The sequence below is a fragment of the Phocoena sinus genome, chromosome 1 (assembly GCF_008692025.1).
Source record: "Phocoena sinus isolate mPhoSin1 chromosome 1, mPhoSin1.pri, whole genome shotgun sequence".
Taxonomy (NCBI): Eukaryota; Metazoa; Chordata; class Mammalia; order Artiodactyla; family Phocoenidae; genus Phocoena; species Phocoena sinus.
This window is the reverse complement of record NC_045763.1, coordinates 23,190,139-23,334,317: the sequence shown is the minus strand read 5'-3', so window position 1 is coordinate 23,334,317 and position 144,179 is coordinate 23,190,139. Positions and strand designations below refer to the sequence as shown.

At 49.0% G+C, this 144,179-nt stretch overlaps 1 long non-coding RNA gene, 1 other non-coding gene and 1 pseudogene across 2 annotated transcripts; 2 read left to right on the top strand and 1 right to left on the bottom strand.

Annotated features, from left to right (window-relative positions):
- Positions 1–4,016: 4,016 nt before the first annotated feature.
- LOC116745561 lies at positions 4,017–4,144 on the top strand. Its single transcript, XR_004347468.1, has one exon. It is a non-coding gene; the product is annotated as a small nucleolar RNA SNORA49 (small nucleolar RNA).
- Positions 4,145–25,626: 21,482 nt separating this feature from the next.
- On the bottom strand, positions 25,627–26,261 carry LOC116754994 (annotated as a pseudogene).
- A 61,941-nt stretch (positions 26,262–88,202) lies between these two features.
- Positions 88,203–128,206, top strand: LOC116747633. Its single transcript, XR_004348094.1, has 3 exons — positions 88,203–88,450; positions 117,978–118,034; positions 127,724–128,206. It is a non-coding gene; the product is annotated as an uncharacterized LOC116747633 (long non-coding RNA).
- The last annotated feature ends 15,973 nt before the right edge of the window (positions 128,207–144,179 follow it).

Below are 144,179 nucleotides of genomic sequence, written 5' to 3'. Positions count from 1 at the left end.
CTGTGTGAATGTTTACAGTATGCGTGTATGATCCTCTAAATTAAAAAAGAAAGACATACTAATTAATATTAAGATGAGGCGAGGGATGAACCCCAACCCGGCAGCTGCCTGTGATGTGTCCCTTCTGCCGGGCTCTATATCCTTGCATCACCCTGAAGTGGGGATCCTGGGGCCAGCGTGCCTGCCATTGCTGGCTCCAGCTTCTAGCAAATGCGCCTGCCCCTCTCCACTCTCATCTCAAGAAAATTGCTTTCAATTCTACAAAAGTGATTGTGGGAAAGTACACATGAAATGAGCCAGGTCCTTAAAGCACGGTGAGACAGGCTAAGATCTTCCCTCCCTGAAAGAGCTGGGATGTGGGTGACAAGTGTTCTCATACTGCTCACACATGCTCTGTGATTTAACATAGGTATGAAATTTCTCCAGCTCCCTGTGGCCAGGGCTCCAACCACATGAAATTGTACAGATAAAAACTTAAGCAAAGGGCACTGAGACCTTGGCTCCCTGACATTTTGCCGCTGGCTCTGCCAGAGCCCAGCTAACACATTAAACTGCTGGAGTCAATAATAAGGTGCTGCTGGCACTGAAATAAAGGGGAGAAGAGGGAGAAAGATTGGGACCAGTGCACAATGGATTCTTCTTTGAGAGTCACGTGGTTCTGTTGCTGTTGCTTTCGGCATGAAGGGGCATCAGGTAAGTCCTGCGAGGCTCCATCCAACTGTGGAGAGGTGACTCCAGGCAACTGGCAGCATGGACAGGGCATTGGTTCCACAGAAACGCAGACAGCTGCTCTGTGGGTCTTTGACCTGCAGGGCACAGGTCACTTCTGTAAAGGAGGAAACATCCGTTAGCTCAGCTGTGTGGTGAAAGCTAAGGAGCTCCAGGCCCACGCATTGAGCACCTACTGTGTGCCCGGCCAGTGCAGCCCCCCGGGGTGCAGCAGTGACAGGACAGGCAAGTCCTCTGCCCATGAACACCATCAGGATAAACAACATCATCGTTCCTTGGTTGCCTACTACGTTCCCAGCTCCACGTGCATTTTTTTTTTCATTTAAACCTCAAAACACCCTCTGAAGTAGAATTTTACAGAAAAGAAAGCTGAAGTTCAGAGCAGTTGAGACATACCCACTATGACACACTTTGTAAAAGGAACTTCCAGATTTGAACCCAGATCTCCTCTGGCCCCAGTGCCCGTGCCCGACCACGCCAGGGGTGGCATCTCTCATTCTGTGGAACTCCTCTGGGGGCCTGGAGTCCTGAGTGCCAGTCCCGGTTAGGTGCTGTGTGGCACTGGGTGAGCCTTGAAACCTTGTATGATTGGCTAAGTCACCCCTGCCCTGGGAACACACCGGGTGATTTCTAACAGCTCATCAACTCAAGAGGAGGTTTTCTAGTTACTGTTTTTGACAAGCTTACGTTTCTCTAAACTGGCCTTTTCCATGGCTGAGATTTCAGCCCCCACATCATGCACCTTTCCTCTGACTCCTGAGCTAATAGGTCTGGCACGGAGGCCTGGGGTCTCTTGGGCAGGTCCAAGGAGGGCCATAGGTGAGGGAGGGCCTGACAGGGCGCAGCAGTGATGCTAGAGGGGTTCCCCTAGGCTGACACTGACAGGCACTGACCTCTGACCTGAGAGGCTAAACTCTGAGCCGGTGAGGTAGGGGTGAGGGAGGGAACTGAGGGAACCAGCTCCCAGGTTGGGACTTCAGGCCTCAGTGTCCTCATCTGTAAAATGGGGATAATAAATTCAAACTGGGGAGGGGTATGATAATGTGGGAAGAAACACGGAGCACCAGGCAACAAGAGAATAACAACTAATCACGTACAAAGCAACCCCCATTTCCTCTGTATTATCAACTGATTTTTCAGCAGAAATTTTACAGGCCAGAAGGGAGTGACGGGATGAAGTGCTGAAAGGAAAAAACTTACAACCTGGAATAGTCTACCTGGTGAGGTTATTATTCAGAATTGAAGGAGAAAGTTTCCCAGACAAGCAAAAGGTAAAGGAATTCATCATTAATAAACCTATGCAAGAAATGTTAAAGGGTCTTCTTTAAGTGGAAAAGAAAAGACCACAGCTAGAAGCAAGAAAATATATAAAAGATACACAAAGCCCCATCCTCTGCATGAAGCAGATGCTTGGAAAATGTTAGGCTCTCTTTGCTATGCTCACAGCTCCTCCCTGCAAAGATAAAGCCATTTGGAGAACCATTTGGAATTTTTTCATGCAAGGGATAGAAAACCTGATCTGGACTTACTTAAGAAAAAAAGGAATTTATTGGACGTAGTAACTGAAAAATGCACAGGGAGTTCTAGTTTCAAACTTGGCTTCATCCAGGGGGTCCACATTATCTCCCCAGGACCCGGTTTCTCTCTCTTCCATCCCGCACTTCCAGTTCCTCTGGTCTGGCTGCATCCTAGGACACACCCTCTGCTGATGGAGACAAGGTGGCTGCAGCAACAACACATCTGTCCTGGGAGTCAAAAGAGTTTCTCCCTGGTAGACTCAGCTCAAGTCCTAGGGGTCGCATTGATTTCCTCCCGCATCTTTACAATTTCCTTTCTTCAGCCTCCTTTGAGTTTACTTTGTCAGTCTTTTTCTAGTTTCTTAAGGTACGAGCTTCAGTCATTGATTTTAGATCTTTCTGCTTTTGCATAGGTTTTTATTGCTATTCATTTTCCTCTATGTACTGCTTTAGGGGCCTCCCACAAATTTTAATATGATGTGCTTACATCTACATTCAGTGCAAAATACTTTCTAATTTCACTTTGATTTTTTTCATTGACCCATGGGTTATTTAGAAATGTGCAAACTCATAGACACAGAGGACAGATTGGTGGTTACCAGAGCCTGGGGATGGGGGTGGGGGAGTGAAACAAATGAAGGGGGTCAAAAGGTACAAACTTCCAGTTATAAGATAAATAATTCATGGGGATGTAATGTACAGCATGGTGAATACAGTTAATAATATTGTATTGTGGGACTTCCCCGGCAGTCCAGTGGTTAGGACTTTGCCTTCCAGCGCAGGGGGTGCAAGTTCAATCCCTGGTCGGGGAGCTAAGATCCCACATGCCTCACGGCCAAAAAACCAAACACAAAGCAGAAGCAATATTATAACACATTCAATAAAGACTTTAAAAATGGTCCATATCAAAAAAAATCTTAAATACTGTGTTGCATATTGAAAGTTGCTAAGAAAGTAGATCTTAAGAGTTCTCATCACAGGAAAAAATTTCTGTAACTATGATGATGACAGAAGTTAACTAGACTTACTGTGGTGATCATTTTGTAATATATACAACTATCAAATCATTATGCTGTACACCTAAAACTAATACAATGTTGTATGTCAATCACACATCAACTTTTTAAAAAGAAATATGTTTTTAGTTTCCAAATATTTGGTGGGTTTTTCAGGGAACTTTCTGATTTTAGTTTCTAATTTAGTTCCATTGTGGTCAGAACATACTTAGCATAACTTAAATCTTTTTAAATTCATTGAGACTATTTAATGGCCCAGAATAAGATATGTTTTGGTAAATATTCAATGTGCACTTGAAAATAATGTATATTCTGCTGTTGTTGGATCGAGTGTTTTACAAATATCAATTAGGTAAAGCTAGTTAATAGCATCATTCAAGTCTTTTATAGCTTTACAAAATTTCTACTTGTTTCATCAATTATTAAGAGAGTGATATCAAAATCTCTGACTATAATTGTGGATTTGCCTATTCCTTCTTGCAGTTGTTTTAGTTTTTGCTTCATGTATTTTGACACTCTGTTATTAGGGACATAAAAGCTTAGGATTCTTAAGTTTTCTTGGTGAATTGACCGCTTTATCATCATGAAATGTCCTTCTTTATGCCTGGTAGAGTCTATGCTCTGATATCTCCTTTTTTTAATGTTACTGTGGCCACTGCAGATTTATTTTGATTAGTGTTAGCATGGCATGTATTTTCCAATCCCTTTTACTTTTAAGCTATCAGTTTCTTTATATTTAAAGTGTACTTCTTGACTCCCTCAGCCTTACTCCAGGGACTTTCGCTGTAAAGTGCCTGGCATTGCTGGAGAGTACATGAACGAGTACGCATCCTTCCCCAGGGAGACTGCTGTCCTGTGGGACCTACACGTGGAGCTGACAGCACAGGTCGGGTGGGGTCTGACAGTTTCCTTTTTGTACGTGCTGACTGGCAATACTCAAACAGGGTAGAGACATTAGCGATCGGTAAGCGAGAGATGCCGCACATGCCCGAAAGAGCCAGAATAAAATGCTAAACTCCAGCGTAATTGGAAGACAGGCCACATGTCAAAGGAAACACAAACCGAACAGTTTTGTTATGGAATAATTTCTAACTGATAAGTATCAGAACATGTCAGAGGTTTCCTGTCGTTTTTCAGGAATGCTAACTTGGGGGTAAACATAAATAAATAAATAAAGTGTACTTCTGGGACGTCCCTGGTGGTCCAGTGATAAAGAATCCACCTTCCAATGCAGGGAACACGGGTTCAATACCTGGCAGGGAACTAAGATCCCACTTGCCACGGGGCAACTAAGCCCACGCACCACAACTACTGAGCTTGTGCGCCTCAACGAGAGAGCCCATGTGCCCACAAACTACAGAGCCCACATGCTCTGGAGCCCATGCGCCACAATTACAGAGCCCATGTGCCCTAGAGCTCACATGCCACAATTAGAGAGAGAAAACCCACATGCCACAACTAGAGAGAAGTCCGAGGGCCGCAATGAAGACCCAACATAGCCAAAAAAATAAAGTAAATAAATAACTTAAATAAATAAATAGGTGTACTTCTTCTAGGTAGCATACAGTTGAATCATGCTTGTTTATCCAGTATGACAATCTCTACCTTTTGATCAAGGTGATTAGACCATTTACATTTAATGTGATTATTGATATAGTTAGGTTTAAGTCTCTTATTATGCTGTTTGTTTTCTATTTTTTCCAGCTGTTCTTTGTTCCCTCTTGTCTCTTTTTCTGCCTTCTTTTGGACTGAGTATTTTTGTGATTCCATTTTATCTTATTTCTTGATGTATTAGATCCATCTCCTCATCACGCTAGTGGTTTGCTTTAGGGTTTATAGTATACATATTCAACTTATCAGTCTGTCTTCAAGCGATGTCACACTACATCATGTATAGTATGAGAAACTTACAACAATGTACTTTCTTTTTTCCCTTTCTGGCCTCTGTGCTATTTGTTCTCATATATTTTACCCTATGGGTGTTATGCAGCCTACAAAACATTGCCATTACTTTTGCTTTAGAACCAGTCAATTATCTTTTAAAGAGATTTAAATAATAAGAAAAAATGTCTTTTATTATTTACCCACGTATTTACCATTTCCAAAGATCATCATTCTTTGTGTGGATCCCGATTTCCATCTGGTATGATTTTCCTTCTGCCTAAAGGACTCCCTTTAACATTTCTCATAGTGTAGGTCTGCCGGCGACAAGTGTTTCCAGAACCTGGTCCTCAGGTCTTTTGCACTCAAAAGCCCAACACCACAATTTCCTAAGGTTAACACTCTCCAAAAATTTAAAGTGAACCAACATTTGCTGTTGATCTGAAGTGGGGGCGTGGAGAGCTGCATATAAACACTACAGGACCACTAAATTTCAGTCATACAAGTTCCTCTTTACAATTAATTCAGTAGGGGACCCTTCGAGCTGATGCTTAGGGAGTGGGAACGTTGCATGTTGAGAATCTACTATGTGCCAGGCACTGTGCTAAGCATGACACATACCTTGTCGGCTTGTGAAGAGGATGAGATGAGCCCAGCACCTGGTACATATCACCCCTCAGCAAAAGGTAGCTGTTAGGATGACCTTCCTCAATAATTTTAACAATGTAATGGGACAGCCATTTTGATCCCTGAGTTACAGATGAGAAAGCCAGGCTCAGAGAATTGAACCAGTGAGGGAACTGGGATTCAAACCCAAATCTGTGTGACTCCAAAGCCTGGGCTCTATACCACCTGCTTTGTCCTCCAGGGCCAGGAGTTGGCAGGGACAGGGCAGGACTGACCTTCAGGCAATGGAGCCCATGACCAGAGGAAGCATGGGGAAAAAATGTCCAGGAAATGGGGCTGCATTGAGCCAGACCCTGCACAGGAATCAATCTGAAGAGTCCAGGCAGGGGTAAAAAGAGGCCCTGGCAACAGCACGGGGGCAGAGGGAGCACTGAGAACAGGGTCTGGGGCTATTTGCCCAGAAACCCAAAGCACTCCACCTACCCAGATTTGTACCCAGGACAGGGAGAGCTTGAGAGCACTTTTAACAAATCAGTATGTTTTTGCCTCAGCCGAGCAGCGTGGCAAGTACAATGTGTGCAGGCATAAGAGGCATAAAAACTAAACTCTGATTCTGCAGGTTTTACTGGTCTCACCATGGTTGCCCACGGCCCACAACTCAGGGGTCACCCAGGAACTGGCTGTGCGCTCTCAAAACCCTGTGCTCCAATCCCCCAAACAGTTAACATCTGTTTTCTCTTTATGCCTTTTTGTTTCTTTTTTTCTCTTTTTCTCTCCTTTTTTCTCTCTCTCCTCCTCCCTTGCTGCTTGCCCTCTCTGAGCACAGGGAAATGCCATCTCAGAAGTGTTGCCTTCCTTTAATCAGGACCTAATTCCTTATCACAGAGCTCAGAGATGAAGGTTTCCAGGAAGACAAAAATAAGGCACTAGCGGTGATTAACATTTCCCTGTTCTCTGGAAGACAGGAATTATTCCAGGGTGCAGGTTTCTTTTTAAAGAGCTTTAGCATGGGAGACACTGGGAGGCCAGCCCATGGATTAGTGGATATCCCATCAAGCAAAGCAAGAATTCAAAGGAAGCGAGGGTTGCCAAGCTGAGGCACAAGAGGGTGAGCCTTTAGGAAGAATTAGGGAAACTCCACGATGTGGGGGCTGGAGCCAGTCTGCCCCACCTCCAGCACACCAGGGCAGCTGGGTGTTATGGGTGCAGGAGTCATGAGGAGGGAGGGAACAAGGGCATCTAGATCACTTCTGCCAAGTTTGCAAGACTGTTTCCAGTTGTAAACCCCTCCCTAATTTTCTTTCCCTACCACCCCCATCACACTGTGGTCGTTAAAATGGTCTCCATCCCAGAAGGTGATGAGAGAAGATCCCCATGGCCAGACTGGAGGGCACATTGGGGAGAATCAGTAAATGAGGCCAAAACAGGCAGACCCAGGAGAAGCTGTTCCAGTCCTGGGGAGAAAGGATGGGTGGGGTGGGGCGGGGGGAGGGGTGGGGGTGGAGAGAAGACAGATCCCACCAGGAGGCAGCAGATGGGGTCACTGAGACTTGGTGACTGTGGCCATGTGGAAAAGCACTTCTGAGAAATGGGTATGAAGACACCCCTACTAAGTGGCAGGACCACATCAGAACCTGGACTGTGCTCAAAAGATGATGTTTCTGAAGGGGATATGACGGTCAGAGGTGGAGGGGGTGGGAGCTGAGGGCAGAGACGCCTGCGTGTTCCAGGCCGGGTCATCTTCCCCATCTCCCACTCATGGTTCACCCTGTCTCCTAAGGGCTGACCTGCAGTCCAGGGCCCAGCCCATCAGCCCCTCCCTAGCTGGTGGCCTTATCTCTGAGCCTCAGTTTCTTCCTCTGTCAAGTGGGTTAATGCCCCCTTCCTCCCACCCTGTTGGGGCTGCAGTGAAATCGTGGCAGTATAGGAAGCCAGGAGTGGCCCAGCACTGAGGTGATGGGGATCGGCATCTGTGCCCATCTGTGTGACGGGTCCCTTCCATGCCCTTAGGTAACATTGGGTTTTACCAAATCGGGGGAATTAGAGGGTCCAACACAAACTAGGACCTCAATCAATTAGAATGTCACATGAACACATCCGTTGATGGGTCCGAATTCTTGCTTTGGCATTTAATAGCTGCATAACCACCGGCTAGAACATAGAGCCATTCACTCCCTGGATTCCAAGCAACAAAATCTCAGTAAAACAGACTCAGATTCAGGGATGGGGCTGGGGACTGAAGAACAGAAATATTTTTAATAACACCGTCGGGGAGACCGTCAGGTGCACACAGACACCCAGGACCCAGCATGTTTGCTTAAATTCTCTGCTGCCCCTATCTTGAAATTTGTCGTAACTTTAACTTGTGTTTTGTAAGTGCAGTCTGACAGGATGGTGGAGTACATACGTGTGAGCAGAGGGTACATGCAATGCGTGTGTCCTCTGTTTTTTGCCGCCCGTTCACGTATAATGTCCACGATGCCCCCATGAGTTCAGAATTCCAGGGACGCCTGTGTGAGGCAGCTCAGCAAGACGCACTGTGAGTACAAGGCAAGAGTGTTACGTCTACGGCTGAGTACGGGGGTCCTGACAGCCCCAAAAGGCCAGGCTTCTCATTTGAACCAGGACGTTCTACAAGCACAGAAAGAACTCGGTGGTATTCTAAGAATGGTCAGAGAACCTTTCTTTCTTACTTGTGTTACTTCCCTGCACTAACCAACCACTGAAAATTATGACGGGAGGTGAGGAAAAGATAAAACAACTCCTGGTTCCTTTCCTTTCAGCCTTTCCTTCCTCACCAGTGAGCCAAAGGTAGAGGCTGATGGTAGCATGGACGCATACCAAGAAGTGAAATAAAAGCTGTGGAGCTGGTTTTATGTAGTTTCCACTCTTCTGGGAAGAATGAAATACACACTCAGAAATGAGCTTTGAAATACAAATTGTGTAATTTCAGTGATTCCCTATACGAATGAAATGCTCTTCTATTTGCATTCAAAACTGGCATTGCACAAAATGAAGATGAACGGTAAAGTTCACACTAATAAATTCTAATTTTTCCTTACTTAGATCAACACTAACTAGGAAATAAAAAAACACCATGACAAGAGAGAGAAAGACTGCAGCAGAAAGGAAAAAGCTTTATATTTTCCAATGCTTAATGGCATTTTTTCCAGCTTTCTGAAGAAGGGCCCCAAACATTCATTTTTCACTGGGCCCACAAATTATGTAGCCTGTCCTGCAGGGAAAAGCCAGGCACCAATGCACTTCGTCTGGGCAGAATGGCTGGGTTTCTGTTATATAACTTTTCAGCTGGTGGGATGTGCTAATTAAGCATGGGATTTTAGGAAATGTGAGTCCTGGAGGAAGTTTCTAATTACCTTTGCCCTGAAGGTAGGGAGAAGCTAGGCGGTGGGGAGCCGTGCAGGGGAGAGGAGCCCTGGGTCCCATCAGAGGCCGAGGTGAGACTGGAAAGAAGTGAGGCGGGAGGGAGGGAGGGGGCTGGTGTCTGGGGAGCACGCACTGCTGTGTGCACCCAGCACTGTGCTTTCCGCACGCGGCTCGTTTCATACCACAGCCATCCTGGGGGATGTGAGTTCACCCCCTTTACAGATGAGGACACTGAAGTTTTGAGTGGTCAGGAGACTCATCTAAGGTCTCACAACTAGTGAGGCGCAAAACCAGGCGCTGATGGAGGCAGGCCTGGTGCCAACCAAGGAGACAGAAATATATCACTCCCCGCTGGTCCCCCAGTCCCGTGGGAGACAGACGATGAGGATGCAGGGGGATCTGATGGGGAAGCACAGGTGGTGTGGAAGCACAGGGAAACCCTAACCAGCCTGGGGTGTCAGGGGCCTCCCTGAGGAGGGGCTGTCTGCTCTGGGGCCTGAGGGTGAGCAGGGGTTAATCCTGCAGGGAGGAGGAAGAGGGGACAATTAGTTCACAGGCTTCCCTTGCTGAGCCGCTTTCATTCCCTCCCTGGGGAGGAAGCACCTTAAATTCACTGTCCTGTTGACAAAGGCCCCCCCCAGACCCGTGCCCCCTTCCCTGAGCTGCCCCTCCTTCTCCTCCGTCTTTCCCCCTTCCCCAAAGCAAAGGCAGCCCCTGGGGCCCCAGAGCAAGGCCTGCTGTGTGTCAGGGGTTGGCGGGGGGCGGTTCACTTGACCTCTCTGAGTCTCAGTTTCCTCATCAGTGAAGTGAGGGGCTTGGACAAGGGAAGAGAGTTCACCTCGATGAGCCCTAGTGTGTGCTGGGCCCTGGCCTCCCACCCTCCCCAGAGCCCTGGGTGCCAGGACTACGGTTCAGGGGTTCCCTCTTGAGCCCTGAAGCACAAACTCTGTTCCCGCTCCACCCCACCCCCTGCCTGACATCAGGGGTCACCGAGCAGAACAGCCATCCGCCACATCACTTGCATGGCTGCTCTAGGACCTGCTGTGGCTCCCGCTGTCGGCTGCCTCAGGCCACCATGCCTCCCTACTCGGCAGCCTCACCACCCGCCATCCTTCCCATCTCTCCCTCCCAGGAAACTCCAGGCAAAGCGGGTCTTCACTGTTTGCCCAACACCCTAACTCCACTCCCACCCTGCCAGGGCTTTGCTTCTGCTAGATCCGCCCTCCTTTCCCCTCCTCCCTCTGAGGAACTCTTATTCATCCTTCAAAGCCCAGAATTCACCTCTGTGGTGAAGCATCTTCCAGGCAGACTAATCGCTCCTTCAACTGTGCCCCAGAACAGCTGGTAGAGGACATGTCCTGAGCCCATAAGAACAGCTTGTAGAGAACATATCCTGAGCCCATAACAAGTGCTCACCCGTCACCTGTGTCATCTCGCTTAATCCTCACCCCAACCCTGTGAGGCAGGATCATTATTAACGCTGCTGTACAGATGAGGAAACTGAGCTCAGAGAGGTGTGCAATTTGCCTGAGGTCACACAGCCAAGAAGCAGTGGCATTCCCACCTCTCCGCTTTGGGTGATTAACGGTGTCCCAGGTTGTCTCCCCAACTAGATGGTGAGCGACTCAAGCAAGAGTCATCCTGAGTCCTCCCTCTGTCCCCAGAACCTGAGAAAGCTGGGCCTGGCTGGGTCGATGAAGGTTTGCTCAGTGAACACATCTGCCCCTGGATTCCCGCCTCCCAGCTGTGCCCTGTGGCGCCCCTCCCCCAACATCCTTCCCAGTCTGTATGCGGCTAGTCCTCTGTGGTCCCCAGAGCCGGCTCTTCAGGGAGGCCTGGGGTTCCCCAAGAAACCCCTGAGCCTCTCTCCCCAGCTGCTTGTTTGGAGGTTGGCCCCTGATGAGGTTCACGTTCCCAGGGGCCCAGGACCTGCCTCTCTCGGACCCTCAGAGCCCGGGGCATCACAGGAAATGCTCAACACTCAGCGAACGGAACACGGGTCAGTGACAAGTCCCACCACTCCTGTCTGGGTCCCAGTTACCCCAACGCACACGTCACCGTGGCCCTCCTCCACAGAGCCAGGGAAAGAGCCGGGACCCCGGGGTCATGCAGGCCTGGGCTCTCATCCCCTGTTGCCACTGGTGAGCCGAGTGACCTGGGACCAGTCAGCTCACCCCCTCAGACCCCAGACTCCCCTGCAGAAAAGTGGGAGCAGCAGTGCCCATGGGGCGTGGGGGGGGGCAGTGCGAGGCTGATGGGGTTCAGCATGTGCCCCCGCACCGCACACAGTAAGCCCCACCCCCGTCCCCTGCAAAGGCAGCAAACTGTAATTTGCATCCATTTCAGAGCTTCCGAATGAATCCTTTATCCAGCAGCCTCCGAACACCCCCAGCCGCGCCCCTCCCTCCCAGGCCCCAGCCCAGCTTCCAGCCCACCTCAGCTCTGATGCTCTGAACATAATTTGTGTGGTGTCTGCACACTTTACATCCATTATACAGAATAAATCTCCCAGGCTGTTTAAATTTCAACTTTTTATCCCCAAAAGCAATGGCTGCATTTGGCAAAGGTCACACATAAAGCACAGGATACAGGACAGGAAGAGGAGGTCAGGACTCGATCAGGGAACAGGTGCCATTCGTTAGGGAAATCGCAGCTCTCCTTCCATGGAGCACTCGCTCTTCCAGGGCTGCAAACCCAGAGAGAAGGCACTTTTCTCCCGAAGCCTCAGAAATGCGCCATGTGGGAGCTCCGAGCTGGGCGGCTGCTACAGCAATACCGTGAGCTCTGGGTGTTGAGTGCCTGCTTCCTTGGGCCCCGAGCCCCGCACAGCCCGGAGTGTTATCCCCCCTGCACGGTGGGGGCCACGCGACACTGAGAGGAAGAGACTCGCCCAGGATGGCGCAGGGCACTAAGAGTGGGGCTGGGATTGGAACCCAGGTCTGCTGGCTCTCGGGTCCCTGCTCCTCTACGGATTCTCTGCTCCCTGGGAAGGCGGGAGGATCGCGATGGGAAAGGTGAGCAGATAAATCAGCCCAGTCCAGGTGGACGCCCACCAGGCTTTGGGTTCCATCTTGGTACCAGAAACCTTAAGTACAGGCCCAAAAAACACAGAAACAAAAAACCATTGATTAATTAGTGCAGCCAACTGTGTGTTTAGCTGCAGGATGTACGCAGAGCGCAGTCACAGAATGGATTCTGAAGTGATCCCCCTCTTCACCTCCAGGGGCAGCAGAGCCCACCTCATCTGAGACGAGCCCCATGACCCCCTCCCCACCTCCCTCCCCAGCTCTCTCTCTCCGGGTCAGAGGAGGAATGAAGGGGACGGGAAGCCAGGTCTATCTTTATCCTTGGGGTGTCTGTGCCTTTCCATAGGACGTGAGTAACAGGATGACGGCAGCCTCTGTTCACTGCAAATGCCCTAGAAGCAGAACCTTCTCCCGGCCCAGAGCACGTGGGTGCTCGCACACCCTCCTCAGAGGTCAAAGGACTTCCTGGGGCAGAGCGAGGGCAGGTGGTCTGGCCCAGGTCACCCAGAAACCCAGAGGGACAGCAGGCACCCCTCCAGATGGGCTGGAGGGACCAGCCTGGAAGGACCAATGAATAAATGCTCTGAAGAGGGGCACGTGACCAGATGGGAGAGTAAATCCATGCCTCACTGCTTAGGTGCATGGATCCTGTGCAGACAGTGGAGGGAGGAGGGAGCAAGATTGGATGGACCCCCGAGAGCAGACAGAGGGAAGCCTTGGGGCGGGGGAAGCAGAGGTCTTCCTCGCACTGTCTCCTTCGGTCTGGCTGGCGCGCTATGGAGGAGCTCCATCATGATCACAACCTCAACCTGACCTCATGAGGGTGAGACGTGAAGCACAGAGAGGTTAGGTAACTTGTCACACATCACACAGCTCATGGCGGCAGAACTGAATCCTAGCCCAGACACTCGGCTCCCACAACACGCCTCGGGCTGCTTCCCCAAATCTGCCGTGGGCCTTCAGGCTCGCCAGGAGACTTGGCCTCCTTTATAAACTTAATAAAATCCAGCTCTTTATGTCAGAATAAAACCTTGCCAGATCTTTCTAAATTGCTCCAGTGTTCGGTGCTGGGTTCACCATCAAATCGTTCCATGTGCTTAGGGCTGGGTGTTGGCTGGGAGCTCTTGTCTCTTCTGATGATTGTTTCTGACATGTTTTAGTTTGTTCAGCTTTCCTGTCCCTGCCGTGCATTGGGGTCCCAGGAGGCTGGGCGACTGCACTCTGTGCCCAGGCTGAGGACGAAAGGAGGGTGGGGCATCTTTGCAGGTGGGCACCTCCCCCTGCCACGGCTCCCAGTGCCCTCACTCCACCTCCCAGGACAGGGGCATCCAGGGCCCCCGTGCCCCCAGACCGTGCCTGCAGCTTCCCCTCCCCAAACCCCAACTCTCCACGAATACGTGCTGCTCCCCAAGAACTCCTGACAGGCCCGTGGCTCCCAGGCCCTTGCATAGGCTGTTCCCTCTCCCGGGAATGCCATTCCACATCTTCTTCATGTGCAGAAATCCTGCTCATCCCCCAAGACCCAGGCGCGAATGGAGGGTGGGGAGGAGCTAACAAATTTACCCTCCTGCCATGTGCCAAGGGCACCGCGAGAGGTGAGCACCTTCAGCGAGTCCAGTGCCACCTGGGCTCCGATCACAGAGTGGGCTGCATTAGCCCATTTTACAGATGGAGAAACTGAGGCTCTGAGACACTGAGTAACCTATTCAAAGTCACCCAGTGGTCAGTGGCAGGGCTGGGATAACTCTGACCAGGTCGGCCGACCCACAGACCAGCCTTGTCCACCAGCCCTGGCTCTGGGCATCCTCCTGACCCCGGGAAGGACATCACTCCTTCCTTCATGTCTCCTGGAGCATTACTGAGCATTCTTTCCTCATGGTCGTTCCCTGTCTGTCTGCCTCTATCCCTGACTGGTCCCTCCTCAGCGAGAGGAGCAGACCGAATTCTTCTCTTGCTCACTCTGTGGGTCGAGGACAGCCAAGTGGCCCCAACCCATTCCCGTGTCCTGGTGCCCAACTCTACCCCAGAGGGAGACAGACCCCAAGAGGATACAGCTGTACTTGCCTAGGTTAAGCCTCTGTGTTTGTGTCCAGTTCACTTTTTCCCATGTTCAGCGTCTCATGAGGGGCTGGGGGGCTCAGGCAAGAAGGGTGGGTGAGTCACGTGGGAGCAGATTTAAGTTCAGCAGCAGCAACCTGATTAGTGGCCCAATAGTGGCACATCTCCTTCTGTTTGGTGGTGAGCTCCCCATCCCTGCAAGAGTTCAAGTTATTGCAGACAGTGAAGAGAGTGTTTCCTGCATTACCAGGGGCGCTGGACTAAGGCGGCTTCCTGTGCTAAGATCCTGACTGCAGGGTGTCTATTTCAATGCCACGTTCCTCCGGATTGATTCTGTGATTCCAAGGGTTTGGTAAGTGAGGCTCCAGGTTTTCGCCAGAGTTTCCTTAATTCTGCAGCTCTCGGGCCCGTGAGTCCTCGAATGCTCCTGTGAGTCTAGAATTCTAGGATTCTGTGAAAGGGACCAGATGCTCAGGTTCTGTGATTCAAAGACTGTGTGAAAGCATCTGTGAGTCTGTGAGAGATGCTCTAATTCCCAGATCCCATGCATTGCAGACGCCATGAAAGGGGCTGACAGATCTGAAAATCCTGGGCTGGGAGAGAAGGAAGGTTCCCGGACCCTCCCCTCCCCAGTTTCAGCGTCTGCAGGGGGAGGACACTGGGAGCTCCTCTCGGAGCTCCTCTCAGCAGTAACATGCGGGGTCCCCGGGAGCCCTCATCTGCACACTCCCCCTCCTCACCTGGCTCACCCCCCCCCCAGGTCCTCCCATGCTGACACAGGGTGACACAGGTCCTGAAGCCCCAGGGACAGAGCCCATGTGACCAAACATTGATGGATGTGCCCCAGATGAGCCCTTTGCTGTTCTGTCCTTGTTTTCCTGTTGCATTAATTATGAGGAACAGCCTTTGCTGAGTGGAATTTTCTGGTATATCTTCCTCTGTATAAGCAGCTGGGGAAAGGAAGCCAGGAGCCCACTTTCATTTCTGTTCTGTTTGTGTTTCCTGGTCCTCTCGGCCTGTTCCATGGAGCTCTTCTCCTATGTTCACTGTTTAACCTGGGAGCTCTCAGTGGGCTCTGAGCACAGGCTGTCCTGCTGGGTTCACTCTGGCTTCTCTGGAAGGAACTGGATCCCAGGGAGGGAGACATGGGAGACAGGAAGGGAGGGGCCGGAATTCTGGAGGCTGGGTCCACAGTCGGTCCTCCAGGACGTCCCAGGGCGGCCCCCTCCCACCCACCCCAACCTCAGCAGGCAGGTGGGTGCCCTGGGCACCTGCAGCAGAGAGGGAACCCAGCAGACTTGGCCGTGGAAGAGAGAACCAGGGGTGGCTGGGGTTTAATCTACCGCAGCCTGGGTGCAGAGGCCTGCACGTGAGGGAGGGGGAGTCCCTCGGGGCCAGGCGGCGAGGGCACCCACCCACCTGCTCTGTGGTCCAGGAGCATCTCTGGCAGCTGCTGCCCGGGCCCCTCTGGTCAGATGTGAACAGAGGGGAGCCCGCACCCACCCCAGGCCAAGGCAGGACAGGCCTTTGGGTAAGGACCAGAGACCGGGCTGCCTCCCTGTGGAGAGACGCTGTGAGGCCAGAGCATCAGGGGACCGATCAGAACCGCGCAGCCCCATTGCCCTCTGGCCTGATGCCCGCCTCACGGGGCTGAGGTGGCGGCTACAGTAACCGCACAGACAGCTGGGGTGACACAGGCAGCTGGGGTCAGGGCCGAGGGGAGAGAACCCAGGGCCTGGGGGCCTGAGGGAGAGGCTGGCCTGGGAGAGAAGGGGGAGGGGGGGGCGGAGGGGGGTTGTGTTCGGAGCCCCCACCCCTCACCTGTGACGGGCATTTCACACACTCCGTCTTCTGTAATCCTCACTCACAACAGCCCTGGGAGCCTCTGTTATTAGCCCCATTTTTCAGATGAGAAAACTGAGTGTCCATGATGATATGACATGTCCAATTCACCAGCCGTTCAGTGACAAGGCCAGAATTCCCACCCAGGCCTGTCTGGCTCCACAGCAGGTGGTTTTCCTTGTGCCCCAATCAAAGCAGACATGGAATAACCAACACTGACAGGCTCCATCAGGCACAGGCGTCAGGCCCGCAGGTGTAAGCTCCAGGAAGGGCCCTGGACTGAGAGTGGGGAAACTGAAGCTCAAACCGTGGTCTGCTCACTTCCTAGATGCATGCCTTGGGCCTCCCTCAGCCTCAGTTTCCTCATCTGTAAAATGGGAGTGATGACTCTAACTGTGGGGATAGCATGAGGGTTAGAATGAGACCTGTGTGCCTGGCACACAGTGGGCCGTCAATAAACATCAGCTGAGGCAATATCTGAGGCTGGGCTCTGAGCTCTCTGCTGGCTCCTTTCCTGGAGCTCTCTGGTTCCTAACTCTTTGTGAATCCATTCATCTGTCCATCCATCTACCCATCCACCCATCCATCCATCCACCCATCCACCCATCCATCCATCCACCCATCCACCCATCCATCTCTCCACCCATCCATCCACACATCCATCCACCCACCCATCCATCCATCCAGTTGTTCTCTTGCTGACTTACAGCATGAACCTAGAACTGCTTTGTGCAGGAGGGAGACACTATGAGGGATAAGACTGTCACTGATGCCCGAAGGCCCTTCCAGCCCCATGAGAATGACCATAGGTAGAGGTCTGGTGGAGTCCCGAGGGAGCACTGCAGGAGGGAGGGGCGAAGTCACCACCAGCCTCAGTAGAGGAGGAAGGGCATTCTGGGCAGAGGCACGGCACGCGTAGAGGAAAGGAGGAACAGAAGAGCCTGGTTTATGTGAGGAAGAGCTCACTGCGGCTGGATCCCAGGTCCAGCACCCAGTGGGCGTGTCATGGGGGAGCAGGGAGAAGACACAGCCTGAAAGGAGGCAGGGCCAGACTCAGAGAAGCCTTGAATTCCAGGCCAAGAAGGTTGAACTTGAGCCCACAGGCAGTCAGGAGCCACTGAGGGTTCTTGAGCTGGGGCGTGGCAGGAAAATTCACATATCATAAAGCACCTTCCAGCAGCATGACAGGAGTGAGGGGACCAGCTGGGAGGCCGGTGCATCTCCTGGGCCCAGTACTTTAGGGCCTTCCTCTCACAGAGGGTTTCCTGGCACACAGGGACCACAGGTTGGATGACTCGGGTGCAAATAGCAGGGCGGATGGGCTGAGCAGTGGTTCAGGGTCAGTTCAACCCAGAGCCCAGCGCGTGACCCAACCCACAAACGCACAGCTCACACAGCCCCACAAGGTCCAAGGGACTCCTGGAGTCCACGCCTCCCCCAGTTCCCACCCCCCCACAACGGCCTCATCACCAAGGGGACTGACTGTTCCAGCCCCTCCTCCTCCCCTGTCCTTCTCAGCAGGTGCGCTCACTCCTCTGCCCAGAGAAACCCCAAGCCTCAAAACAGAAACTCCCTAGATTTCCTGACACCAAACATGCAAAGCCCCCGGCACCCACACCGCCCTCCTCTCCTCCTCCTTCTCCTGGAGATGGAGATGGTCCCCTCCCTCTGCCTGGGCTCAGAAGTGCTGTCAGACCCCTCCCACCCACCTCCTCAATCTGTCCAGGGGAAGAGGGAGGGGCAGCTTTAATCTCTGTCTATCTGTCTGTCTGTCTGTCTATCTATATTTATGTCTCTCTAGCTCTATCGGCTCCTTCCCTCACACCTGATTCGTATTTGGTTATATTCAAGTCTCTCTCTCCTTCTAACAAACTGCAAACAAACCTGAACCCCGCGTCCCTGCCAGCTGTGTCCCTGTCTTTTCCCTCACAACCTAAATTCCTGAACCAGTTGTCCACATTGGTTGTCTCCCCCCATACTCCTGTGCCCACCACAGACCCCATGCAGCCCCTGTGACACTGCTCGTGTTGAGGCCACTCTGACCTCCATGCTGGTTCAGCCAGTAGCCACCTCCAGCCTGCAGCCACCACCACGTGACCGGCTTCTTCCCACCCTCAGCCCTGTCCATAACCACACAGAGGCCAGAGGGACCTTCGGACTCAAATCTGCTTGGGTCCCTCCCCCGCTCACACCCTGCACAGCAAGCGCCACGCTCAGGATAACATCCCAGCTCCCTGGCATAGCTCTGCTGCCCCCACCACCATTTACTGGATGGATGGATAGATGTATGGATGGATGGATGGATGGATGGATGACGGATGAGTGTGGTGGACAGATGACTGGATGGTTGAATGGATAGATGGATGGGAATGGCTGGATAGGTGGATGATAAATGGATGGATGGATAGAGGATACATGGATGGAGGATGAATAGAGGCTGGATGGATGATGGATGGTGGATACATGAGTGTGTCAAGGACAACACATCTAACACTCAGAGCTGGTTCAGAACCCCCCAGATTGCACCAAACTGTCCTTGCGTGACCAGCAGATCCTCACCCAATGAGAAGACAAAATCTCACATAGGAGGAAGCCATATGTTCCGGGAACTTCACCTGCCTTTTTTGTTGCTCCTCGCAGCCACGCCCCTATGAGGTGGGTCTCTTGAGCTCAGTCTACAGTCAAGGATATGGTGGCTCCAAGTGGCTACATCACTTCCCCGGCGGGTGGCCGAACGACCCAGGCGGCCTGGCCCAGAGCTGTGAATGTGAGGAGGGCGCCCCTGGGGCTGCTCGCGCGGGGCTGTGCTGAAGATTGGGTGCGCGCTCTCTTCCCGGCTGAAAGCCCCCGGGTCACCTCACCCAGAATGAGCTCCCGATGCTCACGGTGACACTAATACTAATAATAATACCACCATCCGTCGCTGCCGCCTCTCCGGGCCAGCCCTCCACCCGCTGCACCTGCTTCAAGCCCCGCCACTGACCCGCGAGCCGCTTGCTACTGCTTATCCCACGTTACAGAGGGGGAAACTGAGGCTCACGAGGTGCAGTGAGCTGCCCAAGGTCCCCCGTCCCGCCACCGGCAGAGCCAGGCTGGACCCCAGGGATCTCGCTCAGGCTCGTGGGCCTCCTCAGTGCCTCCCGAGCTCCAGTAGCTTCTCTGACCCTCCCGTGCATTCGCCGCCTCCACCCTCCACCTGCCCGATATTGAGTTTGATTCAATCAGTCCCTTTAAATGGACTTGAAATGACCTCCCTCTTTCAAGTTGCCTCACCCCGAGCAATAACGTCCGTGAAATCAAGGGTTTAATGCATTAATTACGTGTGAGTATTTTTTCTGATACCCATTAAAATAAATACATGACTGGTAAAATATAAAATACTAATGTTTGTCCGTGCAGCACCCGCAGTCACCTCTCAGACCCCCACTCCCTGGGAGACCCCGGGGCTGCTGCTGGAGAGGCCGGGAGGAGGGGGGGAAGGTGGCATCTGGGCAGTGGACGTGGCCTGGCCACTCCCAGCCCAGCCCGGCCCAGGGCAGCGGCCGTTTCTTTCTCCTGGGGAGGCCCCACCCTCATCTGCCGCCCCAGGCTGGGTCTTGGAAAGGGAGACACCGTGGCAGCTGGACGGGGCCCACTGACCACAGGCCCCATGAGGGAGGGCCCTGGGGGAAGGGACCAAAAGGCCGTGATGGCCTTAGCGGCCCTTTAGAATAAGATGCATGCGGGATGCTCATCACACCCCTCCTTCCTCCCAAAGGAAGCCCCAGGCACCGAGGATCAGAATTCCCCGCTCTGCACCACCGCAGGGAGAGAAGCCTGGAGGTGCCTTCTGGTCCTGTGCAGAGGGTCCTGCCAGAAATGAAGACAGGAAACTACAAAGGAAACTCTGACAGCCAGAAAAGGGAACAGAACTTTCCAGAAAGGCAGCCACATCCCCGACCAGCTGCAGCAAACATGGTGGGGTGGGGAACGGGCAGAAGAGCTTCCAGGCTGGAGTTGGGGCTACAGGGATGGGAAAAGTATGCTGAGATGGGGTGTCTGCTCTGGGCCCATGAGAGGGGATGTGGTCGAACTGAAGGGAGTCCAGATGTAGCACCGGCGGGGGCGGGGACCCCAATTCAACTGCCCCAAAGAGTCTGTTGGGAAAGAGAAGCATCAGGGGCCACGTGGGGCAGACAGGCCTGAGTTCAAGTCCCAGCTGGCTGCTGGGTGTGGGTACAGGGCAGGGTTGGACCCATCTGGGAAGCAGGGTTGAGGTCAAACTAGGCATGAATTTATCTGCAGTCATGTTCTCCCAGTGGGGCAGCTAGAAAGGGCTGATGCTGGCACTGGAGTTTCGGGGACGGGCACAGTGAAAAAATGCCTACTGTGTGCCGAGCACAGGCCAAGGCACGTTCCACAGCAGCATCTCAGCAAGCCCTCGGTAGAAGCAGCCGAGGACACAGGAAGCACCAATCCCCGCCTCACAGAGGGACGGGGAGCCTCAGAGAAGGGGAGGGACTCATCCAGCGTCTCGTGTGCCAGAGGCCAGAGCCGGTCTCCCACCCAGGCCTGGACAGAAGCAGGGTCTCCCTGGAATGCAGGTTCCAGGGCCCCCACCCGCTTGAAGATCTGCCAACTGGAGGCAAAGAGGGAGTGAAAATAGCAGGAAATTTGGAGGTAATGGGCCTGGCTTCCAATTCCATTTCCAGCTCAAGAGCCTTGAGCAAATCCTGCACATCTCTGAGTCTCCATTTAACACCTTCAAAATCCTCCCTGCTCCTCACTCGTAGCCCAGTGCCCTGCACACACCTGTCTGTGAAATGGGTCTGCAAAATGATCACTGTCAAGTTAGAAAACCCATGGAAAGCTTCCGGCATACAGTAGGTACCCAAGAAATGGTAGCTCAGTAGAGGACCAAGGCTGCCCAGACCCAAATCCCCAGAGACTGCATCCCCGTGAGCAGAGCAGCCCTTCCCCAGGCCAGCATACCTGATGCCAGTCGGGCTCCAGTGACCAAGCCTCCCAGCCACGAGGCAGCTCTGAAGAGGGTGAGGCATCTCCTCCTAGCACAGAAGTCCCCTCCCCATGTCTGTCTTCTCCCACATAATTATATTTGCAACTGGGACAGATGAGGTGTTGGAATTTTCATCCCATTTTTCACAGACCTTTGAGCCAGGATATACCCACGCAACTGAAATTCAAAGCCATCCACTGAGTGGGAGTTAACCATCTTCCCTCCCTTGTAAATCTACTAATGAACTGTAATTGCAAAGGTAGACCCTTTATTGAAATCTGATAACCAATTCACTTTGGGGCAAAGCTGTTCCCAAGACTTGAAGAAGGAAAGAAGTGTATATTAATTAGCGTAATTATTTATCTATATAAAAATCAAGAAAACAAAAATATTGACTAGAGAACAACTTGCCAATACACAGTGGCTGCCCTGAGGAGATGCTGATTTTTCTTTTTTCTGGGACTTGTTTATAACCTTCTGTTGATCAAACCTGGATTGGACAGAGAACGTGGGAATTACATGGAGAGGGTGGATGGAATGAGGCCCTGGAGCAGACGTGGGGAGAATTGGGATGAGTTCGCAGCAGGAGTTTGGGTTAAAAAGACCTCAAGATGCCAGCCCCTCGCTTTCCTCCAAGTCTGACAAGATGGTCCTTTTACACTCATCCCCTCTCAGGGAAGAATGTGTTTCCTCGGGAGGGTGGCCGTGTAGGTGAGGCTGTGCCAGTCAGGGATCCAGTGTAGGCTGGGTTCCTAGAAGCAGAGTAGGATGGGGAACCTGTGGGCAAGTGGCTTGTGGAGGGGGCTCTCAGGAGGGGGGCGAGGGAAACAGGGGAGGAAGGATAGGAGCCAGGCAAGGCTGAGGGCTCAGCTCGGGTCTGGCCCCAGCCTGAGCCCACAGGGAGCCCTGGAGCATGCATGGCACCACATGGCTGTGCCCCTTGGGCAATGAGCTGGGCCTTTTGTACCTGTGTCCACTGGTCACCAACTGGGGAGAATGTAACCTCAGCTTTTTCAGGGTGAGCTGGAAGTCGGCTCCCTTCAGCTGAGGTTAATACTCACCTCCACTAGAGCACAGGTTGCACTGGCCAGGAAAGAGAATCTTGCAATGGCAGCCCCCATACCTGTTGTGGGTTGAAAAAATTCATGTGTTGTGGGACTTCCCTGGTGGTCCAGTGGTTAAGACTCCTCGTGTCCACCTCAGGGGGTGCGGGTTCGATCCCTGGTCAGGGAACTAAGATCCCACATGTCGCAGGGCACAGCTAAAAAAAAAAAAAATTCACACGTTGAATTGTCCTCCAAGAATTCATATGTTGAAGTCCTAACCCCAAGTAACTCAGAATGTGACCTCATTTGGAGATAGGGTATTTACACAGGTAACAAGTTAAATGCGGGCATGTAGGGTGGCCTAATTCAATATCACTAAGGTCCTAATAAAAAACAAGAAATTTAGACACAGACATGCACGCAGGGAGAAGGACGTGTGAAGATGAAGGTAGAGACCAGGTTGATGTTTCTTCACACCAAGGAATGCCGAACATTGCCAGCAACCCACCACAAGCGAGGAGAGAGGCGAGGAACAGATGCTTCCCTCACAGCCCTTGAAGGAGCCAACCTTGCCAACACCTTGATCTGGGACTTCTAGGCCTCTTGGAACCGTGAGACAATGAATTTCTGATGTTTAAGTCACCCAGTCACACTTTGTTATGGCAGCCCGAGAAAAGAAATATAAGGCTCAACTCTGACTCTGAACATCATTCTCCCCATGCAGCATCCAGGCCTTGCCTTTGATATCAGCTTCCTAATCTTCCTTGAGAAACCTCTGGGCAGCCCTCTAAGTCCTCGGGGGTCCTGCAGAAATCACTCCACCCTCATATCACCTGGCCAACCAGAGTCCTGTATCTGCCTGGCCACAGTTATTGGTTCAGAATGAGCACGTGACCCAACCTGAGCCAATGAGGCTGAATTCTGGGACTCTCTAATGGACTTGGAGACAGCAGGGTGTAAGCATGGTCCCAGCTGTGGGACCACCTAGAAGAAAAGGGCCTGCAGGAATGTGAGGGCTCCATGACAGAGACTCAGCCAGGAATGGAGACCTGATGACATAATTATTTAACTAATAGGATTTCGTTTCCCCCATCATCCTAATTTCTATCTATGTGTATATATTGCATCAAATGTATAGCTGTTTCAGATCAATTTGGGAACATAAAATTTAAAACTACAAAAAATGGGTAGATTCAGACTGGAGTCCAGGGTGATCTTGAACTGGGAAGTAAGACTGCATTATTAAGGAAAAAATTAGAGTGATCATTTATTGAAGTTGAAATTATATACTACATGTGCTGAGCATCAATGCATTTGTTTTACGTGCGTTACCTTAAGCCCCACAGTCATCCCTCTGAAGTAGGTCCTGTTATTCCTTCACTTTTTCAGTTGAAGAAACTTGTGTTACTTTCAACCAGCCGTTTCGCTACCCTGATACCAAAAACAAAGATAAAACACAAAAAGAAAACTACAGACCAATATTCCTTGTTTATGTCTCCTGCTTTCCTGTGCATTACCTGAACAATTTTTAGACTTCAGTTTTGATTTATCTATGGTGGTTTTTAGTATATCTCTTTTATAGCTTCTTTAGTGTTTGTTCTAGGTGTTACATTACATCTACATCACTTATTACAGTCTCCTGGTGGCATGATTTTACCAGTTTGAGTAAATATAGAAAAACTTGCCTCCTTTACCCTCCCCCATTTAAAACATAAATGTCTTAACTATTTCTTCTATATACATTTTGAACCATTTCAAATAGGGTTGTAATTCTTGTTTCAACCATCAAAATAATTTAGAAAACTTAAGAGGAAAAGTCTATTGTATTCACCCATATTTTTGATTACTGCGTTCTTTCTTCTTCTTGGTATTCCAAGATTCCTTCTTTTATTGTTTCCTTTCCATTAGAGAATTTTTTAACCATTCTTTTAGGGTAGGACTGCTGGCAACAAATTATCTTAGTCTCCCTTCATTTGAGAATGTCATGGCTTCCTCTTCATTTATGAAAGATGTTTCACTGAATATAGGATTCTAGGTTGACAGTTTCTTTATTTCAGCACTTAAATATATTTGCCACTTCTTCCTAGCCTCTGCAGTTCCTGAAGAAAAATAAACTGTCATTCTAATATTTATCCCTATTGATAAGGTATCAGTTCTCTCTCTCCGCTTTCAAGATATTTTGTTTAATTTTTAGAAGTTTGACTATAATGTGTCTTGGTGTGGATTTCTTTGGTTTTTCTTATTTGAGATTTGTTCAGCTTCTTGAATGTCTAGGTTTATGTCTTTTGCCAAATTTTGGAATTTTTCAGCCATTATTTCTTGGACTACTTTTTCAGATCAGCACCCACACTTCTCTTCTCCTCTGGGATTCTAATGATGCAAATGATAGATCTTTAGTTATAGTTCCATAGGTCCTTGAGGCTCTGGGTTTTTTTCCTCCAAGTATATTTTTTCTTTGTTATTCAGTTTGGGTAATTTCTACTGCCCTGTCTCCAAGCTGACTGACTCTTTCGTCTCCTCCATTCAGCTATTGAACACATACATTGACTTTTTTATTTTGGTTATTGTTATTTATGACACAGAATATAGTCTATCTTGGAGAATGGTCCATGGGCATTTGAAAATTAATGTGTGTTTTGGTTGGAGCATTCTGTATATGTCAATTAGATCCTCTTGATTGTTTGCTCTGCTCTAGATTTTTGCTGATTTTCTGTATATTAGTGGTACCAATTGCTGAAACTGTGGTTTTGAAGTCACCATCTATAATTTTGGATTTGTCTGTTTCTCCTTTCAACTTTATCAGTTTTTGCTTCATGTATTTTGAGGCTCTATTATTTGGTGCATATATATTTAGGATTGTTATGTCTTCTTGGTGAGTTGATTCTTTTAACATTATGTAATGTCCCTCTTTCCTCTCTGTCTAGTAATTTTCTTTGCTCTGAATTCTACATTATCTGATATTAATGTGACCACTTCTGGGTGTTTTCTTTTTTAATTACCAAGAGAATTTAATGGAATCTCTATAGTCCATGACCAGAGAAAGATGAAACCCTGCCTAAGTTTCCAGATTCTGGGAACCAACTCCAGGCTGGACACTGTTTTGGGGGGATGGATGATGTCCCTACCCTAGTCCCAGGGCTTGAGGGAGCTCAGTGCAGCTGCTCAGACCAGAGCCCTGCCCACAGCAGTGTTGAAGACTTGGGGGTTGGAACTGGCTGACTGGCTGGGACCCAGTGCTGAGGATGTGACATCTCAGTCACCAGTCACTGAGGCTCCTGCTGAGAAGGGCTGGGTGATGCCTGTCCATCTTCATGGTTTTGTTCCAGGTAAGGAAACTGAGGCCAGGCAGAGGGTTTCAAAGGGGCAGCCCAGCTAGATGCTCAGAAGTTGGGTGAGGCTAGGATTCAGCACAGGACCCTGGCCTGGCCTGCCATGGGAGCGCATTCCCCTTCTTCCCAGGAGGATAGTCAGCTGAGGGGGTTAGCCTTGCCCTGTCTGACATCATGTTGGGGGGTGAGGCAGTTCAGTCTGCATGGTACACAGGACCACAAAGCCTGGGAGCATCACAAGGCCTAGGATCTGGCACTTCAGCTAGGAGAGGTACCTGTCCCAGCCCAGTATCAGGCTGTTGGTGTAGGTGACTCAGAACTGGGGGTAGGTAGGAGCCATGAATAGAAATTCACCAGCTGCTCAGCTGGCCTCACATACCAGTCAGCCTTGAAGAATTTCCGGAACTTATCCCACAGCTCCTGGCAGCTCTCAGCCAGCATCCAGCCCTCCAAGAAGTACCAGAGACCCAGCACAGGGAAAACCATCAGCTAGTTGACAAGGACCTTCCTGAGGATGTTTAGGAGGCCACAGCAGTTGGACACAGGGAGCAGGTAGTCCAGGCAAAGGTATCAGCATTGTATGAAGGGGCCCATGCTGTAGGCCACCACAAATGTGTTTGATGAGCACCTTGGGTCAAACTTCTGTCAAGGCCAGGCACAAATCTCCCAGGACTGGTATGTATTGTCCCCAGCCTCCATGAGAGTGCCACAGCCCAGATTATTGGTGATGAACAGTGCATGGCCTTGGAACAAGGGCTGCCCTGCAGCCTACAGGCCACACAGCCAATTCCAACCACCATATACCATAACCTGCCCCTACTTCTTTAATCAACATTTTCATGGTGTATCTTTTTCCATTCTTGTAATTTCACCCCATCTATGTTGTTGTATTTGAAGTGAGTTACTTGTACATAGCATATTGTTGGATCATGTGTTCTTGGGGTAATTGTTTATTTTATTTTGGTTTTGGTCTACTCTGCCAATCTCTGCCTTTTAATTAGTGTATTTAACCCATTTACATTTAATTAGTGCTATGTTAGGGCTTAGGGCTAGGATGTTATTTTTTATTTTCTGTTTGGTTTCTTTGTTTCCTATTCCTCTTTATCTTTCTACCTTCCTGTGCATTACCTGAACATTTTTTTAGGATTCCATGTTGATTTATTTAGTGTTTTGAGTCTATCATAGTTTTATTGGTGTTTGCTCTAAGTATTATGAGATATGTACATAACTTATTGTATTCTACTGGTATTGATGTTTTACCACTAAGAGTTAAGTGTTAACACCTTACTTCCATTGAGATCCCTTTACCCGTCACACTTTTTAAGTATCATAGACTTAAACACTCCCCTTAGAGATATTGAATACCACAGTAGATGGTTTTTAAATTTTGCCTCTACCACAAAGTATGTAAGAAAACTCATGAGAGAAAGGATTGCATATTCTATTTACCCCTATCCATTCTGATAGTCTTCATTCCTTTTTGAATTTCCAAGCTTCCTTCCGCTACCATTTTCTTTCTGTTTAGACAATTTCTTTTAATCCATTCTCTAAGGATACATTTTCTAACAATAAATTCTCTTAGCTTTTCTTCATCTGAAAATGTCTTTACTTTCCCCTAATTCTTGAAGGATATTTCCACCAGATATAGAATTCATGGTTGACAGTTCTTTTCTCTCTGTACCTGAAAAACTGTTGTTTTTCACTTAACCTGAGCCTCCACAGTTTCAAAAGAGATATCCACTGTCATTCAAACTAATGTAACATAAGTAACAAGTAGTTTCTTTCTGGATGCTTTCAAGACTTTTTCATTGTCTTTAGTTTTTGAACATTTAATTATAATGACTTGGTATCAGTTTCTCTGAGTTTATCCTATTTGGGATTTGCTCAGCTTCTTGAATCTGTAGGTGTACATGTTTCATTAAATTGGGGAGGTTTTAGCCATTATTTCGTCAAATACATTTTTAGTCCCACTCTCTCTCCTCTCCTTCTGAGACTCTAATGATATCATTGTTAGTTCTTTTGCTATTGTCCCTCTGGTCTCTGAAACTCTGTTTATTTGTTTGTTTGTTTGTTTGTTTCAGTCTATTTTCTCTCTGTTGTTCGGATTGGGTAAATCTGTTGATCCTCAAGTTCACTGATTCTATCTTCTATCATCTTCACTCTACTGTCAAGCCATTCACTGAGTTTTTTATTTTTGTTATTGTATATTTTAGTACTATAATTTCCATTTGGTTCTTTTTTATAACTTAGATTTCTTTGCTGAGATGTTTTTCATTTGTTTCCAGAGAATTCATAATTGCTTATTGAATCATTTTTGTGATGGCTGCTTTAAATCCTTGTCAGATTACTCCAACATTTGATTCATCTCAGTGTTGACATCTGTTGATTATCTTTCTCATTCAAGTTGTGATTTTCCTGGTTCCTGGTATGATGAGTTGGGTTTTTTTTGTTTTGTTTTGTTTTGTTTTTGTATCCTGGACATTTTGTATATTATAAGACTCTGGATTCTATTTAATCTTTTATTTCTTTTGGTTTGTGTGTGTGTGGCTTTTTGGTTTTTGTGGAGGGGGGTTGTTTGTTTGTTTTGGCAGCTGTTATAGCAAGAGGCCAGATGGGTGTATATGCTCAGCTCCCCCCAGCATGCCTGGAAATTGGACACCAACTCTACCCTCTTGTTGCTGCTGAATGCAGATATTAAGCTCAGCTTCCCAGTGCCCTACTGACACCAGGGACGGGAAAGCCGAGGGCTGACTCGCTTTGTTGCTGCAGGGCGGAGGCAGGAGCTGAGCTTCCCACTGGGTCCTGCTGACACCAAGGGAGGGGAAGAAGAGAAGCAGAGTGCCAACTAGCCCTGCCACCACCCCCTCATTCTGCCTCATTGATGCCAGGTGGGGAGACTCTTTTCTCTGGGTCCCACTGATACCAGCTGGATGATGGATGGGGGCATTGAGTGTGAATAGCTGCACCTTCTATCACCATAAGTCTCATTGCTGCCAGGTGGGAGCAGATGCTTAGCTCATGACTAGACCCATCTGACACTACTCTGGCAGGGGAATCAGAGCATCTACGCTTCCTTGCAAAGGGGATGGGGGCAGGGGGGACATCAGCTTCCTGCTCAGTCCCACTGAAAATGCAGAGGGGTGGGGGGAAGAGTAGTTTTTCTGTTGCTTTTTTACTGGAGTAAGGCAGATTTTGACAAAAAGTTTTTCTGCTATTAGGCCACCCTTTTCCCAGTCCTTTGGCTAGAGTGGCAGCTTTTTCTTGGAGCTTTTTTAGTCTGTGTCTATTTGTGGTTCTGGGTTGGAGGCTTCTGCAGCACTCTGTCGGGATATATGGGAGGCAATAAGTAAACCACCTCGTCATTCTTCTGAGATTCCCAAGGCAGGCTACCTTCTTCTTTCCATCTTTCAGAGTCTTCCCATGCTTGTTGTTGTGTTATGTCCAGGGTTATTAGTTGTAAGTGGGAAGACCTGGGAGGCCTGGGGCTACTCCATCTTGGAAGAAACGGAAGTCCCATCCTTTAGATACGTGTTGTCATTCTTAGATATGAACACAGAAGCCCTCCCAAACCCCTACAATAGGTCAGCCCCCTCACATGTTTCCATGGCAACCCATGTACTTCCTCTATGGCACCATCAATTGCATGTGCATATTTATGTGTGTGGTGGGGGGGAGTCTTCAACTAATATCGATTCCCATCCTTCCACCTTCAATAGAGCCCACAAGGGTCCAAGGACAAAGACAGGTCCTGCTCACTGCTGTGTCCTGTGTGCATAGAACAGAGCCTGGAAAGGAAATGGAGAGATGCACTAAAGCACAGGGATTTGGGTGGTGGTGGGGACTCCTTTAGACAGGAGTTCAGAAAAGGCCTCTATGAGGTGGTGACCTTTAGGCTAAGACCAGAAAGGCACAACAACAGAGCCATGCAGGTGAAACCCTGAGCTTCCCCAATGACAAAGCCTTGCGGTGGGGATGAGTTTGATGTACTCCCAGAGCAGCAAGGAGGTCAATGGCTGTAGAAGGACCTAAGGAAATAGATCATCCAGGTCTCTGTAAGCCAGTGGAGAAGGGGGAGGAGAGGTCATTAAAGGATCAATGGAAGAATAAGGGGACACAATTTGACTTGGGTCTCAGGGAGATGTCCTCTGTCTACTGTGATCTGTGGGAACATAACAGGCTCCCAGTGCAGAGGCTGTTGAAACACTGGGTGAGAGATGGGATGGGGTGGGGCTGGGGGGGGGCCTGAGTTAGGTTAAGAGAGGAAGTTATGGGGTGGTTGGATTTGGGAATGGACAACTTTCCATCTGCAGGGGGATGTGAGGGATAAAAATGGAACAGAGTATGGAAAGCATCAGGCATATAATAGGTGCCCCCCTGTTAGAATCTGGTTTCCACCCCTCTCAGCTCAAGGTTTTCACCCCATCCCAGGGCCTCTGTAGCCAGCAGGGTTTGCACAGGCAGCTCCAGCTCTGAAGGGGATACTGTCAGCTGGCTCCTGCAGAAGCCAATGGTATTCCTGAACCTTCTGCCTGTGACTTGTGGTGGCAAGTACGAGTTGGAGCCCAACTTTTCCGTCCTGTTGCATTCCAACACTGGGGGTCCCCCAGAAGCACCTCCTCCAAAGCCTCACCTGCTGAATCCAGCCCACCTCACTTCAGGCCAACCTGCCAGCCACTGCCTGCCAGAAATCTGGCACGTCATCCAGGCACTGTGGCCAAGATCCTGGTATGGATGTACAAAAGGAGCTCATGGGTTTTGAAGCCTGCTCCAAGTCTGAAATCTCCACTGAGAATCATAGAGGCAACGAGTATTAGCACTTGGACCCCAGGCATCACGCACTCCAGCCCCTTCAACTTACAGATGTGGAAACTGAGACTCATGAAGGCAAAGGTCCTGAGGCTTAGTTACTAAAAGTACTTTAGGGTCAGGTAGCTCTTGGATTCACATTCTAACTCTACCGCCTCGTTGCTGAGATCTTGGGCAAGTGACTTTCCTCCTCTGTTGGCTTCCTCATCTGTAAAACGGGACGATACTAATAGTCAGCACTGACTCTGTGGCAGGCATTGTTTTAAGCCATATAGATTATATGAACTCCTCTTTAAATCCTCACAGCAACTCCGTGAGGCAGGTGCCATCGTTACTCACTCCATCCTACCTGAGGAAACTGAGGCACAGGAAGCTTATGTAACTCCATAAAGATTTCTTCAGCCAGTAAATGCAGAGGCAGGTTCAAATCCAGCAGGCCTGGCCTTCAAGTCTGTGCTCCCAGACCGGATGCTGTCCTGTGTCCTTGAAGATGACTTTGAAGGTTAATTGATATATGCCTGTAAAGGCTGAGCACAGTTCCCAGCACACAGTCAGTGCTCAATAAATGCTGGCTAAGGTGTCAGGGACCTCCCCCTACACAGTGGGGAGATAGCAGTAACTGAGCCAGACACAGATCCCAAGGGGCTTCCGGTGCCATGGGAGGATGGAGGCGTAAACAGTCACTTGCAGCGCAGAGGAGAGCCGACTGGAGAAGCTCGGGGGCCACGGGAGCCCAAGGAGGGGCAGTGGAGACAGAGGAGGGAACAGCATGTGCAAAGGCCTGGTGGTGAGGAGGACGGGCCTGACCCCGGGCCCAGAGAGCAGCAGGGGGAGCCACTGTAGGCCCCATGGGGTCCAGGAAGGGGCGCAGTGAGACCTAGGGGTTTTTCAGACTCACTCTGGGGCAGACAGGGATTAGATGGGGAGGGGGTTGAGCCTAGAGTTGGGGAGGCCAGTGAGCAGCTGCGCGTAGGCTGCGCTCACATTCAGGTCCTCACTTCATGGGCAGGGGACTTTCACAAGAAGAGTAGGGCGTGCCCTTCACTCCCCTCTACTGATTGCTCTAGACTGGGGAGAGTGACTCTGCAGACTCTGGAGCTGCCAGGCCGTGGTGAGCCAGCCTCCCCCTCTACCCTGTCCTCCCCCCACCCCGTCCCCTCTCCCTCCAAGGCTGTTCCAACGCATTAAATGGTGAAGCGGCCTCATTACTGAAGCCTCTGGCTCATTAGCAGGCAGCTGGAGGGGCTGGGAGACCACCAAGGAGAGACCCGACGGGGTGGGGAGGGGAAGCAGCAGAGCCCGGGCAGTGATAACCATCCGCACTGCACCTTCTGCTGAGTTCCGTGTATTCCGATCGGTACACAGACATCCTGGGGTTTTTTTAAATCACTGAAACTCCCATTTGATCTTCACCACCTGTGTCTCTGTGCTTTTATTACAATGGACCCCGTTTCAGGCTGGGCTGGAGACACAGAGAGGGGAAATGACTTCCTCAAGGTCAGACAGCTGCAGGTGGCAAACCTGGCCCCAATACCAGCAGCCCACATGGATGAAGCTCCTCCTGTGTACAAGGCTGTTACCTGCAGTACAGGCGAGATGCTTACAACACTACCAGGGAGGCAGCATTATTGTCCCATTTTACAGACAAAGAAACTGAGGCACAGAGAGGTCAAGGTACTTGCCCAAAGTCACACAGCTCCATCTTTCTTACCCTCAGACCCTGTTCCTTCCACACTGAGATGGAGTTGGGGTCTTCTGGGGAAAGGACCACGCCTCACAGGGGTCCCAGGTGATGGCATCCTCCCCCTCCTCACATCACCCCTCCACACCACGAGTTCTGGGATCAATGAGGGGCCAGGGTATGGAACTGATGGCGCTGCTGAGATTGACACAGACCCACAGTGAGCCCTTCAGAGGCATGAGGGAAGAGGCCCCTCCTCTGACCCAGAGCCCCCCACCCAGGTCAGCTCACCCTGTCCTCCTTCAGTCTCCCACTCAGGGCTAAGAATGTCTGAGGACTTCTGTGATCCTGGGCAGGCGGGAAGCCCACGGTCACCTCCCCCTCTGAGGCCATGGGTATCTGATGGTGACTGTCATGACATCATTGGAGCATGTCCAGCCAGGAGAGGGGACTGGCCAGGCCCATCCAGAGCATCCCAACTCAGACCGGGATAGAGATGGAGGGCATGCTTATTCCCAGCTTTTCTCCTGGAAGGTCCTGCCCAGGGAGACATGAGGATGGGCTTTCCAGAAGCTAGGGCAGCCGGTGAGAGAGGATGATCTCTCTGGAATGGCCAAAACATGGTTCCTCATCTGAACCTTTGCCTCCTATGGGACCTGATAGCACCGTGGGGTTGCCTCTGCTGGGGAGAAAGTGCTGGAAGCAGGAGGGTCATGGGAGAGCAGAGGTGTGTATGAGAGTAGGGTCGGGGGCACAGGTCGGGGTGTACGTGCAGATGGGCGTGGTGTGTGCATGGGGGGTGGGGAGGGAACTGGGGGGTATGTGACCAGTCGAGTGTTTGCCAGCATGGGTGTGACACTGGGTGTGACCCAGGAAAGGGAGGAGGTGGGAAACACAAACTTCTCCTTTCTTTGACCACTCAGGGAGCCTATGAGCAGAAGTCAGGGGTATGATAAGGGCCAGAGGGGGCGTAGGTGGGGGAAGCCACATGACAAGCAGTCAATGAAAGATCTGGGAGTTCCAGTCTCCAGAGGACCTTGCTGTGTGACCTTGGGCACATCCCTTACCCTCTCTGAGCTCCCTGTCCTTACCTGCATAACGGGGATCATCCCAGATCAAGATGCACTTTGCTCATGCTAATGTCGATTATTATCATCTCCTGCTGGGACGGGGGGGGGCGGGGGGGGGCCAGGGCCTGGGCTGGTATTCACAACAGGCTAGTGACAGACGACGAATGGGCTGGTGACCAGGACACTGGGGCGATTCCCTGCAACTTAAAAGCACGGAAGAAAGAGCTGGACAGCACGCAAAGGTGTTTCTATACCTCCCAGAGCACAGGCTGTCAGTATGGGGTGTCCCCTGCCAAAGCTGTGACAGGATGTATTTCAGTTTGTCAGCATTCATTATCTACTCTCGGCTCTGTTCCACAGAAGATTTAGAGGAGCTCACAGCAAAAGGCCATTCAGTAAAGTGATAAAAATAGATAGAAACACACAAGTCGGGACCAGAAGACACAAGTCTGCCATCAGCACCTGGATGTCAGGCTCAAGGCCACAGGGGATCTCAGAGCATCCTGGTGACCCAGGGGAAAGGGCACAGAGTCATTCCCTTCCATCCCATTTCTAGCTTTTCTTTACCTCAAAATCCAGTATTGTAGCTTCTGAGTCATTCTGCCTGGGCCTCTGAAAGAGCTCTTGTCATGGGCGCCCCAGGACCAAGAACCAGGGCTCAGGGGTGGCATTTGGAGCCTCAACCATTTCACATAGGGATAGGTCCAGGGGATGGAAGGGAGGACTGCCAGTGCCCTCGTCATCCGCTCCCAGAGTCCCCTGCGCTTCTGCCTTAAGGCGTTCCCGCACCTTGCAGCCCCAGAATTAGGGATTTGTGATACTTTGGGATGAAGGGGCCAGATGACAGAGGGCCTTGTAGGCCATAGGACAGAGTGCGGGTTTTATTCTAGACTCCCTGGGAATCCAGTGAGGGGTTTTAGGCAAGGGAAGAGGGGCAGGATCTGGGTTTATTGTTTACAAAATAGCTTGTCTATAACAAGAGGCGGAACCAGGATTGACCCAGGTCTGCCTAATTTCCAAACTCACACCCAGCCCACATGACATGCTGCCCTCCTCCACCCACACCACGCTCTGTGACCAGCTCAGGGGCCTGGACGGCACCCTCTGTTCCTGGGGTGGGTGACATGCTGTGTGACCTCGAGCCAGTCTCCTGCCCTGGCTGGGCTTCAGTCTTCCCCTCCGCTCTCCATCCCTTCCCTCCCCCATGATGGGTGACGTGGGGCGGGTGAGTGGAGGACCCTGTAGTGGGCCTGGACGGGGCCACAGGGGGAGCTGGCTCTGGGGGCAGGGTCCTGGGCTTGCTCTGGACTCTCGCTGACCCCCAAGAGCCCCAGGCAGACCGTGAGTCTCCGGGACCGGCTTCCCCACCTGGGAGCTGGGAATCAGACCTGCCCCCACTCCTCGCTGCTGGTACCTGGCGGTCAGGTCAGGGCTCTTGACCCCCCTGTGCTCTGGGTGCCCGTGAGGGGGTGACCCGGCTCCTTTCATGGACGCCACACCCAGGGGCAGTCTGGGTGGGTGACGAGGCCGCAGCGTCCCCTGCCCCGGCCACTTGTTCCCTCCCAGGCACAGGCGCGTGCAGAGGGCTGTCCCGTCAGGGGCAGAGGGGCCCGCAGGGGTGGGCGGCAGTTACCTTGAGTGTGGGAGCGGGGGTGTCCGCGTGTGTGAGCGCAGGCGTCTGTGCGTGAGCGTGTGTTTGTGAATGTACCTGTGTGTCAGTGTGTGTGTGTGAATACATGTGTACGAGTGTCTGCATGTGTGTAAATATCTGTGTTTGTAAGTGCATGAGCGTGTCATTGTGTTTCTATGTATGAGCGTGTGTTTCTATGATGAGTGTGTCTGCATATGTGAGCGTGCAGTGCGTTTCTCTTTGTGAACGCATGTGTGTATGACTGTGTGTGAAAGCTCTGCTTCCCTCCAGGCCCTTTCCCCGCCTCCTTCTCACTCCAGCAGTGGGCTTGGGGAAGGTTCTAGAAGGGACCTTGGGTCCTGGTCCTCAGAGACTGAGCCCGGCCAGCCCTTGGGTCAAGGAAGGCCCTTCTGGCCTGTCGGTTCCCGGCCAACCCCGTCCCCAGCACGGAAAGCACCAGGCCCCTCCCTGCTCGGGGTGCTGCCCTGGGCCCGGCCTGGGGAAGGACCGTGGCCCACCTGTGCTGTTCTCTTTGCACGCTGCCAGGAGAGACCACTATGCCTACTCCTACTACCCGTAAGTAGCGCACCTGCCTCAGAGCCCCGCCCCTCCTGGGGAGCCCCTGCCCCACCCCGGCCTGGCCTGGCGTCAGCCCCTCCTCCACGGCCACCCTGTCTCTGAGCTTCCCTCCTCTGCTCTGTCTCTCCTCCCTCCATCGTCCTCCTGCGTGGAGGTTACAAGGGCTGGCTTTGTGGTCAGAGTCTCAGGTTCAGACCTGGCTCTCCTCCAGTATCAGCATGGGTCCTAAGTCCTTTCCCCTTTGTCTTGTCTGGCACCTCAGTCATGGAGCTGTGTCCCCTGTTGCCCCACCCCGGCCCCTTTGCCCCTTCTTCCTGGCCTCCAGGCTCCCCTCCTCCACCCTCCTGAGTGAATAAAATCAAGTCCTTCCATAGTCTTCACCATATCAGATGATTTCTATATTACCCCTAACCAACACTGAAGCATCTGTTGTGCTCCTACTGGTTACCAGTACTCACACTTAAAATACAAAGAAGACACAGGTATTATCCTGGTACTGAAGAAGCTTTCGGAAAATTTAGGATGTAGACACAGACTGACACAGAGTTATAAAAGGAGTGAAGAATAATTAACCCTCTACTGGGCACTGCCCTGGTCCCACCTAACAAATATTAAAAGCAAGGCCCAGCAGGATCAAACTGTCTCCAAGTAACTTAACCGTATCCCAGAACAAAGCTCAAGAATATTTATAGGAACACAAAAGCATCTGGCCTCCAACCAGGTGAAATAGACAATGTCTGGCACCCAATCAAAAGATACCAGACACTCAAAGAAGCAGAAAAATATGCCTACATATGAGGAGAAAAATCATTCATTTGAAACTGATCCAGAATGCAGAGCATGGTCGAAGGTCGGGTGGAAGTTCAAGCTGTGCTCAGGAGGCTGGAAGGGGGTCTTAGTACTTTCTATGTCCCTTCCCCACTCACCACCCACTGGCCCAGTCTCCACCTCTGTCCTTTCTTCTCCAAGGAGTAGGAACCTAACTCCTGTGATTTATATCCTAAAGCCATGTTCATTTTGACACTTTCTTAACATGCAAGTTGTTTTTTTTTTTTAATGGACTGAGGGAACACACATAGCATCGAGATTTGGATTCTAATACCTTTTCCCAACAAAAGGAACCAAGAATCCTTGGGGAAATGGCTGATTCTAGGAACTAAGTCAGGAAGTGTACTAGATGAGCCTGGAGTAGCTTGTAGTGCCAGAAAGTAAACAGGAAGTACGAAACACACATACAATGACGGAAAAATGTCAAAGGAACACAGGAGCCAAGGGAAGAAGCCCCCAATGGCCAAAGCCAGAAACAGTTGAGCAACAAAGTAAATAAAGTAGTATCAGATTATAAAACCCCAAGTATAAAATAAATATTCATGAGTCCACAGTAACTTAAATAAATGATTAAATAACTTAATAAATGGAGGAGATTAGACAAATCTCCCATGCAGAAGAATTCAAAATAATTTAGGTAGATTCTCAGCACTCAAGGAGATGGAACCTAACTCCTCCTTAAGTGTGGGTTACACATCATGACTTCCTTTCAACAAGTGCAGTATGAAAAGTGGAAAAGAGTAACTTTTGTAGAAAAACCTGACAAACACTACCTTAGCCAGGTGATTGGCTAACATCATCACCGATAAGTCACGCTGATAGCACGTACCCTTAATATCATGGGATGCAAATGGCACTTTCCACCCAAACACTCATAACCCCACTATAATCATGAGAAAAAAAATCATACAAAACCAGCTGGGGTTCAACAAACGATGCTGGGACAACTGGATACCCACAAGCAAAAGAAAGCATTTGGACCTCACCCCACATGCAAAACTAACTCACAATGGATCCAAATGTTAAAAGCGAAAACTAAAACTATAAAATTCTCAGAAGAAAACAGTATAAATCTTTAGAACCTTGGATTAGGCAATGGTTTCTTAGATATGACACCTAAAGCATAAGCAACTAATTTTTACTTCACTGAAATTAAAAGCTTTTGTGATTCAAAGGACACTCTCGAGAAAATGAAAATACAGCCCACAGAATGGGGGAAAATATTTGCAAATCATACATCTGATAAGGGCCTAGTATCCAATACATATAAAGACCTCTTACAACTCAACAATAAAAGGACAAATAATTCAATATTTAAATGGGCAAAGGATTTGTATAGACATTTCTCCAAAGGAGATATACAAGTGGCCGATAAGCACATGAAAATATAATCAACATTATTAACCATGGGAGAAATGCAAATCAAAACCACAATAAAATATCACCTCACCCACTGGGATAGTTACAATTTTTAAAATGAACACTAACAAGTATTGGTAAGGATGTCGAGAATTTGGAACCCTCATATTACTGTGGGAATGTAAAATGGTCCAGCTGCCTTGGAAGACAATTTGACAGTTCCTCAAAAAGTTAAATGAGAAATTTGAAAACATATATTCAAGCAAAAATCTTACACACAGGGGCTTCCCTGGTGGCGCAGTGGTTGAGAGTCCGCCTGCCGATGCAGGGGACACGGGTTCATGCCCCGGTCCAGGGAGGATCCCACATGCCGCGGAGCGGCTGGGCCCGTGAGCCATGGCCGCTGAGCCTGTGCGTCCGGAGCCTGTGCTCCGCAACGGGAGAGGCCACAACAGTGAGAGGCCCGCGTACCGCAAAAAAAAAAAAAAAAAAAAAATCTTACACACAAAAGTTCATATCAGCATTATTCATAACAGCAAAAAAGAGAAACAACCCAAAAATGTCCATCAAGTAGTGAATAGATAAACAAAATGTGATACATTCATACAATTGAATATTATTCTCCATAAACAGTAATGAAGACCTTACATTAATTACGATGGCCACTATTTTTTTTTTAATGGAAAATAAGTCTTGGTGAGGATGTGGAGAAGTTGGAACCCTTTTGCACTGTTGGTGAGAATGTAAGATGGTACAGCCACTGTGAAAAACAGTATGGCAGTTCCTCAAAAATTAAAAATATGAATTTTTCATATTTTTATGAGATTACCATGTGATCCAGCAATTCCACTTCTAGATATAGATCCAAAAGAATTGAAGGCAGGATCTTGAAGAAATCTTTGTACATCCATATAACAGCATTATTCATGATAGCCAAGAGGTGGAAGCAACCCAAGGGTCCACTGACAGATGAAGGATAAGCAAAATGTGGTCTATCCATACCATGGAATATTATTCAGCCATAAAAAGGAAGGAAATTCTGAGTGACGCTACAACATGGATGAACCTTGAGGACATTATTCTAAATGAAATAAGCCAGTCACAGAAAGACAAATACCGTATGATTCCACTTATGTGAAGCATCTAGAGTAGTTAAATTCACGGAGACAGAAAGTAGAAGGGTGGTTGCTAGGAGCTGGAGGGTGGGGAAGATGGGAGCTGTTTAATGAGGCTCTAATTTCAGATGAAAAAGCTTTGGAAATTGGTGCATATATATGTGCTGTTCAACATTCTTGAACAGTACACGTAAAAACGGTAAGTTAAAGATGGTAAATTTTATGTGTATTTAACCACACTTAACAATTTTTTAATTTTTTTTTAATTTTTAAATTTTTTTCAAAAGGAATGAAGTACTGATCCATGCTACAACGTGAATAAACCTGAAAAACATTATGCTAAGTGAAAGAAGTCGGTCACAAAAGGCCACATGTTGTAGGATCCACTTTATGTGAAATGTCCAGAACATAGAACTCCATAGAAACAGAAAGTGAATCAGTGGTTGCCAGAGGGTTGGGGGAAGGAGGGTTTGGGGGGTGACTGCTAATGGCCACTGGATTTCTTTCTAGGGTGATGAAAATGTTCTGGAATTACATAGTGATAATGGTTGCACAACATCGTGAAATACGAAAAGAACCACTGAATTGTATACTTTAGAAGGGTACGTTTTATGGCATGTGAATTACATCTCAATTTTTAAAAATCTCAACTGAGAAACTTTCCACAAATTATCTGACCAGTAATCCTCAAAACTGTTAAGTCCATCAAAAAAAGAAAAGTCTAAGAAACTGTGACAGCCAAGAGGAACCTAAGGAGACATGACACTAAGTCCTGTGTGGGATCCTGGAACAGAAAAAGGATATTAGGTAAAAACTAAGGAAATCCAAAAATGGCATAGACTTTAGTTAATAATAATGTATCAATATTGATTCATTATTTATAGCAAACTCAGATAAGATGTGAATTATAGGAGAAACTGGGTCTGGAATATATGAGAACTCTCTGTACTATCTTTGCAACTTTTCTGCAAATCTAAATCTATTCTGAAATAAAAGTTTTATTAATTTCAAAAGAAATCGACTTAACATATCAAGGCAAGTTCTGGCAGGCTGGTGGGAGGGGACGTGATGGGAGCTTCCCTTTCTATTGAAATTTGAGCCCCACTGACTTCAAAGCATTGCCTGGAAGAAACCCCAGATCCCGCTGGGCCCCATCCATCCTGAGCTCTTGGTCCTGCTGGGTGCCAATAGATTCCACCCAGACGGTTTGCCAGGTAAGTGCGTTTCTATCATAGTCACCTGATAAATGTTTCTTTACCAGAAGAGGGACAATAGGGGAAGACTGATGGACAACAGAACCCCAGAGTCCGACAGGCCTGGGTGTGAATCCTGGTGCTGCCACCTCCCCGCTGTGCGGCTGGGGAGAGCCCATCTTCCTGGGCTCAGGGTACACAGGGCTGAGAGCATCACTCACTGCCCTGTCCCCGCCCACCAGCTGTATTTACAGAACATCTTGTGTCATCTCCTTCTACTCAGCCAGGAGGCTGCCCTGATTCGTTCTGCCCCTGCTATCACCCTGATCAGGTGGTGCTATTTGCTTGTCCTCAGCCAGCCAGGAGCTCCTCCTGTGTGTGCCCCATCCCCCCGCCACCCCGCTCTCTGAGCCCCTGAGGGCAGCCAGCCCTTCACGGAGCCCTCTCATACGTCCTCCTACACCTGGAGAGTTCTCTCTTGTCAGCACAGATTCCGTAAAGAGCATGAGTAATCCTTTGTCCCCAGTATCCCCTTTCGGAGCTCCTGAGAGCTCCTCCAGCAGCAGAAAATTCTCTCTTGAAATCCGACCGCATGTGTGTTAGCTGCAGCTGCCTCTAAGAATCATCTCTCAAAAGCTACAGTTCAAGTCCTGGTCCAAATCGTTACACTAAGGCAGATTAAAGGCAGGTCAAGCTGAAAAGACAATCCTCAGAATGGGAGAAAATATTTGCAAACAAATCACCAGACAAAGGATTAATCTCTAAAATATATAAACAGCTCATGCAGCTCAATATTAAAAAAACAAACAACCCAGTCCAAAAATGGGCAGAAGACCTAAATAGACATTTCTCCAAAGAAGACATACAGATGGCCAAGAAGCACATGAAAAGCTGCTCAACATCACTAATTATTAGAGAAATGCAAATCAAAACTACAATGAGGTATCACCTCACACCAGTTAGAATGGGTATCATCAGAAAATCTACAAACAACAAATGCTGGAGAGGGTGTGGAGAAAAGGGAACCCTCTTGCACTGTTGGTGGGAATGTAAATTGATACACCACTATGGAGAACAGTATGGAGGTTCCTTAAAGAACTAAAAATAGAATTACCATATGACCCAGCAATTCCACTACTGGGCATATACCCTGAGAAAATCATTATTCAAAAGAGACATGTACCACAATGTTCATTGCAGCACTTTTTGCAATAGCCAGGTCATGGAAGCAACCTAAGTGTCCATCAACAGATGAATGGATAAAGGAGATGTGGCACATATATACAATGGAATATTACTCAGCCATGAAAAGAAATGAAATTTGAGTTATTTGTAGTGAGGTGGGTGGACCTAGAGTCTGTCATACAGAGTGAAGTAAGTCAGAAAGAGAAAAACAAATACCGTGTGCTAACACATATATATGGAATCTAAAGAAAAAAAATGGTTCTGATGAACCTAGGGGCAGGACAGGAATAAAGACACAGATGTAGAGAATGGACTTGAGAACACAGGGAGGGGAGCGGGGAGCTGGGACGAAGTGAGAGTAGCATCCACATATATACACTACCGAATGTAAAATAGTTGGCTGGTGGGAAGCAGCCGCATAGCACAGAGAGATCAGCTCAGTGCTTTGCGAGGACCTAGAGGGGTGGGATAGGGAGGATGGGAGGGAGGCTCAAGAGGGAGGGGATGTGGGGATATATGTATGCATACGGCTGACTCACTTTGTTGTACAACAGAAACTAACACAGTATTGTGAAGCAATTATACTCCAATAAAGACCTATTTGAAAAAAAAAAAAAGGAGGTCAAGCACCACTCTTGTCGGCTCCTTCTTTCCTCTGAGAAGCTGCCCTCAGCTTTCTGGGACTCAGTGGGTGTCTGACTTCACAGTAGATTCTAATAATACCAACAGCTGCTGTCTGTGGGCATTCACCAGTTGCCAACAATGGACTGGGTATTTTTCATGCATCGTCTCACTTAATAATCACAATACCTCTATTGGATAGTAGTGACTTTATCCTCATTTGGCACTTGAAAACTGAGGTTCAGAAAGGGCTAGTAATTTCCCCAAGGATACACAGCCAATTAGTGGCATAACTGGGATTCAAACTCAGGCTGTCTTAACAGAGTCCTTGCTCTTAATCACCCCATTACACTTTTTATCTAAAGATGTTTAGTGAAATAAGCAAACAAGAAAAACCTCCTTGGAAAAAAAAAGAAATCAGGGAAGTGTTGCTACCTCTGCTGTCCTCCTGGAGAGTCACAATGCATGTTAGTTTGTTGCAAGTCCTGAGATGTCCTGCAGGGAACAGACCTATTTAATTTTGTTTCAACCAAAATTTTCCAGATTCATTTTAAAAAGTTGAATGTTTATTTTGTAAATGAACTACCACTTAATCATCTTGCACAACTGGTGTTCTCTGAAACACACTTTGGGAAATATTACCTGTGGCAAGTCACTTCTTTCCAAGCCTCAGTGGAGTTTCTGGCCATGATGGAGTCACGGCTGGGCTTCCCTCCCACTGTAAGCAACTATAAAACAGGGCAAAATACTTGCGACAACTGTTTTCAGAGGCGGGGGTGGGGGTGGGGGATGTTTCTCAATCCCAGGACTGAGATGCTGACCAGGAGAGCCGGGGAGGGGTGGTCTGGAGGGAGGGGATAGTTTCGTGGGGCCCGTGGGGCACCGTGAACCTCTCCGCCTCTTCCCCACGGGCTGAGCCTACGCACAGGCTGACAACGGAAATGCTTACGCAGGAGAAACGCCTCTGTTCAGGTGCTTCCCGTTAATCTGCAGAAGGGGTGGCGGCAGCAGCTAGTTTCGGGACTTGCTTGTCTTTGAATGGGGGTAATTGCTGGGAGTTGTCAATGGTCCAGATTGTTCCCTGGAAGAGGGGAAGGAAGGAGGGATGTCACGGGCTCTGCTGAGCACTTCCCCCTGCAGGCAGCACGTGAAGTCACAGAGGGGTGGGCCCTGCAGGGGAGCCCAGGAGGGTGAGGGGACCACGGGATCACAGCAGGCAGGGCCGAACCAGAAGGGCCCTGCGAGTTCATATGAACCAATCCCCTCAGTTTATAGATGGGGAAACAGATGCAGCAGGGAAGGGGCCACCCAGGGTGGGCCCAGCCAACTGCTTGGCTCCAGCAAACAACCCAGGCGTCCTCCACGCTGGCCGTGCTCCCTTCCCTCCCTCGGCCCCCTGAGTCCGTCTGGGGTTCCCCAGGCTGGGGCCCGTGTGTATCAGAAACCCCTTTCCCTTTCTCTGACTACAGGAGACCAGCGCAGTGGTGGGGTCACTGAGGCCAGCAGCCTCCTGGGGGGTTCACCGCGGCGTCCGTGTGGCCGGAAGGGCTCCCCGTACCACACGGGGCAGCTGCATCCCGCGGTGCGTGTGGCGGACCTCTTGCAGCACATCAACCAGATGAAGACGGCCGAGGGCTACAGCTTCAAGCAGGAGTATGAGGTGCACGGCCCCAGTCCAGCCAGGACCCCTCGCCAGGGCCTCCCATGGCTCCTTCCTTCCATACCCCTCCCACAGGGCTGTCATGAAGGAAATAGGAGATAGTGGATGTAAAGCACCGGCAAGCACCAGGGACTCAGTGGGCTGCAGCTGTCAGCACCCCTGCTGTTATCAACATTCCCACCTCTGGGGGGCAGGTTGGGTGCAGTAGGGCCCGTCTAACCCGCCATCATCCTAGTTGGACTCCACCTCAGAGCAACACCCCTGCCCCAACCTTGAGCTTATACCATCCTCTTCATGACCCCCTGTGCCCTCCCGGGAAACCTCAGGCTCCAGTCCCCTCCCCCAGCCTCCCATTCTCCCCTCCCGTTCCAGGAACTGCACATCTTCACCCATTCTGCAAACCTGGAGGCCTGCCTGTATGGAGAGACCACCATCCCTGCCAGCAGGTGCCCAGTCCCCTACAAGGAGGTACCAGTCGCCGACACTGACCCTCCCAATAACTCCTCTGTCGTGGAGAGTCAGTTCCAAGGGTTGGGTTTGTGTGCGTGTGTGTGTATGTGTGTGACACATGCGTGAGGGTGGCATTTGCGTGTCTACATGCCTGTGTATGTGTGTGTACCTGCCTGCGTGTGAATGTGTCTGTGAGAGGTATGTGCACGGTGTGTGTCTGTTTGTGAAGGTACAGGGGGCATGTGCTGTGTGCTCTGTGTGTGTGTTGGGGAAATTCTCAATGCTCTGGGGGCTCCTGTGTGCCAAGCAAGAAGGCCCCGTCTGTGACCTCAGCTGGAGGGGCCGAGTTGCAGTACTAGGACAGACTCCTAGACAGCAGAGGACGTGGCACCACAAAGCAGTTAAAAGGACAGGCTTTGAAGTTAGATAAATCTGGGGTCGCATCCTGACTTGCCTTGAGAGACCTTCAGCGATTCACATGGCCTCTCCTAGCCTCAGTTTTCATATGCATAAAATAAAGTTAGTGGTGTTTAACCCTCACTACGGCCTCAGGGCATAGGCATATTATTATCCCATTTTATAGGTGGATAAAACTGAGGCTGAGAGATACAGGAACTTGTCTAAGGTAAGCAAGGAGGCTGCCTCCAGTCTCCAGGGCTCCATCCAGGCCCTGGGCGACCTTGCACAGCGAGAAGTGCTGAGCACCACCTAGCCATGAGGGGCCATTGGACCAGATGACCGCTAGGGTCCTTGATCAAGAAACTCTGATTCCAGAAGGGGAGCAGCAGACCCAGGAGAAGGGAGCGGGGCAGCCTGGGTGTCTGCCCTGTGTCAGTCACTCTCACAGTGTAAGCTTGGCCAGGGCCTCTCTTTCTGGCCTTTGATTTCTCCATCCATGAGACAAAGCTAACAGCCCCGGCCAAGAGACCCTCATGAGGCTGTTAAGAGACCCACGTGCCTCGTTCCTCCCCCAGCCCCTGGGAGATAGTCACACCAGCCCTGGACATGGAAGAACAAAGTGGTCCTGCTGCCCCAGAACTATGACAAGGACACAGCTTGGCTGTCCTGCCACCCAACCACTGCCCACCCTTCCTTATCTCCACCAGTGGGGGCCCCAACATTTACATCCCTGTGGCCCTGACTGATGTGAGGGCTGGGGACAAAGCACACCCTAGAAACCCCCCAACCTCATCTGGGAAAATCCCAGGGACTAAAGAAGCAGGGCTGAGGACTGCGGGGGTGTCCCCTCTGTGCCTCTGTCCATCTCCCTGGGGACCGGGCCTATGGGGGTGATCCCCTCCCCTCCAACACTCCTCCTTTCTGGGCATCAAGGCCAGCGTTCCTCCTCAGTGTGCCCCTCTGCACACGGGGGCCCTGCACTTCTCTGAGCTGGGGAGGGTCATGCGGGGGCTCCCTGGTGCTGGGTGGAGAAGCTGCTGGGACAACCCTGCCCCTTCCAGCAGTCCTTGGTCCCTGATTTCCAAGGGAGATCCCAGGAGCCAGGAAGCCCTGACTCTCAGATCACACTGAACCTGTCAGGAAGGAGCCAGCTGGCATCTGTTTGGGGTGGTCAAGTCTGCAGGGAGCTCCATCAGGTGCCCAGGCCTCAGTTTTGGAGTCTGGCCGGCCCTGACCTCGAGGAGACTGTCAGACCTCCAGTCAGCCTGCCTCTGCGCCTTCAGAAAGTCCCGGGGAAGGGGAGCTGGTGAATTAGCGAGAGGTCCCTCGTTTCTCTGTCCTGCCCCTTACAAGATTACAAAGGGCAAGTCAAGCTTTGGTCAGGGTACAAATCAGGGTCAAGTCCAGAAGAAGCCAGACAAGCGCCAAGGCTCTGGGAGCCTGTGCTAGCCTCTTGGGTCAGGAGGAAAGCTGGGGTCAGGTCTGGGAATGGAGTTTTAGGAGAAAAGCATCAGGAGAGGGAGGGAGACATGGACAGGTGGGGAAAGGCAGGACACCAGGAGGAGACTTGGGGCTGGAACACTGATGGGGAGAAAGCCGGATGCCAACCCACCCAGCAGGACAAGGTCAGGAGTGGAGAGCAGAGTCAGTGCCTGTCACTGTCTGGGAGCCTGGCTCGGGGTCTCAGATCTTCCCAGTCATGGAGTAGGCAGGAACCCAAGAGATTCGTTCATTTATTTAAATATATTTTTTATTTATCCCTGGGCACCAGGGATACTGAAATGAACAAGACAGGCAGAGAGCCCTCTTTCCTAGACCTTACGTGGGAGGTGGGCATATCAGCGGCTGGTCAGTGCCGCAAAGAGCCATCAAGCAGGAGACAGGGCTGATAGGGTGCCCACCCATGAGCTGCAAGACTCTGCGTGAGTCAACTGCCCTCTCTGGGCCTCAGTTTCTCACCTGTAAAATGGGAACAATCATATTAGGATCAGATGAGGCTGTGATCACGTGCCTTGCGTGGTGCCAGGTGTGCTGAAGGGGCTCCATCCCCAAACACGCAGCAGAGATGCAACACACCCCTACTGGGGACGATATCCCAGTGGCCTGAGCCCAGCTCATTCCCAGCCCCAGGCTTCCTCAAGGGGTGCAGTGGGAGGAGGAGTGGGCTGGCTGGCAGGGACCCGAGTCACTCCTGGCTCTGTCACAGACTTGCTGTGTGGCCCTGGGTAAGACACTTCCTCTTCCTGGGCCTCAGTTTCTTCAATGAAGACTGGCTCTATGAGGTACTGATTCTGTTTGCACACCAGCTGATACTCTGTGCCTCAGTTTCTCCATTGGCCAGAGGATTCAACCTATTCTAGTGACTTTAGGATCCAACATCCTTTCATCTGAATTAAGAATTTATGGGACAGCGAGAACCCCCAGCTCATTTCATTGATGCCATCACTTCCCACCAGCCCTCGGTCCTGGCAAGCCCCTCTGGACCAGGCTCAGGTTTATGGGAGAATGTCAGCTGCAGTCTCTGCCTCCCAGCAGCCTTCAGTCCACACAGATCCACAGCATCATTAGCAATCACCCCCCTGGGGAGGCAGGCTCTTCAGCTTTGCAGATGACAGGCTCTTGAAAGAAAGGCAAGTGTGTTGGATCAGGGCGGGAAAGAAAACCCTACAGGCCAGAGCCACACATTGAGACTCACACGATGGGATTTAATATTCGCGTGTGAGTTAATTATGCAGTGCCAACTAAATCAACAGCTCAGGGACAGAGATGGGAGACAGGCCTGGAGATGAGACTGACAGGGAGCTCAGTGTGAATCCATGAGGTGACATGTCTCTCATGTCACCTGTCCCTTATCTGCTCTCCCCATCCACCCTACCCACCCATCCAGCCCAGTCCCAACCAAGGCTTTTCCCATGAGATGGAAGGCCCCAAACCTGGTTAGTTTAATAAGAACAACATGGGGCTTCCCTGGTGGCACAGTGGTTGAGAGTCCACCTGCCGATGCAGGGGACACGGGTTCGTGCCCCGGTCCGGGAGGATCCCACATGCCGCGGAGCAGCTGGGCCCATGAGCCATGGCCTCTGAGCCTGCGCATCCGGAGCCTGTGCTCTGCAACGGGAGAGGCCACAACGGTTAGAGGCCCGCGCGTTCCAAAAAAAATAAAACAAAATAAAATAAAATAAATAATAACAACAGTAATAGCTACCAGTTTTCAAATGCTTACCCTACACTATGTATTCACATTCTCTCTCTCCTCACAAGTTCACAAGGTTGGTATTAATAACATTTTACACAAGAGAAAACTGAGGCTCAGAAAAGCTAATTAATACAGAGCTAGTAAGTGGCAGAGCTGAGATTTGAGCCTTATTCTAACTGACTCCAAAGCCAAAATACTTCTGTGCACATCCTGCCACTCTTTAGGCCATGTAAATAGAGATATGGAGTCTAAAAAAAGGGAGGAGAGAATCCTGTTCAACTCATGAATAAGCTGAACTTTGCCTAAAGGCAGGGCCTCCAGGCTTAGAAGGGCATGCGATCAAGGTCACATTAATTAATTTAAGAAGTATTTATTAGAATCTGACTAAGTACTAAGCTCCCTTCTAAACACTGGAGATATATAGGTGAAGCAGAAGGACAAAGTCCCTGCTCTCCTGGAGCTTGCTTTCCAGTAGGGGAAACAGATAATAACCAAATAAATAGATATTAGGAAGTGGTAAGTTCTGAAATGAAGGGAAAAAAGTGAATGGAAAGAGACCAGAGTTGAGGGAGCTGCATTAGAGAGGCTGGTCAGGAAGGCCTCTCTGAGGAGGTGATATATGAACAGAGATCTGAATTAAGTGAGGGAATGAGCTTTGTGATAATTGTCAAGGGAGGAGCAGGTGCAAAGGCCCTGAGGCGGGAATGAACATGATGTGTTCAAGGACAGTAGAGAGCCAGTGTAGCTGGAGCACAGCAAGTGGGGGAAGACGGCTAGGAGATAAGGTGTGAGGTGTCAGCGGAAGGAAGATCATTTAGAGTCGATAGGCCATGGCAGAGTTTGGATTTTACTTTTAGAGTTGAAGGAATTCACTGCAGAGTTTTGAGCAGGAGAGTGATGTGATCTGATTTGTTTTGAGAAGATCACTATGGCTGCTGGGGAGAAAAATTTCTGCTGGGGTGAGACTGGAAGCAGGAAGCCCAGGGAGCAGGGATCACAAAAGTCCAGAAGGACCAGGGTGGGAGGGGGCAATGAGAAGTGGTCATTCACAAGAGGAATTATTGAAGGAATGGAATGTTCATCCTCAAAAGGAAGAGGCTCAGATGCACCCAAGAGCTGACCTATAACTTCAGAAAGGCCATCACATGGACCAGAAGTTGAGCCCACTCTGCAGTCCCCAAATGTCAGAACCAGGACCTATGGGTGAGGCCATGGGGAAGCTGTCAGTGCTGACCAAAGATGGAGCAGCTTTCTGGCAAGGGCATGCTCCCCCTGCTGGAGGAGGACAGCAGAGGTCAGCTGTCAGGGCTGCCTCGTGGAGTGGACAGAGGTCAGCTTTTGGAACCAGACAAATCTGAATTCAGATCATTTTCCTTTTTCTGATTATTACCTGTGCTGCCTTAGGCCACTTTACCTTTTCAAATTTCAGCTTCCTCATCTGTAAATTAGAACCAATACCCATCTTATTGGATTGTTCAATAGAGAATATAAAGTACCCAGCACTGTGCCTGACACATAGGAGTGCTCAATAGGTGGCAGTGATTATGGTGGTGACGGTGCTGGTGACGGTGATGGTGATGATGGTGATGGTGATGATGGTCGTGGTGCTGATGGAAATGGTGATGAGAAGAAGGAGAAGAGTGCTGGTGATGATGATGCTGGTGATGAATATGATGGTAGTGATGATGATGATAATGGTCATGATGAGAAGGAGGAGGATGGTGATGATGATGAAGATGAGGAGGAGGAGGATGAAAGGTTGATGAGAATGTTACTGACGGCAAAATTATATTTTGTTTGGCAGTGGTTTTTGTGGAAGGCATCCCAGCACCAAGCAGGGGATAGAACTAGAAGACCACTCAGGTTCTCTTCAAATAGTAAGATTTGACGAGAAAATGCTCTGCAAGGCAGCTCACCCCCTCTGTGGACGTCATCACTCCCTCTGCTGACTCTCCCTCCCTGGGAGTACTAGAGTGAGTTGGAGACTCCTGTGCCACCAGACTCATCCTCTGAACAGGGAAGATCTGACCCATCTAGGGCTTGACACTGGCTGCCCATGTTCTGGGCACAAAAGTCCCTCCATGTCCCCCATTTCGTATTTGTGGAAAAAATTTTTAGTCTCCTAAGCCTTCCAAAGAGCAGACTGAAGCAGTTAAGGATTAGGATAATAGAGTCACTGGACTCCTAGCTCCTCCTGAAGGGATATACATAACAATCTGATGCATCTCTTTGAGTTGTCCTGCAGAAACTATGACCCCCACCCAGTGGAGGATGGTGACTACATGCTGACCACAAGCATGTAGACCCCAAACTGGTTGGAACCAGAAGGTTGATGACTGAGATTCCCAACCAGTCAGAAGCAGGTTCACGAGCTGATCAGGCATCCTACACCCTCTCCCTCATACTCTTTAAAAACCTTTGCCTGAAAGCCATCAGGGAGTTCAGGTCTTTTGAGCATGAGCTGCCTATTCTCCCTGCTTGGCACCCTACAGATAAATGCTATACTTTTCCTTCACCACAACTCAGTGTCAGTTGATTGGCTTTGCTGTGCATCAGGCTAGCAGAACCCAAATTCAGTTCAATGATAACTTTACCCTAAAGGTTACCTCATGGTTACATGATGGCTGCTGGAGTTCCAGCCCATGAGAGCTGCATTCTAGGCAGAAAAAAAAAAAAAAAAAGGACAGAAGGAGAAAGAGGCTCCTTCCTCCTGAATAAACTCCCATCGAAGTACTTTCCTGGAAACTGCATCCACCACCTCCGCTCATATTTCATTGCCACCCCTACCTGCAAGGAAGATTTGGGGGCACAAAGCCACCCACAACAGTACTGGCCTCTTGCTACTAAAGGAGAAGGGGAGACTGGCTTGTGAGCAGACAAGGACCAGCAACCTCTCCCATAACCAGCAACCAGGAAATTTAAATACAGACAGAGAGAGCCTGAAACTGGAGCTCCAACAACAGAATTTCCTCCAGGAATTCCCCTGAGGGGGAGGCGAAAAGAATCCCTTCTCACTTAAATCTGCTGTAAAAATAGTTAAACACGCTAACATAGCAGTAAATGCTCATTGCAGACAATATTTTTAAACAAAAGATAGAAAAGAAAATCAAAAACCCCTCCTAATTTCATCATCCAGTGTGATTTTCTGATTTTACATATATACATATACATGTATATCTATATACACATGTATATGTGTGTATTTGGTCTTCATCCACTTTTCCTGGCACAGAGCTCCTAAAAACCCTTGTAATTTCATATATACGCCATAGGGGCTTTTTTATAATATTTTTTCATAATCTTTTGTTATAATATTTACTTTTGCTCCTAGTCCCTGAAATAGCTTCAGAATATAAAGGTAAAATGGGTGTCTTTTGTTATTCATAACAAGCCCCTATCAACCACACCTGAGTTTACGTTAATGAGGTGACTTTTGGAAAGCCCCTAAGGATGAGGGCTGGTTGCCAGGGGAACCAATCATGTGACTAGAAAGTTGGAACTTTAAGCCCCACCCCCAACCTCCTGGGAGGGGAGAGGGTTAGAGATCGACTTGATCACTAATGGCCAATAATTTAATTAATCATGCCTACATAATGAAGCCTCCATAAAAATCCCTGAACTACAGGGTTCTGAGCACTTCTGGGCTGGTGAACAAGAACTCAACCCTGTGCTGGGAGGCTGGCTGCCCTAAACGCCACAGGAACAGACATTCCTGTGCTTGAGACCCCAAGGAACCTCAAACCTCGCCCTAGGTACTTCTTCATCTGGCTGCTTAATTCATATCCTTTGCAATTCACCAGTGATCTAATAAACCAGTTGTTTTCCTGAGTTCTGTGAGCTGCTCTGGTAAATTAATCAAACCCAGGAGGCGGTCGTTGCAACCTCCAATTTATAGCCAGTCGTCAGGAGCACAAGTGACAACCTGAACATGCGGTTGGCGTGGGTGAGGGGTGCAGTTTTGTGGGACTGAGGCTTTAACCTATAGGATCCGACAATATCTCCAGGTAGGGAGTGTCAGAATTGAGTTAAATTGTAGGTGATCCAGCTGGTGTTGCAGAATTGCTTGATGTGGGAAAAACCCACAAATCGATGGGGTGTCAGGAGTGATGCAATGTTGCAACAGAGTATTGAGACAAAGGAAACTCACAGGACTGTGCTTTCCCTTTACATTAAAAATTAATTAAAAACTGTTAGTATTTGTGCACACTTCCTCCTGGGATTTCTTTTTCTCTGGGTATATTTAGAATATACTTTATATCCAGATCTATATATTGCTTTTTTTTCTTCTCACTCCTATTTTATGTGCATCTTCCCAAGTGAATTACTTTTTGACTGTCTGGTTTTTACAGGCTACATTACCTCCCTCACGTGTTTGTCCCATAACTGCTAACCCCCTATTGTTAGGCATGTAGATGGTTCCACCTAAATGTGTTTGTTATAAATGATGCTGAGGTGATTGACTCTTCACATAGATCTTTGTCTCCGTCTGATTATTCCCTGATGATTGATTTGTGGACTTATCAAAACAATAAGTACAGATATTTTTAAGGCTTTGGATGTGTTTGGCCAAATTGCTCTCCCAGAGGCTGGCCTGGGACCCACTTCCCATGCGAGTCTAAGAACATCCTCAGATGGGTTTCTGAGGCCTCCCTCCCCCGTCATTCAGCATCGTCTCTCTGCCACCCACCTCAGCCTCCTCTCGTCCAGTTTCTTTCAGGAAACACAATGGGAAAGTTTATTTTCTGAAATATCTAATCATGTATTTATCTCTAAGTAGTTTTTAAAGTCAACATAATCACTCTAGTCCCATTAAGTTTAATTTGCAACAAATTATGCCTTTAACGTGAAGCTGGGGTTGCTTTGCTGGTTGGAGTGGAGATAGGGTTTGGCTATTTATAACAGGAGCCAGTGACGAAAAGAGCTCATCTGGGTAAACAGCTTCAGGTCCTTTCTCAGGAAGGTGTTACTCCTGGGTGGGAGTCTCGATGCCCTGGCTATCCCACCCCATGTCCCCTGGGCCAGCTCCGCTCTCCCCAGCAACAGATGAACATAGTGGTGGGCGGTTTCCAGTGAGCTGACCACTCCCTCCTCAGGCCCTGCTTTTCTCTGCTTCTCCACCTGGGGGTTCTCTAGTGTCCTGGGCCAAGAACAGGGCAGCCCCAAAGTGCCAGGGATTTAACACCCCAGAGAGGGATGGGACAGGGTGGATAAATAGATAAATACCCAGCTTCCCTCTGAGGGACAAGTCTGAGGCACTTCCTCAGAGGGTCCCCAGCAGGGCTGAGCCCACATCTGATTCAGCCTTTAGGGCTTTCCTCCCTCCCTCCCCTGTCCCGTCCTCACTGTGCCTCCTGGGATCACCTCCCACATAAACCAGCTGCTGTTTTGGAGGAACCCAAACTCAGCACTGATCCCTCGAGAACAGCAGCAGTGGGATGGATAGAATGGAGGATCTGAGAGATACTCAGGGAGGACAGAGCTGTGATGGGCAGAATGGCAAATGGTAAAAGCAGACATTTCCCCTTTTGAGCCTCTGATAAGACCACAGCCTTTTGAAACCCTAAACAGAGGCTGCAGCTGACCTGTGCCCAGATGCCTGAACCACAGAAGCAACAGTTCTCATTTATCATCTCATTTATCAGCTGTGGCTCTGGGTCTGTGCTCCCCTCACCTGACTCCCATTCCAGGCACTCAACACCTGCCTTCTCCCAAGGGCACATTAGCCCTCCTAACTAGTGTCCGAGGGCCCTTATTGTGCCCCCTGCTCACAGTTCCTCTACTCCCAGACCTCCATCTGGGGTCCAAAGCCTCCTGGGACGTCTGCCTGTTGTCACCTGCCAGCCAGGTAGCTGGGCCTGGAGAGTGGCCCCCTGTCTCACCCTTGCCATGGCCAGGCACCAGGTCCTCCTGGGCAAGCTTCTACCCCTTGCTCTGGGCTGGGTTTCCCCTCTGCTGGTTTTAAGACCCCAGCCCCACACGTCCTGCTGCAATGATTAATTTTATGTGTCAACTTAGAGGATGTTTTAGGGTGACATTTGTGTTTAAATCAGTGAATTTTGAGTAAGCAAACTGCCCTCCATAATGTGGCAGGCCTCATACCATCAGCTGAAGGAAATTCTCCAAGCAAGAGGGAATTCTCCAGCAGCCGGTCTCTCCAGACTGCTGGCCCACACTGCAGGGTTTTGACTCACCTGCTCCTATAATTGCATGAGCCAATTCTTTGTAATAAATCACGTTCTGTATACAGATACACCTCTTACCGGTTCTGTTTCTCTGGAGAAGCCTGACAACACACTTGCCCAGACCAAGAGCCCGAAGTCCCCAGGGCTGTTCCTATATTGAGCAGGGAACCTCCCAAAGCCAGCTCTCTTGGGTCTGAGGACCACATCTCTGCTTAGCTCCTTACCTTGTCCTAGCCTGCTTACCCCCTCTCCCTGTGAACCACTTTCCCAAGAATCCTCATTTCAGGCTCTGCGGCTAGGGAACCCAACCTCGGCTAATTGGTGGTAGGGATGGTCCTAGGAAGCAGGCTCTGAGATGAATTTGTGGAGACGGCAGTGAGGACCCCATCACTGGTCGTAAGAGAACTGGAGACAGTCCTGACGTGGTGGTAATGCCGTGGTTAAGGCATTCACCCTCAGGGAACAGGGAAGGGATCCAGGTGGAGGGGCTGCACTGGCTGGTGCAAGGCCCTAAGTAATATGGGAGGGAAAGTAATTCTAAGGAAATTGGAATCGGGAGCTCTTGTCAAATGGCTCTGATACACCGAAGACTGAAAATTATAGACTCAGATGTATAATCTAGCAAGTCGAAGCAAGAACTTCCCTGAGCACACGGAGAGACATCCATCTCTCGCAGCCAGAGACCAGACACAAGTCGTCACTGTAAGAGTGCAGCACTTCAAAGAAGGATGAACTCTCTGTCTAGGAACGTTTTCTGTGCCCAAGTCAGGGCCCCGATGGGACAGGAACAAGTGCCTGAGACTCAGGGTGAGGATATCCGGATGGTTGGGACTTGAGAACCCAGATTCTTCAGAAACTTCAGGCCTGCGAAGTGACCCACTCCCCTTGCTGGAGCAGAAAAGCTCCCTTGCCAGAGGATGGTACAGGGACCTCAGATGAGGAGGTCCTTCCACGAGAACACTTGCCCTCTTCAGGATCTGCCCCTACATCCCACTTTGGCCACCAGAGCCACAACCAGGCTTAAATCTAAGCATAAACCAACTGCCAAAGCACTGGGTCAGCCAGGGGAGGAGTGAGATTGATTATACATTCAAGGAGCTGCAGGACCTCGCTGCAAGGGCCCAGGAAAACAGGGCTCGGAATGGATCCCAGAGGTGCCGGACCAAGGAGGGCAGGATACAAAGCTGGATAAAGCCACGTGTTGATATAAGGGGACTGTCTTGTGACACGGGATTTGACACTCTGGGAAGGGCTTGTTCCAAAGCAGCTACGGGGATGAAAGGATCCCGCCGTGGCAGATGGCATAATTATCGTAACGAGCAGTAATTTTGAAATGGCAGCCTCATTAAATCTAAAACACGTTGAGCTTCAAAAGACACTGGTAAGAGATTGAAAGAGATTGAAAAACAAGCAACGGGCTAAGAGAAAAGATCTGAAAATCATATACCTGATAAAGGACTTGTTTCCAGAATATATAAGGAATTCTCAAAACTCAATAAATAGAAAATAACCAGATTTTCTTTTAATGGAAGTATAGTTGATTTACAAAGTTGTGTTAGTTTCAGGTATACAGCAAAGTGATTCAGTGATAAGTAGATAGATAAATGATAGATAGATAGATAGATAGATAGATGATAGATAGCTGATAGATTCTTTTTCAGATTCTTTTCCATTATAAGTTATTACAAGATATTGAGTATAGTTTCCTGTGCTATACAGTAGGTCCTTGTTGATATTTTATATATAGCAGTGTGTAAATGTTAATACCAGACTCCCAATTTATTCCCCTTCCCCTTCCCCTTTGGTAACCACAAGTTCGTTTTCTGCATCTGTGAGTCTCTTTCTGTTTTGTAAATATGTTCGAAAAGAACCCGATTTTTTAAATGGGCAAAAGACTTGAACAGATATGGATGACAAATAAGTACACGACAAGATGCTCGACTTCTTTAGTTACCAGGAAAATGTCAATTAAACCACAGTGAGATACCACTGCAAACCTATCAGAATGGTGAAACTTAGAGCCCGGTGACGCCGAATGTTGAAGTGGATGAGGAACAGCACGGATCCCACACACTGAGCAGGGAAAGCACTGTGAAGAGTAGTCTGGCAGTTTCTTTAAAAGTTGAGCATGCAACCTGCCATGTGGCTCGGCCATTCTACCGCTAGATATTTACCCAAGAGAAATGGAAACACAAGTTCACTCAAAGACTCAAACGCAGGGAGGTTGGGATTGACGTATATACACTAATATGTATAAAATGGATAACTAATAAGAACCTGCTGTATAAAAATAAATTAAATAAAATTCAAAAAATAAAAAGCAATTAGAACATTAAAAAAAAGACTCACACACAAATGTTTATGGCAGCTTTATTTGTAATGTCAAAAACCTGGAAACAACCCAGATGTCCATCACCAGGTGAATGGATTAACAAATTGTGGTATATCCAGGTAATGGGTTACTGCTCAGCAATAAAAAGGAACAAACTGTTTATACACACCACGTGGATACAACTAAAAATAGCTTCTGAGTGAAAGAAACCAGACAAAAAGTGCATGTTCTATAATTCTAGTTAGATATAATTCTAGAAAATGTAAACTAATCTATAGTGAGAGAAAGCAGATCACTGATTGCCTAGAAAAACAGGAGGCAGAGAAGAGGCAAAAAAAAAAAAGGGAAAAGGTAGTACTGGCCACAGAGGCAGATGGCTGTCAACTTGTAGTCCACTACGACTGGGAGCTCTCTCTTGTGCCGAGCAGAGCTCCAGTTTGCCTCAAAGTCTTTCCAGACTGTCCTCTCCTGAAGTGAGTGTCAGAGGGACCAGGCAGGATTTGCTGATGGCAGGGAAGGGAGGACCGTTCTCCACCCAGATCTCTGGGAAAGTTATTCCAGCTGCCATCCTGGGCTGTGCAGGGTAATGGATGGCCTTTCTTTCATGCTCTCTGGGAGATGGGCTCCTCCTTAATCTGCTGCAGTGTTATTAACTCAGAAAACATTTGCTCCTTGAGGCTCCTGATGGCCTTTAGAAACTGCAAATTAAACACCAACCAGGAAGGGCTGCTCAAGGCTTAACCCTCCCCTTCCCAGCACAGACCCAGTCCTTGGCCAGATGGGTCTACAGATCACTGGCCTTGACTCCCAGGGAGGCCCTGGGTCACGTCTCCAGCTCTTCTCAGCCCAGTGAGCAAGTGGGTGTGAGGGCAGAGGGAGGGCAAAGGAAGAAGAGGAACCCTTGGCCCCTGAGTGACGCAGTTCAGGGGTTTGTAGACAGAGGACCCTCCCCCAGGCTGGTTAGAGAGCAGAGCACTGAAGGGCCTTCCTTGGGGGCTGGGTGACTTTGAGTCACTTCCTTAACCTCTCTGTGTTGGCTTCCCACAGGACAGAGGGGCTGGAGGGGCCTCCAAGCTCCGAGGTTCTAGGGTCTGTGTTTCACAGCAAGTAGAGCCTGGTTCCCCCAGGCTTTACGTGTCTACGCTCCCACCCAGGTCCCTGCTCCCTGCTGGGACCACAGGTCACATGTGACCAGGTGGGGAGCCACCTCTGGGGACAGAGAGGAGTAGGTGACCTAGATGAGCTGACAGGGGTGGGAGCCCGTGTTACTGAGACTCCCTGGGGAGCCCAGCACTGTGCCAGGATTCCCCATCCACACACACACACACACACACACACACACACACACACACACACACTACCCTATATGAGCCTCAAAACACAAGAGAGAGGTCTCACCTTGACCTCTCCCCTTCCAACCTCCCTGCTTTTGCATGTGCAGTCCCCCCATCCTAGCACACCTTCCCTCCTCTATGCAAGTCCTACCCAGCCCAAGGTCGGCCTCTTCCAGGAAGTCCTCCCTGATGACTGTCAAGCCCTCAATGGTTCCACTCAGCTGGCTCTTGGGTTGTTCAATTTCCCAACACAAGTTTAGATTTTGGTGCCATGAGGCATGTGGCCCAGACACAGACATTAGCTCATTTCATTACCTCATCAGGTTAATTGATATTTACTGGACACCGACATGGAGCCAGGTACCGCGGGGTCACAGAGGGGACGGGAACAAACATCCACTGAGCTCCTGCAGATCCCCCCACCCTCGTGGCTGGTGGGAGCCCGAGTGGGGTCCCTGCAGGCCCCTCACCCTGTTGTAAGATGAGGAACCTGAGGCCCAGAGACGGAAGAGGGGGGAAGCTGCTCAGGTCTGGCGGTGAGTCAGGGGCTGGGATTCAAAACCAGGCCAGATTCCAAATCCACCCCACCCCCATTACCTGCCCCTGGAGCTCTTTAAACCCCCTCAGCTGGGGCAGAATTGGTCCTGGAGCCTGGAGCCTTCTGGTCACCCACGCAGGGCTCAGGCAGACACAGCTGTGCAGAGAAGGGGTGGGACAGGGGGCAGCAAGGCAGGAACCCTAGTCAGGACTAGGTGACGTGAGTGACACCCTCACCCTTCTGGTGGCTCCCCAGTCTGTGGTCCACCTGGGCCTCCTGGCCCCCTGGCTGTACACTTGCCCATCCCCTTTCTCCAAACTGTCCCCAGGGCCTGTTTGTAGCCACAGCACGTGATGAACCTGCCTTTAGGATTCTGGCTCCAGATCTTCTGTTCTCTTGCCTTCCCAAGCTGGTCTCCCTTGTCAGTGAGGTTCTCCGAGAAATATTAAAGGAACAGATGGTGGTCACTGATCCCAGGTGGTGGGAGGACAAGGCCTGGCCCCGGGACTGGTGCTGGATGATGAATCCCATCACTTGGAGCTGGTAACGACTTTTCCTGCAGATGTGTCTCAGCGTGAAAGCAGGGTGCGTGTGCATCTCTGTGTGTGTAGTGGGATGGGCTATACATCCCCTCTGCTTCCCCGGGCCCTGGACTCCATCTCTGGCTCCTAACTGAGGCTGCTGGGGTGAGTTCCCAGTTTGTTGATGGAGGCTAAAAATGAATGTCAGCTTGTGACCCCACTTTGGGCTGCCCCTGGATCAACTTCAAGTTGAGAGAGAGAAGAAAGAGAAGATTGAATCCTGAGATGCTACAGTCAGAATGGTCCCCGACAATCTAACTCTTGTTACAGATGGGCAAACTGAGGGTCTGAGAAGGTACCAGAAGTTTACACGTCTGGGCAGTGCCGGGACAGGCACACAGGACTCCTGAGTGTCAGCGCATCTGTGTGAAATGACGTGTGTGTGTGTATGCATGCCTGTGTGTGCATGGTGTGCACACACGTGCCTGCCTTATGCGTGTGTATACAGGCTTTGTTAGGATGTGTGTGTGTGATTATCTCAGGGCACACGTGTGAAGGTCACAAGGACAGGCATGTAAATTAATCTCAGGGTGTGGGCGTGTGTGACTGAAAGTGTGAGAGGGCTGTCGAGGTGCCCTGAGGGTGAGGGCGGTGGTCTCGAGATGGTGCAGCTCTTGAAGAGCATGTGGGTGCCTGTCTCAGCAGGGCCACCCGGGGTGAGGATTCAGTGACTATTTGCAGAATGCAGGGGGGATCAGTGACAGTGTGTGCAAGGTGCCAGGCATTGAAAATGAAGCTCAGAGACCAGGACTTGATGCTGAGCCCCAGGGGGGGAAACTGATGCCACCCTCTCCTGCTACAGGTCAAGGCCAATCCAGGACTTGGGCACTGAGCCTGCAAGTGGGCCAAATGACCTCATCCGTGGTCTAGGAGGAGGCCAGTCTGCCCAGGCTCTGCAGGCAGTGGCTGGCATGGCTCGAATGGTGACCTACATCCCTAGTTGTAGATCACAGGTGCCTGGGATGTCAGGGGAGAGCGGCCAGGTGCCTCCCAAGGTCTCTATCAATTCCTTGGCTGACAACTTCACAACACCCCTCCAAAGGTCCTGGCATTTTGCCAACTCTGGTTTCCTAGAGTCACTCCCCTATCCTTGTTTATGGTGAAAGGGACTCCATGATTTAGAACATAGATGGGTTCTGCAGTTAGAGAAGAACACAAGAGATTTGTCCAGGAGGCCAGCTCACTGTCCAGTGGGAGGAGCCACATCCTAACCCCAGCTTCTGAGGCCTCTCTGGGTCCCGTGGCCCTGGGGAGGGTGCAGCCCACTGACCCCATACCAGGTTGGGAGGGGAGGAGAGGTGGCCAAGGTGAGACCAATAGTGTGATGGTTAAGGGTTTGTTTTGGAATCAGACCTGAGTTCAACTTGCTTATGGTGTGACCTTGGGCAAGTCCTTCCACCATTCAGAGGACAGACGTCTTATCTGGGAAGGTCCCACATTGAGCTCTGGGAAATCGGTGCTGTATCAGAGACCATTCATATTCCCAGAGAAAAGACATTATCTCCATCTAATTAATCTAATTAATGGTAATCAAGTTGTAGAGATCTGTGCAGCAGGGTGAGTGATTAGGAAAAATTACCTCCCCGCAAAGAGTTTAGATTTAACATTTTTGGCTCCACAATCTGAACACTAAAAAAGAGAAGAGTGGGCTCTGTTTCCCCACCCCCACTGGCCAAGAATTCCCTTAAGTGTGGGCACCAGCCCAGAGAGAGGGTCAGTCTACAACCAGAAGGGCAGGGGGCACAGCGGACCTGCTGAGATGGTCACCCATAGCTCTGGAATATCTGTGCTGTCTCAAGACTGCCATCTGCTCCTTTGGGGACCCGACGGTCCCACCATCAGTGGGACTCTCTCACACACCCAGTCACATCCATACATACCCATATCCTGAGACAAATGGCACTTCTGTCTTTGCGTATCAAAGTGTTCTTATATTTTATTCCAATAGACCCTCCCTCAAGAGAACCCAGAATTCTTGGGAGCCAGAGGTGGTTATGTCATGTGTGTGTGTGTGTGTGTGTGTGTGTGTGTGTGTGTGTGTGTGTGTCCTGGAGGGGGAGTTGCACTAACTTCACTGCTTCCTGTCTCTGTTGGGTTTGGCTCAGGTGGAATGGAGTGGGTAAGTGTATCTATCAGTAGCCTTCATCAGGAGAAGCTTAGGAAAGCAGCGTGAGGGATGACACCAGGGTAGGGCAATGCTTAACCCAAAGGGATGAATGCCCTGATAGTGTGCATTGCCTATAAGTGTCCCTTATATCACACTCCCTACCTCTCCTCCTTCACTAAAGAGTCTCTCCCTACCTCTCCTCCTTCACTAAAGAGTAAGTCCTTGCATTATTGCAGGACATGGGACCTGTTTATTTAGAGCAGTGCCCTCTGCAGGCCGTCCGTCACTTAGGGATGGGCAGAGCCTGGAGACAGTTATTTTCAGCCCTGCTGAGTCCGGTAGATTGGCCCTTCCAACCACACCATTTCTCAGCTTGTCCCCCAGTCTGCATGGGGCACCTCATTATAGGCAGAAGAACTGAGAGAAGGAGGACTACAGAAGAAGGTGGGAAGGGATGGAGGGAAGGGCTTCCCTTTAATGGTTGCCTGTTGGTGGGGGGAAGGAGACAACATTCCTCAGAGCAGTTGGGTGTCGGGATCTCCTTCTCTTCCCCAGCATTTGCTTTGGGGTTTCAAGAGGAATAAACAAGACACAGTACTCAGAACCACAAAGTCCAGTACCCACAATTTAGAATTATACAACTGAGGATCAAGACTGTAGAATCCTAGACCCCAGAGCTATAGATGATAAAACTTTGAACCACCAAACCTAGAAGTAAAGACCCCAGAACCACAGAATTCTAAACTCAGAAATTCAGAACCCAGAGTCACAGAATCCAGACCCATGGAATCTAGAACAGAGAATAAAAGACCCTGAACCCAGGGGCTTCCCTGGTGGCGCAGTGGTTGAGAGTCCACCTGCCGATGCAGGGGACACGGGTTCGTGCCCTGGTCTGGGAATATCCCACATGCCACGGAGCGGCTGGGCCCGTGAGCCATGGCCGCTGAGCCTACACATCCGGAGCCTGTGCTCCGCAACAGGAGAGGCCACAGCAGTGAGAGGCCCGCGTACCGCAAAAAAAAAAAAAGACCCTGCACCCAGAATTATAGAACCCAGAACCCTGTAACACTAGAGCCTAGAACTTTTGCTCTCACTGAAATGCACTCTGCCTCCTACTCCATCTTAAATCCTTCAGTGCCCCACTCAGATACTTTTTCCCACAGAACCTTTGGCAGGCCCTTCTTCCTCTGAGCTGTCCATGCTTCTCCTAGATCCTGTGATGCTATCCACAGCTGTCCTCTCCGACCATTCACATTGGATTCCCATCTGCCTCCACACCCCATCTCTGCACTGAGTCTGACCTATTTCCATGATCATGGTAGACATACAAGGCATGTTTGTGGAAAGAGTGAATTCTTGAATCATTTAGCGTGAAGTCCCTCAAGTTCCCTGGGTGGGGGGACCTGAAGCCCAGAAAGAGAGTACATTTTTCCCATGATCACACAGTGTTTTGAGAAATCTCCGACAAGACCCTAGTTCTCCTTATTCTAAGCCTAGAGCTCCTTCTCTGCCCCAGATTTTCTCTGAAAAACTAGGGTGTTGGCATGGAATGCCACTATATCTCATTGCTTCATAATGTCCCCCGTTGTTGTTAGTTTCACCCTCAAAAACCTCAAAAGTTTAGGAGAAACTACTCAGCCTGGCAGTGGTGGTGATTGTGGTAGGAATGAAAATAGGCTTCCTGGAGGAGGTGGCACCTGAACTCAGTGGGCGTGTGGGAGCCTATGCCAGTTAGAGAGCAGTGAAAAGGCCCAGAGGTAGGAGATGTATCCTGTGTTCAGTGACTGCAGGTGGAGGGTAATCACAGAGACAAAAGGTCACATTACAGGAGATGTTACAGGGCTTTGTATGCCATCCTGAGGTGTTTAGTCCTTACCTACTGTATATCTTGTATATATTATATCCCTAGATTGCCTATAGCTCCTTGAGGGCAGGAGCTAAACACAGATTTGATCAAGAAAAAAAGCAATGAGGGTTGTGGCCTAGGAACACTGCTGATCCAAGGCTCAACCAACACAGCTCATAAGAAAGGAGTGAATGTCAAGTTAGAGCAGATGGGTGTTTATCAAGAGTAGCCTGAATATGCTGAGAGATAGGGGACAAGTGGGAGAAAGGTAGGAGAAGGTGAGTGGAGGTCAGGAGAGTGGACAGAAAGTGAGGGGTCCTATGTTGTTTAGAGTTTCCTTAGCTTCAGAACAATGGACAGCTCCCAGGGCTTTAGATGGTTTTTCTCTTCAGATTCCTGGGACCACTTATTCCCTTGGTCTTCTAGATGGAATTATCTGGTTGTTTGTTTGTTTTTTTTTTTTTCTCTTGCAAATTGTGCATTGTGACCAGGAATGAGGGAAGGGCTCTGAAGCCAGACTGCCTAAATTCAAATCCTGACTCTGCCCCTTACTAGCTACATAATCTTGGGCCAATTTCTTAACCTATCTGTACCATGGCTGCCTTATCTGTCAAATAAGGATAATAATGGCAACCTACCTCTTAGGGTTGTGGTGAAGAATAAGTAAAAATAATGCAAGAAAAGAGATAGCAACTGGCACATCGGTGGTGCTAAAAGAATATGTGATACACCTGAAACTAACACAAATATTGTAAATCAACTGTACTTCAATAAGAAAAGAAAAACAATATGTGAGCTGCTATGGTTGTTGATGTTGTTATCTCAAGATCTTTCTATGCAAGATGGGGATTCTTGAACCCAACTCCTATTCTTTAAAATGAGGCCCTTTTTTTCATCCATATTATTAGACTGTTTTTTACCATGACAATGTATTTTCACACTATTTGGTCAATTATTTAAATAAAACAAAATAAGGATATTGGACTAAGAAGTATTTATGTTCCATAACTCTTCAGCCATAACTGTCCAAAGGTCTTTGATTCAGGACTTCTCATGAGTAGAAAAAGAGTTGAGCATGAGGCATACTGAAAAATGAAGCCTTTGGAGCAGATCATGGGGTACACCAATTATAAAGAATTAGAAGTTCTTATCAATGTTTTTAGCCTCTATATTGTTCCTCTCCACTTTTCCCAATGTATACTCAGGTATTTTGGCACCCTGAGCCACTATATCCAGACCCTCACCACCCTCCCTTCATATACCACTACGTACATTGTCTCCCCACTTCTTGACATGTGGATCATCTTTCAGATCTCAGATTGAGATGCACCTCTTCAGAAAAGACTGTCTTCACTCCTGAGCTTAAACAATGACCCTCTTTTTTTTTGTTTGTTTGTGGCTGTGCCCTGCAGCATGTGGGATCTTAGTTCCCCGACCAGGGATCAAACCCAGGCCCCCTGCATTGGGATTGTGGAGTCTTAACCACTGGACCGCCAGGGAAGTCCAACTTTTTAGCTCTTTTATATTCAAATTTGGAGTTTATTAAGTACTGTCAAAAAGAAAACACTCCCATTTACCATTGCAACAAAAAGAATAAAATATCTAGGAATAAACCTACCTAAGGAGACAAAAGACCTGTATGCAGAAAATTATAAGACACTGATGAAAGAAATTAAAGATGATACAAATAGATAGAGAGATATACAATGTTCTTGGATTGGAAGAATCAACATTGTGAAAATGACTCTACTACCCAAAGCAATCTACAGATTCAATGCAATCCCTATCAAATTACCACTGGCATTTTTCACAGAACTAGAACAAAAAATTTCACAATTTGTATGGAAACACAAAAGACCCCGAATAGCAAAAGCAATCTTGAGAATGAAAAACGGAGCTGGAGGAATCAGGCTCCCTGACTTCAGACTATACTACAAAGCTACAGTAATCAAGATAGTATGGTACTGGCATAAAAACAGAAAGATAGATCAATGGAACAGAATAGAAAGCCCAGAGATAAACCCACGCACTTATGGTCACCTTATCTTTGATAAAGGAGGCAGGAACGTATAGTGGAGAAAGGACAGCCTCTTTAATAAGTGGTGCTGGGAAAACTGGACAGGTACATGTAAAAGTATGAGATTAGATCACTCCCTAACATCATACACAAAAATAAGCTCAAAATGGATTAAAGACCTAAATGTAAGCCTAGAAACTATCAAACTCTTAGAGGAAAACATAGGCAGAACACTCTATGACATAAATCACAGCAAGATCCTTTTTGATCCTCCTCCTAGAGATATGGAAATAAAAACAAAAATAAACAAATGGGACCTAATGAAACTTAAAAGCTTTTGCGCAGCAAAGGAAACCATAAACAAGACCGAAAGACAACCCTCAGAATGGGAGAAAATATTTGCAAATGAAGCAACTGACAAAGGATTAATCTCCAAAATTTACAAGCAGCTCATGCAGCTCAATAACAAAAAAAACAAACAACCCAATACAAAAATGGGCAGAAGACCTAAATAGACATTTCTCCAAAGAAGATATACAGACTGCCAACAAACACATGAAAGAATGCTCAACATCACTAATCATTAGAAAAATGCTAATCAAAACCACAATGAGATATCATCTCACACCAGTCAGAATGGCCATCATCAAAAAATCTAGAAACAATAAATGCTGGAGAGGGTGTGGAGAAAAGGGAACACTCTTGCACTGCTGGTGGGAGTGTGAATTGGTACAGCCACTATGGAGAACTGTATGGAGGTTCCTTAAAAAACTACAAATGGAACTACCATATGACCCAGCAATCCCACTACTGGGCATATACCCTGAGGAAACCATAATTCAAAAAGAGTCATGTACCAAAATATTCATTGCAGCTCTATTTACAATAGCCCGGAGATGGAAACGACCTAAGTGTCCATCATCAGATGAATGGATAAAGAAGATGTGGCACGTATATACAATGGAATATTACTCAGCCATAAAAAGAAACGAAATTGAGCTATTTGTAATGAGGTAGATAGACCTAGAGTCTGTCATACAGAGTAAAGTAAGTCAGAAAGAGAAAGACAAATACCATATGCTAACACATATATCTGGAATTTAAGAAAAGAAAAATGTCATGAAGAACCTAGGGGTAAGAGAGGAATAAAGACACAGACCTACTAGAGAATGGACTTGAGGATATGGGGAGGGGGAAGTGTAAGCTGTGACAAAGTGAGAGAGCGGCATGGACATATATACACTACCAAACGTAAAATAGATAGCTAGTGGGAAGCAGCCGCATAGCACAGGGAGATCAGCTCTGTGCTTTGTGACCGCCTGGAGGGGTGGGATACGGAAGGTGGGAGGGAGGGAGACACAAGAGGGAAGAGATATGGGAACATATGTATATGTATAACTGATTCACTTTGTTATAAAGCAGAAACTAACACACCATTGTAAAGCAATTATACTCCAATAAAGATGTAAAAAAAAAAAAAAAAGAACCAGACACTAGTTAAAGCAGTAAAGAGTAAAGGCAAATTTTACCCAGAAACTATTGCGATAGGGAAAAAAAGACTTCAGTATTAAAAAATTGAGCACAATTCCAAATAAAACAAGGACAAGTGAGTACTTACAGGCAAGGAGCAGAGTGAGGGGGTCGGTGGAGACACCAACAGTAATGGATTCTTGCTAAATTGACCTAGAAGGATTCTTACTGAAGGCAGGTCAGGGCGATCAGATATCAAGAGTGAGACATTTTCTCTAAGCAGACTTAGCAGGATTCTTGCTAAAATTGGACTTAGCAAGGACAGATATGCTAGCCCAAAATCAAGGTCTAGTCAAGAAGAGGGGCTTAGAGGAACTTGCCTAAAATTCAGTCAAGGAGAGCCTGTGTCATTACTTACTAGGCACTAAACACTATTCTAAGTGATTTACACATATTTAGATTAATCCTCTCAAGTTCCCTATGAGATAGGCACTTGTAGCTTCACTTTAGAAATGAGGAAACTGCAGCCCAGAGAGGTTAAGTAACTTGCTCAAGTTGCCACAGTCAAAATGTAGCAGGGCTGGAATTCAAATTCAAATCCAGGCAGTCATGCTTCAGAGCCCACTCTCTTTACCACTCTACTCCTCTCCTAAACATAATCATGCAAATAATCACAAACTTACCTTTACTTATGTGTATTCTTTTTTTTTTTTTTTTTTGCGGTACACGGGCCTATCACTGCCGTGGCCCCTCTTGTTGCGGAGGGCGCTCAGGCTCAGCGGCCATGGCTCACGGGACCAGCCGCTCCGCGGCATGTGGGATCTTCCCAGACCGAGGCACGAACCCGTATCCCCTGCAACGGCAGGCGGACTCCCAACCACTGCGCCACCAGGGAAGCCTACTTATGTGTATTCTTGATATGATTATTTACAAAATGCCTGTCTTCCCCACCAGACTCTGAAACCCAAGCAGACAGAGATCTTATCTGTTGTGTCCCTTGTTGGAGCCAGTCTGTCTCATCCAGCACCCAACAGTGTGTAGCACATAGGACTTGAGGTCCTTCCTTTTCCAATGGAAATAACGAGTCGACCCAGCATTGCAAGAGGCATTTAGAGTCAAATCCATACCTGAGTCCTATCTTACCGCTTCCCCCCAGCTCACCCCTTTCCTTCCTTCACCCTCTTTCCTCCTTCCCACCCTTCCTCATCCTCTCTGCCCCTCTAGGAACCCCTCTCTCCCTCACCCTCCTGCTCTCCCCTTTCTCTATCTCAGTCCCAGACTATCTCCTCCCTCCCCAACCCCTGATAATTAAACGACACTGTGGAATGCATTTAGTTTGCATTTGGCTCAGGGGCCAAAGAGGGTCAGCAGCCCTGTGTTCATTAAACCACTCTGTGTAGAAAGATGTAATGAACGTGTTTTATTACAATCTTGGCTCATCCTATGAGACAATTATGTATTCATTGGGGGAAAAAAGAACCACAAGCCTTAGCCCAAGTCTTGAGACTTGGGGGTGGGTGAGGGGAAGAGCTTGGCTCTGAATCCAGGAAGGGCCTGGGCTGCGAAGTACTCTGCTAGAAGCGGGGAGCAGGGGAGGAGAAGGTAACTCCTGGACTCTTTACTGCAACGCTGTCATCACTGTGCTGTCAGAAATCCCTCTTGGCTTTGACAAGAACAAGGTCAGAGTCAGAGTGTGGTTATTAAACTCCTGGGGGTGATTATTGCAAAGGAGTCCTTAAATCCATCTCTTGTACACCCAGCACCTAATAGCACCAAGCACTTTGTGTACATGGAATTATTGGCTTAGCGCACAAGAGGCCACTATTTTATTATATGTGTGTGCTATAGCAATTATAATGACAGAGAAATTCATTGAAAGCATTTCTGAATTCCTAGTAGCTTTTGCCCATTATGTACAGTAAGTCCCCTACATATGAACCTTCAGGTTGCAAACTTTCAAAGATTCGAATGTGCATTGCATCAACGTCAGGCGTGAGTGAAATTGCAGCTTTCCCTCCATCTCCTATTGCTGACGATCCTTCAGCTCTGCCATCTCCCACCTCCTCTCCCTCCTCCAGTCAGTAACTCTTCTTGCCTGTTCACTCGATGCCAGTCCCTGTATGCCAGCTGTTGTACTGTACAATGATTCCCCAGTATTTTTCAAGGTACTGTACTATAAGATTTAAAATGTTGGGCTTCCCTGGTGGTGCAGTGGTTGAGAGTCCGCCTGCTGATGCAGAGGACGTGGGTTCGAGCCCTGGTCCGGGAGGATCCCACATGCCGCGGAGCAACTAAGCCCATGCGCCACAACTACTGAGCCTGCGCTCTGGAGTCCCCAAGCCACAACTACTGAAGCCCACGCGCCTAGAGCCCGTGCTCCGCAACAGGAGAAGCCACTGCAATGAGCAGCCCGTGCACCGCACTGAAGAGTAGCCCCCACTGGCTGCAACTAGAGAAAGCCCATGCGCAACAACAAAGACATGACACGGCCAAATATAAATTAATTAATTAAAAAAAAAAAAGAACAGAACTCGTTCGTATGTAGGGAACTTACTGTACTTCCTCAGTCATTGGTGTTGAATAGTAGCGGTTGTCGTAGTGATGTAATGATAGCAGCCACCATCTAGTGAGCACTTAGTGATTTAGTAGGCAACAACTTGGGGTGGGGGAAGGGTAGTTATAGTTATTATTCGTCTTTTGTGGCTAAGGATACTGAGGCTCAGGACTAAAGGGCCAAGACCAAGACACTGAACAATAGACAGTGGAGGTCAGTGATCCCTCAGAGGGAAACAGAAAGGTGAGACCAGTGATTCCCCAGCTTCCATTTTGAGAGAATTCCCAGGCCAGGATGCTGGGAGGAGGAGTCAGCTGGAGCTGAGTTAAAGGGATGGAGCTGAGAAACCAGGAAGAACGAGACAGAGTCCATAGGACCGAGTACCAAGAGCAGAGAGGAAGAAAAAACTGCAGAGGGTCCTTCCCAGGCATTCAGCTGAGTGTGATGAGTGCCCCCATTGGAGGAAACTTGAAACTGTGGACAGAAGCACCCAAAAGGATGAGATTAACAGTGCCAGCACTCACAAAGGGCTGGGAATAGTGTCTGTTCCCACTAGGCAGACTGGAAAACCTCGTGGTTCACAGGGAATTGAGTAAAGTACACAGAAGGGTCTTGTCTCGATAGTAGGAAGTAAATCAGCCTAGGTTAAGCACTGTTCCTCTAACCATTCTTAAAAGCAAGACCTAAAAGGATCAAACTATTAACAAGTAACTTAACTACACCCCAGAATATAGCTTAAGAAATTTTATAGAAATACAAAAGTATCCAGCATCCAACAAGGTAGAATTCTTGATGCCTAGGATTCAAATAAACATTAACAGGCATTCAGAGAAGAAGGAAAATGCAAGCCGTAATGAGGACATTAAACAATCAAAGCAAACTCAGAATTGACACAGATGATAGAATTCACAGACAGGACTTTAATGGTTATTATAACTGTGTTCCTTATGTTCACAGTGAAGTAGAGACACGGAAGATATTAAAAAGATCAAATGGAACAATGAGAGGTGAAAACTACAATGCATGAGATGAAATATACACTGGATGGAATTGACAGCAGATTAGAAATTGTAGAAGAAAAGCTCAATAAACTTGATACCATAGCGACAGAAACTATTCAAACTAAAACAGAGAGAGGAAAAGTAATTTTTTTTTTTTTAAATGAACAGAGCAGTAATGAGTTGTGGGACAAATCCAAGCCCTCTGGTGTACATGTGTAATTGAAGTCCTCAAAGGAGGGAAGGGCAAAATACTTGAAATAATACTAGCAAAAATTCACCAAATTTAATAAAAACCGTCATCCTACAGATCAAAAAAATGCAAAAAACTTAAGGAAAAGAATTATGAAAAAACTATAGGTCTTTTCATAGAAATTGATAAAGTTGACTCTAAAATTTATAAGGAAACACAAAGGTTCTACAATAGCCAAACCTTGAAAAAGAAGAACAAAGTTAGAGGACTAACATTTCGTGATTTCAAGACATTATAAAACTACAGTAATTAAAACAGCATGGTGGGACTTCCCTGGTGTCCAGTGGTAAAGAATCACCTTCCAATGCAGGGGACGTGGGTTTGATCCCTGGTTGGGGAACTAAGATCCCACATGCAGTGGGGCCCCTAAGCCCACACGTGCCACAACTACTGGGTTTGTGCACCTCAGCAAGAGAACCCTTGTGCTGCCAACTACAGAGCCAAGCACTCTGGACCCCGAGCACCACAACTACAGAGCCCATGTGCCACAACTAGAGAGAAGCCCTCACGCCACAATGAAGAGCTCACGTGCCACAACTAAGACCCAAAACAGCCAATAAAAATAAGGAAAATAAAGAAAACAATAAAATAAATATTAAAAAAAACAGTATGGGGTCAGCATAAAGAGAAATAAATCAGTGGAACAGAATAAAGTCCAGAAATAGACCCACAAACATATAAAAACAATTGATTTTTGGCAAAGGTGCAACGGGAGTTCAGTGAAGAATGGATAGTCTTTTCATCAATATGGTGCTGGAACAACTCGATATCCACATACAAAAAAAAGATAAAAAGAACACCAATCCGTATATAAAAACTAACTTTCAATGTATCATAGACCTAAATATAAAACAACTATAAAACCTCCATGAGAAAACATAGGAGAACACTTTTGTGATCTGCGGTTAGGCAAATATTTCTCACGTGTAACATCAAAAGCAGGATTTACGAAAGAACTAATCGATTAAATTGAACTTCAAAATTTAGAATTTCTACTCTTCAACATAGAAAACAAACTCATGATTACCAAAGGTGAGGGTGGGGGGAGATAAATTAGGGGTACGGGATTAAAAGACACAAACTACTATACATAAAATAGTTAAGCAACAGGATTCACTCCTGTTACACTCCTGTAACACGGGGAACTATATTCAATATCTTATAATAACCTATAATGGAAAATAATCTGAATATATATTTTTATATATATATATCTCTGAATTACTTTGCTGTATACCTGAAACTAACACAATATCGTACATCAACTATACTTCAATAAAAATAAAAAGCTAAAAAAAAATACTTCTGCTCTTCAATAGACACTAGTAAGAGAATAAAAAGCCACAGATGGAAGTAAATATTTGTGAATCATATCTGAATAAAGGACTTGCAACCAGAGTATATTAAGAACTCTTACAACTCAATAATAAAAATACAAATAACCCAATTTACAAATGGGCAAAGTATATGAATAGATATTTCTCCAATGATATACAAATGGCCAGTAAATACATGAAAAGATGCTCAACACCGTTAGTCTTTAAGTAAATGGGAGATGCAAATCACACCACAATGATATATCAGTACATACCTATTAGAATGCTTAAAACAAAACTGACAGTAACAAGTGTTGACAAGAGTGTGGAGAAACTAGAGCTCTCATACACCACTGATGCAAGTGTGAAATTGTTTAAGCACTTGGAAAATGTTTGGCAGTGTCTTAAAATGTTAAACATATGATCCAGCCATTCCACTCCTAGGTGAGAAAACTGAGGCTCAGGAGGCAGAGGAGCTGCTAAGAGCCCCTGGTCCCTGGTGGCCCAGCTGGTTTCTGGCTGGTCTGACTCCAGGGCCCCTCTCCTTACAACACAGTACCCTGCTGGCTGCAGTAGCAACTTTGAGAATGGAAGGGGTTGTTTTGGGGCCTCACACTGAGTGGCCCAGAGATCCCTTCAGAGGGAGTGGAGCTGCCTTCCACCCACTCCCTCCAGGGGTCTGACCCCAGCCCAGGCAGACCCTGGGTCATCTGCCTGATGAAGCCAGTGCCCACCACTCTCTTCTTCCTTATTAGAACCCAGACAGGTTAAAGAGTTCTGCTGACCCCTTGGATCACAGCACAACTTTGGGCCCCAGAGGCCCCTTACTCTGCCAAGGGCTGTTTATAGACAAGATGTGTTAACGCATCAGCAGGGAAGCAGCTGCACTGCTACCAATCCCTGGGCATGTGAACCATCTGTGCCCGGCGTCCTGGCACGCAGCTGGGCCTGCCCTGCCAGTGGGACCTCGTCCTTCTGTTTCCTGAGCCACAGGGACCTGGAACCTGAGAGACTGACAGGGTCTGCTCTCCCCGAGGACAGAGACAGGTGCAGGAGGGCACTTAGAGGAAAGCTAAGGGGGAGACCTGGAGGACATGATCTGGCAGGGAAAGGGAGACCTCAGATGGGCTGGAGGGGAGAATTCAACTTCCCTGGGCACCTGTGTGCCAGGCATTTATACACAGCCCCTCATCTAAGCCTCATCTTCTTGGAGGGCAGATGTTGTCACCAACCCCACTGTGTGATTATACCCATTTTGAAGATGAGGAAATCGAGGCCCCAGGAGATTAAGTGACGCTGCTAAGTTCACACAGCTTGGTCATGGTGGGGCAGGGATTCAAACCCAGGTCACTAGTGACCCCTAAATCCATCTTTTTTTCAACCACGCTGTCTAGGTTTGCACTTCACTTCGTGGGGGTCCCCATAGCTCATACACCTCTGTTGCCCCCCCCCACCCCAAAGCCACCAGGCAGGAAGTCTCAATAAATCTTAGCCTTCAACCAGGAGGGGCCAAGATGATCCCTCTGGAGGAGCAAGCATTTCCCAGCAGAGTAAATCACCAGGCCTCTTAGTCACTGCAGGTGCAGACACCAATCTCCTTCCCCAGGAAGTCTGTAAATCAAACCTTCAACCTGGATTTGACAATCTGCCCAGAGGTAAGTGAGGCAGGAAGCAGGGGGAGGGATGCTGGGAGAAGTACAGCGCCCCAAGTCAGGCTCTGGGGGGCTTCATGGAGGGGAGGGGCACAGCGTGGTGCTGAGGGACCACTGCTCCCACCTGAGCCCACAGGGGTAGACGAGATGCTCCTGGGGCCCCTGCCAGCCCTGACATTCTGTGGGTACCTGATCTGGTATCTGGGTGTCTGGGGGCAGCTGGAGCAAAGGTTCTGGGGCTCAGGGATGGAGGCTGGAGAGGGAGGTTGGGGGTGTGCAGCAGCTCTGAGCTGAGCTCTGGGTGGGGGTATTTGGTGGGAAGAGGGCTCTGATGGTCACAGAGACAGGCCCAGGGTGAGGGTGGCCAGCAGGGCCCTGGGCCACAGCAGCCGGAAGGAGCCCAGAGGTGCAGGACTCAGCACCCTGAGCTGGGAGTCAAGGCCTGGGTCAGTTCTGGTGCTGCTGACTGGCTGTGTGACCTTGGGCAAGTCTCTTGACCTCTCTGGGCCTCAGTTGCCTCATTTGCAAAATGAAGGTGATTGTTCCTGCCCTGGATGCTGGGCTGTTGGGAGAACTCAAGGAGGTCAAGGAGCAAAACACCAGTCAGGAGGGTCCATCCTGAACACAGGGTGTGGATCCTGGCCACTGACCTGGGTGGGGCCTGGCTCTTCTCCACCTGCCTCTGCTCCCAGCCTACTGGTGATTGGCCAGGTCCTGGTGTCCCCGCCCAAGAGCCCAGCTGATTGGACGAGGTGGGGCTTTTAGGCAAATAAGGCTGCTCCCTCACTCCCTCCCTTCCTCCCTCCTCCCCCTTCTCCCTCAAGGCCACCATCACTGGGGCCTCACACATGCTGGCTTGAGTTTCCCCAGGAATGGCTGGAGCCTTGTAAAACATTTGATTTGCCGTCTAAATGCAGGAGCCCTCTGGCCGTCTCTCCCCAAGATCCATGCTGCTCTCCCAGCCCTACCACTGACCCTCCCCTTCCTAATCCCTGCCCCCTCCCCCAGCCGTGTGATTTGGGGCAAGCACTTCACCTCTCTGAGCCTCAGGCTCCTCCCCTGTTAAATGGGGATGAGAATGCCTACCTCATGGATGTGTCCTGATTATTTACACGCTCTCGTAGTCCTTAGACAAACATTTCTTGGGAGCTTCTTGTGTGCCAGGCCCTGGTCTGGACACTGAGGACACGGAGATGGACAGTGGAGAGGCCTCTGCTCTCTCGGTGCTTCCATCGTGGTGGGCTGCTCGGTGGCTGCAGCAAGGAGCTGGAGGGAAAGGTGTTTGCAAGTGGCCAAAGCCGCGGCAATGCAGAGTGCGTGGGTGACACACCCAAAGTCACGGCTGGGTCATCAGCAGAGCCCAGGCCAGGCTGGCCGCAGAGCAGGCACGTGACACACCCCTGTAAGGGGACCCACCACGTGGATTTCCAGACCCCCTAGTGAAGTCACCCCCTAGTGCAAGGATGTCAGGTCCCAGGGCAAGCCTCAGCTCATGGGGGAGGCTGAGACCTCCTGGGTCCCCTTATCTCCTCCAGCCCACCCAAGGGCTCAAGGGCCATACAGTTGAGGGTCACCTGGTCACAGAAGAGTAGCTCTCCGCTTCCCCTTCCTGAGCTCTTTCACCCTGTCCATTAGCTCCAGCATGCCCAGCACGCTTACCTTGGGATTGGAGGTTTAGAGCTGGAATCTTGTTACCAGAACATCTGCTTCGCTCGTCAACCCCCAGCCGGCTGTGCAGGTAGCACTTTCCTCCCCACAGACGATAACAGAATTTTTAATTATTATAATTATCACTTGAAATATTGCTTTACAGCCACTGATAAATAAAATGAGATCTGGCTCCTCTCTACCTCTCTCTCCCTTCGGCTTTAAATCTGATGACAAGTTTTGTGACATGCCCAGAAACAAGAGTGGGTAAGAGGAAGTCCCTGAGGGGACTTCATGCAGGAAGGAGTTTATAGTAGTGAGTGTGAACGTGGATGTGGAGAAACATCTGGGGGTGAGGGCCCCTCGTGCAAGACTGAGTGTGCACAAGTGTGTGTGTGAGTGTGTGTGTACATGTGCAATGATGGGGGTGGACAGGGGGCAGGCAGCACCTTGTCAGGGGCAGGGCATGGCAGGGGAGTCAGGTGAAGGCACCTGGGGGTGGATGATGGGGTGCAGGTGCAAGTCTGTCCCCAGGGCTAACAGCCGGGGTCCTGGAGGCAGGTGAGCCCCTGTGCCCGCGTCCTGGTTGTTTATTTCCCCTCTCCAAGCCTCTTTTTCCTCATCTCCAACTGAGCACAGTGGCTGTTCCTCCTCCATAGGACTGTTAGTCGTGAGAATTAAGTGAGATGGGCTGTGACGCATGGGAGCGCTCAGGGAGGGTTAGTTATTAGTATTGGGGGCAGGGTGGACAGACAGGGGGGTAACAGGTGACAGGGCATGACTGTGGGTGATGAGTCAGGTCTGAGGGTCCAGGCAGCAGGGCCCAGGCTTTAGGCCTGCCTTGGCTGGGGGCGCAGAGGCCCTCCCTAGAGAGACCTGTCCATCCTCCCAAGAGGTAGTTTGGGAGCTGTGGCCAAGCCAGCCTCTTCTCCCCCACCCCCGGCGCCCCCCAGTGGGAGCTTAGGACCCCACAGAGGGGACCATCAGGCCCCCGTGCTAGAGCCCAGCCTGCAGGAGTCCCAGTCCCAAGGGGCATGAGAAGTCCCAGCCATTCCTGAGCACCTACTATGCGCTAAACACCTGTGCCTGCCTCGGCTCCCAGCCTCCCAACAAACTGCCGCTGCCCCATTTTACAGAGGAGGAAACTGAGGCTCCCAGCAGCTGAGTGACTGGCCCAGCCATTCCTGAGTACCTACTATGCGCTAAACACCTGCGCCTGCCTCAGCTCCCAGCCTCCCAACAAACTGCCGCTGCCCCATTTTACAGAGGAGGAAACTGAGGCTCCCAGCAGCTGAGTGACTGGCCCAGGGCCACAAGCCCGAGTGGCATGAGCCTGGGTCTGTCGGGGAACAGGGCCCACTTCTCTCCCACAGTCCCTCCACCGACCACTCATTCGGGGGGTCCTGGGGTGAGCCCGTGAGCCCCCCTCTCTCTAAATGTCAGGGTGGTGGAGAGAACACGAGGAGGGCAGGCACCCCTCCCCATCAGGGTGCAGATTCCACCGCAGGACTTTCCAGTGTGACCTTGGAGGGGTTCCTCCCCTCCTCTTAGCCTCGGTCTCCTCACCTGTCAAACAAGGACAAGGACCCCCCACTCTAGGGGGCAGGGGGATCCACAAAGAGACGGTGCAGCTCAGTGGCTACACACAGAGTGCTGAGCCCAACAGCCTGGGTTCAGATCCCGTCCTCAGCACCAATGAGCTGCGTGATCTGAAGTAACTTGCTTAGCTACACAATTTTCTTATCCATAAAGGGGGAGGACCATGATTAAATAATAGGTGTCTTGTAGAGGTGTCATGAAGATTAGGGAAGTCAGGAGCCTTGGAGAAGTTACAGCAGGGCCTGGTGCGAGGTAAACGCTCAATAAATGGGAGCATGCTTTCGTGTGATGATGGGTAGTTATGAAGATTAACTAAGCATTAAGTGTAATAGCTGACACTTACATAGCAATTTGAAAAACGGATACGATGTCGGTGAGCATTTTATTCAAGACAAACTCAGTGAATGTCACTGTCCCCATTACTCCCTGCCCACCCTATGCCGACCTCTCCCTGGGTCTTAATGCAACCCACCCACCAACCTCCTTTCGCAGGCCCCGCCCACACCCGCAGCGCTCAGAGCTCTGCGCACCTCCTCCCAGGACACGCACTCCGAACCCTGGAAACAGCAGTTCTGTCTAATCGTCGATCCGCCCTACTGCTGATCAGAGCCCACCTCCCTGAGGTTTAATTACCCAGACCTGCAGGGTCCCAGCAGCCTCTGTCTGCACGATCTCTGAGCCCAGCAGCCCAGCAGCGGCAAGGCTGTGCTTCTTCACCTGGGCTGAATTCTCTCCCACTGCAGGAGAGGGAGAGTGGGTAGGAGGTGGAGTGGGGCAGGCACTCCAAGTGGGAATGGGGTAGCAGCTTGGTTCCAAAAGGCAGAATGTTTGTTTGTTTTTTATTTTATTGACTGATTGATTGATTTCTGGCTCCGTTGGGTCCTCGTTACTGTGTGTGGACTTTCTGTAGTTGCGGCGAGGGCTACTCATCCTTGCGGTGCACAGGCCTCTCACTGCTGTGGCCTCTCCTGTTGCGGAGCACGGGCTCCAGGCGTGCAGGCCTCAGCAGCTGCAGCACACCAGCCCAGTAGTTGCGGCTCACGAGCTCCAGAGCACAGGCTCAGTACCTGTGGCACACAGGCTCAGTTGCTCCGCTCAGTAGCTCTGTGCCATGTGGGATCCTCCCAGACCAGGGATCGAACCCGTGTGCCCTGCATTGGCAGACGGACTACCAACCAGTGCACCACCAGGGAAGTCCCTGTTTGTTTTACAAAGGACTTTGCTTTTTCTTTTGGCCATACCACGCAGCATGCGGGATCTTAGTTCCCTGACCAGGGATCAAACCCATGCCCTCTGCAGTTGAAGCACGGAGCCCTAACCACTGGACCTCCAGGGAATTCCCAGAATGTTTGTTTTAGAATGAAGCATTTAGGTGATGGAATTCTGCCTCTGCCCTCCCCTCTACTTTTCAGATGGGGAAACTGAGATCTAGAGAGATCCAAAAACTTGCCCACGGTAACACTATATGTCAGTTAAAAGCAGGGATTAGGACTCAGGTCACCTCTCAAGCCAGGTCTCTTCAGACCACTCTGACTGGGGGATTAAAAGACATTTAGGGGAGAACAAATGGATCCGTCTGCTGCTGTGTGTGAGAGGACTAGAAAGGGAGGCCCCTAATGCCAGGATGAGGAGGTTGGACCTCGTTATGTAGGCAATTGGGAGCCAGGGATGCTTCTTCAGCAGGATAGTGACATGGTCAAAGCTGGCTCTAGGGAGCTGTCTATGGAAGCAATATGGAGGCATGACTGGAGATGACGAGACTGGAGGCAGGGAGACTGGTGAAGAGACTAGAGTGGTGATCCAGGAGGCTAGTGATGAGAGTGGCCGTAAAATAGTGATGTAACACTAGTGACCATATTTTGACTACTTATGGATTCCAGGAATTTCACGTGCTTCATTTTATTCAATCTTCAAAACTATCCCATTAATAGTCCCATTTTTCAGGACACTGAGGCTCAGAGAAGTTAAGTTACTCCCTGAGCATCACATATGAATTAAGTGGCAGACCCTAGGCTTGAACCCAGCACTGCCTGCTCCACACAGGGCTGACATGCCTGGGACTGCAGCAGTAAGGGTGGGGAGGAGGGACATTGCCACAGAGATCTGATCTGAGAGGACAAACTGACAGGAGAGGGAGGTGGCAGAGTTGGATGAGACTTGGAGAATCAGCCTGGGAGTTTAAGCTTCTGAGGTCATGTTGGGATGGAGCCTGGGTTAGGCAAGGGAGATAGCCCATTGGGCAGATGTGTAATAAGAGGCAGGGAAGGTAAGGGGCATTTATCTCCCTACTCTCATTCCCAGCACCTTGTAATATGAAAAAAAAAGGTTTTAAATCAATCCATAATGACTCCCAAAATTACAGGAGCACTTTAAGTTCCAGACTCTGAGCTTTGTATCAGTAAGTTTATGCTAGGCTATGCTGTGGTAACAAACATGCCCCAAATCTCAGTGGCTTAAAACTAAAAGGACTTCTTCCTCACTCATGCCATCTGTCCTTCTTGGTTGGCTGGGCCTTCTGATCCATGTTATCCAATCTCTAAGACCCAGGCTAATGGGCCTGAATGGAGCTCTTCTGGTCATTTCAGCAGAGAGAAAAAGGAGCAAGGGGAATTGTTCACACATTCTTAAACTCCCACCTGCACATGTTACTTTCACTCACATTCCATTGAGGAAAGCAAGTCAATGGCCTCATCCAAGTTCATGTGGACAGCAGAGTGCAATCCCACGTGTCTGGGAGGAGAACAGGAAAATCTGGTGCACAGTACAAGTGCCCATGGTGTGTTTGATTTCCCCATTTGTGCATCCAGGGGGCAGCTGGAGCCCAGCATATCCAAAAGAGAACTTCCTCTTCCTCAAACTTACCTACCCTAAGCCTTCCCCGTGCCTGCAGACAGCACCTCCATCCACCAGTTCATCAATCTGAGAACCTGAGAGTCTCCCCATTCCCACCACCCACATCAAATTCATCACCCAGTTCTGTTGATTTGACCTCCACAATGTGTCTGAGTCCCATCTTCTTCTCTCCCAAGGAGTCCCCAGTCTTGTGGAGGCATCAGGGCTTGTTCTAAGGAGACGTTAGTTCTCTGGAGGAGATAGCTCTGCCTTTAGAAGACCACTGTCAGCTGGGGGAGCCTATCCTCCCTGGTCAGGAGCCCTCTGGGAGAAACTGGGAACTGCTGAGGACACCTGGTCCCTGCAAACTCACTGAGACATGAGCTCACACTGTCCCGGTGAGGTGGCCCCTCTCATAGGTGGGTTCCCCCCTCCCTGAGGCAGAGGGACAGCTGGGGGGAGGTGGAGGCTAGCCTCCCCAGATAAGTGGACCCTGGGTCAGAGCTGCCAAGGGCATCCCTCTCCTGAGAGGCCAGACCCCATCAGTATCCTCCTCTGGTCTGGTGGTGCAAGGAGGGAGCCTGGACCCCAGCCTCACTGTGGCCCCAGCAGCCTGCATCATCACGGATGTGCCCCTGCCCCTCTCTGGGCTGGGCCGGGTGACACTAGTACTGCATCTGCCTCCAGGCTGGACTCTCTCCTCTCTCGCCTCCCCGTCCCCTTGCCCCCAACCCTCTCCCCCCATCACTCCTGGTTCTTGATCCTGCAATTATGGAAACAGAAACTTGGCTAATTTCTTGGGCTCATAAATCACCCAATGGGGAGGCCAAGTGGGCGGCCCCCGCTTCACTCCATCACCCACCCTAATGCATCGTCTGACACTTTCAATTCATTTTTCAATTCCTTTACCATCAGAAATGATGATTAAATTTCCAGTGTAAATACCACTTTACCAAACTGAATTAATCACAGGAGAGGAGGGGCAGACAGGCCCCAGCAGCACCGTCAGAGCATCTCAGGCTTTAACCCTTCCGCCCAACCGAGGCCCTACTGGGAGGGCAGGGTCTCCTGGCGGGGCGGTGGGGGGGGGCCTCACTGGGGTCACATGACCCAGACCCCTTTGCCCTCTTGCAGCCATTCTCCTGTCGGGGGTCTGGGAGGAAAGTCTTGCCCAAGGTCATCTTGCCCAAGTTCACCTTCCCCATCAGGGCAGAGTCAGGGACACCAGCCCCTCATCCCCCCACCTGGCTCCTTCCTGAGCTGCCTCCAGTCCCTCAGGGGGACTCAGTTGGGAAAGGGGTGCTTCATGGCTGAGAGAGGATGAGATGTGGGGAGTACCGGGGTTTGCCATTTTTCAAGTCACTAAGGGGCCAGGGATCCTGCAGGCATGAGGATGGGAGTTCCCTGTGATCCCAGAACCTGGGGCGACAGGAGTCCTGGAGGGATGGGAGCGCGCACGACTTACAGTCCCCTCACGCACAACCAACACCATCGCCCCCGCGCCCGCCATGGCCTCTCATGTCAATCCAACCAACAGCTGCATTTGACGTGTCTCCTGCCCCCAACCTCAGCCCAGACCTCCTGCCTGTGTGACCCACCCCCCAGCCTCCCCCCTGGTCTCCCCACTTCCATGCCTGCCCCCATCCATTCCCCATCCATCTGCAGAGTCATGGGCTCAAAATACTGCCCCATCATTTCCTGGCTGGAAACCCTTCAGTGCTTCCCTCTGCTCTCAGATCAGGTCCCTGCCCTTCACTGCCACAAGGACTGAGGGAACCAGCTCCTTCCCCATCAAATCGTTCCTCCACCTGGAGGGCCCTCTCCCTTCCTAACATCAAATTAGAAGTCATCTCCTCGGAGAACCTTCTCTGACCACCATCCTCCATCTAAATGAGTTTTTACCCCTTACGATTCTATTTCTTTTCCTTCAGAGCACATAACACGAATGATAATCTTGTATTTATTTGTGGGCTTATTTGTTTACTAGAACTTCAGTGAAGGGACTTTGGTCTGACCCACTCAGTGCCTCAGCGGAAGCCCCTGGGAGCGGCCCTGGAATACAGCAGGTTCTCAGTGCAGACTTTTAGCCCACAATGACAGATGATACCCCTGTCTCTGAGCCCCACCCTGGTTGGGGGGACACGCCCAGGTACAAATGGGGAAGCATCAGGCAAAGAAGTGCCCTAAGGGAGGGACAGAGTAGGAGCTCCTGGGGCAAGTTCAGGAGGCTTCCCAAAGGAGGCCTCTTACCTTTCCGACCCTCTTTTTCTGTCCCTCACCGGCCCCCTGCCCTGAGGGGAGGGGCCCCCGCTGCACCCCACTATTAAGCCAGGGCAACTGAGTGTGGGCAGGGAGGAGGAAAGTTAGCCGTGGCCCTCCTGCAGGATGTGAATTCCCATTCGGTGGCCTGGAAAGCAGAAGGGGCGTCTGCAGGAAGCCCGGGGTTCCGACCACCTTCGCACCCTGACATGGGACAGGGCGGGCAGCTGGGCCTCAATACACTGTGTCACCCCAGGCAGGTGGCTGTCTTTCTTGAGGCCTTGGTCGCTCTACTCTTAAACCTCAAAGAGCTTCTCAGAGGCACCTTCCCAGCCCACCTCGGCCCCAGCTGTGCCAGGTGGGTCAGTCCCTTCCCCTAAGCCTCTCTTTCCTCATCTGTAAAATGGCTCAGTGATGCCTGTTCTGAAGTTTGAAAAACATGGGGTGTCAGAGATGACACAATAGACATATTAATATAACATTAATATTAATCGTGAAAGGGCTTTTTTAACTGTCAGGTGCTGTGCCCACATCAGGGCTATGGTTGGTGAGGAGGCAGGATTGGGGCTGGGAGACCTTGTTCTCATCTCTTTAGGCTGCTGGGCAGCTGGATTAGTCAAGGCCCTCCCTGTTACTAATTCACCAACCATTTAAAAGTAATTTATTAAGCATGTGCCGTGTGCCATGCTTCATGCAAGGGGCTAGGACACCATGGTGAGCAGAGCCAGAGCCGGGCCTCAGTTTCCTCCTCTGTGAAATGGGGCCTCACCTGGATGGTCCAAGGGCCTCTCCAGCCAGCCCCGGCCTTTCATCTAGAATTAGTCCCTGAGGCCAGGCTGAGGGTGCAGCTGGCAGAGCCAGAGCCTGGGCAGAGGGTTGAGAAGAGGCTGCAGACTGCAAAGTGGCCAGAGGGACAAGGAGGGGGACATGGCTCCTGAGCCCGTTTCACCCCTAGGACAATGAGAGTTTCCAGAAAAGACGAGACATGCTCCCTACCCCACCCCTCCTGCTCAGCCCAGTGACCTCTGGTCAGTGGCTGCTGTGACCTCATCCTCCTCTGGGAGCCCTGGGCTGGGAAGGAGCTCTGGGACCTGACATGGACTTGGAGCCTGACCCCATGTCTGAGCAGGGAGCTCCCATATCCCTCTGTGTTCAGATGGGAAAACCGAGGACAGAGAAGAAAGCAGCTTTCCCAGGTCACACAGCAAATTAGTGATGATTAGTTCCCACCGATGTGTGTGCTTCTGATGAAGAAACTTAAAATACAATAACAACCATAATAATAAACAGTGCTGAGCGCTTTACAGGTAAGACTGCATTTCACCCTCACACCCTCCCCTTGGGGTGGATGCATGGCTGGCCCCATTTTACAGACAAGGAAACTGAGGTTTCACTCCCATGGCTGCCCCTCTCACCACCCCTGCACGGTCCCCAGTGGGTTTTCTATGCTGTGGGTGGTTATTTATCCACATCTGCCCTCCCTGCTCATCTCTGACCTCCAGGATGTCCAGGGCCTTCTGTGTCTGTTTCACTCCCCACAATACCCCAGCAGGTGCCCAGCATGTAAGAGGGGCTCAACAGAGATGTGTGACAGGGCGGTAAAGTGAGAACCTAGGAAAACCAAGTCTCCCAGAGGAATTGTGCCCCCACCCTGACCCCCAGCAGCGGGCAGACCCTGACACCTGGCTCCTGTTGGCACCGCCTGCCACGCCCCATGTACCCATGCCTAGCGCTGCTGAGACAGGTTGACTCAGGAGTTAACAGCCCGAGTCTCGAGTCTCGAGTCTCGAGTCTCGGGTCTCGGGTCTCGGGGTGGGATTCCCGGCCTGCCTGGTTGGCTGAGCCCCATGATCAAGCCCCACACGGGGGAGAGCGGGCTGCTGACGGAGGCGTGGCCGTGCACTCTGGGGAGAGTCAAAGTCAGCCCCTTCCCCTCCCGAAGCCCTGAGCACTGGTTCAAAGCAGCCCCACATCCCTCCCCTCTCCTCCCTTCACCTTCAAAGCAGCCCTGGAGCTGGAGCACACCGTTTGCTCCTGAAAAAGAGTTCCTAGGGGCAGGGGGACAGGCCCTGGGTCACACAGCTGTTTGGTGATGGACCTGGGGCCAATGGCCCCTCCTCTGATTCACTGGCATCCTTCCTCTTCCTCCCTGGCTCTGTGGGTGGTTGAACACCAGGCTCTGGCTTTCAAAGTCCCTGAGCACTTCCCTGTCCTCCGGCCACCCTGCAGGACGTTCTGCCTGCCACCAGTCTGCTTCTTAGACTGAGCAGCTCATCCCCAGGAACTGCCCTCCCTCCCCCAGGCCTGCAAAGTGACTGAGAACATAGAAGATTCCCCCAGAAGAGCTGTTGCCCTGGCCAAGCCCACAGAGAGGAAACATGAACTCATATCCCAGTTCCTCTGTTTTCCTTAATTCATTCAATCACCCACCCATCCACCCAGCCTCCCATCCACCCATCATTCGATGAGCAGCTACTATGGGCCAGGCACTGCTCTAGACACTGGGGTGAAGCAGTGGACAGAAGAGATGGGCAACATAGTAGGCTCTCAGGACACAAGAGCTGTATCACTGTTACTGTTACACTTTGGTTATTATTGTTTGAAGACACCGCCTGTTCTGAGGTCTCAGAAGCCACCAACGAGGGGTGTGGGGTGAACACTGCTTCCCCTGGATGAAGCTGCCCCCCCCAGGGGCTGCCAGGAGCCACAGAGCACCCTGAGCACCCATGGGTAGGGGATGCACCCAGGTACGGGGTCAATCCCTCCCATCCCCCATCCTTGCAGACAAGGCAGATGGCTCCTGCTGACAAACTGTGGTACCAGGAATCTGGGGAAGGTCTAACTAATTATGACACTGACACCTTCGCCAGATGTCCGCCGTGAGACGCCAGCTCTGATGATAAAAGTTTCGGGTGATTCTGTTTGAAAAGCACTTTCCAAGCAATATGTTTTTCATCTGGGTCACCAGGAAATGGGTTTATTTTCAAGGACACCACCCAGGAATGGCTGGCTGAGCTTTTGCTCCCCCTGCTGGAGGGTCGCAGAGGGTGCCAGGGCAGACAGGGCTGCGCAGCAGATCTGTCTTGCTCAGTATACAGGGCACGTCCACTGGGAGAGCCACATTTTCCGTGGGCCTCACAACAGTTGGGCTCAATAACTATCTCACCTCTGCCTTGCTTCTCTCAGGGTCTGCATAGTCACATAACTGTGGGGTGGGGGCACATCACCATCTCCCCACCTTCTTTTCCTCCTCCCCCATCAGTCACAGATCTTGGTCTGTTTGTTCCTGATGTGACCCCAAGCTCCTGGACAGTGTCTGGCACATAGTAGGTACTCAATCAATGAATGCATCCTTTTTTTATTGAAGTAGAGTTGATTTACAATGTTGTGTTCATTTCTGACGTACAGCAAAGTGATTTAGTTATACATATATACACATATTCTTTTTTATATTCTTTTCCATTATGGCTTGTCACAGGATATTGAATATAGTTCCCTGTGCTATACAGTAGAACCTGTTGTTTATCCATTCTATATACACTAATTTGCATCTGCTAATCCCCAACTCCCAATCCATCCCGCCCGCCCCCACCAACCCCCGTGGCAACCGAAAGTCTGTTCTCTACATCTGTGAGTCTGTTTCTGTTTTGTAAATAGGTTCATTTGTGTCATACTTTCAATTCCACTCGTAAGTGATATCATATGGTATTTGTCTTTCTCTTTCTGCCTTACTTTGCTTAATATGATAATCTCTAGGTCCATCCATGTTGCTGTAAACAGCATTATTTCATTCTTTGTTATGGCTGAGTAGTATTCCATTGTATCCACATCTTCTTTATCCATTCATCTGCCTACCAACATTTAGGTGGTCTCCATGTCTTGGCTATTGTGAATAGTGCTGCCATGAACATTGGGGTGCATGTATCTTTTTGAATTAGAGTTTTGTCCTGATATACAGTCCATCTTCTTTTTTTTTAACATCTCTACTGGAGTATAATTGCTTTACAAGACTGTGTTAGTTTCTGCTGTGTAACAAAGTGAATCAGTTATACATATACATATATCCCTATATCCCCTCCCTCTTTCATCTCCCTCCCACCCTCCTTATCCCACCCCTCTAGGTGGTCACAAAGCACAGAGCTGATCTCCTTATGCTATGTGGCTGCTTCCCACTAGCTAGCTATTTTACATTTGGTAGTGTATATATGTCAATGCCACTCTCTCACTTCATCCCAGCTTACCCTTCCCCCTTCCCATGTCCTCAAGTCCATTCTCTACAACTGTATCTTTATTCCTGTCCTGCCCCTAGTTTCCTCAGAACCTTTTTTTTTCTTTTTCTTTTTTTAGATTCCATATATATGTGTTAGCATACGGTATTTGTTTTTCTCTTTCTGACTTACTTCACTCTGTATGACAAACTCTAGGTCCATCCACCTCACTATAAATAACTCAATTTCGTTTCTTTTTATGGCTGAGTAATATTCCATTGTATATATGTGCCACATCTTCTTTATCCATTCATCTGTCAATGGACACTTAGGTTGCTTCCATGTCCTATTGTAAATAGAGCTGCAATGAACATTGTGGTACATGACTCTTTTTGAATTATGGTTTTCTCAGGGTATATACCCAGTAGTGGGATTGCTGGGTCATATGGTAGTTCTATTTTTAGTTTTTTAAGGAACCTCCATACTGTTTCCTTAGTGGCCGTATCAACTTACATTCCCACCAACAGTGCAAGAGGGTTCCTTTTCTCCACACCCTCTCCAGCATTTATTGTTTGTTGATGGCCATTCTGACCGGTGTGAAGTGACACCTCATTGTAGTTTTGATTTGCATTTCTCTAATGATTAGTGATGTTGAGCATCCTTTCATATGTTTGTTGGCAATCTATATACTGGTTGGCACCGATCATCTGTGCGGGAATCTCTCCACTTTGCCCTCCGCATCCCTGTTGCTGTGCTCTCCTCGATGGCTCCGAAACATCCCCCCCCCGCCCCCGCCGTCACCCCCTGTCTCTGCCTGCACAAAGGGGAGTGTGTGGAAACTTTTCCTCCTTCACAGCTCCCTCCCAGAGGTGCAGGTCCCATCCTTATTCTTTTGTCTCTGTTCTTCCTTTTTCTTTTGCCCTACCCAGGTACGTGGGGATTTTCTTGCCTTTTGGGAAGTCTGAGGTCTTCTGCCAGCTTTCAGTAGGTGTTCTGTAGCAGGTGTTCCACATGTGGATGTATTTTTGATGTATTTGTGGGGAGGAAGGTGATCTCCACGTCTCACTCCTCCGCCACCTTGAAGGTCCTCTCTAGAGTATATCTTTAATGACAGCAGCACACATACACCTGAGCGCTTACTGGGTGCCTGGCCCCCACAATCTCTCATTTAATGCCCACCACAGGCCTACGTGTGATAATAGGTGACAATCATGGCGGGCGTCTATTAGTCAGAGCTACAGGCCAGCACAGTTCTAAGCACTTCAAATGGATTAACCCTTAATCCCCACAAAGCCCCAGGAGACTTTCACTATTATTAACTTTCACTTCCAGGTGACTTACATCCCTTGACCAAGGCTGCTTGGCTACTGAGCGGCAGAGCTGAACCTGGAGTGTCCTCTGGAGGCTGACTCTGACCCTGTGCTGTGTTGTTTCCCCATTTTACAGATGGAATCCCAGGCTCCCCCAGGTGTTCTTGTTGTCTGTCACTGTGAAACAGACCACTCTAAACTCAGTGGCTTAAAATTTTGCTCACAATCTTCAGGGCCAGGAATTTGGCACATGGAAGACAGCTTGTGACAGGCCACAGCCGGGTGGTCGGCAGGGCTGCCGATGGCTGCTGGGCTCGATGGGGCCATGTATCTGGGCCTCGGTTCTGGTTGTCAGCGGCTTCAGTTCTTCCCCTGACACGCCTGCTGGGGCCGTGATGGCCCAGATGCCTTCTTCCCTCACATGTATGTCATCTGGGATGGGCTCAGCTGCCACAGCTGGGGTCAGCAGGCATCACTCTCCCCAAGCCATCCCTCCCCTGGTTTCTTGGGCTTCCTCACAGCCCTAACAATGGCCTCCCCCAGAGAGGCAGGGGGTGCTGCCTGGGCCCAGAAACCAGCCCAGCATCACTTCTGCCATATCCTACTGGTCAAAGCAACCAAAGGCCATGCCCATCCAGGCTCAAGGGGACAAATCACACAGAACCACAGCTGGTCTGTGAGTTGCGTGTGACAAACATCACCCAGAGGCAGTCCCCACCTGCCCCCAGTCTTGAACACCTATCCTATCCCACCTGCCTTTCCAATAAAGCCTCTTGTCCCACTCCATGAGCTCTGCACCCCCTCCGCACCTTCCCACGTCACCTGCCGGACCCCTGGCCCACTCAGTGTCCTCCAGTTCCAGCCCAAGCCCCGAGAAGACATCTCAGGGTCCCCAAAGTGTGGTCGGTAGCCTCCCGAATGGAGGAGGGTCTTGCGAACATGCAGATTCCCCGGACTCTCCCCAGACCCAGGCACCAGGACCTCTGGGATGGGGTGGGGTCAGGGAGTCTGCATTTAACCACCTCCGGGGGTGAGTCTGCGCGCTCCAACCTCTGGGAACGGCTGTCCCAGTTAGCACACCCCTTTCCCACCACCCCCAGGCTCTCCTGGTGGTGCCAGCCCCCGCTGACCTCTGCCCACGTGACCCAGGCCGTCCCCCCAGCAGCCCTGCAGCCCGAACCACCACCGCCCTTCTCTGGGGTGTCAGGCGAGGCTCAGGGGGGAATGACTCGTCCAGTCTCTGCCCTCGGCTCCACCCCCGCCCCGCTCCTCCCCCTGGACCCCATCACTGGGCCAAGGACCCTGATGGGGGCAGCTTCCTGGGTGGGGAGGGCCCTGCTGACTCGCTCACACCGACCCCCCAGGAGGGACTGAGGGGCCCCGGCCTCAGCTTCAGAGTCCTGCAGCCCCAGGAAGAAATCGGGAAGCGCTCGGGCGTTTGTGACTCAGCCGACCCAGCAGTGATCCACCGCCGCGGCCGCAGCCCCCGCTGGCCAGGCCGGGCCTCGATCCGGCCACGGGAGCCGCGTCCCCGCCGACCCGCGGGAGCCCCGGTCAGTCAGGGCGGAGCCGCGTCTCTCCTTTCTCCCGGTACAGTTCCCGGACCTCACCTCAGGGTCCAGGTTCGCGGTTCAGTGAGAGAGAGACAAAATTACTATCGGCTTCCTAACTTTCCGTCACCAGGCGATTGGGGTCTCATGGAAAGTTCTGGAAGCCAGGCACACGGACCTCATCTGCATCGCCTCACTGAACCCTGGCCACAGCCGCACGGGGTGTGCTTCTGCCCCCTGTCCTGGCTGGGACGTGAGGCCCGAAGCGGTGTGCCTCCCGGCCACAAGGCACGCGGCCACTCAGGGGACAGAGCAGGCGGTGGACCCCGAGCCCCCGCCCGCGGCGCTGCCCTCCGTCCAGCACCTCCGGCTCCGCCCGCGGCCCCCAGAAGCCCCTGCGCGGTGACGGTGCCCCGGGCTCAGCCCGCGAGGGAGAGAGGAATCACAGCCCCGCCCGATGCGGCTGTGTCCGCCGCCGGGGCCGCCGCTGCAGGAAGAGCGGGCAGAGACCGGGGCGGGGGAAGCCGCCCGTCAGCCCCGCGAGCTCCGTCCTCCGAAGACCGTGTTGCGCTGGCTCCTCGTCCTGTAAATTCTGCAGTGGCCTTTGGCCAAAAGCAAGAAAATCCTGACCTAGAAAAGGTAAAAGGCCTTTGAAATTATGAGCCCGGAGCGCTGGCCTGATGTGTGGCCGGGGACAAGGTGGCTGAGGCGGCAGAAGGAAGAGGAAGAAAGGCGCGGCCGCAGTTCCCTCCCCGCGGCTCCTCCAGGTTTGCGCTGACGGCCGCGGGCCCAGAGCCCCGACCTGACCTGCGGGTGGAGAGGAAACGAGGGGGTGGTGTTGGGGGGCGCCCAGTGTGGGGAGGGGCACGCGCAGGGTCACCTCGCCCTGAGGACCCCCAGGCCCTCCAGCCGGGACGGCCGTGCAGCCATGAGCTCCGCAGTGAAGGGGCGGCTGCCCACCTGCCGAGGCCAGGATGGTTCTCAATATTTGGGGTTCATAGCGCCCTGGAATTCAGGGCAGCCCACTTAAAGGTGTCCCAACAATCCAGCCATGATGACAAGGCCACGTTTTGTCATGTCCACAAGTTTCTCTTGCCCTCTGCTCTGGGTCTTTCTGTGCAGGTTGTGCTCTCCCACACCCTGACTATGCCTTTTCTAGATATTTCTAGCTTAGGCTCAAAGCTTAGATGGGTCCTCCTACGTTGCTCCTTCGTGAGTTGAGATTGGTTTACATTTGTCTGACCACAAGAGGGAAGGACGTTCAAGAAGGGAAGGGGGGCATAGGGCCAAGCTTGCAGTCTCTGACCTAACTTACTCAGTAGATTTTGGACAAAGTGGGAAGGGTGAGGTGAGTCCTGCCTACATCTGCCCACCACATGGCAGTGGCAGAAAGTGGAAGAGAAAGGCTATATGGGCTCCGGCCTTGTAGCACAGTAACCCTGTCCCCCAGTAACTGTGGCTGTGATGAATCAACTCCTCCGCCTCTGCAGGGGTGGGGGGGTCAGGAAGGCAGAGGTGGGTGAGACTAGAAAGGAGGGAGAAGACTCCCTCCCCCTCTGTCAGTCATACACTCCTCAGATGCTGCCCAGGTCCCAGGCACATCCCCTCGACAATCCCCATCCCAGACCCTACCACTACTAGAATGTTCCATCAGGCACCTGTAAGTCTCCATCTGAGACTTCCTCTCGGCCTGCGTGCCAGGCAGCCAGCCTTCCACCAGCAATGGGTGAGAACCTGGAGGACCCATGTGGGATAGCTGGCAGGCATGTTCTAGAATGTCTCCTAGCATTCTTCACTGGGACCGAGCCCCAGTTACCCCCAGTGGTAACTGTTCTGAAATGCGCTTGGGCTGCTGACTTTGAACCCTTCCTAGCTGTGCCTTAGGTAGGTCACCTCACATTCTGACTTCAGTTTCCTCCTCTGTGAGTATGCCCACCTGGCAGCTTGCTAGGGAGGTTTGTGGCCCTGGATGCCAAGTGCTTAGACCAGCATCCGTGTCAGGAGGTGCTCCAGTGCCGTTGATGTGTACTCCAACAGGCATCAGTTCTTTGCTGCCCCAGTACTCATCTCCTCTCAACAACAGTCCTTGATCTGGGGAGGGATCAAAGGTACCCCCCTCCTTCTACTCTCAGTCGGTGGTTCTGGGTGGCTCCAGCTAGTCAGGGATTTACATTAACTTGGCCACAGTTATTGGCTCAAGGATGGTCACAAGGCCTGATAAGAGCCAACAAAGTGCACTGAAATGCTGGCTGGGAATGCTGGGACTGAAACACTTGCTCTTTGCCTCTGAAATTGAACCTGAGGGGACAGAAAGGCTGCTGCAGCATCTTGCCAACACAGGGTCTGAGGATGGAGCCAGTGGGGCAGAACCAGAGCAGGGAGAGAGGAAGAGACTCAGACCTTGTTTGAGCTCTTGAGGAAGCCATTCCTGAAACCCTCCTCTTTGACTTTTCAGTTACCTATGCCAATACTTCCCCTTTGTGCTGAAGCCAGTTTGATATGAATTTTCTTCTCATCATCTGTAACTGAAAGCAATGACCCAGATATTTTTTGTTATTACTATTATTATTTACCCTCAGTCCTCAGTTTCACCATCCACACAGTGAAAGGGTTGAGTCTGATTGAATCTCATAGTCCAGCCCTGAATTGCTGGGGTTCTAAGGAACCTGAGGGCCTGACAAGGCTTGGAGCTTCCAGAGGCAGGGATGGGTTTTCCTTGCTCAGGCCACAAGGAGGATGGCAAGCTGTGGGAGGAATATTGATAAGGACAAGTCAATCATGGCTTTCACTTGCTGGCCTGCTGGGGGATTTGGTTTGGAAAAACGGAGCCAGGGAAGGGAAGAAGAGCTTCTTGCTGAGCCCTGGGACACTCAGTGGTGACAATGATACCCAGGCTCACAATAATCCTTCTCACCTCTCAGGTGTGTAAAATGTATCCTAATCCGCTTGAACCTCCCCATTGCATCACACAAGAAGCAGAGCCCAGGAGGAAAGGGCAGCCCAGAAAGGTTAAGTGGTTTGCCCGAGGTCACACAGCCATTATAGGACTAAGCCTCCACCAACCGGGAAGTGGCTCCAGACAAGTGGCTTCCCCTCCCCAGGCCTCAGTTTCTACATCTGACAAGTGAGCATGACCATCCCTGCCTGACAAACCTCACAGGGTTTGGGTGAACAAATGAATGGGTGGTTGGGTAGGAACCGCTCTGAGATGCCAGGACAAGGCATTGGAATGTGGAAAAGGAAATGGGGAGCCTGGGAAGGCAGCTTTCTGGCACATTCAACCCACACTCCATTCCTGTCTCCCTCTAGGACAGGGAAGGCCATGCCGAGGTCAGGGGTTGTACAAATGCCAAAGATTGTCATCAAACTAGCCATCTTGCACCTCTGTGTCTATGCAAACATGACATGGCTGTTGAGGAGATGATCCTGGGGGTCGGGAGGGCTGGGTGGGAATTAGGCTTGTGTTTCTCTAGGGTTCCCCATGTCTGCCTCACTGCACAGCAGCTCTGATTTCCAACTTCTAAAGCCTGGGATGGAGGAAGGACCAGGACCCGGGGCTGCCTGCCCTGGGCCAGCCAGAAAGCAGAGCGGAAGGCAGGAGGGCGAGTTAGAAACTGCACGACCGTGGCACCTCATCCCGCCTGGTTCCTCTCCCGCTTCCTGCCTCCCGCCTCCTCCATGCAGCCTGGGTAACATTCTAAAAAGTAAATCCAATCACATGCCTCCCAGCTTAAAACCTTCCAGTGGCCTCCCACTGAACTTGGAATAAAATCCAGCCTTCTCACCATGGCCTCCATGGCTTCCTGTCTCTCCACAGCCTGGAATGCTCTGCCCCAGCTCTCCATCCCACAAGCTTCCCTCATCTTTGAAGTCTCAGTTGAAATGGAGTCAGCCCCACATGTGCCACCCACTTATTCTCCATCCATGCCCCTATGATCTGTCTCCCTGGCTGACAAACACCCAGCCAGCACAGGGCCTAGTGGGTGTTTGAAAGAATGGATCAGCTAATTAATGCACTAGAGCAAATCTCTTTGACTTACTGGAGGTCACAAGACTCAAATCCTTAACTCGTCACTCCCAGGCCAGGCTCTTACTACCAACCCATCTTAACTTCACTATGAAAGTTGGGAGTGGGGAAAAGAGGAGAGAAGGGGCCAAAGGACAGATGCCAAATCCATTTCTCTTCCTAAATGAAGGCCCCTCAATCCAGGCTTCTCCAGTGTGAGAGAAGAATTGGGAGCTGTTGAAGAGTTGGGAGCTATTGAATAGATGGTGGGGGGAGACATGACATGCTCGGGACCTTGGCCTTTGCTACTAAGCCCACAGACTCTGGAGCCAGACTGACCAGGTTCAAATCCCTCATCTTCCAGTGACTAACTGTGTGACCTTGGGCAAGTGATCCAACCTCTCTGTTGGGCTGAGCACAAGAGGAACCCAGGGAAGGGTTCAGCAGGTGGGGACTGGGTTGGTACAACTGGGTTTGCAGAGAAATGGGTTGGAAGGAGCCAGTTTGGGTGTGAAGAGTTGTCATCTGTAATTATACTCCAGACCCAAACAGGCTCCTACAAGAGTGGGCTTGTAGTAAATGTCAGCTAAGCTGAAGTTCTGTGGGTCCCATCCTTGTCCCACACTTGGATGACAAATATGGAGGTGTACGCTTCCTTAGTCATGGTGTTCAGGCAGCACTGTGCCCACCGTCCCCCCAATGTCCCCTCAACACTGACCATCTGCTACTCACCCAGGAGGCCCCCCTCTCAGCTCTTCCTCCCTGTGGCCCTCTGATATCATCCTATAGTTTTGGCAAAGATATCCCCTAACACCCCACTTTTGTCAAAACACCAGCTTTGATTTCATTGAGCAAGACACAATCTGAGATCCGACTGATGCCACCAAAATAATTTTAAAATAGTGAATTCTGATTTTGTAAAAATGGCCAAATGTATAGTGTAAAACATTTAAGCAACACTGATGATTACAAAAAATAAATTAAATTCAAACATTTGGTGGATCTCATTCTAGGCACCTCTCTGTGCACATATGTAGCATAGAAGGAAAGATAGATGAGGAAAAATGAGGTTATACACTTTTTAATAAAAAGGTGTTAAATATAATTTTACTTAAATTTAAAAGAAGAATTTAAAATGGAGGTTAAACTGAAATAAGTATTAACTTCAGATAAATGTTGCCTCACAAGAGATATCCTTTTCCTAAAAATATTTTTACAGTTAAGAAGAAAGCTGAAAAAAAATAAATTAAGATGTTGTGGTCATGCTTTAAAAGAAAAAAAAAGCTTTATGTTTTTATTTTAGACTGAATGTACTGACTCCCTAGTAATAAAAGTTAGGAAATTAGTGCATTTATACTGTCCCTTAAAACGTTATTATTGCCTTGTCAGGGTTTACAACATTTTGTGCTGTTATGGAAGCACTAATTCTCATGGCAATTAGAGTGAGCTTTGCACTTAAATAGAATCACTTCTCAGCCCCAACCCTTTCTTCCTTCCTTCCTTCTTTCTTATTTTAACTTTTGACTATACCTTTGCATTTCCTTTTATCTTTTTTACTTTCAATTTTTTTGTTAATAAATATGTTTTTCCAGAAAGATCATGAATGTTGTTTCCTGAGCTCCAGACAGATGAAAATGTCCCTGTCACCTTTTTACTTGAAAGACAACTTGACTGGGTATAATATTCGGGAGTTGTATTTTCTTTCCCTCGGATTTTGTAGACATTGTTCCAATGTCTTCTAGCATTACTGCAGAGACCTTTGTGCCAATCTGATTTCTGCCTACATTGTGATTTGATTTTTCTACCTAGATGAACAGATGAATCTTTTACTTCTGAAGCTCAGTTATTTCATTCAGATTTGTCTTAGAGCTGATATTTCTTCAGCAGTTATTCCTGGAAGATTGTGTGTACTTTGGACCTGAAGATTCATGGCTTTATTTTCAGACTTTTTATTTAGTATAACTTTGAGTATCTTTATACCATTGTCGCATACAATGTTTATCTGTTAGCTAACCTTTTTCCTGTCTTTTATGCCTCTCATCACTCTAATCTTTTTTTTTTAATCTTATTAATTTTATTTTTTGGCTGCGTTGGGTCTTCATTGCTGAGTGTGGGCTTTCTCTAATTGCGGTGAGCGGGGCTACTCTTCGTTGCGGTGTGCAGGCTTCTCATTGTGGTGGCTTCTCTTTTGTGGAGCATTGGCTCTAGGTTCACGGGCTTCAATAGTTGCAGCACACGGGCTCAGTAGTTGCAACACACAGGCCCTAGAGTGCACAGGTTTCAGTAGGTGCGGCCCGTGGGCTCAGTAGTTGTGGCACACGGGCTTAGTTACTCCATGGCATGTCCATCACTCTAATCTTTGACCCCCCCAAAAAAGTTCTTCTTTTCTGTTTAATGTTGCATGACTTTCCATAGCTTAACCACAATATTTCTTACTGTGGTTTAGTCATGTTCATTTTATTTGCTGGTGTTTCTAATGTGGCTTAATCTCTTTTGTTCTTTCTTTCTATTTCATTCCTAAGAACAGCCAGCCTTGATTTTCACTATTTTATAATCACTTCTTTCCATCCTTATATTTCTTATTTGAGTCTTTTATAGAGACATTGTGTCATTTGAAAATGATGAAGACTGTAAAGAACAACTGTTTTTCCCTGCTTCTTTGGGCAATTCTTCTTGCAGAGTATTTTCTTCATCTGCTTTCGTTTATGTTCCTTTTCTCCCCTTTCGCAGCACCTCTGCACAGTTCCTGTGCTGGTTTCTTCTTAACTCAGTTTTCCAATGGGCCAGCTCTTTGTGGGAGGGTAGTGTGGGAAAGGGTGGGAGAGACGATCTCAGGGAGACCACAGCTTCCATTTGGGTTTGTCGTCTTAAACTATTTTACCACATCAGTTTTTTCCTTTGCTGTGGGAGCACAGCTCAGTGTCTGACACCCAGCGGTCAGTGTGGCCCCTGCAAAGCCTCGAGGGAGGCTGTGACTGGGTCCCAGGGCTCTAAGCCAAAGATTTTTGGATAAAGTTTTCAGGTTTGGGATGTATCCTGCAAAGCCTCAACTTTCCTATCCACAAAACATACTAGGGATGTTTGCATAGATTCTCTCTTTCCTCTGGGCAATGGTCTAGATTTCACAGTATTTGGGCAAAAGGACTTCAGTGTTTGTGGTTTGGGGCTGTGGCAATTTCTGATTTCAATAAAAATTCAGGGGAAAAAATTCCCCTATATTCCAATTTTGGTTGTTGCTGTCTTTAGCTGATTTTGAGAGAGGAAGGTGATTCAAGTGTCCTTTAGCCATCATTTTTTACCTGGAAATTAAATGGTTTTTTCATCCATTATCTCTTTTAACTCTAACATCAACCTTAAGAGGTGAACTATGCTATATCACCCTAGGCTGGGTAGTGGTGGCAACAGGGCTAACAACTAGAAGACACAGGGCCTGAGCATAACATAAGAGTGCATGCTCAGCTTAGGTAAGAGCACCCTGCTCTGCCTCAGGGACAAGTCCTGATATGTCAGCCAAAATTCTCTCATACTTTGGGTTTGGATATACACAAGACCTTAATGGCTAATGCATAGCACTCACACTGCTGCTTTTTGTGTTCACCATCCATGGCAGACATCACTAATCAACCACAGTAATCTTTTTCCCCCTCCATCTTTTCAACACTACATTATAGGCAGACATTACCAACTAACTAACACTGGCAAGTGAAATGAAGCCTATTTGCCACCCAAGTATTAGAGATTCTTAAGCTACATCAAAAAATGACAAAGGAGTCAGAAAAACCTGGGTTGAATTTTAGCTCTGGGATTACTAGCAGAATGACTTTCAAACAAGCCTTACTTCTCTGAACCTCAACTTTCCCATCTGTAAAATGGGGATCATTGTTATTACAAAAAATTATTGAGGGAACCGCAATTAGATAGTGCATGTTAGTCATGGTTGCGTTTAAAAAATAACTCCAAAACATATCTTAAAACAGTAAGCACTTATATATTTCATGAGTCTGAAGCATAGCTAGGGAGTTCTTTTGATCTGGATAAACTTGGCTGATCTCACCTGGACTTACACATCTGTCTGTGGTCAGCTGACAGGTCAGCTAGTCTTAGGTGACATTACTCGAATGAATGACAGTTATCTGGCTGTCATCTGGGTAATGGGGGTTGATTAGGCCCAGGGGGCGTCTCTCATCTTCTACTAGGCTAGCCCAGGCTTGTCGCATGGCAGCAGTAGGATTCCAAGGGATTGGGTAGAAGAACACTGCGTCTCTTGGGGTGAGACTCTGAACTGTCACACTGTCATTTCCATCCCATTCTATTGGGCAAAGGAAGTCACAAGCCAGTCCAAGTACAAGGTGGGGAGAAATAAACTCCCCCACTTGATGAAAGGAGCTGCAAAGTCCTATCGCAAAGGGCTTGATTACAGGGACGGGTGGAGAATTGTGGCCATTCTTGCAGCGAGTCGAGCATAGCCCTTCGCTCACTAACAGCCGTAGTTGAAGCTCAATAGTGGGTGTGAGAGAAAAAAATTAAAACTCAGAAATTACCTACTTTTTTTTTTTTTTTTTTGCAATACACGGGCCTCTCACTGTTGTGGCCTCTCCCATCATGGAGCACAGGCTCCGGACGCGCAGGCTCAGTGGCCATGGCTCACAGGCCCAGCCGCTCCACAGCATGTGGGATCTTCCCAGACCGGGGCATGAACCCGTGTCCCCTGCATCGGCAGGCGGACTCTCAACCACTGCGCCACCAGGGAAGCCGAAATTACCTACTTTTTCTTTTGGTTGATGGAGCTCATAAAGACTGGGTATGGGGAGTAGCTCTTACCTCACGAGTTAACTCCCGTATTGGATAAGATTGTGCGATCCACGCTTAGTGGGAACAATGCTGAAATCCATCAACACCGTCTGCCATCAGTATGCGCTGGGAGTTGGTGGTAAGTGTGCCACCGTGTGCTGGGCAGTGAGACTAGAGCTCAGAGGAGGCAAGTCCTGCTTCATTATGCCCTCCCCACATAGATCACAGGTGCATGAAAAGAAGAGTCTTCTTATGACAACGTGGCGTTTTTTGCTAACCTGCTGACAGTGTGTTAGCCCAAAGCTGCTAGGGACCAGGATTAGTGGGTGTGACGGGAAGGTCACTGGCGTAGCATCCGAAAGCCTGTGTTCTGGTCCCAATTCCCCTGGACCAGCTGTGTGTTGTCGGTATGAGTCTTTTCCTTCCTGGGGATGGAGGTTGGTTGGAAAAGGATGGAGGAGGAATGTTGTCTGACAGGGAAAATGGGGTGAGCACAAGTAAGCTCTGAGATGTGTAATGAGTCAGTCTATTAAAGAGAGCCTGCCACCAAATCACTGCACTCCACCCCAAACCCAACTGCATCCCCCACCCTGCTTCCCCATTTCTTAAACAAACGCTTGAAGGTCACGGTTGGTCCCCATGGAGTTAATGGGCACTAACCTGCCTCCTAATTTAATGCAATCTCAGCCCACCTTATTGTGCGGGAGTTTCAGTTCATTTGTACTTTCTTGGTGACACAACTCATCTCTGTCTCCAGTGGAGTCTGTAATCCCTGCAATTTCCATGGTGCTCGTAATTATGGGGGAAAAAAGTCAGAAGCACAAAAATTCTGCACCCTGTCTATGAGATTACACACATTGTGGAGTTTATTAAATTTATTTTGCAAGTACTGAGGAGATTAAACTCACTGTGTGGCTCCAGAGAGCAAAACGAGGACCAGTTGGCAGAATCTTCCAGTAGCCAGGTAAGAATTCAAAGGAAGAAGCACTTTCTGATAATCAGAGCCAATTGGTACTGAGTGAGCTGTCCCAGGAGGCCAGGGGTGAGGCCAGCAGGGTCCAGAGCCCAGTGTGGTCACTGTGGGGGGCGGAGAAGAGCAAGGGCTGAGGGCCATTCCTGGGTCCACTTCCCAACTCGCACTTCTCAGGAGTTTGGAAGAGTGAGTCAACTCTCCTAAGCCTGTTTTCATAAGAGGGTGGCCTCCCTGCTTAGTATAGAGCTATGCCCAGCAAGTGGTCACACTATTATTTCATCATTTAGAGTTGGGGAGAGGCTTCGTCTCCCCTCCAGTTTCCCCACTAACAGTGTGGAAACTGAGGCAGAGAGAGGTTCGGTAAATTACCAAAAGTCACACAGCCATTAAGTGGAGGAAGAGGGATTTGAACCAGGGCACTCGGGTTCTAGAACCCATGTTCTTAGCCACTACACTGTTCCTCAGCAACAGAGGGGTGGGTCAGTTCTGACTTCAGGAACAGTCCTCTAGTGGCCAGTCTAGGTGGTCGATTCAGGGACACAAAACTTGAGCCTGGTGATAGGTTTAGAAGCACATGACCACTGTCCAGTGAACAGTGGCATTGGTCACATCTACTGGATGGGGGCCAGCTGTGGAGCATTTGCATGGACCCAGACATCAATGTGTCAGATTCCCATGTTGGGCCTTAGACCAGACTATTGGGGAAGCCTGCATGGGAAGCCCCTAAGACAGTGTCAGATATGTCACAGGGGGCAATTACGCTCCTCCAGACTGCTGTTGACAAAGACTCAGATTTAGAGCAAGAGCTAGAGGGGACTGCGTCACAGGGAAGCGACACCCGGAGACAGAGCAGTGTGAGCAGGAACGGCCGGGATTTTCAGATGTGAGGACCCGTAGAACCCAAGCCAGGCAAGAAGGGAGGGAGGAACAGAGACCTTTGTTGGAGCCACACTTGGGTAAAGGGCTTTCACTAGTTGCCTAGTAAAAAGACATTGGAAACTCAAAAAGATTTCATTCAGTCATTCATTCTTGGAGGCTTATTTAGCGGCTTCTACATGCTTGTTATGTACTGGTGTCCACCACAGGGGTGGACGAGACAGACCAGACCCTGCCCATATGGAGTTTGTATTCTCCAGGGCCCCCATCGGTTGGGATACTGAATGCTGGTCGACACCATAGACACACCCCTAAATCTCAATGGTTTAATAAAAAGGTCTTTCTCATTCACATCAGTCTGATGTGGGTCTGTGGCTCTTATAGCTTTGCTGTCTGAAACAGGTGGCCCCTAGGTCACTCTGAATGGGAAGAGAGGGAAGGAGGAGTCACATAAGCTGTTTGCCATCTCAGTCTGGAAGTGACATGTTACTTCTGCTCATGGCCCATTGGTCAGAACGAGTCACGTGGGGAGGACTAAGCTGCAAAGGAGGCTGGGAAATGCGGGCAGCACCTGCACTTCAGCAGATCCAGAGCTAGAAAGACATGGTCGTAATCGGAAGCATTGCTAGGTACTGGAAAAGGGCCATCCGACAGTGAAGATCAGGATTCACATCCTGGGACCCTGTCCACCATGAGCAAGACCCCGCACAACCTCTGAAATGTTGCCAGCATTTCGCCATTCTGGCCGAATGGTATTGGTAACATCCACAACTCGACAACGTCTTGGCCACAGGCTCCATCAAGTATCATTCAAAGTTGCATTTAGTTTTACCGTACACATACGGTGAATTGCCAACAGTCCTCTTCTTAGAGGCTGACCTGTCTTTCTCAAGGAATCATCCAATCAATGTCCTAAAGCTCTTAAGTCTGGGAGCTCCTGTGGGTCAATGGAGGAACCAGTACCACAGGGCCACAGTCGAGTTCTGGAGCCCAGAAAGGGCCACACCAGAAAGACAGCCCCTAGAGAAAGTCACCTCAGCAAGGCTTCCCTTTTCCTCTGGCTGACAGACAACTTGAACACCACTTTTCTCCTGGATATGACGGAAAGGGCAAAGAGAAACAAGATTGGGGTGAGGACTGAGTCTCCGCGAAAAACCTCATTACCGGGAAGGACCCAGGTGCTAGCTCTGGAATGTTCCATGACAGTGACTGAGTGGCCAGGCTTGGAGCCTGCATTAAGCGTGACAGCAGGGGAATCAGGAGACACGGCCAATTCATCACATCTCCTCACCTGAGCGGCGCTAACGTTTCTGAGTGACCAGGGCCCCCTTCTCAGGAGGCTGCAGGAAGCAGGAAATCAAAGAGCACAGAGTCATGGGCCCGGCAGGGACCCCAGAACAGTCGCCAGTCCAGGCTCCTCATCTTATCCGTGACCCACGATTGTGCTATGCTCTCACATTCGTTACCTCAAGAACCTGTGTGTGCGTTGGAGGGTGGAAGGAGGAAGTTCTTGTTATCCCCACATGTCAGAAGAGGAAATTGAGCCACAGAGAGGGTAGTGCCTTGTCTAAGGTCACACAGCTAGTGTGTGGAGGAGTTGGGTGTGGAAACCAGGTCTCTGCTGGCTTCCACGCTGCTATTCCTCTCCAGGAACCAGAGAAGTGACGAGGCCTGAACATCCAGCAACAGCAAGCCCTCCTTTATCCTAAAGAGATATTGTGCTGATGTGTGACTGAGGGATAACCTTCCCAGCCCCTGCAACTTTATCAGTCAGGACAAGGAGAGCTCTGCCGCAGAAATAAATAGCCCCCAATCAACAAAGGTCGAAAATCTGTCACTCAGGCTTTGTGTCCTTTGAGCCCAGCTGAGGCTCTGCCCCTTACGGTCTTCACTCAGGGACTCAGGCCAACAGAGTGGCCACCATTTGCTACCTTGCCAGTCACTGTAGCAAGTCAACAGAGAACTCTGGAGGGTCTCCCATCAACACCAAATGCTCCAGCTCAGAGTTGGCACACACCACTGTCTCAGTCGGCTCAAGCTGCCATGACAAAATACTAGAATAGTATTGAGTGGCTTAAACAACAGGAATTTATTTCTCACAGTTCTGGAGACTAGAAGTCCAAGATCAAAGTGCTGTCAGGGTTGGCATCTGGTGAGGGCTCTTTCTCTGTTGCAGACGGCCACCTTCTTGCCGTGTCCTCACATGACCTTTGCTCCATGCATGAGTGTGGAGACAGGGAGAGGAAGCAAGCTCTGGTATCTCTTCTTATAAGGACACTAATCCCATCACAGGGGTCCCACCCTCAGGACTTCATCTAAACCTAATCACCTCCCAAGTGCCCCATCTCCAAACACCATCATATTGAAGGTTCAGGCTTCAGTATATGAATTCTGGGGTGGGGGTGGGAGGGGGACACAATTCAGTCCATAGCAAGCACTTTTGCTCACAACTGGCCAGAATGAGTTGCTCAACTACTACCCCCACAACCACAGGGGGCCGGGAAGTCAACCCTTCCTTGTGGAGAGCAGGAATACTGGGCAAGAGGTGTTGGTGACCCCCACACCCAGCTTTTCAACAAGGGTGACTGGGTGGCTGCTGCTGCCGTTTAGCAAGGTCACAGGACCCTGGGGCAGGAGCACAACTGAGGGAAAGATCATGATAATGACTTCCGTTGAGAAATTGCCCCGAGTCAGGCCAATGATGCGTTCTGTATATACACGATGTAATGTAATCATCGTGACACATGCATAGCAGAGGTGTTGACACCCCCTTTAATAGGTTGATTTGCACACAAATAGTTATTGTCTTTTGTGGGCCAAGCTATGCTCTAGACAGCAGGAAAAAGCGGTGAACAAAACCAGCCTAACCTTTGAGCTTGCATTTTACTGTAGAACATGGACAATGACCAGAAAAACAAATGTACATATGATCCCATGATGTCAGAGAGGACACGTGATAGAGAAGAATAAAGCAGAGGGGTGGAGGGAGCCGTGGAGAGGCTGCGGTGATGGACTGTGCAGAGAAGGCCATCTGGGGGCGGTGAGGGGACATCTGAGCAGAGACCCGAGTCAGGTGGGTCGTGTGCATCCAGGTGGAGAAGCATTTGGGGCAGAGGGAAGGGCACATGCCAAGACCCTGGTGTGGGACTGTACTGGGTGTGGTCATGGGATGGCCAGGAGACCAGTGAGGCTGGAGCAGAGTGAGGAAGAAATGGAGGGAGAGGAGGTCACATAGGATGGGGACCAGATGAGGCCAAGGCCTCGGAGGCCTTGGACTTCGTCCTGGGCGTGGGCTGACCTGGGGGTGATCCAGATGTGTGGGCACGTGGGGAGTGTAATTTTGGCACCAGGAAATTCTGCCTCTGAATCCTGGCTCTGCCACTCCCCAGCTGGGTGAACTTGAGCAGATATGTCAGGTTCCTCATGCTCCGGGATGCCACCACATCTGCTTCAGGTGACGTCTAATTGGGGAAGAGCATATAAATGACTCTGCACAGGGCCAGCTGCTGCGGCCGCCTCTCATGACTCCATTTTGTCATCTTAACTGTTCCTGACAATATTTCTCCCCACTTCCACCTCCAGAATGCCCACCTAGCCTTGTCACCGTTGGGCGACATTCTCCCCCTGAGGGGCTCCTGGGCAGACTTCCCAGTTACCCTCCCCCTCTCCACTCCCCCCTCCCCCACAATCAGTGGAACCCACAGCCTTTTTGTGCATCACCCTGCTCCCAGCACAGCTCCCTTGACCAGAGCTGGGCCTGGCAGGAGTAATGGTAGACCCAGGAGTTATTCTTTCCTTGGCCAGACCTATAACATGTAAACTCTAAACCGCATAAACTCAAGGGGTCTGTTGCGGGGTTCTGTCATGGGCCTGGTCAAGGAGGATGCTGATGGGGGGGAAGGGGGGAACCACGATGTGTAAAAGGAGCAGAAACCCAGGACTGTGAGGGAGACCCCCAGCTCTGCCCACTCCCCACTCTCCATTCTGGGGTGTGACCACACTCCTGACCTTGGATCTGGGGGGCCAACCTAGGTCCTGGATACCCCTCTGGGTGTAAGTTAGCTTGAGTGAGTTTCTGATTCCTGCCACCAAGAGAACTTCATTGCCTATGACTGCACACCCTTCTTTCAAGGCCCCATTCGTCTGCGGCCCCCTCTGTGGAGCCCATCCTGACCTTCCCCGTGGTGGGCATTTCTCGCCACCTCTGAGCCCAACACCTTGAACCTCCCTGTGATCCTCCCGTTCAACAGTGATGTTTGTCCATGTATCGCGTCATTCCCGCTGGACTGTCTCTTCCCAGGGGGTTGCAAATGCTGTTTCCTGATTCAAACCCCCAAACCCCAGGCCCCGGCGCAGGCCATACATACAGCAGATGCTCAGTGCCAGTTTATTGAGCCAAGAGCTAGTCAGAGTAGAGGTGACTTCACTGGGTGCTGCCCCCGTGCCAGGCGTTTGCACTTCCTGCCTCCATCGTCCGGTTTAATCCTCATGAGCAGCCAGACGTCCTAGGTTCAAGTCTCAGCCCTGCCGCTAACTAGCAACTAGTGTGACCTGAGCAAGTTGTTGAACCTCCGTGTGCTTCGGTTTCTCATCTGTAAAATGGGGGTAATCATGGTTCCTCCCTCATGAGGTTGCTGTGAGGATTCAATGAGTTAACACAGGGAAGGTGCTTAGACTTGTACCTGGCACCAATAGGTGCTGCGCAAACGTCAGCTATCTTGAGGCTGACGCAGATAAGGCGGCCTGAGGTCTAAGGTTACTGAATACACAACAGACCCTGCTTGGGAGAATGTGGAGATGCTGGGCCCAGCGCTCACGGCCACTGGCACCGCGGCGAGGTCCACCTACAAGGCTGGTGGCCTGTGGGGTAGGCTGTTCTGAACAGTGGCCCACGTGTGCTAATAGAGATCCACGGAGGAAGTGTGCACAGATAAGCCTAAGGGTGCTGCTAAAGCCGCGAGCAGATGTTGACCTGAGAGAACAAGGTGGGTGGTCTGGGCAAAGCTGCGGTCAGCAGGGAATGTTCACCAAGAGGCACTGGAGCAGCCAGAGCAGTTGGTAAAAATGCAGAAATGTGCCTTTATTGGCTGGTATCAGTTGCCATCCTGAGCCCCGTGTGCCCCAGCCGCTCTCCAGGTACCCTCACACCTCCTCACCCTCCAGTAATTAAATAGTTATCCTGCAGCCCAGCAGGGGGCCTCTGGGGCCCTGCCCAGCTCTGGCAGCCTCCAACCCTATTGGTCAGTGCCTTGGGTCTAGTGGTTGGTATTTTCAATCTTTCCCCGATCAAGAGACTATTTTTGCCGGCTTGAAACCTACTCCCTGTTTCTCTAGAGTACCGCCTCCTCCATTTTTCTTTGGGGACTCACTGCCACCACTTCCTAGGTCCTTGGTGGTTTGGGTTCCAGGAGTTGAGCACATAATGTCAGCCTGGCCAATTAGTAATTAGAAATACTGCACATAACCTCTGGCCATAGCAATTAGTTTAGGGATGGGCATATACCTCAGGACTGACCAATGAAATTCTATCCTGAGACTTTTTTGGAATTACTGAGCTAGTGAAGCTCTCCCTTCTGCTGGAACCTCTGGGGGCCTCCAGGAAGAGAGGGGTTGTGTGGTAGGGAAGCAAAAAAGGAGAAAAATAAAAGTCAACTTACAGGGAGAGATGGATTCCTGAAGACCTCATCTGATCACCTGGATCCAGCCATACCTGAAATTCCCCTGGACGTTTCATTTAATACGCTTATACTTCCTCTTCTGCTTTTCTTTCCCTTAGAATCCAAAGGGTCCTGACTGATGCAGTTATTATCCCCATGAAATACTGTCCCTGGGAAGTAACTTATCTACACTTGCGCCTGTTCACATACAGAGATTCAAATCCAAAGCCAGCTGTCCCTAGTGGTGATGGTCTTTGAAGAAAGCTTTAATAGATGGGCTGAGGGAAGCAGAGTAACAGGCCCTGCTCAAGATGCAATTTGCCGAGTCTGAAATCACCCAGCAAGGCAATCTGACTTGAGGAGGCCTATTTTGCCGGCAATCTCCACAATTTTTCTGGAATCCTCACCACTCACCTCCCAGGGCCAGACTGTCCACGGGCCATGACAGTTCTGTTATCAGGCTTGGCAGGACACAAGCTGCTGCTGTGGCTGCCAGTCCAAATAGGTGGTGAGGTACAGTGGACGGTAATTTTCCTCTCTCTCGCTTCCTGGGGAGCAGCTTCCCTGCTGCCATCAGGATGGCCTGATGCAGGGGGTGGGGAGAACCTCCAGGAAGCCACGGGCTCAAATGAACCTTGACAGGTAATCATTCCCCAGAGCAGCGGGTGAGTAGTGATTAGCGCTCCCAGGGAGAGAGAGAGGTGGCCGTGCCTCCGCCAGTTCCCTAGGACTCCAGCCTGGAAGTTGCTGGAACCAGTGCAGGTGAGGGGAGGCTCCAGGTGCTATGGGATCATCTTCCTGTGACAGCCCAGGATGTACCACCAAAAGGCCCTTCTAGACTGGTCTCTGTTCGGGGATTCAGGGTTAAAGTCAAGGTGCAGCCGAGACCACGATCCCCAAACAGTCCCACATCTGTGTCTCCTTCTATATGGTGACGCCCTTGAAGGTGGGGAGGCTCTCATCCCACTGTTGGCTCCTGACGGCCCAGCACAGTGCTAGCTCCTAGGAAAGCTTGGTTACGTATTCGTTGACTGATTGAATAAATGGAAAAATAAATGAACTAAGAGGCCCTCATCCCACAGGTGGGGAAACTGAGACCTACAGAGAACTCACAGCTCATCTGAAGCTACCACCAGCTATAACACAAATGGGTAGGGGACCTTATGCCCCGCTTGGCCCAGGACAGCCCACTATATGCCTACTGCCCTGGTGTAATAATTAATAGTGCTTCCTCTCTCACTCTCAATGGTTTTCTCATTTGGATAATTTTTCAGGGTCACTGACAGGGTGGGGTCTCTAGAGAGGGAAGGGAACCGGCATCACCAAAAACTACCTGAGGCTCAGCTTCTTTCTTTTAATCCTCACAACCACTCCCCCATTTTCGATGGCTTTCCCACACCTTGAGCTTTCAGGTGTTCATAGATGCTCCATGACAGAGGTGTTCCATGGCCAAGTAAGTTTTGGAAAGACTGAACTAAACAACCGTAAACTGACTTTCTCACCGTAGTGTTTCTCAGCGCCCCTCCTATGCTAATACAAGCATTAGGAAGAAAGAAAAGACACTCTTCCAACACCACAACTCCAGAAAGGAGTTAGTGTGGGACAAATCTTTATGCTAGTTCCCTTTAGTTTATGTCTTCACCCAGACAGGCGGTTTGCTGTGCCTCAGAATGTTATTGAGTTAACAGGAAGGGGGGAAAAAAAAAGGAAAGACATTTTATGGGGCTAAAGAGAAGCTCAGAATAAATGATTTTTGCTCTGTCAAGCAAAGCAAGGGTTTTTGATTATGCAAACTTGAGCCCCAAGCTGGGGTGCAGGTGGAGGTGGAAAAAGGAGAACAGGTATGAGAGGGACATGGATAAAACTGAGAAGAGAAAGGAAACAAGGAGAAGCAGTGATCAGGAGACCCTAAGCCCAGGGGAACCTGTAGACCTCTTTGGGAATGCCCTGGACTTTGCAGAGAGCCTGAGCTGTGGTTCAAGCCAGTTTACAAGACATTAAAGGAAAGGTGGCACCAGTAATCTGGAGGACTATGGGCAACCCAGATGAGCCATCTGAGGCCGGGGTGTTCTGTGATTCTGAGTCTCAGTGTTACAATGGTAGGTTGGACTTCTGTTTCCCATCTTTTACTCCCTGCCTCTGCCATGTGGATTTGTAGAGCCCTAGAACAGGCAAGCTCACGATCTTGGCTTGGCCGTATGACTTGCTTTGGTCAATGGAATGTGGGTGCAAGTGACCATGGCATTTCCAAACTGAAGCCTTACAAAGTAAGGGGGCCCTTGGGAGTCAGAAAGTGTGGGAGAAAAGCACAGGGAAGTGGGGAGCTTGAGAAAGCCATCCAATAATGCTGTGTATGAAGTCCTGGACACAAGCTGGGCATGTATGTAACTCACCCAAAACAATATACTAAAGGCTTCAAGAACTGAATTACAATGTAGTGTGCCCTTGAGGGAGGGGAGGCACACACTTGGGGAAAAATCAGATAGTATTGCAGTCTTTGAAAACGCAACTGAAATTGAAACTGCCGGCCAAAGAAGATGGGTGAGGATTTGTGGCCTGCACCCTCGTAATCTAACTGCCTTCTTTTAAAGAAAAATCAAAGTTCTCCACAAAATTTTTTTAAAAAAACCAAAGTTTCAAAATGTCCAGGATATACTCCAAAATTACTCAATATGCAAAGAATCAGAAAATCTCAACAACTTCTAGAGGAAAAGACTATCAATAGGAGTCCATTCTGAAATGACAGTCATGTTGAAATTATCAAAGATTTTTAAAGCAACCATGATAACAATGTTCCATGAAATCAGGGGAAATACTCTTAAAACAAATGGAAAGGTAGAAATTCTCAGCAAAGAAATAGAAGCTTAAAAAAGAACCAAATGATACCATTCAGCCTTAAGACGAGAAGAAAATTCTGACATATACTACAATGCAGAGAAACCTGGAGGACATTATGCTAAGTGAAATAAACCAGCCACAAAAGACAAATTCTGGATGATTCCACTAACACAAGGTGCTTGGCATAGCCGCTAGCATAGAGACAGAAAGTAGAATGGTGGTTGCCGGGTCTGGGGGTCAGAATGAGGAGTCTCTACGTAATGAATACAGAGTTTTACAAGATGAAAAGAGTCATGAAGATGGATGGTGGTGATGGTTGTACAACATTATGAATGTATTTAATGCCACTGAACTGTACACTTAAAATGGTTACAGTGGTAAATTTCATGTCACGTGTACTTTACCACAATTTTAAAAATGGAAAAAAAATAACCAAATGGAATTTTAGATCTGAAAAAAGCAATAACTGAAATTTAAAATTTCATTGGATGTGTTCCATAAAGCAATGGATATAACAGAGGAATGAGTCAGCCTGAGGACAGATCGATAAAAGTTATCCAATATAAACAATAGATGGGGGGATAGAAGAATGAGAAAATAATGAACAGAGCCTCAGGAGACTGTGAGGCAATATCAAAAGGTCTAACATTTGTGTCTTTGAGGTCTTTCCAGAAGGAAAGAAGAAAGAGATCAGTGCAGAAAACGTATTTGAAGAAATAATGGATATAAACGTCTCAAATTTGTAGAAAGACACTATTTTATGAATTCAGGAAGTTCAGCAAACCCAAAATGGATATACTCAAAGAAAATCATGCCTTGTTATATCATAATCAAGTTACTGAAGACCAAAGACAAAGAAAAATATCTTGAAAGCAACCATAGAAAAACAACATTTTACATACAGGAGAAAAATACGTACAAATGACAAATTTCTAACTAGAATTCATAGAGCCAGAAGACAGTGGAACATTCTTTTTTTGAATTTTATTTTATTTATTTTTTTATACAGCAGGTTCTTATTAGTTATCCATTTTATACATATTTGGAACATTCTTAAAGTAGTAAAAGAAAACTACTGTCAATCCAGTATTCTATAGCTACTAAAAAATATCCTTCAGGAATGAAGGCAAAATAAAGATATTCTCAGATGAAAGAAAATTAAGAGAATTTGTCACCAGCAGACCTTCTCTGAAATAAATGCTAAAGGGAGTTCAGATAGAAAGGAAATGGTACCAGTGAAAAACTCGGAACTTCAGAAATGAAGCTAGAGTAACAGAATTGGTAAACATCTGGGTAACAATAATAGACTATTTTTCTCCCTTTAGTACTTTAAAATATGTATGATAGTTGAAAACAAATATTACAACGTGGGCTTCCCTGGTGGCGCAGTGGTTGAGAGTCTGCCTGCCGATGCAGGGGACACGGGTTCGTGCCCTGGTCCGGGAAGATCTCACATGCCACGGAGCGTCTGGGCACGTGAGCCATGGCCGCTGAGCCTGTGCCTCCGGAGCCTGTGCTCCGCAACGGGAGAGGCCACAACAGTGAGAGGCCCGCGTACTGCAAAAAAATTATAACATTATCTGGTAGTATATACATGTAAAACTTATGACAACTGTAATACAAAGGTTGGAGAGTAAAAGAAATAATGGATTGTAACGTTTCTAAATTTCACTTGAAGTGGTAAAATATTAATTTTAAGTAGCCTGTTCAGTACGCATATTGTATGTTAAGTGTGTATATTGTTATCCCTAGAGAACCACCAAAAAAATCTGTACAAAGAGATGTAATAAAAAGACCAAGATATTAATTTAAACGGAACAATAAAAATATTCAAATAACCCAAAAGAAGTCAGGAAAGGGGAAATCAAGGAAAAAAGTACAAGGAACAAATAAAATCTCAGTCTTAAATCCAAACATATCAATAATTACATTAAATGCAAATCGTCTAAACATCTCAATTAAAAGAGAGAGATTGCTAGATCGGATTTCTTTTAAAGACCCAACTACATGTTGTCTACAAGAAAACCACTTTTTATGTAGAGATACAGATAGGTCAAAAGTAAAAAGCTGGTAAAAAAATGTACTATGCAAATATTAATCAAAAGAAACTTGGCATGGCTATTAATATCAGAAAAATGTAGATTTCAGAAACAGGACAGTTATCAGAGATAAAGCAAGATATTACATAATGACAAAAGAGTCGATTTACCATGAAGACATAGCAATCCTAAATGTGTGTGGAGTTAACAAAAGAGCTTCAAAATACAGCGTAAGGAGAAACTGACAAGTCCACAGTTATATTTGGAGACTTCAACATTCCTCTCTGTAATTGAAGAAAAAGTATACAGAAAATCAGTAAAAGTAGACCTCAACAATATGACCAACTTAGCCTAATTGTCATTTAAAAAAATACCACACCCAGGGCTTCCCTGGTGGCGCAGTGGTTGGGGGTCCGCCTACCGATGCAGGGGACGCGGGTTCGTGCCTTGGTCTGGGAGGATCCCACGTGCCGCGGAGCGGCTGGGCCCGTGAGCCATGGCCGCTGAGTCTGCGCGTCCGGAGCCTGTGCTCCGCAATGGAAGAGGCCACAACAGTGAGAGGCCCGTGTACCGCAAAAAAAAAAAAAAAACCACACCCAACAACAGCAGAAAACATTCTTCTTAAGTGCACATGGAATATTCATGAAGATAGACCATATCTTGGGTCATAAAACAAAGTAACAAATTTAAAAGAATTGAAATCCTATAAAGTATGTTCTCTGGCCAAAATGGGAATAAACTATAAATCAATAACAGAAAGATATCTGGAGATTCCCAAACACTTGGAAGTTTAGCAGCACAATTATGAATAACCTATAGGTCAAAAAAAGTCTAAAGGTAAATCAAAAAATATTTTGAGCTTAATGAAAATTTGTGGGATGTAGCTAAAGCTGTGTTGGTAGGAAATTTTATGTTAAATGCTTATATTAAGGGAAAAAAGAAAAATCTCAAGGCCAATAATCTAAGCTTCCATGTTAAGAAAGTAGAAAAAGAAGAGCAAGATAAAAATGCAACCAGAAGGAAGGAAGTAATAAAGACAGAAGCAGAAACCAATGAAATTAAAAACAAAAACAGTAGAGAAAGACAAAATCAAAATTTGGTTAATTTTAAAAAATCAATAAAATTGATAAACCTTGGTCAGACTGATCAAGAAAAAAAGGGAGAAGACACAAATTACCAATACCGTAAATGAAAGCAGGGACTTCACTACTGGCCTCACAGACATTAATATGAGAATAAGCAAATACTTTGACCAACTCTACACCTATAAATTTGACAGTTTAGATGAAATGGACCAATTCCTTGAAAAATAAAAACTACTCAAAAGCTCACTCAAGAAGAATCTGATGATCTGAGTAGCCCTCTGTCTATTAAGAAATTAAATTTATAGTTAGAAAACCTTCCAAAAAAGAAAATTCGAAGCACAGATGGTCTCACTGTCAAATTCTATCAACATCTAAGGGACGTAATAATACCAACTCTACACAATCTCTTCCAGAACGTAGAAAAGGAGGGAACACTTCCCAACACACTTTATGAGGTCAGTATTACCATGATAACAAAACCAGACAAAGACCATATAGGAAAAGAAAACTAAAGATTAATATTCCTTTGTGAATATAGATGCAAAAATCCTCGATAAAATATTAGTATGTCGAATCCAAGAATATATAATAAGAATAATACATCATGGCCAATTTTGTTTATTCCAGGAATGAAGATGATTGAAATTTAAGAATCGATCCATGTTATCCACCATGTCAACAGACTACAGAAGAAAAAATATACATACACATATATACACATATACATATATATATGATCATATTAACAGATGCAGAAGACATTTTGACATTTGACAAAATTCAATATATGCTCATGATTTTTTAAAAATCTCTCAACAAACAAGGAATAAAAATGAATTTCCCTAACCTGGTAAAGGGCATCTACAGAAAATTTACAGCTAACATCATACTTCTTTTTAAATTTTTTTTAATTGAGGTACAGTTGATTTACAATGTCATGTTAGTTTCAGGTGTACAGCACAGTGATTCCAATATGTGTGTGTATATATACATATATATATATATATATTCTTTTTCAGATTCTTTTCCCTTATACGTTATTACAAAATATTGCATATAGTTCCCTGTGCTGTACAATAGGTCCTTGTTGGCTATCTATTTTATATATAGTAGTATGTATATGTTAATCCCAACCTCCTAATTTATCCCTGCCCCCTCCTTTCCCCTTTGGTAACCAGAAGTTTGTTTTCTATATCTGTGGGTTAAATGTTTTGATGTCATTAAAATTATTAAAGTAAGAAAACTGGAAAAATATTTATGCATCTCTATTTACATTTGGGGGGAAATGTAAATATTTAGGGGGAAAACATGGAAGAATAGACTAGAGCAATGGCTGGCAAAGGATGTCCTGAAGGCTAAATCTGGCCTGCCATGTGTCTTTATATGAGCCACAAGCTGTGAATGGTTTTTATATTTTTAAATAGTAAGGGTAAATCAAAAGAAGAATAATATTTCATAACATATAAAATTATATGAAATTCAAATTTCAGTGTCGATAAATAAAGTTTTATTGGAACCCAGCTATGCCCATTCATTTATGTATTGTCCACATCAGCTTTCGCACTATAATGGCAAGGTAGAGCAGTTAACATCATACTTGATAGTGAAACATGGAAGGCATTTCTGCTAAAGTAGGGAACAAGACAAGAATGTCAGCTCTCACTATTCTTATTCATCTTTGTACTAAAAGTCCTAGGCAGTCGAATAAGGGGAAAAAGACACACCGATTGAATGATTTCACAATATATGTATACATATATCAAAACTTCAAGTAGCACACTTTAAAATACACACATTTTGTCAGTTATACCTCAATAAAGCTGAAAAAAATAAGTAAAACTATCCCTATTCACAGGTGACATGACTGTCCATGTAGAAAATCCCAAGGAATCTATTGAAAAAAATTTCCTAGAACTAAGAAGTTCTAGCAAGGCCATAGTATACAAAGTTAACATATGAAAATCTCTGTGTACTACAATGAACAGCTAGAAATCAAAAATTTTAAAACAATACCATTTACAATTGCTCCAAAAAATTAGAAATACTTAGGTATAAATGTAACAAAACATGTACAGGATCTATATGCTGAAAATTACAAAAAAAAAAAAAAAACCTGATGAAAGAAACCAAAGACCTAAATAAATGGAGAGACATATCACATTCATGGACTGGAAGACTCACTACTGTTAATATATCAATTCTCCCCAAATTATTCTATAGATTTTACATAACCACCATCAGAAGTTTAACAAAATATTTTGTCAGATATAGACAAGCTAATTCCAAAATGTATATGAAAATACAAAGGAACTGAGTCCAAACAATTTTGTAAAATAAGAACAAAATTCTTGACTCAACTGTCCCAACTTTAAGACTTACTGTAAAGTTATAGTAATTAAGACAGTGTGATATTAGTGAGAGGATAAACATATAGATGAGCGGAATGGAACAGAGACCCCAAAAATGACCCACAAGAATATGGCCAATTGATGTTTGGCAAAGGTGCAGAGGCAATTCAATAGATAAGGGATCATCTTTTTAACAAGTGATGGTGGAATCTGTGTGCAAAAAAACTGAACCTCGAAACATACTTCACACTTTACACAAAAATTAATTCAAAATGGATCATAGACTTAAATATAAAGTGTAAACCTATAAACTTTAGAAGAAAACATAGGAGAAAATCCTTGTGAACTTGAGTTAGGCAGAGCTCTCAGATGTGACATCAAAAATATGATCCATCGGGCTTCCCTGGTGGCACAGTTGTTGAGAGTCTGCCTGCTAATGAAGGGGACACGGGTTCGAGCCCTGGACTGGAAAGATCCCACACGCCACAGAGCAACTAGGCCCGTGAGCCACAACTATTGAGCCTGCGCGTCTGGAGCCTGTGCTCTGCAACAAGAGAGGCCACGATTGTGAGAGGCCCGTGCACCGCGATGAAGAGTGGCCCCCACTTGCCACAACTAGAGGAAGCCCTCTCACAGAAACACAGCCAAAAATAAATAAATAAATTACATCCTCCCTCCATATTAAAATATATATATATATATGATCCATCAAAGAAAAAATGGGTAAATTGGACTTCATCAAAATTAACAACTTACTCTGTGAAAGACACTGGTAATAGAAAGAAAAGACAAGGGACAGATTAGAGGAAAATAGTACAAATCACATATCCAGCAAAGAACTTGTATTCAGAATCTATAAAGAACTCTCAAAACACAATATAAAAATGAACAGCCCATTGAAAAAACAGACAAGAGATTTGAAGACAAAAGATTTTTCACCAAAGAAGGCATTTGAATGGAAAATAAGCACATGAAAAGACATTCAACATCACTAGCCATTCGGGAAACATGAAATAAAACCATAATAAGATACCACCACACATCTACTAGAATGGCTATTAATTTATTTTAAACTGGCAATACTTAGTGCTGACAAGTCAGCACTTCTCAGTGCAGTGCTGGCCAGCATGCAAAATGGTACAGTCCTTTTGGGAAACAGTTTTGCAGTTTCTTATGGCGTTGAGCGTGCACTTACCACATGACCCAGCCATACTGTTACTATGTATTTGCACTAGAGAAATAAAAACTTACCTTCACACAAAAGCCTGTATATGAATGTTTAGAGCAGCGTTATTTACCATCGCCCCAAACTGAGAACAACCCAAATGTTCTTCAACAGGTCAATGAATAAAAACCCCGGTAGAGTTAGCCCTCCAGATCCCCGGGCTCCGCATCCATAGAGTCAGCACAGATCAAAAATATTAGGGGGCTTCCCTGGTGGCACAGTGGTTGAGAGTCCGCCTGCCGATGCAGGGGATACGGGTTCGTGCCCCGGTCCGGGAAGATCCCACATGCGGTGGAGCGGCTGGGCCCGTGAGCCATGGCCGCTGAGCCTGCGCGTTCGGAGCCTGTGCTCCACAACAGGAGAGGCCATAAAAGTGAGAAGCCCACGTACCGCAAAAAAAAAAAATATATATATATATATATAAAAGGAAAAAAAATTTTCTAGAACGTTCCAATAAGCAAAACTTGAATTTGCTGCACACCAGCAAGTTTTTACATAGCATTTACGCTGTATTAGGTATTATAAGTAATCTAGAGATGAAAAAGTATATGGGAGGATGTACATAGGCTCTAGGAAAATACTATACCATTTTATGTAAGGGACTTGAGCATCCTCAGATTTTGGTATCCACAGGGATCCTGGACCAATCCTCCTCAGATACCAAGGGAAGCCTTTACATCCATTCAGTGGAACACCATTCAGCAGTAGAGGGCCGAACAACTGACACACACAACATGGATAGATGTCAAAATAATTATGCCAAGTGGAAGAAGCCAGACTCAAAAGGCTACATGCTGTGTGTTTCCATTTGTATGACATTCTGGAAAAGGTAAAACTATAGGCATGAGGAACAGACCAAGGGTTACCAGGCTTAGAGGTGGGGAAATAGTGTGACCACAAGGGAATTTGGAGGCGATGGACTGTTCTGTGTCCTGATAGTGGTGGTTGTGACACTAATCCACGCATGTGTTAAAACTCAGAGACCTGTACACGACCAAAGGGTGGATTTTACTGTTTGTAAATTTTTTTAAATGTCTAAGACAGAATATTTGAAAAAGAGGCGAATGTTCCTGCTCACCCCTCCTTTGCTCTCTTCCTTCGTCACGGAAGAGCCTGCCCAGGGGAGCTGCTGGCTCGAGAAGGACCTGAGGACAGACCGGAGCCCACCTACGCCCTGAAGAAGAGCCTTCTCACCTGCCGTGAGCAAGAAAATACGTTTGCTATTGTAACCCATTGAGATTTCCAGATGACTAATTACATAGCAAAAAACTGGCTAATACAGTTATACAAACTGATCTGATCATAGAAAACACCTGCTGGCATCTCTCAGCACTCTGTGTCCCTCCGAACCTGCTGCTCTGGGAAAGGTAGACTATTCTTGTAATCAGAATGTCTCGGAGCAAGAAATAAAGGGGCCACCTTAACGTCAGACAACTGCCCTGCACCTACCCGAGGACCACAGAACCTCACTTCACTCTTGGATCTCCCCTGTTAGCTCTGAGCATCCACGGGGGGCGGGGACACATGCTTAGGGCTCCAATCACCCTCATCGTCCCGTCTGCGCTCCTCCTGGACTGCTGACCCCTGCAAGCCGTCAGCGGGGCCTCCCACCTCTGCCACCAGTGCTGGTGTCTCTGGGAGCCTGCGCCTCTGCTGAGGGCTGAGGTCTCTCCCTGCTCCAACAAGCAGTGGCCCCAGAAGGCCCAGGAGGTGCTGGGCGGGTGGCCTGCTCTGGGGAGAATGCCCCATCTCTTGTCTCTGGATATTACCTGGTCCCTGAGCCGCACTGCTCAGAAGCTGAGGCTCACACAACGTGCCATGAATACAGCCATGCTCTGGCCTTTACCTGTCTCCCCATGGAATTGGAGAACTGTCCCTGTGGCCAGGAAGAGAAAGAGCACGATGCAGGCAGCTGCTTCTCCCCTCCCCCCGCCCACCAACCATCGCTTCCCTCTTTACCCACAGGCACCTGCCTCCAGAAATAAATTCTTCTCTTCTCCTTTAATCTAATGTATTTGAATAATGAAGAAAAGATATTTATGGAAGGGATGATGCCTAAGTCTACCTGCCAGGAGAACATGGGCCCCAGTTCCGATTCATCCAAAGCATCTCTGCCCAGTTAACAGATGAAGAAACTGAGGCCCAAGGAGGCAACACAAGTTGCCCAAGGTTGCACAGCTGCTAAGGGGTAACGATGGGGATGAGCCCACAACCCTGTGCTTCCAAAGATCCTTTCCATGTAGAAGGTTCATGGGGTGAGGTTGGGGGTTGGGCGGTCAGAGGCGAATGAGTCAGGGGCGAGTGGAAAGTCCTTTGAATTCATGTTTATCTGTAAAATTCATGTGACTCCAGATAGATGTATCTGTCTTGGTTTTAATAAAAAGTGTTTCGTGTTTGCCCTGGAGGGTAGTATAGGGTTTTATCTCTTTATTAATGTCCCTCTGTCATGGAGCAGATCCCCAGGGCTGAGCCTGCCCTGGGTTGAGAATTCCAGAAGTACACACCCAGCTGTCTCTGGGGATGGGGGGGATTGTGCCAGGCGTGGGGGTGAGCCTGACTGACCTGCTATTAGAGGCTCCGGAGAATTAGGCTAAGGGGGAAGGGGGAGTGTCTCGGTGTCATCCGCCAGCACCAGGGCCAGAAACCAGGGACTTCAACCTGGAAAACTAATGAACTGTCCTGGACGCTGATGTCTCCATTTTAGAGATGGGGAAATTGAGGCCCAGCGAGGGAAGGCGACCTGCACAAAATCACCCAGAGAAGTGGGAGCTGAATCCGGGCCAGAATCGGGTCTCCTCAAGCCCACTCCGTGAAGTCCAGAGTATGGGGGCCGCCCTCCCGCGTGCCCCAGGCCCTGCAGTGGTCCCTGGTGGCCTTACTAGTGCTGGTGCTGACCGGAGGTGGGAGGTTATGGGCTCTGTCCTCCAGGAGGTCACAGGTCAGGGGTGGGAGGGAGGGGAGTAGGCCACCTCCCCAGGTCCTACGCAGGCCCCTCCCAGCTGTGTGACCTTGGGCAGTGACAGCCTCTCTGAGCCTGGGTCTCCTCAGCTCTGAAACAGGGACAGTGATGGCTGTGTACCGAGTGACGTGAGATAAGGGGCACTGGCGAGGGCCCGGCAGAGTGACCGCTCTGCACAGATCACCTGTTATTTTCCTTATGATTTTGACAGTTGTCATCACGGTCACTCCTACAGGCAGATTCAGGCTGAGGGAGGGTCTGGACAGCGCTTCAGAGCCAGACCAGGCTTTGTCTGGTTGGGGTCCGGGAGGGTTTTAAGGAGACTGCACCTGAGCCAGGCAGGGAGCACATTGGGTAGGGAATGAAATCTCAGTGCCGAGGGCAGAAGAGCCCAGCAGGCAGGGAAAGCCCTGCTTTGAGCTTGGAAGCGGTGGGAGGGGACACATCCGGGGAAGAGATGAAGATGCCAGTGTGACCTGATGTGGGTCCAGGGCTTGTCACATGCAAACCACGATCTCCACTGCTCAGAGCAGCCGCATGAGGCAAGTGTCACGTCGGGGCTCAGGGCAGGCCACCCCCAAATATGCTAAAGTGGCATATTCATTAGTGTGAATTAAAGTTCCTTGAGGAACAGGCAGTGCAAGAAGAACACTCTGAACCTCCTCTTTGTCTCCTGAAGGCAGAAAATAAATCTCCCGTGTGAAGGGTGCCCTCCCAGTACCAGGAGGTAGAGAGGCATCCTTATCGCCAGAGATCGGGAATTTGGGGCTGAGATGGCTGTGTAAACAAACTGTGCTTAGATAATTCACCAATTAGTACCCAAGCCCAAGTTTCTTTGTCTTGTCAGTTCTTCACAAATATATTGTTTCTATGTCTAAAAGGTATAAAGCTGCCTGCTTTGGTCATTGCTATGAGTCTCACATTTCTATAAACTCCCGTACGCACAAAATTAAAATTTGATTTTCTCCTGTGAATCTGTCTTATGTCAATCTAACGACTAGACCAGCCAGAAGAACCTAGAAGGGTAGAGGAACATTTTTTTCCTCCCCAACATTTGGTGTAGTCAGCAGGATAAATTTTCCTGGCTAGATGCTGAGAGATCCTGGGACCTCTGACAAGTACGGGCAGAAGGTTAGAACTCTTGCCACGTCAACCTCCTGGATCTCTCTGCCTACAGGGTCTGTTGCAAGCAGGAGTGGTGAGAGTCCTTTTCTTTTTCTAAATTTTGATTATCAGGAGAAAATACTTGTGGAACTAGTTCCTTGTGACATAGCGACTTGGTAACAAGGACTCTTGATTTTTCTTGATCCTTTTCTTCCCAGAGATGGTTACTGTTTTTCTTTGTCTTTGTTGTGTCATTTGTCATCAGGAGGAAAAACCACAGAGCAGAACACAGGCGTAGACCCTACAAGCTACTCACAGACTGGTAAGCTCCCAATTCTCATCAGACCAGAGTTTGTTTAGACAAACTTTTCTGTGTTTCTAAAACATCCCCGATGTAAAAACTGGATGAGGTTTTTCCTTTCTTCTTGTTTCATTTCCTGAGGACTTGCTCTGTGGCCAACGAGAATATTTTCTCTGGTCTCTGCCAACCGAATAGACTGAGATTTCAAGACAGGAAGTCACAGCAGCCCTCCATTTGTCCAGCTGTTCCAGCTGGCAGGGGGGTTTGTCATGAGGGGTCCCAGTGCCCCCAGGAGACTTTGTCATCTCAATTTTCATTACTTTGTTAGTGCTGGAAAAATCGCATTCCAGTAACACTTGCCTGGTGTCACAGATTAGCAAGTTTGTAACTGGAGGTGTCTCATGTGCCCATGAGAGACAAGAGACACCATTTTCACTACACCATCCTCACACCTGTGCAATGAGGACCTTTGCTTTCTTAGACTATCTTTGAGAGTGAACTTCCTGGATCTTTTGAGGGCTACACTCTCTTATGGGACACCCTTTGCATCCTTCCTTAACCTAAAAAGCCTTGTTGGTTTGAGTTGCTAACAAGATTCTATTGGTCAATGGCCAGACAATGGATCCTTTAAATTGAAAAAAAAAAAAATTTTAGACAATTGTCTTATCTTTACCTATGGAAAGACAAAATTAAAAAGTATAATGACCAAAATATATACATAGTGGCTAGCCTTAAGGACTCCCTAACAAGATGAAAGAAGAGGAATTAAAACAAAATTAAAGCCCACATCCAACATAAATTCCCCTTCTCAAACTCCAGCCCCATCTCCTTAGCACCTAACTCCCAAAACTCCACCTTCCCCAGAAAATCCCTTCAACACCCAGCTGTTTGTTTTAACTTCCCTTTCCCTACAAGATTTACAAAGAGCACTCCAGCCAACTCTCTAGGCCTAGAGTATACAGGTTACCCATGTAAATGCTAAAATCCAAGAAAAAAATTTAACGGAAGCATCTAGAACAGACCAAAATGTTTGTTTTGCTGGGCTCTGTAATCAGGCTTTGCTAGCTTCAGGCTTTCCTATGCAATGTTCTTTGCAGGTATAATCCTAGAACCCCACCCAAAAATTCATGTCCCCTGGGCCACAGAATTTAGAAATCCTTTTATTTCCATCTTAGTTGGAAATTTTCTCCCTGATATAAAAAGGCATATTCAAATAGTGTGGTGGAATGGGCAAACCAACTTCTAAGCATTATAATGGAAACGGCTACCCAATTCTTTGAAGAGAACCTAAATGAATGCAAATGAAAATAGAGTTAAAATCAACAATTTTTAATTTACAACTTGACTCTAGAAAAACAAAAATATAACTCTGAAAACAACTCAAAATGCACTCAGACCTTTTCCTGTTTGCCTTCAGACATTTGCAGATATGGTGAAAATCAGGAGATTGAAAGTACAATTGTCCTGCACCTAAGGAAAAAAAAAGGAAATTTTTAATAATAATTACCTTAGGCTAATAATAATAGGCAAATATACTCCAAAACTCCTAGGGAAAAAAACTTGCATTCTTTCTCTGTCCCTTGAAGTTATACATCTTATCCTGTCTTTGAAATGTGAACACAGCCCACAACTGCCTGAGACTAAAGGGAAGAAAATAAAAGAGAAAGAAATCTTTTTAAAATACAAACTGCAAAAAAGCTCTCTTGCCAAACTCTAGACCACAGCCTCCTTAAGATTACTTCCAGAGACAAATACAATTCTTAAAAGTCTTCTCCACAAATAGTAAAAGCCTTTAGCCATCTGAGCAAGTAAACTTAATTTATTCCAACTTGTTGACTGAAAAAAACTGCGCAACCTAAAAACTGAGAGTTATGTTTTATTCGGCAGACAAAACTGAGGACTTGAGCCTGGGACACAACATCTCAGATAACTCTGAGAGGCTGCTCTGAAGAGGCAAGGGGGGAGAGCCAGGATATATAGGAGTTTTTGCAACAAAGACCAGGTAGTGGGAACATCAAAAGATTATGGTTAATTAAAGAAAACCAGATGTCTCAAGTTAAGGAATTTAGCGTTTTTCTATGTATGGGAAGATGCAAAGTCTGGGCTCATTGAAATCATTCCTTCGATCTGCACCTCAGCTGTCTGGGGCTGGTATCTGGTGCTTCCCCATCCTGAGTCCCCTCAGAGTGCACCACTGGGGGTGGCTGCAGTGGCTGACTGCTAGATGGGGGGCAAATCCTGCCTCCACCCTGAGATCCTTCAGGGCTCACCATTGGGCAGCCGTAATGTGATGGCTTGATGGCTGCAACTCCTTTGTTTACTAATATGGCAGGTGGCATTTTTAGTTTACAAACTGTTATTTATAAACTAGTGAGTTTTATATTGTTTTAGAACAGAAGCTATAAGATCTCTGTTCGTATGTATGTATGTATGTATGTACATCATAAATATGGCATTTTTCTACCTTTAGATGGAATTGCCAACATTAATTTATAAAAGAGCTCTACTTAACTGACTTAAAAATAAGCACTCGTATAAATTCAGTATTTGTAAACTGTCAGAAATATAGAAACTAACCCACATGCTTTCAAGTTCATGTGATCTGAGAAAAATCTTTGGTAAATAAAGACTTGTTTAAATGTGTTGGTTTAATTAATACAGGCATGTTTTTAGAGTTATCAACATTAAGTACTCTTATTCTACCTAGATTTACTAAAAGTCAAATAAGCTTATGTTATCTGTTACAAAATTTGTCATCAGGAAAAATAGTTCAGAATAATGGTTGACTTTGTCTAATGTCTCATGAAGTTTTCATGAGCAGTCTAAACATAAGTTCTAGGAGCAAATAATATATAGAATGATATATATAATTATATACATATATATATCTAATGTAGATGGGATAAGAGTTTATAGTTGAACTTTTTAATGATAATTATGTGTTATGGTATGTATATATCTTCCAAAATCTTTTTGGTAGCTTAAAACTTTAATGCTTTGCTAAATTAAATGACAGGATTTCACTGAGTGTCTAGATCATTTCCAAATAAGATAAAATACTGAAACATTAATTGCTAAACAAGTCTAAGTTTACCTACTTTTGACACCTTATTACAGAGACTATAGACGTTTGGGTCTATTAATAAACAGTAATAAACATGTTTTGTGCCACACTGAAAAAATGTGCTATGAGGAAATATATCTTTCTAGAAATTATTAAATGAATTTGCCAATCTAAAAAATGCTGATGTAACAGTTCACAATTGATTAGTCTTCAATAGAAACTAAAATCTCTGAGGGTTAGGAATTCTAGTTAATATATGTAATTAAAGCTACTAAAGTAATAAGGATAAAAGGAAATGACTGTATATGAAAAGTAGGATGTATATTTTCAGTAAAAGAAGGTGTGCAGAAAGGAAATACGTTTTTACTGAGGAAAATGAATGTAATTTTGTCCCAAAGTAAAATGATTGTTCCAGAACAGAAAAAAAGAAAAAGGTAAGGGCTTCCCTGGTGGCGCAGTGGTTGAGAGTCCACTTGCCGATGCAGGGGACACGGGTTCGTGCCCCGGTCTGGGAGGATCCCACATGCCGCGGAGTGGCTGGGCCCGTCAGCCATGACCACTGAGCCTGCGCGTCGAGAGCCTGTGCTCCACAATGGGAGAGGCCACAGCAGTGAGAGGCCCGCATACCGCAAAAAAAAAAAGAACACCTGGATAATCTCCATCATCCCCCACAAGCCTCCTTAAATAAAAGTATTGCCCAGGGTAAATGCAGCTTTAAGGCAAGAGCTCTGCCGACCCCCCAAAGCCCCACTCCATGTCAGAATCCTGGAGCAGGGGTGCCATCTCAGGGGTGCCCTGCTCCAAAGCCCAGGTGCTCCCTCCTCTCCAGAAGGTTTTCAGATTCAACCTTCACAGGCAGAGCCCCAGAACCTGGCCATCGAGGGCTCACTCCTGCTTCGGTGAGGCTGGGGAGAGCAAAGTGGACAGCTGGCTAGTCGGTAAGCCTACAGTGTGCCTCCAGGCATGGCCTCTCTGAGCTGTCCCCTCTTTGTGCTTCCAAAGACGCTCTTGGGGGAAAGAAGGCAGCCCACCTCAGTCATCTCCCTTGTTTCCATCCTGGAGAGTAGAGCTGGGGTCCTGGCACTTGCAGTGAACTCTATCTCCACCCCCTCTCCACGGCCTGTGATCAGGGAACATGGGAGCACAGACCACCAGGCTCCTGGTCTTCAGGGCTGGGGTCAGGCTGAGGGGAGGTGTGGAGCAGAAGGGATGGGTTTCCACCTTCACTTCACTACGGGACACAGGTTGAAAGTGAGACCGAGTGCAGCTCACTCAGGTGCTGGGCCACCGTGATCAAATCAGAGGTGCTGTTTCTGTTCAGCTGTGGTGTCTGCCCTGTCTGCACCTGGACGGGTCTTCAGCTCCCCACCCTGCTCTGACTTGGGAAAAAGGAGAGACAAGATCCCATCCTGACTCAATCGAAGCCTCTGCAAAAACTCTAGAGTGAGAGTTGCCTGTGGGTCTTGGCTGTCCCTGGAGATTTTAGAAACCAGGGCAGATAAAATGCATAATAATTTCTATGTATGGAGGGACGGGGGATTTATCTTACCTGCACTCTGGTACCTGCTATCTCATTAAACCTCATCATAACTAGGGTGGAGAAGGGATTATTATCTCACTATCTCCCCTTTAAGGATGAGGAACGGAGGCTCAGAAGGGACAGAACCGTGTCAGGTCACATCAACAGCAGCAGAGCCGGCATTAGACCAGGGTCAGAGTGACTCTAGTGCCTGCCTTGTTACCAAAGGCCATCTGCAGTCACTGTCACCTTCATGCTCTCACGTGTTGCAAGAGGTGGGCAGCGTGGGGACCAGGATCCCCACTATACAGAAAGGAAAACTGAGATAAGACCGCATGGGTGACCTGTCCAAGGTCCTGCAGTTTGTTTGCTGCTGAGCTTATTCCAGGGCCCAGAACTGCAGCTCTTCAGACGAAGATGCTTGCAATGAAGATGGAATCGACAGTATTCACTCATTGTCCCTGGCTCTCAGTCTTTAGATTGCTGAAGAACCACCCGGGGGGTGGGGGGGGGGGTGTCTGTTAAAATCCACGATCCCAGGCCTGACCCAAAGACTCTGACTTAGTCGGGATGGGGATGGAGCCAGGAAATCCGTATTTTATACACAGCATACCCCCTCACCCAGGTGATTCTAGCAGGTCAAGTGCATGCAGACCACCCTTGGAGAAACACTGGTTTAGGGTGTTCCAGACCCCGTGCTTAGTTCTATATGGACATTTTATAGCCTAGTGTTTAAGATCTAAGATTCTATGTTCATCCAATTTGGACTCAAGGACCACCTCTCCCACTCACCAGCTTGAACCCAGGGAAAGTTATCTAACTGCTCTATGTCCAGTGTCCCCACCTGAAAGTGGGGATAGTAATCGTACCTCCCTCATAAGGTCCTTGCAAGGAAGGCTGAGCACTTAGAACAGTGCCTGCACAGAGCGAAGCTTGACGATGGTAATCCTCAAATGGCCCTGCAGTGTAGATGTCCTAGGCCCACTCTACAGATGAGGAGCTATGGGCACAGAGATGAAGTAAGTTGTATAAGGGCACACAGCCAGTGAGTGACAGAGCTGGGACTCAAGGAACACAGTGCTGCTAACTGCTATGTGACCCTGCCCTGATAGCACAAACTCCCTGGCCCTGCCCTTTGCACCTGCACCCACAGGGCACTGACACACAAGAGGGAGTCAGGAGAGGCCCCCCTAGTGCTAGGCAGGATTTGCTACAAAGGGCTAGGGATCTGCACTGTGATTCTCCGATTGGTGCTGTCCAGAGGCTCCAAATTGCATCCCTTTTTGCCACAGATACTTTAAATATTACTGGATCTGTCGTATCATAAGGCCAAAGGGATAGAGCAACATGCACTGTAGCCTAGAATTACTGAAACGACTTCTCTTCCTAGGTTCCCACTCAAAAGTGGCAGCTTTATAGATGATCTTGCTGTTAGATGGAAGTGAATCCGTGTGATGCTTTGTGGAATGTCAAGACAGCCGAGACTACATCATGAGCCACAGGCTTGCCATACCCCTTAGGCAATATTCTGACAGTATACTGTTGGCCCAGCCAGGTCAAAGAAAACTGCTTCTGGTGGACCTTACAGAACTGGTATAGAGAAAAAGCCATCAGCAAAGCCAATAGTTGTATTCTAATTGCCAGGGGCCATGTCGATTTGCTGTAGCAAAAATAATACATCTGGGAAAACAGTTGCAATTGGAAAAACTACCTGACTACGTTTACAGTAATCCACAGTCATTTTCCAAGATCCATCTAACTTCTGAACAAGTTGATCAGATTAGTTAACACACCTATTTAAAAGCACCCCTGTTTCTTTCAAGTATTTTTAAGTTCTTGTGAGAAGAGTTTTGGGGGTTTGTTTGTTCGTTTGCTTGTTTATTTTTTATACAATTTTGAAAAGTTACTTTCCATTTAGTTATTACAAAATATTGGCTATATTTCCCGTGTTGCACAATACATCCTTAAGCCTATCTTGTACCCGATAGTTTGTACCTCCCACTCCCCCACCCCTATATTGCCCTCCCCCCACTGGTAACCACTAGTTTGTTCTCTTTACCTGTGAGCCTGCTTCTTTCTTTGTTATGTTCACTAGTTTGTTGTATTTTTTGATTCCACATATAAGTAATATCATACAGTATTTGTCTTTCTCTGTCTGACTTATTTCACTTAGCATAATGCCCTCCAAGTCCATCCATGTTGCTGTAAATGACAAAACTTCATTCTCTTTTGAGGCTGACTAGTATTCCATTGTATATATAATATATACTGCACTTTCTTTACCCATTCATCTGTTGAGGGATACTCAGGCTGTTTACATATCTTGGCAATTGTAAATAACGCTTCCATGAATGTTGGGGTTCATGTGTCTTTTTGAATTAGTGTTTTGTTTTTGATGGTGACATTAATCTGCAATCTGCACCACCACCGCCTCCTACAGGGAACATTATCACTTTGGGTTTACTACCTTTCTAGGGAGGGAAAGTTCCAGAACTTCTTCTTAACCCTTCCTGGGCCAGAGAACCAAAGTGGGAATTCTACCAGTTGTTATGTATGTCTATTCCAATTATACTTTTGGAAACTAGGGAAATAACAGACTTGGCCCACTGTGAGACGAACTTGAAATAAGACCCCATCTATCACCTGGAGGTCGTAAATCCCCACTTTGACTAGTGGAGCACAGTGACATGTTGGGTCCCCAGGATTTAGCATCAATTCATAGCCAGTATCTGAAATTCCTAAAAGGCCTGAGTCTTTCCTTTTCTCCAGTGGACAGTCACTCTAGTACAGGGATTGGCAAGCCATGTCCTGTGTGTCAAGTCTGGCCCATGGCCTATCTTTGTATGGCCCGTGAGCTAAAAATAGTTTTACATTTGTAAAGGGTTGTTTAAAAAAATAGCATCTTTGCCGGTCCATATCCTGAGACCTGTTCCAGTACCGATTCTATATCAATCAGGACCTGGACAGAAAATAGGATCACAGAATTTTATCAGGAAAATTTAATGTAAAGAATGAATGGCTAGTAATGGGATGAACTGCTAAGAAGTGAAGAGAACTCTAACAGAAATAGCCGACCTATGGAGTTGAGGCAGGGTACTCAAGGAGTAAACTAATTTGAAAGAACCACTCCTCCTGCACCCCCCAGTGCTGTGGTTCAGACTTCATTGGAGAGGGTGTGGCTGGAGCCACTGAAGTTTGGTGAAGAGTTTGCCGAGGCCCCACAGGCTGAGGCTGGCAGAAAACAGCCCACAGCAGGACCAAACCAAGCCGCCAGGCATCTGCTCCCTGCGGCACCGGTGAACCTCACTGGGAAACCCACACCCTCTGCAAGATGGAGACAATGATGGTGCCAGATACCGTTGTTGTGAGGAGTCAGCAGTTCGAAACATGTGAAAGGCTTAGAACGAATGGTGTTTCTCTAAGTGTGGGTAAGCCCTCCGTAAATGTTTGCTATGGCTATTTTTGTCATCACCTTTATTACCACTCTCCCCAGGGGGAGGAAACTCAGCCTGCTGAAGGCCACGGCAGGACACTGGACTCCAAGCCCCAGCCCACCTGGTGTCAAAGACCATGTTCTTTTCACTTGCACCAAGCAGGAAGCTCCTGGTCCAGTCTCAGTATTATATAGATAAACGGGGAATCTGAGGTCCAGAGAGTGGAAGGCACATGCCTGGAGTCACAGAGCGAGAGGGGCCCGATCCAGCCCAGGCCCCCCTCTCAGCCGCCTCTGGGCGGAATCCTGGAGACAACAGCAATCCCAGTCACCTGTGTGAATGTGACCCCACTCTGCTAACTTTCCCCTCCCCCTCCTTGTCTAATATTGATTTAACCTGTGGTTTTATGGTTAATCAGCTCGTAGTAAATCTCTGCTTTAATCTCCCACCGGGCCAGCCAGGCTGTCTTTCTATTAGGAAATAAATAGTGCAGGTACTTTGTACCACACCGCGGCCAATACAGGGAGCTTGCTGGTGGGAGGAGAGGCCGTGGAGCCTGGAGGAGCCTTGAGGCCCTGTAGACAAAAATAGGTGTGAGAATAATTCCAAGACGATGGGTGTGTGGGCATGGTTTATGCAAGACACAAAAGCTGAGATAAAATTGGCTTCTGCTCCGAAGCTCTAGGTAAGATTTTAAATGAAAGGATCAGCTGAGGGATAAGTCCCCACACTGCTGCTTCCATGCTGTGCCTTCTGAGGCCAGCCTGGCCCTCTCTGGGCCTCCGGGAACCCGAGGAAGGGGTTTGGGAACTGTCACTCAGGGGTAATCCACCCACTCGGCGTGGTGAGAGTGAGCCGACAAGGGCCAGCTCAGAAGGGAGCTTCCCCCCACAGACCTCTGAGGAGCCCTGGGGTCAGCCCTGCCCCACCCAGCTTCCTGTCTCTCTGACGCTCTGAACAGAAAGAGCACTGGACAAGGAAGTCGGAAGCCTGAGGCCTGGCAACCAAAAAAAAGCAGGAGGCTGCAAATAAGAAAAGAGCTTAGGAATTCCCTGGTGGTGCAGTGGTTAAGGATCTGTCTGCCAAGGCAGGCGAGCCACAACTACTGAAGCCCACGTGCCTAGAGCCCGTGCTCCGCAACAAGAGGAGCCACCGCAATGAGAAGCCCGTGCTCCGCAACGAAGGGTAGCCCCTGCTCGCTGCAACTAGAGAAAGCCCACGCGCAGCAACGAAGACCCAACGCAGCCAATAATTAATTAATTAATTAAAATATATATATATATATATTAACCATCTTAAAAAAAAGAAAAGAAAAGAAAAGAGTTTATTTAGGGTCTTAAGAACTGCAAATTGGGAGACAGAGATTGAGTTAAAACCGAAAGAATGTTCTGGGGAAGAGAGAGAGTCAAGGGCTTATTAAGGAAAATGCCACAAGGCTGTACTCTGACACAAGAAAAGAAATATTTGTCCTTAAGTGAGGGCTGTCACGAGTTGTTTGAGGGTAAGGGTCCCCTAATTTTCTTGAGTTTCTGGCAGATGTTCTGGATGCCTTTGTTAGGAGGATAAGTGGTCAAAAGGTCAGATTCCCTCCAGACTGAGCCGTGCGTAGGTCACACTTCCTCAATGGTCTCCTGGCTTCATTTTAGAGAATTCTCTTAGCAATACTAACTCCATTTTTATTTTTCTTTCGCAGGTCTCAGCCCAGCCTGTATGACGATTTGCTGCGAAACCTCGGACAAGGGTCTTCCTCTTTGGAGCCTGAGATACTGTGATTTATAAGAAATATATATTTAGCCTTCATGCACTGTTTCTGGCACAGAGCTCCTAAAACTCTTGGAATTTCCTAAGCTTTGAGAGCAATAAAGGTGCCTTTTGTTGTATGAAGGAGGTGACTTTTGGAAAGCACCTAGGTTAACCTCAGAATGAGGACTGGTTGCCAGGGGAACCAACCAGGCGATTGGAGGGTTAGAATTTTCAGTCCCTCCCCTCCCCCAGCCCCCACCAACCTCTAGGGAGGGGAAAGGGGCTAGACTTTCAGTTCAATCACCAATGGCCAATGATGTAATCCACCGTTCCTATGTAACGAAGTCTCTTCCCACACACCTTGCCCTGTGTATCTCTTCTATCTGGCCATTCCTGAGTTATATCTGTTTACAATAAACGGGTAATCTAGTGAATAAAATGTTTCTCTGGGTCCTGTGAGCTGCTCTAACAAATTAATTAAATCTGAGGAGGGGGTCTTGGCTCCCATCTATAGGCGGTTGGTCAGAAGCACAGGTGACAACCCGGACTTGCAATTGGCATCTGAAGTGAGGTGGGCAGGGAGTCGTAAGCACGAACCCTTCACCTGTGGGATCTGAGGCTATTTCCAGGGAGATAGTGTCGGAACTGAGTTAATTGCTTGGTGGTGTGGAAAAAAGCACTCACATCGGATATCTCGTCTGTAAAAGGAGGGACGTGCTGGACCCCAGTGTTCTTTCCAATGACCCAGCCGCTGGAAAGCCGCTGGGAACCGCGGCAGGCTGGTCCACTCGATGGGAGGAAGGTGTGCGGACTGGACGGGGCCCCTCTGCCCAGCTACCTGCCGCCTCTTCTCTGTGCCCCTCCGCCTCCCTCCCCCATCGCTGGGGGCCCCATCTGGCACCATCCTCATCCCTGCTCCCCAGATGCAATGGGAACATTTCAGCGTGGTTCAGTAGGATGCAGAGAACTGAGTCTGTCCCTCCAGATGGTGATGTCCTCTCCTGCTCCAAGCCCTAAACTTAGACGTGTTAGAGATGAAAACCAGAAGCTCTAGCTGCTTCTTCCTGTAGCTGTCATCCCACAACCTGTGCTTCAGAAAGCGGTGCCATAGAAGAACTGGAAGCAGGGTCTGGAAGAGCTCTCTGCACTCCCACGGCAGCATTACGCACAACAGCCAAAACGCAGCCCGACTGGCCACTGGCCGGTGAATGGATGAGCAAATTGTGGTCTATCCCTGCGGTGGAATATCATTCCGCCTTAAAAAGGAAGGAAAACCTGACACATGCTACAACACGGATGAACCTTGAGGACATTATGCTAAGAAAGATAAGCCAGTCGCAGAAAGACAAACACTGTATGATTCCACTTAGATACTTCAAGTAGTCAAATCATAGAGACAGAAAGTAGAACGGGGTCACCAGCGGCTGTGGGGAGGGAGGAATGGGGAGATGTCGTTTAATGGGGATGGAGTTTCAGTTTTACCAGATAGAGTTGTGGGGATGGATGGTGGTAAGGGGTGTACAACATTAAGAATGCATTTAATACCACTGAACTATACACTTAAAATGATTAATATGGTAAATTCTACATTATGTGTATTTTGCAACAATAAAAAAATTCAAAGATAAAAAAACAGTGCCAGGGCTTCCCTGGTGGCGCAGTGGTTGAAAGTCCGCCTGCCGATGCAGGGGACACAGGTTCGTGCCCCGGTCCGGGAAGATCCCACATGCTGCGGAGCAGCTGGGCCCGTGAGCCATGGCCGCTGAGCCTGGCGTCCAGGGCCTGTTCTCCGCAACGGGAGAGGCCACAACAGTGAGAGGCCCGCGTACCGCAAAAAAAAAAAAAAAAAAAAAAAACAGTGCCAAATAATAATAACAACAACTGTTGATTAGTGGGCATTTACCACCTAAGTACTGGGCACTGCTTTAAGTAATTCACAAGCAGGAATTTATATACTGCTCCCAACAAGCCTGTGAAAAAGAAACCATTACCCCCATTTTACAGATGAGGAAACTGAGGCAGAAATAAGCTAGGTAACTTGTCCAAGGTCATAGGGCTAGTAATGGCCAAGCAAGACCTGGACCAGACACTCTGGCTCTTGAATCCTCGTGGTGACACATGTGATAGCCCTTATTAGCCCTGATCTGGGTTTTCTGTGCATTTGCCCGGTGAGACCCTAGAAGGAGGCCCAGGGGAAGCTGGGGGGAATCAGCTGTGGATTCCATAGGAGGACGAGGACTGTCCCCCATCAGCCACCTCCCCACAGTCCCCAGAGCCACCCAGAGCATCCCTATGGAGAGTGAACCACACTCAGCCCGGCCTCTGGAGCCCCCAGTCCTGGCACTGGGGAGTCTGATGACTGCTCACTCATCCATGGGTGGGGAAGCAGGTTCTGCATCAAGCGGTGCTGTACCAGGAGCAGCTTGAAGACTCCATGAGCCCTGAGAAGGAAAGTCACTGAGAGATTCAGAGACTTCCTGCTCTTAGTAAAGGGAGTGACCAGGGCTTTCTGGGTAAGAGAAAGTTCCAGAGTTTGGTCACCTTCCAGGAGGCTGGAGACAGCTCTGGCTGAGCCCAGGGAAGTCAGATGTCAATGCTTCATCTTGCCTCTTGTCCTCAGGAAGGTTATCAGCCCCGGAGCTGGTCACCACTGCCTTCAGGAAGTAACCACAGCAGGGACCGGCTTCCTTCCATGTGCTGGCCGGTACCTCCCTGCCTCCCACCCAGACCTTCCCAACGCGCTTTGCAGATTATCACCGTCTTAAAAAATCAAAAAGACAGAGTTTATTTCAGAGCTGTCACGGGACAGAAGGGAAAGAGGAAGGCCTGGGGTCAGGCAAGTGTAGGTCACTTTCTAGTGGAATGAACCTGTGACCTCAAACAATTCACATCCCACCTCTGAGCCTTCTTTTCTTTGGCTGCAAATGGGAAGAAGGACCCGACCTCACTGGCCACGTGAGGATGAAACGCTATCACTGCCGGTGGGGGTTGATACACTCTTCCATCACCTCTTTGCTCTTGACGGAATGTCTTTTCATGACCCGGGAAGGGAGGAGGTACCAGCCAGTGAAAAGGAACAAGAAAACATTTAAAATTAAAACATTCAGCATGCCTAATCTTTGAAAACCAAACCTTTCCGCCAGGTTCAGGCGGGGACCCTCCTGCTGGGTCCTGGCTCTCTGCCCCCTTCTCCCCACACTCAGGGGTTCCTGCTTTGCTTCTGTGCCTGGACCGGAGCCAGATGCCGGAGCACTACCAGCCACTGAGCCGCTGCCCAGAGAAGGGCCAGGCGCCCAGGCAGCGGGAAGGAGCCGGGAGAGAGGCCAGAAGCCAGCGGGGAAGAGTGTGTGTGTGTGGCAGTGTGTGTGTGCCCGTGTGTGTGCGTGAGACAGAGACAGAAAGATGAAAGAGAGAGTGAGAGAGAAGACAGCACACAGAGACAGAGACAGAATGAGAAAGAGAAAAAGAAGGAAAATTAACTGTGAATCCCTGTCTTTGCCTGGCGCCCTCCCTCCTCCCTGACGCCTTTTCTGCCCCATTGTCACTCCGCCACCACCCTGACCGCCCCCCAGCTCTGATAACTCAGCCCCCCTTCTGTAAGTAGGGGTGATCACAGCACCGCCCCTGGGGGCCCATGAACCATCGCACAATGGGTGTTCAGTAAACGTGGCTCTTACAATGCCCCTCGTTCAGGGAAAGATTTATCGGGTAGAATCTGGGCTGTGCTTCCCGAGGGAAGCATCCAGAGGAAGCAGGACCCTTCAGATGCAGCCATCACCTCATCCAGAAAGCCAGGACTGCTTTCAGTTGTTTATTTCCTATAAACGTGTTGATGTTTCATTCATGAAATATGGTTTTCCTGAGGCCTCTTGAAATATAGAGGCTGGAGGGAAGAATTTAATGAGAACTCGGGGCTGTGCTCCCTGAACAGCACTAAGGACACCACTCCCAGGAAGCTGTGTCTGCTCTCAGAGCACGAATCCTCATCCTAATTCTGCAGATTAAGTGGGGGGAAGGCTGGGGGACAACCTTCAGCTGCAGGACGGAGCAGGGGTCATGGACCCATTGCACAGGGAGGCAAAGTGGAGTCACCTCAGCATACATAAACACACACAGTAGCTGGAATGGGGATGATAGTTCAGACTTTTCAAAGCACATAGTAGGTGCACAACGAAGATTGACAGAATGACTGAAGGACATCCCATTCGCAGGTTTGACCTGGGTCCCAGAATGCCCCTGTGGATGGGGGAGGGCAACTGCCATTATCTCATCTTTCTTGACAAAGAAGCAAAGGGTCAGAAAGGTCAAGCTACCTGCCCAAGGGCACACAGCAGCAGCTGGTCCTCTTGGCTCCTGGGGAGGACTGAATCCACCTCTCCTTTGACAGACTGGGGAGCTCAGGCTGAAAGAGTGACAGTGGTGAGTGCAAGGGCAGCAGCAAGGGGAGTGCCAGGGCTGGTCAGTGCTCACACCCAGAATTTCTCTGACCCAGCTCCCACCCAGAGGCTGTGATGGCCCTCGGCCCCGCCCCTCCCCAACCTCAGCCTTGGGAGCCAAATGTCTGGCGCTCACCAGGCCACTGGAGCTATGCACCCCATTCGGCTCTCTACGGCCTCCAGGGAGATGTTCCCCTGTGTCCTCCCTACCAGAAGGTCAGGGGAAAGGGGACCTCCCCATAGATGTTCTGCATCATCCCAGGAAGTGGGCTGTGGTTGCCAAGTCCAGTACTGAAATACCTCTCAGGGCACTGCCACCCGGCCTCATGACCAGGCCTTGCTTACACACCTCCTGTGATGGGACACTCACTCCCCTAAGTCACCCACCACAGGGAGGCAGCCCTGACTGTTAGAAAGCCTTTCCCTAGACTAACCTGAAAGCTGTCCCTGTAGCCTTACTCTTCCATCCCAGGCACAACTGCTGGGCCACCCAGCCTGAATCCCCTTTTCCCATGGCAGCGCTCTAAATATTTGAAGGAATGATCATGGCGGTTCCTTCATTCATGAAATATTTACTGGAAGATAGCCATGGTGGCTTTTTTCATCCATCCATTCATTCATTCATCCTACCCTGGGCTGGCTTCCAAGGATGCAGCTGTGACACAGCCACGGTCTCTGCCCCCAGCATAGTGGACGAGGCAGGTGAATGGACCAGCAGTGACACAAAATGTCTAAGTGCTATGATGGGGGGTGGCGAGGCAAATGGCTGTGGAGCCCAGAGAAGGCGCCTTTGGGAAGGGAGGTGGAGGTGAAGGGAGCAAGTTTCAAGCGGAAGGAGCAGGAAGTTCCGAAGTGGAGAGAGACTCCACAGCACCCTGGGGACTGAAAAAGAGAAGGGAGAAGGCCGGGAGGCGAGGGAGGGGCGGGGTGATGAGGGGCGGGGTGATCAGCACAGCCCCAAAGCCATGCTGCCCACAGCACCCTGCACCCCTGCTCCCTACCTCAGTTACCCCCATGTCCTGCATGGTCCAAGAGGCCAGAGTCCACCTCACCTTGGTGTTCAGGTAAACGTGAAACTCAAGGACACAGGAGCCAGGAGCAAAGTAGAGAAAAGACCATGAGGGTATCCCTAGTCTGGGCCCAGGGTAGGGACCCAGGCCAGGCAAGAGGACAGAGTGACCCACTTTGCTACCCCGGAGTAAGTGCCAGGCCCTGGCCAGGCTCCCCACGTGCAGCGTGGGATCTGGACCTCACCACAGTCCAGCAGGGCGGAATCACTAACCCACCTGCTGAGGAGTTCGGTGAGGCACGTTCATTCACATCCCACAATCCCATGGGGAGGGGCTTACTGGCCCTGCATGGGGGCTCCGTGACTCGTCCAGGCTCACACAGGTCTCTGGCCCCAGTGCTCAGCCTGTGCCCAGCCCCGTCTGGGGCGGTAAACAGGAGGCCAAGATGGGAGCGACAGGACAGCCCTGTCCAAGTAAAGGTCCCTGTGGTCAGACAGGAGCCAGCCTTGGCTCTGCCCTGGGCTCAGGCTCAGGCCCAGGCCCTGGTCAGGCCTGCCCAAGGCTTGATCTCTGGGGGCTGGGGTCATTGGGGTTAAGGTCTCTGCCCAGGGTCAGACAGACCCAGGTTAGAGTCCTGCCCCAGGGACTCAATGGCTGATCCTCTACTGCCTGTGGTCTCCAGGGTGCTGGGAGTTTGGGGGGGGGGGGGGGGCGGGGGGTGGTGCTTGCTGTGGGATGGTTGCTCCCTGGAGGCCTAGAGGGATAGATGGGCTCTGGAGTCAGATGCAACAGTTCACATCTTGGCTCTGACCCTGAGCAGCCATGTCCTGGGGAAGCCACGTAACCTCTTGAGCCTCAATGTCCTCATCTGTAAAATGGGGAGATAACGGTACCCCTCATAGGCTGGTTGTGAGGGGTCAGTTACCCACGGGACGGGCATTCAGCAGAGTCAGAGCCCCATCGATGTCAGATGTGATTCCCTGGCAGCCCTGAGGATATCATCGACAGAGAAAGCCCTGGGGTGACAAATCTGGGAGCGAAGCTCTGACATTCACTCCCTTCCACACTATGTGATCCTCCCCATGGCTTTGACCCTTTATATGTAAAAGGAAGATGGTGACGCCCATTTCATAGGACTATGGTGGGGATGAAATGGCAGTGTGAAGGCCCCTCCCCCACCCCAATGCCTGGCACCAAGGAGGGCCCAGAGAATGAGGTTGCCCCCCCGCCCATGGAACTTGCCCCAGGCATTGCTGCTTGAGGGGCCTAGAGCTAGGCCAGTTTGGAAGGTATCTTGTGGGTTAGCTGGTTGGTAATCCTATAAGCTGACACCCAGCTCACTGCCTGTGCCAGGTAGAGAGCAAAGTGCTTCGCACAGCTACTATCCCCCTGAACCCTCCTAACACAACTGCTGATGCCCCCATTTTACAGATGAGCAGGTCAGAGGCGAGCAGTGACTTGCCCAAGGCCCCACAGGTGGCAAATTGTGGAGCCCAATTAGAAACCAGCCAGCCTCCCCGAAGAGCCTGTTCTCTCAGCCACCCACCCTCCCTGCCAGCAGTAGCAGAGATGAACAACCAGAAGGTGACAGTCCTGTCTGTGATGATGGTGCCTGAGGGGACAGAACCCTCTGCGTTCCCTGCAGGAGACCCCATGACTCAGCAGGAGGGGCCTCGCCATCTGGCCCCGCACACAGATTCACTGTCTAGGGCAGATCTGCCTGGGACACCGTCTCCCACTGTTTTATTTTATCTATCGAGCTGAGCAGGCCTGCAGAACAGAAGGTGGGCACAGCACTGCTAGCATCCCTACGAGACGGGGATGGAGGAGGGACGGAGGAGGGATGCCGCTCCGCAGTCAGCGCTGGATGTTGAGGACGCCCACCTGGTATCAGCTGAAGGAAACATACAACGTGAGAGCTGTTAGTTTCAGTTTTATTCAGGGTTCTTACTGGAGACTACAGCCTGGGAGACGGCCTCTCAGAGAGCTCTGAGGAACCGCCCCAAAGAGGCAGGGGGAGAGGCCAGTATATATGTGATTTTAGCTAAGGAGTATGTGCAGTCCAGCACACATCTCGGTAGAAGGTCACTGCTGGTCACGAGGAACAGATATCTCAGCTAAGTATTTTAGTGCTTTTCTCAGTATGGGAAGATGCAAGAATCTGGGTTCATAAAAAGTTCTTCCTGAAATATATCGATCTAAGGGCCTGTCTTGCCTATTCTTCCAAAGCACAGAGTACCTCATCCTGTTCTTTGTCTTGAATTCCGTTCAGGGTGTCCTGTAGGTCAGCGACAGCAGTGGCTAATGGCTTGAGCCTCGTAGAACTGGGTGGCAGGTAATTTTGTTTTACACCAGGCCCCCTCCTTTGGTGACTTCCCCCGCCCCTTGGCAGCTCAGTGACCTTGTTCCTTCTCCCACTCATACTCTGCACCCAGGAACAGATCCACTCTCAGTGTGAATGTGGACAGAGGGGAGATGACCACTATTAGGGCTCGCAGAGGGTTCTCCCACTTCATGGGAAGGGGCTTGTGGTGACAAAGAGACGAGATTTGGGGTGTATTGGTCTCAAGTCACTTAACCATTTGGGATCAGTTTCCTTGTCTATAAAATGGGATGATAGGCATTGATAATTCTTGAAGCTAATTGAGGGATTCATGGGGACTTATTACACTACTCCTTCCACTTTGTGTATGTTTGAAATTTTCCATAATAAAAAAGTATTTTAAAAATGGGATGATAAATCACACCTTTGGAAGAGGAAGTAGGATAATACCACATGTAGAGAGCTCAGTGCTGGGCAAGCCTATAGCAAATGTTCAGTGAGTACCAGCTGTTACTGTTATTATTAAAATAAAAACCATCCAGTCCAAGCCCCTGTAACTGTATGGAAAGAGAAACTGAGGCCCAGAGAAAGCAAGAGACGGGTTCCAGGTTCCAAAGTTGTGAACGAGGGTGGCCAGAAGGAAGACCCAGGTCCTCAAGGCCTGCATCCCTCACCGTGATAGGTCTCAGCCCTGCTGGGGATCTTCTGGGTGTCCTCAGAGAAGCCAGCAAATCTCTGGCTTCAAAGCGTAATTTTCAAAGAAAGGAAACAATCCCTGTCTCTGATATTCAACATAGAACCAGGTCAGTGCCCTAAAGGGGCCCTTGGATTGGGAAGAGGCTTTTGGGGAGGGAGCTCAGACACCCACTGAGCACCTACTGCATGCCAGGCATGGTGCCAGGCACTTACGTCAGACAAGGCTGTGCTCAGATCCCAGCTCTGCTGCTGATTTGCTATGGCCTTGAGCAATTCCTTTACCACTCTGACCCTCAGTTTTCTCATCTGTGATATGGGAAAATAAGAGCCACTTTCTGGGAGGGTGAGAGGAATAAATGTAATAATTTACATGGGGCACCTGGCACACAGTGGGAGCTCACACACTCTAGCTCTCTTCCCCTCAGCACTGACTAGACTGGTGACCTGGTTGACCCCTGCCCCCCTGGCTCCACCCCCTCCTCTGCTGGAAACAGCCTCAGAGCTTTACACTCCTCCCCTGCACAGCAGCGCAGGGTCCAGAACACCACATTTTCTCTGTCTGCTCCTTACAGACCAACAAAGGCTCATCCTGAGGGCCAGACTGGGGGCACAGTGGGTGCGGAGGCAGGAAGGGGGAGGGGGGGTTGCTCTTTGAGAAACAGTCAGAGGAGGGGCCAGTAAGCATGATGGGGAGCAAAGAAAATCTACCCTTCACTGATTCAAGACCGGGTGATGGTGGTGAGGATGATGATGGTGATGGTGGTGAGGCTGATGATGGCTCTGGTGAGGATGCTGAGGTGATGTGGCACCACTATGTGCCAGGCAGTGTTTTAAGTATTTTACACATATTAATGCATTTACTCTTTCCAACAACTCTAAAAAGTTGATGTCAATATTATCCCCATTTTGTAGGTGAGAAAACTGAGGCATAGAGAGGTTAAGTAATTGCCCAAGGTCATGTAGTTGGTAAGTGACAGTATTGGGATTCAAACCAATCTGGCTCCAGGGTCTACATCTTTAACCACAGTGCTATGATAATAATGACGGTAAAACTATGGACACAAGTAAAAAGATCAGCCAAGCATTATTAAATGTTGATGACGTGCCAGGAGCTGTTCCAAGCACTTTATATTATCTCATTTAATTTTCACTATATTCCTTTGAAGAAGGTAATAATTCCCCTCATTTTACTGATGGGAAACTGAGACACAGAGTAACTGGTCCGATGGCTCTGTGATGAAGCTAGGATTTGAACTTGGCTCTGTCAGACTCCAGAGCCTGTTCTCTTCACAGCTTTAGATGGTACAGGATGCAGTCTGGAGTCTGGAGACTCAGGATCAGGCTTGGCTCAGTTCCTCACTCACTGTGTGAATTTCGGCTAGCTGCTCACCCTCTCTGGTCCCTTCTAGTCCTCAGAGTGCATTCCACTCCATCCAATGTGGCAGCTGCTGCCCTCCCCCGACAGCACCTGCCACCTGTGCCCCGCAGCCTGTCTCGGCACCGCCTCCAGGAAGCCTCCACAGCTCCCTCATAACCACCAGCGGCTCCTCCATCCAGCGTACACCTGTGGGTCTTAGGCCACGCCCGGGCAGCCTTTGAGTCCTGACTCCTCCTCTATTTGTTGTGCCCCTCAGGCACATTTTACTAATGAGGGAACCGAGGATCAGAGACGCTGAGCGACTTGCCCAAGGTCACACAGGAAGTGGAAGAGGCAGGACTTGAGCTCTGATTCTCTGACCCTGAGTCCAGTACGTTTTCCACCGCATCTGGACAAGGTGACTCAGGAGCCCCCTGGGATTTGCAACATGTTCCTTCCCCGAGGATCAGCCGAGAGCTGCCTGCTGCCGAAAACTGATTTCTGCTGCCTCAGAACTTGAGGCCCTCAGGTCCCCGTGTTAATATTAGCAGCAAATATGAGGTGGAAGGAGCGAGCAAGTCAGACAGAGAGAGAGAAATTAAATGGCTCATTGAGAAACAGAGACAGAAATATCGAGCAGCCTTCATGAAACACAGACACCAGGTTCACAAACACATAAACACACACACATTCACACATAAACACACACACATTCACATGGAAGGAAGAAGTGAAACACACACACAAGGTGAGAGATGGGATGTGTGGAAATGAGATAATAAAGAGAAAGAGGATGGAGAGAAAGAGGAAAAAGCAGACTCAGACAAGGAAGGAAAAACAAAGAATAAGAAGTAGCCACAGGAAGATCAAGATAGAAACATACAGAAACGGGTTGAAAGGTACAAAAGCCCACAACACATTTACAAAGACACGGTTACAGACACCCTCACATGAAGAGAGAATGTGAAACTCAGAAAGAAACAGAGGCTGGGCGAGAGAGAGACTTAGAGATGCACAGCCAGGCAGAGATGGACAGTCAGACAGCCAGCCATATGGAGAGACAGAGGCGAGTTACAATAGACACAGGCAGAGGGAAAGAGGACCGGGTCAGGGAGATAGAAAAGGCCATAGTGAGTGAGAAAGAAGAGAGAATGAGAAGAGGATAATAGAGAGAGAGAGTGATGGGGAGAGGTCATGAGAGAAGCTGGAGGGGAGGGAGCTGGAAGGAAGCAGGAGCCAGCAGCGCCCAGAGCGTCAGATGCTCAGAGCTCACGCCTCTCCTCCACTGCCTGCAGCCCTCTTTCTTCCACCACCTCCTGACTCAGCTCACAGGAGCCTGAACTGTCAGCGGAGTGGAGACAGTCACCCTCCCAGATCCAGCCCTCCCAGACACGCTTGGCCTCCATCCAGGTGTTCTGGGCGCATCTGCATTGAGCAAGGCTTTCTCCTCCAGTCTTCACCCTTTTTTTTTTTTTTTTTTTGACTGCACCACACGGCACGTGAAATCCTAATTCCCCGACCAGGGATCAAACCAGTGCCCCTGCAATGGAAGCTCAGAGTCTTAACCACTGGACCGCCAAGGAAGTCCCTCCTGTCTTCACCTTGAACCAGACTCCCTGATAGAAGAACAGAGACTTGCCCAGCATTTGCACCCCAAGCCCCGGCCTCAGAACTGCTTGGTTCTACTGCTGGTTTCTGAGTCACAAGGACTAGAGGTGGGTACAACCCGCATCCCCTCAGCAAACCTCTGTGGGTCCCCACCATGGGCAAGACACAGCCCCTGCCCCAGGGACCCCCACGTGGGAGGTAGGTAGCCCCCCTCACTGCTGCATGACTATGGTGTCACCTGACCTCTCAGAGCCTCAACGTCCACCTCTGTGAAATGGGGAGAATGGGGCTTCCCTCTCAGGTTGATGAAAAGATCAGAAGCAGACGCTGATAAAGCACCTGACACAAAATCTGGCATAGAGCAGGTGCTCACCAAGCACGAACTTCCTCTCATTAAGAAAGTCTGAAAAATACAGCAATAAAGGCAGAAAGTGAAACATAGCCAATAAGAGTGAGGGGGTCCTGGGAAGGGAGAGGTAGGTCATTCTAATTGGGTCAGGAGAGACGTTGGTGACATTTGAACCAGACCTTGGAGTATTTAAAAGTGAGAGACAGGGGCTTCCCTGGTGCCGCAGTGGTTGGGAGTCCGCCTGCTGATGTAGGGGACACGGGTTCGTGCCCCGGTCCGGGAGGATCCCACATGCCGCGGAGCGGCTGCACCCGTGAACCATGGCCGCTGAGCCTGCGCTTCCGGAGCCTGTGCTCCGCAACGGGAGAGGCCCCAACAGTGAGAGGCCCGCGTACCGCAAAAAAAAAAAAAAAAAAAAAAGTGAGAGACAGAGCTGGGGGGATGGTGAGCATTCACCTTCTCAGGAGGGTAGATGCTGATAAAATTCACTCTCCTGGCCACTTGGATAAGTTTGGACCTACATAGGTCGGGTAGGAGCAGAGAGCTGGATGGCTCTGCATGAGTGAGAGAGAAGAGCTTGGAGTTCCCAAAGGCCATCAGTTAAGCGGGGTGGGAAAAGGAGCAGTGAGAGGAGGGGAATGCCACCATTGTCACAAGTCAGGTCACAGAGTATGAAATTGTCAGGGACTTGAGCCAGTCATTCCTAGAGCTGAAGAAGACAAAGGGACCCCAAGAAGCTAGCTTAGACTTTATGACTATATATAAATGCATATTTTCCTAGAGAAAAGATCCATAGTTTTTATCAGGTTCTCAAAGGGGTCTGTGTTAGTCAGGACAGGCCAGAATTATGCTTAGTAACAAACAGCCCCAAAGCTCCCTGACTAGGAGTTTATCTCTTTGTCTGTCATGAACTACACTGTGGGGCAGGTGACTCTCCAGGGTCCCACACGGGTTGACTCAGCAATCCTGGCTGCTCTGAGCTTACACCTCAACTCTCTCAACATGCTGCCTCCATGATCTCCAACAAAGAAGAAAGAGCTGGCACACCTTCCAGGGGCCTCTTCCTGCTGCAGCCCACATGACACACATCACTTCCACTCACTATTCCTTAGTCACAACTAGTCACATGGTGCACCTCACTGCAAGGGAATCTGGGAAGACTTCCATGTGCCCAGGAAGGGGAGGAGAGCTGGATATTGATGAGCACCAGTTATGTCAGGGACCCCCCCCAAAAGTTAGGAGCATTAAGCGTTAGAGGAGTGAGTCCCAAACTCTCATTTATAGACCACCTGACTCAGATAGTATCCTGAAAGCTTTGGGGAAATGCAGATCCCAGGCTATGATCTTAGAGAGATATGTGCTAAGGTCCAGGAATCTGTATTTTTAACAAGTTCACAGGCGAATGTACAGAAACAGCTTGGCAACCCCTGGAGTGGACGGCCCTTTGATCACAGCTAGGGGTTGCCTCAGAGGTCATCCCAGGTTAGAACCTTATACTGCCTCCAACTGGCTTGCTCTCCACTCTCTATATCTTCATGCTGCTGGGGTGAAATTACAAAGCCCTCTGTCAAGGTTGATGCCTGCCATCACCCAGAATTCCAGAACCCAGGCCTGTGCTTCTCATGCCAACGCTAAGATCGGGCCCATTTTGCTGATGTGATACCCCTTCCCCAGTAGATATTGTTCTCTGGTATTTTCCGGGGCAAGTGGGCCTTTAAGACACAGGGTGCTCAAAAGTGCTCAAACACCTGCATTACGGTCAGTTCTCTCTTGGCCTCTGTTGTTTAATTCCTCCCAGAGAACAAGATTGGAAAGACAGTGCTAATTTAATTTGTCAGAATGAATAAAGATAAGATAAGATAGTAACCGAGGGTGATAAAGTGCTGGGAGCACATAATTCACATCCACAAGACCTGAGCTCCTCCCATCACGACAGCCTTCCGCACACTGGAGCTGATTAAGCTGGAATGACGACAGTTAATTACCTTCCTCTGCTGCTGAGGAAGGCGGGCTTCCCCCAGCCAGGCCGTGGGCGTGAGAGGGTTTATAAATGGGCAAATGAGATCAAGGGGAGGAAGGAAGGAGCAGAGGCTTGTGGACCCCTCTGGGGTCAGCATTATTGTGGGCGAGGAGGGCACTTGGAGAAAGTGTTCATTAGTTAGCGGTTCACCAATCAGCCCCCCGGGCTTGGAGTCCGGTGCTCCTGGAAGCTGTTTCCGGGGCTACCTGAAAGCAGGTTCATCACTGAGCCTAACGACCTGCTGGATCCAGAACATGGGCAGCGACACCGTTGTGTTCACAGAGGGCATCACTAGTGCTCACGGGACATTCACCTCCCTGTGCACAAGGAGGCTTTTCATCAGTGCACACAGGGATGTTGCCCATCAGCGAAGCAACAAGTATTTTCCTGGTACACGTTGAGGTGTGCATTGGTGTAAGGGCATGTGGGGATTCCAGGGGGCTGGTTCAGCACTGCCCACATGGTGTGATGTAGAAGCGCCCATATTCAGATAGCCCTGGGGATAATTCCCTGCCCAACTGCTAACTAGTTGCATGACCTTGGCAAAGATTTTTCTCTAAGCCTCAGTGTCTTCATCTGAGGAATGGGGACAGTCGTAGCACCCACTTTATAGAGTTCCAGGGAGGACCAAGAGATGGTGCCTGGAAAAAACCTGGCTCGGCCTGCAGCCCACAGGAAGGGCTCCATGATCACGAGTTACCATCAGTGTCGTTACCGTGAGGATCACACGGCTCCTTTCCGGTGAACATGGGCACCTGTTTATCTGTGAAAATGGGGGGAGGGGGCCTGATGCGCTGATTCATGGACCTCGTGGGCAGAGACATTTATGGCCACAGGGAGAGACCTTTCTGTCACCTCCAAGGTGCCATGCCACCCTTCCTCTGTGGCTCAGACAGTGAGGACTCGGTGCCCGGCCGGAAGGGAAGGAAGGCAGGTGGAAAGCCATCCCTGCAAAGCGCGAGACCTACTTTGCTGGAACTGGAAACAATTTGCGGCAACACAAAAGGGGGCATTAGAGAGAGAGAGGCAGGCGCTGCAAAGAAAGGGAAGAACTGATTGTGGGAGAGCAATTGAACTGCAACCACAGCCTGGAATGAAGGGTCCGCATGCAGGTGCCCTGCCCCTGATGGGGGGAGGGGAGGAGCAAACCCCACACAGTTGCAGAGATTCCGTGGCTAAGCTTTAGTCTCCTTTTTTGTGGAGCCTAAAATGAAGACAGCTGATCTTGGGGCCTGGGATGGGGAGACCCTTGGACCTGGGTCAGATAAAGCTGGAATTATGGGGGCGGTGAAGGAAAGGGCAGAGTCACAGTCAAAGATGAAAGGGATTTGGAGCTGAGAAGGCTGTACTAGGCACGGGTTCAAGGAATGACCCTGGCTGTGAGGGGGCGTTCAGGGAGCAGGACCAGGTGGGACTGAGCGGAGCCGGGAGGCCCAGAGGGAAAGGCTCAGATAAGACAGTGAACAGGGGGACGGCAGGAGGCGGTGCCAGGTGTGTGGGGAGCCCAAGGGCTGAGCGAAACAGCAGCCTGGCTCTTAGACCCGCACCCGAGCCCCAGCTCACGACGACTGGGCTCTGCGACCCCTTGGGAGATTGGGCGGCCCTGGATTGAGGAAATGTAACAAACCCCACTCTTGTGGGGTTTCAACCAAGAAGACACAGAAGACTACAAATAAGAAAAAGCTTATTTGGGGGTCTTAGGATCCGCAGTTCGGGAGACACACATTCAGGTAAAACCTGAAGTGTTCCCGGGGAAGAGAAAGAGTCAGGGGCTTACAGAGGCAATGCCAAGAGGTTAAGTTGTCTGGAAAGAATTATGATCGACCGTGACACAAGAAAGGAAATACTTGTCCTCAAGGGATCAGCTGTCATGAGTTATTTTAGGGTAAGTGTCCGATAAGTATCTTGAGTTTCTGGAACCTTGGGCAGATGTTCTGGGTGCCTTCGATAAGACAATAAGTGGTCAAAAGGTCAGATTCCATCCGAACTGGGATGTCCATAAGTCTCACTCCCTCCATGGCCTCCCGGCTCTATTTAGAGAGCTCTCTTAGCAATGCCAGTTCCATTTTGATTTTCCTTTCACAGAGAGTTGGGGATAGAAAAGCTTGTGGACATAACCCAACTCCATAACTAGACAGAAGGGATTCCCAGGCCTAGGGGTGGGGAGTGATTGTTCAAAGTGTCTGCAGCCGTTTGGATTCTTTTCAGCAAATATTCAGGGCCTTCTGCCCTACTGATGCAGAGCTTGGCCCTGTGACCTGTTTGGGCCAAGAGAGTGTCAGCGGATGTGGCAGGTGGCAATTCTGAGCCATGTCCTTAAGGAGCATCCCGTGTTTCTACTCAGCCTCTTGTGCCTGTGCCATTTTCCGTGAGCAGAGCACGCCGTCAGGAGCCACTGATCCACAGGGGTTTGTCCCAGGGCCCAGCGGGAAGGGCACGTGACAATCACAGGACTGGAGATATACGACACAGTAGCCAATAATCTATTCATGAATCACTCGGTTTACTGCACAAAATTAGCACGCAACATGGGTTAATCAAAGTAGGGATAAAAGGGGTAACAAACCGCTTCCAGGAGAAGTCCTGGATAGAGGTATTTCAGCACGA